Source organism: Pipistrellus hanaki, assembly GCF_964339955.1.
Source record: "Pipistrellus hanaki genome assembly, chromosome: 7".
Taxonomy (NCBI): Eukaryota; Metazoa; Chordata; class Mammalia; order Chiroptera; family Vespertilionidae; genus Pipistrellus; species Pipistrellus hanaki.
The window spans coordinates 82,936,944-83,081,122 of NC_140509.1; the positions used below are offsets into that span (position 1 = coordinate 82,936,944).

A 144,179-nucleotide genomic window follows, 5' to 3' on the forward strand; every position below is an offset into this window, starting at 1 on the left:
TACTCTTGAAACAGGCTTCAGCAGACTTCCTCCAATGAAGAGAAACTGAAACGGTGGCACTTCCAAGTAAAACAGTCCTCTAAACAGACCAGATCCGTGATCAGCAAACTGCGGCTCGAGAGCCACATGCAGCTCTTTGGCCCCTTGAGTGTGGCTCTTCCACAAAAAACCATGGCCTGGGCGAGTCTATTTTGAAGAAGTGGCGTTAGAAGAAGTTAAGTTTAAAAAATGTGGCTCTCAAAAGAAATTTCAATCATTGTACTGTTGATATTTGGCTCTGTTGACTAATGAGTTTGCCGACCACTGGATTAGATTGAATGTTCTTCCACTTAGTTAAATGCCCAAGAGCAAAAGAGGGAGCAAATTTTGAAAGGCTTTGGTTGAATTATTTTTTTCTCCAAAAATTGGGTTCTATTTTTTTCTTTTTTTAAAAAATTCCTCATCTGTACTGACTGTCTATCCTTAGCATTGCCACAAGCACTAAAAAATAGAAAATGCCAATTCGGTCAATCCACCGTAATTGTCCTCCCTTCTCCTGGAATAAAGCAGACTATTTCCTAGGGAATACACATTTGAGAACAATAACATGGGGGTTTATCATCAGGTGTTCAGGGAAGTGAAGGTGAGAGGTACAGGGAGGGAGACAATTAGTACAAAACGCAACTGGGACCCAAGACTCAGCAGAACTGAGTTTTGTCAAAAAGAAGAAGGAAGGAAAAACTGGATCTCCTGGCATTTGTGATCGGCTGGTTGGATTATATGGACTGCTGACTGGGTAGGCTTTTATTTCACTGCGGCTGAACATGCACATGTTTGTATGGTTCTACCTACCAGAGGAGAGAGACAGACACAAGAGCTCCAGCTGGGAAGAGGCTGGGAAATCCATCTCAGAAAGTGCGCCCACAGCTCCAGCCTATTCCCGTGGAACAGATAAATGCACCTCAACTCACGGGCAACCAGAACCCGACTGTTCATGAAAGTCTTTCCAGAAACAACCAATCAGACAAATGAAAGCCGAGCCTAACAACCATTTTCCAGTTCCCTTTGTCCCCCCCCAGAGCTCCTCTCCCTATTTCTCCCTGGACCCACCAAAGCATATGTTGGACAATCTTGGCCAGCTTCCACAAGGGCAGCACAATCTACTTTATATTTATGTCAGTTCTTTTTCATGAGAACATCAAAAGAAGTACCATCCTACATGATTCCTTTTTTCTAACCATATGAAACAGAAGTTTAAGCTGCGGATAGGAGGCGAACGTCATTTAGCCACTGAGGAGATGGGGGAAATGTTGATGTCCCTGGTTTTCCTACATCATCTTGCTGAAGGAAGTTGGGGTGATTAAAGAGGGGAAACACTAGTGATCAATCAAACCAATGTTAAAATCATACTCTATTATTCCCAGTGTGTCCAATCGTAAACTTAATGTGGTTTCTTGAGTTCTGACTCAGCCATAGTTTCTGAGTAACTCAGATTTGTACACTAAAATCCACCCGTCCAGGCCACACACTACATAGCAGGGTTCTGACAGCATGACAATGGCATTGTTTTGCTGGTTACAGACAGGGGAATGAACAAATTCCCTGTTGAGTGGTTCTGAATGCCTTATTCACCAGCAGTGGAGAGGCATAAACACCACATCTATAATCAGCATCTACTTATTAAGTGCCGTGTGCTCAACTACACCACACGAAGGGCCTTACCGACATTAACTCTAATCCTACGAGTCTGTGAAGTAGATGCTATTTTTATCCCCATTTCATAGATAGCTGGGGAGCAGAGATAAGTAACCGGCTTCAAGTCCCAGAGCTTGTAAATGGTAGAGTGAGACAGCTGCATTGTCAGACTTCAAAAGCTAAGCCCGAAACTGCTTCTAACTTCTTAAAGACCAACTCCAAAAATCAAAGACTTCTACTTTGGTCCTAATTCCTGAAATCCATCCACTCTTATCCTGGCATGGCCTCAGCTATATGTATGTATGTATGTGTGTGTGTGTGTGTGTGTGTGTGTGTGTGTGAGAGAGAGAGAGAGTGAGAGAGAGAGAGAGAGAGAACTAGAGGCCTGACACACAAAATTTGTGCAAGGGGCTTGATTCCCACCGTGGCCCCCACTGCTCGGCTTTGTCTGGAAGGTCATCCGGTCTAATTAGCATATTACAATTTTATTATTATAGATATACACTGTTTCCCCGAAAATAAGACAGTGTCTTATATTAATTTTTTCTCCCAAAGTTACGCTAGGTCTTATTTTCAGGGGATGTCTTATCTTTCCATGCGCTAGGTCTTATTTTCGGAGGATGTCTTATCTTCGGGGAAACACGGTATATATGAAAATAGAGCCCAATCCCCACAAAGTAAAAGCATGACCTTTTACTTCAAAGACAACATTACTTAATATTAAACTCCATTAAAGCTCTTTCATGGTTAAGATTCATCAAAATGTTCAGACCAAGATCTGTCAACATGGTGAAGGAATTTCATAAAATCCAGTCTTTGTCACCCTGAAAATACAGCTGTCATAAGTCCCTGATAATTGGTCTAGTCAGTGGAAACAACAAAGGGAAATAATTTCCCCTGGATGTTTTCTTTTAATCCCTGCCAACATTCGCTCCGGGACAGCGGACAGGAAATGCTGAGAACCTTCACGTCCTGGGCGGCCGGGGTTTCAGGAGGGCTGTACCCCTTCTTCCAGTCCCTCAGCGGTGTACATCCTCACCGTCCCCCACAGCTGCCGGTTCACAGCTTCTCAGCGCCATCAGCCGCTCAGGGAAGGAGGGTGTGCGATACCTCGCTGGGAGCCCGCCTGGACCCTCAGGCTGCAAACTGTCTTCCTCGGAGGAAGAGGACGTAGGACAGAAACCCACCTCTGCAGTGGTTGCCTCGCACATCTAATCCCCGAGGTCTGTTGCAAATTGGCAGCGTGCATGAACGGAAGAGCAATCAGAAGAGAAGCTTCTTGCCGAAACCGGTTGCGGGCATATCCCCAGTAGGGGGTGTGCAAGAGGCAGCTGATTGATGACTCTCTCTCATTGATGTTTCTAACTCTATCTTTCTCCCTTCCTCTCTGTACAAAATCAATAATATATATATATAAAAAAAGAAAAGCTTCTTAAACACGGCCATGCAATGTCAGAATCGGCCTCGGGGCGGTCACAGCCAGGATTCTGTTCCCAAGAACCTGACACGGTATCACAGCCTCCTGGCCCAGGGACGTTATTTTGATTATCGACAAAAATCTTCTCTCTCCTCGGAATTCGATGTTCTTTCTTTTTCCTTTACTTACATTGAACCTCACTGGTGTCAAAATTTTGTCAATCCAGCACACTGCCAACAATAATCCTGACCTAGAATAAATAAAACCCCTAACACAAAACCTAGAAAATGATAAGGTGAATTTTATAATAAGGTTTTTTTTGAATCCCATATCCTACAAGGTTATGAAATCTATGCGTAAGTCCCTTTAGGTATCACCAAACATGTGCTATGGTTCCTGCTAGGCTTGACTAGCCACACAGTATGGGGAGAGTCTCAAGCTGGGTGACAGATGGAGCATCGTTTCTGCACCAGCCCTGCAGGTGAGACCCTCATAACAAAGACCTGTCCCCCATCAGCACAACATTCAACTGCCCCACCAAACATCGATGTGGCCGGAAACCCAGCTTAGAATTATATGAGACTATAATCTGATTTTATCTATATACACACACAGGGAATTCTTAGTCCAGTTTTAGTATGTATTGGATTTTCCAGGAACGTAATCAGAATATTCTGTAGGACGAGGGAAGCCTGAAGAGTCAAGAGAATGTGCGTGTGGACCAGCACCAGATTGCTTCAGTGTCCATGCCAGCTCACCGTTACGGGCTGGGTTCCCTCGGGTAACTCCTGGCACGTGAAAGGGGAAGCCGGTGGCCCCCACCTGATAAAGCCGAGAGGACTGAGAACAGCCACCAGGAGGCGCTCTGTGGGTGTCGCTACTGCAGACTTCTGTCATGTCTAGAGCTTTAGCAAGACTTGGCCACGTCTTAGAGAATGGTTGCTGACATCCATCTGTTCCTGGTCCGGAGTTGCCAGCACAGCAGGCCTGGCCTGTCAGCATGTGTGGATGCCACATCCCTGGGGGTTTTACGTGTAGACCCAAGCATGCCCTGTCTCATGATTTCACTGCACCTTGTGGCATAATGGCATTGGAGCATTTACATATTAAAATGATTATCTCATTACAAATGTTTCCTACGCTTATACTTATGTCAGGACATTAAATGGATGTGTGTACAGAGGCCAGTTATAGTGCCTGCTCTCTTCACTTCAGAATATTAAATGGGGTGATGCTTTTATGTGCAAAGACAGGTTTTATCGTCTTTGGTTTTTATTTAATGGTTGTGGTGATGTTGTAAAATATTTATTATAAAAAGAGGCATGTGTTGAATTTGGTTTGGTGGTATTTTTAAAATATCACTATTTGAAAGTATCATGTCAAAAAGGGTCATTCTGCATCTTCATGGGATAACACCTGTCACCATAAACCCCGTTATTATTGAGATTAGCCGGTTCCATTCCTTCATGGCTAAGAAATTACTATTAAACTATTGCTTATATATGTCCACAGTAGAGACACATACAAACTTTTTTGAAGCAGCCATCTGCCTCCTAAACACAATTCAGGAGAAAACCCCAAGTGAAAATAAAAATGCATCTGCGGAGGCTGCCCGAGGGTAGAGAACCCAGAAGCTTCCCTGGCCTGCCCTTGGGCCGCTGGGGGACAGTCCGAACTTGAGGTTGGGCACCGCCTGTAGTTCAGACAGTCTTCTGCACATTCATTTCAAGGACAGTCAAGAGATCACAGTGGCATTTTCTCCCCAGAAACGGAGCCCCTCTCCAGCGAAGCCCTCCAAGCTGTTTTCCTTGTTACTGAGCTGAGCTGCAGCGCTGAGAGTCTGCCCAGCACCCAGGGAGCGGGCGGAAGTGCTGCCACCCCCTTCCTGGGCAGGACGCCAGCTCCCACTCACAGTGACGCGGACAAGGCTTTCCCACAGCTCCCTCCCGGCCACCGGGCCCAGGAGCAGCCGCCCCCACGCCAGGCCCTCACAGTGTGCCAGAAGCTTGGTCCTCAGTGTGCCAGAAGCTGCCTGCCGGGGAAGCACACTCGCAGCCTCTCCTGGCCCGGATTTGCCAAACTCCTCCCCACCCCCAGGCAGCAGGCTTTATGGCTGCAGCTCCCTGAGAGGCGGGCCAGGCCGCCCCTTTGAGTCCAATCACTCTAATGGGTGAGGGCTGTTCTCCCCTCCCCCACCAAGGCCGTTCTACAGGGAAGATGCTTACCAACGCCAGGGGATCTCCACGTCACTGCGTTTCTGGAAGTTCGGCAAAATGAACTATTCAAGGATCTGGTGGGGGGTGGATTTCTGACGGGGGGACACCAGCTCTGCCTACAAATACTTCAGAACACCCCCCAGATGTCGTGTGACATTACACACGCTTCCTCAACACCCCCACGTCTAAGCCAGAAAACCCCACATTCTCCGGAGGGTTCACTCTCTCTTCTCACAGGAGCATCCGTGGCTGCATAGCCACCTGTACATCAGACATGGCCTCACTCTCTCTCTGGCCAGCTCTGTGTGCGACGCCGAACAGAAATACTTCCACTCCGCGTGGCTAAGAGTAGGAAAAATATACAACTGTATTTCAAATGCTTAAATTAACAAGATAGGACTTTTCCATTCTAACAAAATATCATACATTCGGTTTAAATGGGAGTTAATACCCAGACAGGCTTTTCCAAGATACCTGACGCTACTCGAAACTCTGTGACCTCACTGAGACGTGCCCCGGTTTTTCTGGTGGGCAAAGCGAGGCCGATCCAAGGTCTCTTTCCCAAACGTCAGTCCTGCTGCTTCCTTTTTCCCAAGGAGACTTTGGCTGTCAGCAAATCATAGCTTCTCTTCCCTTCGATCAGGAGCACACAGCGGGGCCGCCGTCGGAGCCGGGAAGGGCTGTGGTGTGAGCGGCCCTCTCGGTGCGTTCCTGTGCCCGTTGCCCCGAAGGGAGACCGTGATGAGAAGGAGATGAGCCAGGGGGGACCATCTGTACGCACCCCTCTTCTCTGCGGCCCCCACTTCCGAGGCACGTGACCTCAAAGTCAAAGCCGCCGCCCTGACACCGGCGGTGCTTCCCGTGAATGAGCAAAACCCAAGTGTCCTCCCCATTGGCTTCTCGGGCCAAGACGCTGGACCACGAACCGATACATGTGTGCGACCACGGCCACCCCCTGGATCCCGCCCCCCAAACCAGCGATGCCCCGTGCCTCCCGGTCACCCCGACCCCGGCAGAGGCTGCGGGCTGGGCTGCAGAGTGCGTCTCCGTGTGCCAACCCGAAGGAGGCCAGAAAGGCCATCTCCCCATCTCCTCCTCCCGCCTCCCCCAGCCGGCACCGAGGCCCCTGGACCCGCTCCCACCCACCTGCTCCCATCATCAGGAAGGGCGGCGCCCAATTCTCCAAACAAAAAAGCACAAAACAGACTGCAAAAGGCGTCTACATAATACTGTGCGTGACGGTCGGACGGACGGTCGGACGGCGGCCCGCTGGAGGAAGGCACTTGGTGAGCGGGGGGCACCCCCGGGGGCCGGGCTCAGTGAGTCAATAGCTTGAGGCGCGTGAGCCAGCTGACCAGCAGGGAGGGCTCCGGGGCCGAGGCCTTGGCGGCCTTCTTCTTGGCCCCCTCCTCCGGGAACGGGATGGTGGCGCTGCTGTGGAGGTCCGCGCCCAGGTGGCAGCGGCTGCCCCGGATGTAGTCCGCGCCCCGGACCAGCTGCCGCTCCGCGTGGGGCCTGGAGAACCGGTAGGGGGCCGAGGCGCTCTCCTCGATGATCGGGGGGATGCGCTCGTTGCTGAAGTAGCGGCAGAGGGCATCCTCACCTGGGGTCGGACAGAGACCGCAAGTCCGTTAGAACGGCCTAAGGGGCCCACAGCCCGCCCAGCCTGCTGAGGCCCTGTGATGGCGGGCACCGCCGCCTGCCCTCCCCCGGGGAGGGGCTAGGAGGCCTCGCTGAGGGGCCAGGGGCCAGCCCTCCCCCTCCCTCGCTGGGGGTGTGGAAAGTAGAAATGGTGGAGGGCCCTCACAGTGAGGGCCGCTTTCCCACCTGAGCGGTGACAGGTGGGCAGAGCAGAGACAGAGAGCCCGCCCTCCGGTACTTGGTTTCACTGGAAACCAAGACAGGAAGCCGCCAGCTCCATGCTCCTCCCCCATCGTCCTTCCCCGGTGTCTGCAGCATGCAGTGCATGCTTCTAGAACGTGTTCCTATGCTGCAGCCCCCCTAAGGAGCATTCAGGAAAGGGGGTGTGTGGACGGAAGGGGCCACATGCTGAGCTGTCAGGGGAAGCCTGCATGGCGGTTGTGCAAACTCAGAGACCTAAAGTCACCACAGAGGATGGTCTGAAGTTAAACTTTAACTAGAAGCAGTGATGGTGGGTAGTTACGTCCTAGGCCGGTATCTTCCCTGACAAGGTCCACCTTTACCTGAACTGAGCCTATCTGTCTTTTTACATCTAAAAGAGCATATCCTTGAAATGTCTGGGTAACTTGTAACTTCCCTTTTTCTGGAGCCCCTGGGGCACAACCTAATGTGCTGGGCGCCAGGACAGAGGCCTCAAATTCCTTCATTGTTATCATGTTCATTGTTTCTGCACCCACCTAAGTAGGTGTCTATCATTTTACTTTTTATCCAACCCCAAAGACCCCGTCCCCACCCTCCCCACGCTGCTTTCTGTCACCTCTCTAGTCTGTCACCAACGGATTCCATGGAACCCGCCTTCCTCCTTGCTGCAATGTATAAAAACAGGAAAACCTACCCTTCTCGAGCACTATCCCAATAAGCTGAGATACTGCTTCCCAGCAGCCGTCGACAGTCTGGCTCAAATAAACTCACAAAAACTCCCTGCGGGGTGGAACGTTTGTTGTCTTTCCTTCTCGCTAACAGTTGTGCCCTGAATGCAGGGCGGGCGCTGTTCACATCCATGGCGGGTCCTAACTGTTCTCGCTCTGCCACTCGGGACATTTCCCAGCGAGAAAGACTGGCTCGCCCGGGATGCCAGCAGATCCCGGGATTGGTGATGGGCGATTATGAAACTGAATAGAAACCTACAACGCAGGCCACTTCGGCATTCTTTTGACCATAACATCCTACCTCTAAAAGCATTCAAACATCCACATCCAAAGGTGCTTACTGAAGCATCATTGACGATAGGGACGGGGAGTGAATAAAAACAGAAAAAACCTAAATGTCCAACAAATACTAAATAAACAGGTGCTACAGCCATAAGATGGAATACTAACGCAGTTATTAAAAGTGTTCTAGGTAATATTCAGCTCACACAGTATTAGTGAACAACTCTTCCTCCCACCCTGCGCGCTTTTCCAAAGTGTATAACTGTACCTACGAAAACAACTTCACCCAGACTGCTTCTACCTGTTTCCCCGAAAATAAGACAGTGTCTTATATTAATTTTTTCTCCCAAAGTTGCGCTAGGTCTTATTTTCAGGGGATGTCTTATTTTCGGGGAAACACGGTAGGTTGGGGAAGCAGAATGCAGGGAGTTTTACTCTCTCGCACCTCCCAGATGTTCCTCCAGGACTTGATTTGCTTTTGTCATCAAAGGGCCGAAGTTACTCTTAAAAAGTGCCCATTGTCAAAAAGCCACTTGGCGGATGAGTTGATATAAAACATCCAGAATAAGCAAATGCGGAGACAGAAAGTAGCTGAGTGGTTGCCAGGGGCTGAGGGAGGAAGGCACGAGGCGTGGCTGCCCGCAGGCCTGGGGCTTCTTTTCCAGAGGATAACGGTGCTGGAATCAGAGATGGTGACGGACACAGCACGCTAAGACGCTACCAGAGAGCACGCAGGAGTTCCCTGCCCCAGGGGGAGTGCTGTGGTGTATGTGGATTCCCTCTCAGTAAAGCTGTGACCTTTCCCTTTCATTCTCTCAGGATCATACGGGGAACATGTGGGCGTGGGGACAGGGGGTCAGGTAGGTTTCCGTTTACTGATTTCACACTCCCCGCCCCGCCTCTCACCCCATCGCTCAGGATGTGAAGGCAATAAAAGGCTACGTCTGAGCTTCGGTGGAGAGAAGATGCTGACACTTTAAAATCCACACAAAGGACAGCCTGCCACCTGCTGACTGCTCCACAGACTTTCCCTGTCAGCCACAGTGTCCTGACTTCAGGCAGTGTCTCCTGCTTGCCCACGTTAGCAAAACCCAGGCAATATGGGCACGTGCGTGACAAGCTTTCCCAAGACCCGGGGAGGTGTCAGGGGATGATCACTCTGAAAGTTGGGCTTCCAGAATGTTTTTCTCCTTCCCTTCACCATCTAACGCCTGTGGATTCGAACCTGCCACCTGCTTGTTTTAGCCCTGCAAAAGCCATGTTAGAATGCCCTGCCCGTGCTCATAGGATCAAACAGAACTCGCAAAAAATAAGAATATTTACAAGCTTACGAATGCAACAATCAGCAACTAACTAAGGGGAGGACTGAACACAATTTCTTTTCTAACTGTAAGGACTCTCTAGCACAAGAAGGATTTGTGGGGGAGGGGAGATAATCCATGTTTGTTCATGAAAAACCAAACAGACTCCAATAATCATAAAATTTAGGATGAGATTGCATCATGAATAATTTACTTCTACTTGTTTAGAAACCGGACCGTTAATGTCTCCAGCCTTTTCAAAGTACACACTGCTGAGGAGGAGATGTACAGCCCCTAACAGGGCGGCATAATCCTGCCACTCCAGAAATACGCAGGGTCGGAGGCCTTCAGCATTCCTGCTCTCACAGATAAGACTACGCGGCTCAGAAAGGCTAAGTCCTCTGCCCGTTATCCCAGCTCCTTCGGGACCTGGACTGAGATCTGGGCCTGAGTCTTCTGGCTCCCGATGGGATGGGATCTGCTTCAACTTACCTTTCCTCCCGTGACCGCGAGGCCTGGCGAAAGGGTCCACGATCCCCATCCAGCTCCCGTCCGCGGGCATGGACAGCGGCCGGGGCTTGCCTGGGGAGCGGAAGGGAGTGAGACAGGGGGTGACTGGGTGGCTCAGACAATCATCATCCCCTTTATTTGGAATCTAGACCGCCACCCCTGCAGGACCACCCTCCCTCCAGCAGGAGCAGTAACTGGCTTAAATAAGGAGCATATCTGAAGGCATCGCGTCTCTGCAGCGAGTCCTGGGGACGGGGCGTGCTGAACTGGAGGCTGTGGGTGCCCGGAGCGGAGCCACCCGAAGCTAAAAGCCAGGCTCCGAGGTTTAAAAGCGGGACATGATCTCACCCCCGGGCTCTGATGCCAGGCGGAGCGGTGACTCAGCATGGCTGCGCTCCAGAGGCAGGATAAGGGTCTCATACTCGGAATGTCATTGAGGGTCTGTTTTTCTCGGCTCACCCTCAGCGCCTGCCAAACCCACCCGGCGGTGCCACCTAGGCCGGGGCGGGGAGGAGAGGGGCAGCACACAACCAGCACCCGGACAAGTACCGTAGGACGGCGTCTTCTGCCTCATCTTCGTGGGCAGAACGTTGGTTTCAACCGAATACCCGGGCAGCTGGTCCGAGTCGGCGATGGTGAACCTCCGTCGCCTGCTCTCCTGGTCCAGGAAGGAGTTCGGGGACTCCGAGCCCTTGGGGCCGGGTGCTGGCCGGTGGCATTTGCTGGGTCCCCCATACAGGAAGCTCCCGTTCTCGTTCCTGGAAGGAGTGGGCGGTCATGTCATTGCCCACGAAGGCCCTCCCCCGCGGGGCAGCTGCGGGAGGGCACACAGGAAGTGCAGACCACCTCCCACTGGGCAAAGCATGGCCTTTTCCATCCCCCTTGTTTCTCAAATACACAGAGGGCCTAGGAAATACAGGCAAATGCCGTGATCCTACTCTGTAAGTAGGGCAGTGTTTCCCAAACTTCTCTCATGATGAGAATCACCTGGTGGCGTTATTAAACTACAGATTCCTGAATCCCAACGAAGAAGTGTTAACTAGAATTTTTGGGAACATATAGGTAAAATTGTATACTTAACTATTGTAGTATACTTAACTAAAATTTTGTACTTAACTAAGTAAAATTGTATACTTAACTAAGCTTAGAGCACTAGTTAAGTTACCTATATGGTCCCAAAAATTCTAGTTTAGCACCTCTTAGTTGGGATTCAGGAATCTGTATTTTAACAACTCCACCAGGTGATTCTCATCGTGAGAGAAGTTTGGGAAACACTGAAGTAGGGGAAAATACGTGTCTTTCCTGTGTGCTCAAATGGCACACATGTACCTTCGAAAAGAGGGCACTCACTGGCTTCTGTGAGCATCTGTCCTACCACTCAGTCACCTACGTGGGTGGTGCAGGAATCTCGGGTTCAGCTGGGACCTGGGGAGCCATTTCTCTCAGGCCCGGCGGGTGTCTTTGCCAAGACCCAGATAAAAAGACCCCTGATGTGCAATGGAGCCGTGAGATGTGAAAATTATGTTAAAACCCACAAAGGGCCCTGTCCAGTCCCCGGCGGAGAGTGTCCATGTTCTGAACCAAGCACAGACACTGGCAAGCGCTGGCTCTTCGGTTGCAACTCCATCCTTTCTAAAAGTCAGCTTGTACTAAACTTTGAAATGAATTTTAATGGGTCCAAGCGACCAGCTGGTTACATGTTTCGCATTCAGGGAATTCCGCCAGGTGATCCTCGTAAAGAGTTACCAGACAAAACACAGATTCGACCGAGTCCAAAACCGTCCGAAGACCAGCCTCCCTGGGAAGTGTCCCCTGGGAGCTGGCTGCCTAGGCGCCCCTTCCCCCAGGAGTCTGTCTCCTTCCGCCCTCTGCAGCCTGACTAGAACTTCCCCCTCACAAAGCTCCCTGACGCTCCACTCCTGCTCTGCACCCATCGGCATCCTCCGTGCCTCAGACACTATCCTCATTAATGACACGTGTGTGGGGGGGAGCACGCATGTATATGTGTCTCACCGTGTAGATTAAAGCCCTAGCTCCTCTTCTCTTCCTGCTCACTACATGCATCACCCTCTGCCTTACCACTGCCCTGTGCCCGTCACTGAAACAAGAACACTCAGGGTTGGGAATTGGGGGTGGGGGGATGGGGGGGGTGGGGATGTCCTTCCTACAGTTTCAACAGCCCACACATTGACCATCAGTGAAACGCCTGTGTGTTGCATATGCAAAACCACCTGTTGCTTTAAGCACACTCCATGGCCATAGTACGCCAGTCTCTGACTACAAGGAAGAGTCCTATTGACCAAGCGGAAGGGACCTGCCTGGGAGAGTAGGGCACGGCGGGTGGCGGCGGGATGTACAGGTCCAGGATGGCCGGCTTCTCCTTCTTCAGCGAGGCGTCCATGGTGCTCTCGGGGGACTGCGACGTGGTGGGCGGTGGCGAGGTCTGGAACAGGAGCAGGTGCACAGGGTGGGGGTCACCTCTGGGCCCGCTCTCGGCCCGCCTCTCCCCTCCCCGAAGCCAGCGTCACCTTCTCCGCGCCCCACCCCCTGGGAGCGAGGCCACAAGGTCGGTGGGTGCTGACAGCTGTGGGCAGCATTCAGTGTGTGCTTCTCTCTGAGACCCTCAGCACTAACTGGGAGTCCCGAGCGACTAGATGCTTAGTGAGCATCTGGGTAGGAAACTGGGTGCCTGGGGTAAAATCCTAGCTCTGAGAGGATAATGTAAACATGGGCCTCCTGAAACGGCCATCCTGACAGCACCTCTTGCACAGGGTGGCAGTAAGGATGGGATGAGTGAGTGAATACAACCCCCCTACACACACACACACACACACACACACACAGGGAACACAGTAAATGCACACCCAGCGCTCTGTGCATCACCAAGTACCCAAATGGATGGCTTGAAATTACTGCCGTACCTTCCAGTTGAATATTTGGCAAAAAAAATCAGTTACATACAAATTGCAATCCTAATCTTAGAAAGGGTAAAGAGTATTCCAATGCATTGCTTTTCACCATGGTTTAAGAAGCAAATGCTAAGGACTGATGTAAATAACAAAACTCACTAAAAGTCTGTTTGCTTCTTGCTATCCCCCAAGACTGCCAGTTCTAAACAACATCTAAATCATGGATGGCTGCTCGCACCCTGTGGGTTATTCCCACTGCCCCCACCCTGACCCCCAACTCAGCCCCACGTGGTCTCTCTAAAGTTAGCCTTGAACCTGGAGGCCTTCTGTCAGTGTGCCCTGCCAGTGAGAGAGAGGGACCAGAATGAACTTGGCGCAGCGAGGGCAGCCCCAGCCACAGGTGCTCCCCAACATCTGCAACGTGGCCGGTGAGACGGAGGCGCAGGACTGTTAACTGTCTCTAAAGAGCCACCCGTGGCGAGCGGTTACTACACTGCTCGGTGCGAATCCAGACCGTGCATTCTCATACAAGGAGGGTCACAGAGGGATTACGTGTGCTCAGGCCCCTGACAATCTCCTCCCAACTCCCATCTTGCTTTTTGGGGACAACTCGGACCCTTCGCGCGGCCCAGGCCCTGTCCCCGGGGAAGGCTTATGCCCCCTCTCCCCCCGCCCCCGCCAGCGGAGAGGGACCGGGCACCTGCATGAGCGGCGGCTTCCAGCGCAGGTTTCTCAGGGGCGCGGGGGTAAAGTTGAAGGAACCCGAGGGGCGCTTCTTCAGCAGCAGCACAACTCCTGTGGGATTCTCCCTCAGCTTCTTCACCAGGTTCTTGAGCTGCCACCCCACCTGCAGACAGAGAACATGGAGAGAGGGGACTCACTCACGAATAAGGCAAAGAAATCAAAATAAAATCCATGAATGTGTCTCAAGGAGAGAGACACGCTGGTGAGCAAATAGATACCAACAGGCTGATACCAATATGTCCATCTGGGCACTCCTTAACATTATGGAAAAGGGGATATAAAGTGAAATTTTTAAAAATTCAAGCACAATGGCTTTGGATTTAATTAGAAGTTCTAGAGGGGGGATATTTAGTCTGAATCACAACGAAAAACTCACCACAGTCTGCCGGTTAACCTGGATGACTTCATCGCCAGCATGAATCTTCTGGGATCTGTCTGCAGGAGACTATTAGAGAGAGAAAGAGAGACAGAGAGAGAGAGAGAGAGAGAGATGTCTTATTTTTTAAACTTTATATTTCTTTCTGATTTTACTTCTCCTTTCTTCTGTAGACCATGAACAATAAAAATATAATTTTCTCAAGAAAAATTACACGATGTACTGCGTTCCCTGCGACTACATCGTCTGTAACACCAGGCAAACAAGTAGTTGTGTTATCTTTTATCAGGGGTCCGTTATAACAGATAACCTGCCAGTTACAAGAGCCGGGTCACATCACCTACCAGAAGTGGGGCACATTGGACACATGATGAGCTGACCAAAGCCATTGGTTCATCTAAAAGACATCTTACCTTTCCTCTGTGCAAAGTTAATCTTGTGAAAGCTGGCCCACTGTATAACATGTAAAGACCATCCCACCTCCCATTAAGTGATTGCTAAAGCTAAATCTTACTGTTACTCAACCTTGTTTTGCAGGAAAGATAAGCCTTTGATTTCAAATGATGGTCAAATGTCACCTAAGCCAGAGTATTTTATTTGGTAAATTATGTAACTTGGCTGAATCCCCAACAATTGACAACTCTCTCCTTTAAAAAAATAAATAGCACCTGTGAACATGGTGGGGATGGGGGTTCTCATCTAAGCTCAAAACACACTTGGCTTAATTTTCTCACTCAACCGTTGTGACAGGCTCAGCAAGAAAGGAGCAAAAGCAGCCTGAAACTGAGGAAACTTTCCCTCCGGTTTATCTAGGTCCAACACCAAGCCCGGGTGTGACTGCTGTTTGTAAAAAACATGCCACACGCTGCCATGACAACCAGCAGTGCCTCACCTGGGAGCCGAGCATCGTGGAGAGCGAGGGAGTTGGCCTAACTCCCATCTCCCTCCAGAGGCACTTAAAAATAGATGCACGTGTCACTGCTCCTTCCTGCCCTGCGTGTCAGGTGCTTAACCCACAGCGACAGACCAGCTTTTCCAGTTCATCTTCCCAGGCTAAGGATGCTTTTAAGGTAAGGTGTCACATTCTCAGAGATGGTCTCAAAGGCCAGGGAGTCCCTGATTACAGATGTGCAATCTTACACAACAAGCCAGTGTCCTGAACTGACTCCCCCTGCTAAGGATCTGCATGCATTCATTTCTCAAGTGACCAACCAAGTGATTAAGAGCTGTGCTTGGCAGAACACTGGTAAAGGGAGAGCCCGATACCAAACGTCTCCCCAGGGCCAAGGCCCGTGCCTATCTTCACCAGGAGGCGGGCTGCCGAAAAACGATGCTTGTTCTGGTTTGCGGCAGAAGGGTGATGACCTGAGGAAGAATGTATCCGTTCTTCAGAAGCTAATCTGATGCCCACCACATCTCGGGGGTCAGGGGACACAGGAGTATGTCAAGACTCCTGTAAAGGTTTTGACCAACATAGGAAAAAAAAAAAAAAAAAAAAAAAAAAAAAAAAGCCTGATAGAGAATCACTAGATATTGTTTAGTCTGACCTTGGAAAAATGATTGTGGCTTCTCAAATAACCTAAAAAAAAAAAAAAAAAAATAGGGACTGGAGGATTGAGACGGCCCTTGGCATTGCTGAAGCCTGGAATCCAAGATAGAGGACTATGGAAACCAGGGGTTTGGCAATGCAGTGGCTGATTCCTGCCCACTCCCACCCACCACAGGCTTCCCTGAATACATTCTGACTGTGAAGTCAGAAAGAGCACTTTCAGCTAGAAAGCTGCCCCGTGGCTGGCATTGTCATCAGCATGAACGGTAGGATGTCCAGAGTAAGCCCATGAGCAGTGGACTCTTCCCTAACCTCCCACCCTCACCTACAAGTCTCAGCAAGTGCTCAGCACACTTCAGGAACTTGGCGAATGCGGCTGAATGTCTGAAAGAATGAGTGACATTCTCAAATGGATCCCCAACCAGGATAAGACGGGTGTTCATCTTTTTTGCCTTGAGCTGGATGGAAACCACCTCTCTCAGGATGACGTGGGTACCATCTCTCACCAGGATCAACTGCCCTGAATCAGCCACACGGTCTGAGGAGTCTGGTAGGAATTCTAGGAAATGAATCATGACATTTGACGTTGCTTTTGATTCAAAAGCAACTTATTTAGCCTCTCATTCAACTCTCATCCTTAAAACAAAAGGGGAGAGGGGGGGTGCATTTTGAAGACAAAAAAAATCTGTGTGCCTCCTGGAAAATTATAGTGTTCTACATTTATAGCTAAGGTTGAAATGGCTTCAAGACCAGAGAGAATTTGGAACCACACAGGTCTGGTTGTTAGTTCAATCACCAGATCACCAGTGAAAAACTTCACCTCAAACAACTGAAATGGCATTCACCATCCTTCTGAATCATTCCAACCCTAAAACAATGCATGAGCAGTACAGAATATATTCTTGTCATGGTGCAGCTGAAATATACAAAATACCAGATAAAGAGAAGAGATGAACTATGTAATCTTTATGCATTTTTTGGCACCATCCCCAGCCTAAAAGCAGTACTGTTCTTGCCTATCAGGTCAGGTGGTATAAAACTTCCTAGTGATGCCCTGGCCGGCTAGAGTGTCGTTCCGATATGCCAATGTTTCAGGTTAGATCCCTGATGAGGGCACATACAAGAGTGAATCAATGATAGGTGGAGTAACAAATCAATCTCTCTCTCTTTCTCTCTCTCTCTCTCTTCCCCTTCCCATGTCTCTTATTCATTTAAAAAAAAAAAAAAAACCTCCCAGTGGTTCTCAGTGTAGCTCAACAGAGAATGCTTAAAGACACTACCATCTTCTACTTCTCCATCTGCCAGAACCACACAGTTTATCTATAATTCATTGACTGCCTTAAGCAATGTCATTTTCTTACCACAAAAATCAACCGTGTGTCACAAACTCTCATCGAAGTTCACGCCATTTTATTTTATCAAAAGACCTACAGCTGAAGCTCAAAATTCAACACATATTTCCACCAGATTAGAAAGTCCATACCAAACTTCTTCTATTTTAAGAAATCATTTCCTCTTGTCTTAGTTGATTAAACGGTAGATTAATTCCACAGACACAGGCTTCCTTTACACAGATCCTGGAAGCTAGTCAAACACTCTAAGTTTCATATCAATGTCACTTAAAAGCTAGCCATATTATAGGTTGCCAAAAAAAAAAAAAAAAAAAAGCATTCACTTAACTCTACTTCTCACAAATTCAAAATTTTTGAAGAGCTATAAAAAAAATACCATTCATGTAGCCGAGTTTCCAAAAGAAAGGTGACAGTGTACAAAGTCTCTTGCAGTAGAAATAGCCTTGCTCTTCCCTATTCAAAGGATAGGGGGGTGACCTAAATTTCATTATCAAGCCAAATATTATGAAACTAGAGGCCTGGTGCACGAAATTCACGCATGGGGGGGGGGGGCGATCCTTAGCCTGGCTCTCTCTCTCTCTCCAATCTGGGACCTAGAGGAATCAGGCCTAAACCAGCAGTCTGACATCCCTCTCACAATCCAGTGGCTCCTAACCACTCAACTGCCTGGCTGCCTGATCGCCCCTAACTACCTCTGCCTGCCAGCCTGATGGCCCCTAACCGCCTCTGCCTCGGCCCCTGCCACCATGGCTTTGTCAGGAAGACATCCAGTCTAATTAGCATAATGCCCTTTTATTAGTATAGACACAACTCTATAAAAGGAATCTGCTATGCCAACATCCCAAAATAGTTGCTTTGATGACACATAAATTTCACTGAACCAAAAAAACACACCACATTTTACACATATGCTTACCAATTCTGTTGAGTGATTCTCAACAGCAAAGAGAACATTGTTTTTGTATTCACGCATGAACACTTCCAGAGAGCAAAAGGAACACTGAACACAAGGAGGTGGGGGTAAAAGCTGGGCAAGGCACATGAGCACGAGCAGCGAAGGGCAATTTAAATAATACATTGGCAGCAGCTGGCGACGAGCTGCGTGCACTAGCCACAGACAGAAGCCACACGGCACCCACACCCTCACTACAGACAACAAAACAGCAGGCCCACATCCGAACGAGAAGCGTGGGTCTCTGTGTCTCATCGGTTTAAGCACCCAACAGCTCTTACACGGAACGGACAGGCACTCACGTTCTCCGTGGTCCCGGTGATCACGTGCAGCCCATCGTAGGTCGACTTGATGTACATGCCCTGGAGGGAGTCACAAACACATGAGCATTCAGAAACGCAGCCGCAAGTGGGACTTGAACTTATCCAACATTGAAGGCAGGCCCTGCAGAACAATACTCATTGTCCGGCCTCCTGGAACATTGTGAAACACGACCCTGAGAGCCGTGGGGACCGCTCCGCCAACCGAAACACCGTGAAAGCAATCGGAAGCGGCATCTCTCTGATGTGGTGGCTTGGGTCCCAGGCACCCCGAATTCTGCCGTGACTCTGGGGACTTGGAAGGAATCTTCTCAGCCCCGCAGTGTGAATGAGGCTTTTCAGACGAGGACGGTTCCCTCCTGACCACCTTTGTCGGCGACACAATATAGCCGGTTACACCGGAGATCAGCAGTCGTGGCAGGGGACTGCTCACGCCACTCACAGCCCAGACCAGGATTATGAACGAAGATGGTTACTAACACTTCAGAGGGAGTAAACGAGAAGCAGGCACCCTTCGTTTTTAAGATGCATACTCTCCTCCCTCGAGGGCCTGCGAGGCACACTCAGAAATGAATTTGCCATGTCATTGAGGAGGACACATTGCTGCAGTTTGACGTGTCCGTTATAAAAATGTTCGTTAAACTTTTAAAAAATATATACTCCTATTGATTACATTGATTTCAAAGAGGAAGGGAGAGGGAGACAGAGAGAGAGACAGAAACATCAATGATGACAGAGAATCATTGGTTGGCTGCATGCCCCGGACTGGGGATGGAGCCTGCAACCCGGGCATGTGTCCTGACCCAGGAATCGAACCATGACCTTCCGGTTCTTAGGTTGATGCTCAGCCACTGAGCCACTCAGTAGGTTGGGCTACTGAGCTTTTATAAGGTGGGGAAAGAGAGCAGAAAGCTGATTGGACAAAGAGTACTGGCTCACGCTGGTATCAATACCACAACAGCGTAGATCCTGCCAAGAAATCATTTGGACGCTGAACTCACCCACAGCCTCTCCAATGAGAACCTCCGCAAATATGACACCTTCAGGGTTCTCCCCACTCCTCCTTTCTGGTTGCTTTCATCCTCAGAGTGAGCAGCTTCTCCCCACATGCGGTACTCCTCTGCCCAGGGCACTTGCTGTAACTGAACCATCTGAAATGGCCACTCCATTTCTGCCCACTCGGGCCATGTCTGTTTCATGTGCCTATGAACTGCCCCCTGAGAAGCCTTCCCTGCCGTCTGTTACAATCCACCCCTCACTCTGGAGGCCGAGCAGTCTCCGTATACACAGCTCTACTTACTGAGAATGAGGGCTTGTCCATGCTGGACTGCCTTTGGTTTTCTGTCTGAGAGCAGAGACTACCTTGGTATCTCTACACAGCTGCTAGGCACTCTCCCTCCTCCTCCTGCTCTCCTCCTCCACCTGCTCCTCCCCATTCTCCTCCTCCTCCCTCTCCCCCTCCACAGCAGCTACAGTAGCCATAGCCACCCACCACGGCACCTGTACCAAGTGCCCAGCATCTGGCGCTCAGCAGCCATCATCTGACTTAACGCCTTCAACAACCCCGTTATTATTATTATTCTCTTTAGACCGATGAGGACACCGCCATATAAAGAGATCCAAATCATTTGAGGGTTCGTGTTAGACCCTGACTGAAAGCTCTAAGCTCACCAATGGGCCTCACAGCTTCTTCACTGAAACTTCAGCACGCTAATCGCATTGGCTGCACACCAGGGACCGGGCAATCTGGTGTCCAGGTGCTGAGCTAGGTAGCCAGGCATGAGCCTGTGTGTAGTCTCGGGGCCTGGTGTTGTAGAGCTCACACAGGACTGGTGAAGCATTTCTGAGTGTTGTTTTTTTTTGTGTGTGTGTTTTTTAAATATGTTATTATTGATTTCAGATAGGAAGGAAGAGGGAGAGAGAGATAGAAGCATCCATGATGACAGAGAATCATGGACCGGCTGCCTCCTGCAAGTCCCCCAATGGGAATCAAGCCCACAACTCAGGCATGTGCCTTTGACCAGAATCGAACCGGGGACCTTTCAGTTCACAGGCCAATGCTCTATCCACTGAGCCAAACCGGCTAGGGCTCTGAGTGTTTTTTAAGAGTCATTCCTTCCAAGCAGCCTCCCCGCTCCTCCGTCTGCTTTGCACCCAGAGACCATCTACCCTCTGTGACTGCTGCTGTCTGTCCTTGCATGGCTAAGTCCTGAACATAAAGCTGCGGAGACAATTCCTCCAAGGTCTGAGTGGGCAGTTTTAAACTTGATTCACTTTTATTTTACTTCTAAATTTTTACTTATTACATTGATTGCAGTGAGACTGGTCCAGATGAACACGTGTAGATTTCGACGCTACAAATCTGTATATTGCACCATGTGCTCACCTCCCAAAGCCAGATCTTGTTTTATACTCTGAAGACACAAAACCTACCCAACAGGTCAAGAAGGCAAATGCCTAGCGACATGATGGAAGACGGTCTAGCCCAGTGGTCGGCAAACTCATTAGTCAACAGAGCCAAATATCAACAGCACAACAATTGAAGTTTCTTTTGAGAGCCAAATTTTTTAAACTTAAACTTTTTCTAATGCCACTTCTTCAAAATAGACTCGCCCGGGCGGTGGTATTTTGTGGGAGAGCCACACTCAAGGGGCCAAAGAGCCGCATGTGGCTTGTGAGCCGCAGTTTGCCGACCACAGGTCTAGTTGGATTCTATTGATAGTGAGAGCCAGGGGCACCATGAAAGGCTTTAACACGTGACAGCGTGACTGCGGTCGGCGTGCTTACCAGGCCTTCCCCGGGTCTGATGTTCGGCAAGTGGACTTCCTCCAGGCAAGCACACTGGCTCATGACAGGGTCCGTGGTAGAGCGGATCGTTTTGTCACAGATGCCATTTAAAACCTTGACCTGGAGTTGGAGAGGCAAAGCGTCAGGAAAGGCTCAATCATTAACCAGGTTCGCCTGGAGCTGAATTTTAAAGCAACGCGCTCCACCTACAATCCTTAGCTCTGGTTGGCAATCATTTCGACAACTGCTCCATGAACGCATGGCCCTTTAACTCCCTGTGTGTCACCCTCTGTGGGAATATGCCCCTCTCAGCTCTGCCTCACTTGGGCAGCTTTCATACTGTCTCATTTACAACCACTCAGGCACCGGCTGGCAGGAGCCCCCTGTTGCTGGCTGAGAATCATCGATTCCCAGTCCTCTGTAACTTTTTAGTGATCATTCGCATTCTTTGCATTCCACATATTGACAAGGTACAAGTCGCTTTACCTGCACCTGTTTCATTTTCATCAGTTTTGTTTTTCAAAGCAGTTCTCGGTTTACAGAAAAATTAAACAGAAAGGGCAGAGTTCCCCCATACTTCCTTTTCCACCCAGCTTCCAATAGTTATATTTTTCTAGTATAAATAATAATAAGATATTATTAACATCTTGTATTAGTGTGTTACATTTCTTGCAGGTGATTATCCAATATGGAGAGATTATGATGAGCTCAAGTCCATAGTTGACACGAGGTTCTCTTTTGTGCTGTACAGGTCTGCGGGTTTTGACAACTGTAATAGCATCCTGTACCCACCATGACGGTATCATACAGAATAGTTTCTCTGCCCAAAAAATTCCCTGTGCTCCACCTCGTCATCTCTCTCCCTCCCCACCATCACAAATCCCTGGCAATCCCTGTTTTTTTCAGTCTCCATGATTTTGTCATTTCCAGGATGTCAAATAGAATTACACAGCCTGTGGCCTTCTCAGACTGGTTTCTTGCACTTAGGAACATGCATTTACGGTCTCTCCCATCTCTCTTCATGGTTTGGGAGCTCATTTCTCTTTATTGCCGAATACTCTTCAGCAATAAATTGCCCGGATGGACCACCGGACACTTTGTCTATCCCTTTAGCTACTGCAGGACATCTCGGTTGCCTCCAAGCTTGGGCAATTCTGAACAAAGCTGCTATCACCACATTCTGTGCAAGTTTTCGTAGATGTGTTTCATTCTTTCAGATAAATACCTAGATCACAGGGTTAAGAGTATGTTTAGTTTTGTAAGAAACTGCCAGGCTGATTGCCAAAGTGGCTGGAGCCCTTTGCATTCCCAGCAGCTACGGGGGAGGGTTGCTGTTGCTCCGCATGCTTGCCAGCATTTGGTGGTGTCGTGTTTTGAACTTTAGCTACTCTACTCCGTATATGGTGGTGTCTTGTTTTAATTCTCAGTTCCCTAATGTTGGACATCTCTCCCCATACTTCTTTGCCAGCCATATATCTTTTTTGATGAGGTGTCTGCTCAGATCTTTTGCCCACTTTTTAACTGCATTGTTTGTTTTCTTATTATTGAGTTTTGAGGGTTCTTTGTGTATATCTGCTTTTTAAAATATTTTTTCCGGCCTGGCACTTACCTATCTTTTCCTTCTCTTATTGCATTTCATGGACCAGAGTCTTAAATGTTGATGAAGTCTAACCTCGTCAATTTGGTTCATGCATTTGGTGTCGTACCTTAAAGCTTCATCACCAAACCTCAGGTCACCTAGAATGTCTCCTGTTCCTTTTCCAGGAATTTTATAGTTTTGGGTTTTAAATTCAGGTCCACGATCTTTTTTGACGGTGGCGGTGCTCGCATTCTTTGAATGCCAAACACTGACAAGGTGACATTCTGGAGACAATGGCCGGATCCCTAGTCAACGGTCTCCATGCAGAAATCACAGCGGGCACGTGTGGGCACCCCCCCCCCCCAATCAGATCCATCTACCCTTTCAAAATCAAGCAACCAAAACAATCAGGAAATTCCAAAGAGTGATTCTTTTTTTTTTCCATGGGGGAGAATCCAACAACTGACACTTTTTTAATTCCTCCAATTTGTTTAGCCTCCCTATTTATGGAGAATATATTTATAGCAGCTTCATTGCTGAATTCCTCAACATCAGTAGGAGCAATTCCTTATCAAAAGAGCACAGGCCAGCTCATGTCAAAAGGAGGAAACGATGATGAATAGTTACAAAATGCCATTGAACAGCCACGGCACATCCCCTGCATCGGAAGGCTTTTGCCAAGAATTTTTTTTGTTTGTTTTAATCAAAACCGTCCTCAAGTAAAATCGGCAGATCGGTTTCGCCCTGATTAACAGGCTAGCCATCAGTTTAAGTAAACCTCACACGGATGAAATGCTCATGGGGAAAAAACAAAAAGCAGAAGAGCGACCCCAATATATCCAAGTGCAGCAGAGGAATTTGCACAGTAGTTGGTCTTGTTGTTAAGTAACTTTTATTCTTCCCTTTCCATCTACATGAATAGACCCATATCCCGAGAGCCAGTATTTCAAAGTATATCCTGAAGTAACGAACCACAATGCACTTGCTTTAATTCCTGTAGTTCTCACTGTTTGGGGAAAGAGAATGTTCCAGTAACTTTGAGAACATATACTTACCACGGATAGAACTTTATCCTCCATTTCTGCTACGAGACAATCCTAAAGAAGAGAAGAAGAAAAATGAAAACTAAATACAAGAATTAAAATTTGACTAAATCTGTTGGCTTAAGCGATCTAGATATTTTTTGGTCTCAAGACTGTCCCCGACATGCCCCCCACCCTGCAGCCTGAGCAGTCCTGGATGGACAGGAGGCCGGACGGAGGACAGACCTGGATGGAGAGGGCAGAGTGGGCATGGAGTGGCCATTCGACTTCTCCTAAGGCTCTGCTCCATCCTGACCCAGTGGCCTTATCAACCCGGGGACCCATCTGACTGGTGAGTTAACCTGAAAACCTACAAAGTCACTGGGCTGAGATCCACCTGCTGGCCAGGTCAGGCGGAGAGTAGCCAGAAGCCAAGGTCCACAGAACCTGACGAAGGCTCCCCGATGTGACCCTGGGGCTCAGCTCGCACAGGGCCAACAAGCCAGGCATCCTTAGCGCTGGGCCTGCCTATGAGAACAGCTTTCAAGTAAGGGCTCAGCCACCCCAGTTTATTTTAAGCGCCACTGAGATGACATCAGATGGTTCTGTCCCTCAACAGATGCGAAGGGTTCAACAAAACATTCACGTACCCCGGTGCCAAAAATGTGGTCTGGAGGTACGCTACTAATGACGTTCAATTGAGGGCCGGAACGCCAGGCATTGTTTACTCAGCTTAAGAACAAAAGACCTGAAGAGGCATGAACTGGGTGAGCTGATTGTTGGAACCGCCGCTGTCCCGTCCAGAAGCAGCCAAAGCGAAACGCTCTCCACAGCTACAACCCGCTGCGGCCCAGGACTCCGGCTAGGAGGCCCGTGCACGCCGAGGAAAGGGAGACCAGCCATCCTTCCTGCTCTCAGCGCCGCCGAGTATAACCCCGGGCTGGGCCTTCCAGGGCACATGCTGGCTGCCTCATGTGCACGGAGGATATCAATCACCCCTGCTGGGATCATCAGTTTCCTTCAATCACAAGGTCATTTTGGGTCAGGCGGGAGAAGGGATGGAAAGAGCTACCAGTGTCTGCACTAGGTCAGTGGTCAGCAAACTGCGGCTCGCAAGCCACATGCAGCTCTTTGGCCCCTTGAGTGTGGCTCTTCCACAAGATACCATGGCCTGGGCGAGTCTATTGTGAAGCGGCACTTCAGGGAGAAGCCTGCCTGCACTGTGTTCATGCCATCTGAGCCAGCCCTAATAAAGGAGTTCCCCCAGAATCCTATTTCAACCAATAGGACTGAGGCTTTCCCCATCCAATTGGAGCTGCACAGCTCTGACCAACCAGAGCAGCTTTACTCTGACCAATCAGGACAGTGCAAACTGATCAAACTGTGAGAATATGGAGTCCTCATTTGCATAAAGACAGACCAATCGGAGACCAGGGGCAGGGACTTCTGTCTATATAAGCCAGCTCCTCTCTGGCACAGGAGAGTGTACTTTCCTTTCCACCAATGACTGCACGCTGTTCCCTAGCTGAGCTGAAACACCAAAGATGTCTCCATGGACAGGAGGGGAGCAGGCCACAGCAGAGTAGACTGGCACAGAATGCAGCAGACCCGCAGAGCACAGAGCTGAGCTATCTAGCCAGATAGGGCGCTGGCCCCAAGGCTGCCTCACAGCCCTACTGTATCACAATTGAGCTGTTTTACACTAAATAGTTTTCCTTCTTCACCACACCCCAATTCGGGGATCCCTATTGGCAATGAATTGTCACCAACAATCATCGTTTGACACACTCGTGAGCAAAACGTTCCCCTTTGCTAATTACTATGTTTAACTTTGACTCTTACACGGTCATTTTCATTGACCACAGGTAAATTCTTTAAAAAATCAAAATAGGAGGCAGAATATAGGGGGAGAGGGAAGCAGAGAAGAAAAAGAAAGCCGAAGGTGTCAGAGAAATAAGTATCTTCCACCAGGAAGGCCAGGACGGAGTGCCTAAGGCACCACAAGTGGTACCAGACTGGTTTTGTCTAGATGACTTTCCACATCATAAAACAGAGCCGAGACTCAGAGCTCCTTCTACAGTGCTGAGTTCCTGTCTAAGAACATGGCCTGAACGGCAAGTGCTGAAGCCACATGTGCCTTAAGTTCAATGGCTGCCAGGACTGGACCTCAGACAGCTGCGTGTGCAAAGCCAGACTTCACTCTCCATGTTCCAGGAACAAAAAGGAAGCGTCGGCCCTTCAGAACTGCACCTGTCACATGGCACAGGCAGCGAGGGGGAAAGGGCATTCTTTACTCTTTGCCAAATCAGCGGTGGGAACTAGTGTGGGATCAGAATTTTGGAAACAAATGAAACGCGAAAAAAAAGAATCACCTCTTCTTACATTTTATAGCCTCCATTCCATTCAAAAATATTTTATGGTGTCTGCTAGGTGCCAGGGAAAAGGACAAGAAGTGACCTTATGCCCTGGCCGGTTTGGTTCAGTGGATGGAGCGTCGGCCTGCAGACTGAAGAGCCCCGGGTTCGATTCCGATCAAGGGCATGTACCTTGGCTGCAGGCACATCCCAGTGGGGGGTGTGCAAAAGTTAGGTGATCGATGTTTCTCTCTCATTGATGTTTCTAACTCTCTATCCCTCTCCCTTCCTCTCTGTAAAAAGTCAGTAAAATATATTTAAACAACAACAACAAGTGACCTTACGAGCAGATGGTCTCATGAGAATTTTTTTTAAAGTTTGGGTCACAGAAACTAGTTAAGTTATAGGTTGATACCAATCTCCCTGGCCCTAGGCCTGGCCAATGAGTTGTGAGTGAAATGGACACGTGTCATTTCCAAACCAGAACATTCGTCAGTGTACAATCCTCCAAGGGCCACTGTCTCTCTGCCCGGGGACAAGGAACATGAGATGCTGGTTATTCTGCCAGCCTACGTCCTCAAGTGAAGAGCATCGGAGCAGCTCCCCAAACTGACCCCTTTGGATCTGGATAATCGGGAAATACACGCTGAAGTTGGCGATTCTTTGTTACTGCATCCTAACCCAGCTCATCCATCCTGACTGGTAAACCCAACCACCAGGGGTCAAAACGAAAAGAAGACTCAGAACAAAGATTATTGTGAAATGTAGTGACTCCAAAATTTCTATCTGGAAAAAAAAAAATTAAGTGCTCAAACATTTTAGAGAAAGTACAGGACCATTCGCTCAACTATTTGGAAAGAAGAGAAGGTAATCTTGGAGGTAAAAGCCGCTGGTTTGGTTACATTTTCAGAAACCATCTACTCAGTGCCTCTCATGGAAAGGCCTTCATCTCTCCCCAATTCTGACGGGGGAAACGGAGAGAGAGAAAGCATGATACTTCATACCTGCACGGAACCCTCCGAAGAAGAGGGAAGGGACAGGGGAGGAAAAGGCGGTTAGGAGGCCCCAGCCAGGCACTGACCTTCTGGACGGTGGTGGTCAGGTCCAAGCACAGCTGAATGATTTTGTTCTTCGTGACTGACAAGTCAGTGATACCTGTAAATGGGGCCCTAGAAAGCAAAAAATATTCTCTTTTAAAAAGTGGGGGTGTGGGGGAGGGACCCCACTGGGATCCTGCACTATGCCGACAAGCAGAGAGCCTCAACAAGCTGGCTTAAATTGTGTGTTGTGTAACCATTCCTCTCACGTAACACACAATCAGGTCTCTGAATAGGAAACAGAGAAGTGCTAGACAAAAAAAAAAAAAAAAAAAAAAAATTAAAAATGAGCCAAGAGAATAAATGTCCCTTCAGAAGTCAACCAACAGCCTTCACATGACCGAATAATCATTAATGTTTAACGTCTGTGAAACACACCGTTAGCACAGTTTCGCTCTTCTGTAAGCTGGGGTTAATTGGTCCCTCCCAGTCACTTCCCAGTAACTTCCAGAGGGGGGCTGGAGAAGCCCACTGACCCTGCAGGCCTGCAGAGGCCCCTCCTGCATGTGGAAGGCCAGGGGCAGGGACGGTGGCTCATGCTCCTAAGACGAAGCACAGGCCTGTCCCCTCGGGCCCTCCTCTCACAGGACGTCAAGCAGCCACAACTCACCGGTCCAGCCAGGACAGCAAGGCCTTGGCCGCGCCGATGAGCTCCACCACGGACGTCAGGAACTCGTTGGGGGGCTTGCGGGACGTGTTCCCGTCGTACGCGGGGCTTTTCCGCCGGCTGCTGATGTAATTCTGCAAGTTGTGGGAGGACGCACGCAGTTTCAGAACCAGGTTCTTCATGTTGTCGGTTTCAAGGCCGTAATTCTGTGGGAAATAAAACCAGACAGGTTGATGCAAAACAATGAGCCATGCCATCATAGCGCAAAAGCGCACTGAGTGACCCAGATCACTCCTACAATGGCCACCGAGCCCTCCGTCATCTACCCACAGCGCTGGCCTCACCTGCAATGGCCACACGGTCCCTCCCACAGCCTGCTCTTGCCTCGGGGACTTTGTTCTTGCTAGTTCCTCTCTCAAAATGCTCTTGGGACAAATCTCGGCAGGGACAGGCCCCTCTCACTAACATCCAGATTAGCCCAGCCAAAGCCGGTTTGGCTCAGTGGATAGAGCATCGGCCTGCAGACTGAAGGGTCCAGGGTTCGATTCCGGTCAAGGGCATGTACCTTGGTTGCAGGCACATCTCCAGTAGGGGGTGTGCAAGAGGCAGCTGATTGATGACTCTCATCCATGTTTCTAACTCTCTATCTCTCTCCCTTCCTTTCTGTAAAAAATCAATAAAAATATATATTTTTTTAAAAAATTAGCCCAAACGTCCCCGCTCTTCTTTGAGGCTCCCAGGACTATCTAGAGCAGAGCTCCCAACCTACTGCCATTGGAGTCCGATGACTCTGGGTTGTGGGAGGAGGATTCTGTCCACAGCAGGATGTTTAGCTGTCCTATACTCACCACATAGCAGTACCACCCCCTCCCCAGTTGTAACAACCAAAAATGTCTGCAGACATTGCCAAATACCCCTCAGATAGGGGATAGCGCCTCTCCTCTCCCCTCTCTGAACCCTCTGATTGGCTGCGCCATCCTCAGGGAGGCAGGATCCCTGAGGGCAGGGCTGTGCGCAGCTCACCAGGCTCCCCAGCCCAGCAGCCAGGAAAGCAGGGCCCCGCGTGGATGCATTTCCACCAGAGGACACTCTCCCAGAAGCAGAGCAGTGCTAACTAAATGTCAATTCGCCTGAAATGCAATTTCCGTCCCGGGAGCCTCTGTTCTTTCTGAACGATGCCCCACTGACTTGGTTGCTTTAAAAAAAAAAAAAATCCATTTCATAGGACAATATTGCCTAGACTCCCTGGCTGATAAAGAGCAAATTCCAGGAAACACCACATCCATCCGAGACGGCTCCGGCAGGAGGGGGGAGAGGAGCTTCTGTATTATCATCTGTTTAATCATTTTAACGAAAAAGCGGAGACCTTTCTGGGGTACATCACACCATGTCAACTGCAGCCCAAGGCAAGAGCGAGGTGCTGTTTCACCATCGGGACCAATGCCATGGCCCATGGGACCGGACCTTCTCTGTGCCAGGAACCGGGCTAAGCGCCGGACAAGAATAATCCGAGGCACACAGGCTGTGCCGGTGGAAATGATGTTTTCTCTGCGGGACAGAGACATTAAACAAGTTGGGCAGTTACACTGCTAACGGGTGGTAGGGGTAGGGTTTGAACCCGCGCAATCCGGGCCGAGGGGACGAGCTTCTGGTGGCGGTGCTGTTTGCCCCCCTTTCACACTCCTGTCCAAAAAAGAGCAAAGCGATCACACAGAAAACTGGACACGAAAAAAGGACAGCCGAAACCGGTTTGGCTCAGTGGATAGAGCGTTGGCCTGTGGACTCAAGGGTCCCAGGTTCAATTCCAGTCAAAGGCAGGTACCTTGGTTGCAGGCACATCCCCAGTAGAGGGTGTGCATGAGGCAGTTGGTGGATATTTCTCTCTCACTGATGTTTTTCTAACTCTCTATCCCTCTCTCTTCCTCTCTGTAAAAAAAAAAAATCAACATATATATTATATATTCAATATAATATATATATTATATATATATATATTATATATATATATATAATATATTTTTTTTATTTTTTTTTTATTTTTTCTTTTTAAGAAAAGGAAGAAAAAGGGACAGTCCAGTGATCCTAGATCCAGCTCTCACCAACGAGCCGGTTACTCCCGCGTTCTCTCCTGCCCTGCCCCACCCCCCCTACTGTGCCAGAGGCTTCCTTTAGGCAGCCAGGCCTCAGCCTTCTGGGGGCCAGCAGGCACACTCTGGATCTGAGCAATGCCTTTGTCCCCTGATCAGAGTGTCCCTTAGCCTCTCCTCTCTCACAGCCCAATCCCTTCTGCCCCAGGAGAGCATGTCTTTTTTTTTTTTTTTTTTTTAATATTTTATTGATTTTTTACAGAGAGGAAGGGAAAGAGATAGAGAGCTAGAAACGTCGATGAGAGAGAAGCATCGGCCAGCTGCCTCTTGCACACCCCCTACTGGGGATGTGCCCGCAATCCAGGTACATGCCCTTGACCGGAATCGAACTCGGGACCCCTCAGTCCACAGACCGACGCTCCACCACTGAGCCAAACCGGTTTCGGCGAGAGCATGTCTTAAGATCACGATAAACAAAGCATAATATACCGGGGAGCTCGTTTTTTTTTTTCTTTTTCTTTTTTTTTCAGGATGAACAATGGTAATAATAATAACAGTAAGGCTTTACCTTAATGAAAACTTGAACTAGCTTTTATGTGATGTTTCAATATATGTTGCTTCCTAGTCGAATAAAAAGTATTTTTTTATTTAGATAGAAATCTTGAAAAAGGGTTAAGTACCAATGCAAAGAAAAAAAAAACACACACAAAAACTCCCAGATCCATGAACTAAAAAACTCTTTTGCAAACCTTAAAAATACACCGTAAATGTCACAATAAAAATAAGTGCTCTGCATTAACAGTAATGTTCTACCAGAACTTTCCATTCATTCATTTCCCCCTCACTATCCTTCTCTAGAGACTCGCACATGAAATTGTCCTTGGACAGAGAAGACAGAAATGAAAAGATGGATTTGCACGTGGCTTTTCAATTCAGAGAATCAGGCTCACCGGCGAATGGATAAAGGGCCGCCGGACACAGCTGGTCCCGGAGGGCTGGGGAGGATCACTGAAGGGAACTGTCCCTCGTTCAGTCCATTACTCAGCTGCCATCTCACAGCAAGCCTTCGGAACTAAAAGCAGGAAAGCCTGCTTTCTGGTGACCCTCAATTCCTGGGAATGTTCACTACCAACACAGCCGTTACTTCTTGAACTCTCAGGGGATTAAATGTATGTGGGTGTTGCAAGAAGCTTTAAACCTCCACCTCCTACAAACCCACCACATATAATATTAAAATAGCTGCTTCTTATTAACTGTTCTTTTCATTGCCACTCAATTTGCTGGTTCTTTCTATTTAAAAAAAAAAAAAACAAAAAAACAAGCAATGAGACTGGAAGGATGAATCCATGTGCTATAATAAAACATAATTTTTAAAAGAAGGGAGGAAGGAGGGGCTAAGTTAGGCAGGGAAATTCCTTTCCCCACCACCCCTTCCCTCGATAACAAGAAAACAAACTGATGGTATCAGCTCAACAGAACTTCTGCTGTAGAGGCAGGACCGGGAAAGGGGTATTGACTAAAGTGCCCCACAATGAGAGGCAGAAAAGGAACAACTTCTCAGAACAGACTTGATTATTTTCACTAATCTTTTCCCTAAAACCTGTCTCCTTCAGAAACTGCTTGAAGATAAGGTGTCAAGAAAATACAAACGAGGCAGGAAAGGAAATAAGCCCCCCAAAGTCTACACACGTACTAAAAACTCTCCAGAGTTGTCACTTCATCTGAAGTTGGCCTTCGGGGCCATTTCCTGGTCTGGCAGAGACACACGAGGCAGATAAAACAAAACAGACAGATGCTCACTCTGCTGGTGCCTTAGATTGTATACATTCCAGAGAAGAGAAGTATTTTATTTAAAATATATTTTTTATTAATTTTAGAGAGGAAGGGAGAGAGAGAGATAGAAACATCAATGAGGAGAATCATTAGTCAGCTGCCCCCTGCATGCCTACTACTAGGAATGGAGCCCGAAACCCAGGCATGTGCCCTTGACTGAAATCGAACCTGTGACCCTTCAGTTCACAGGCCAATGCTCTATTCACTGAGTCAAACCAACTAGGGCAGGAAGGGAGACGTTAACACAACTTCTACCTTCTTTTCCTATTCCCACTTGTTCTGTCCATGAGCTAACATTCTTGATTAAGGAGTGTCTGAAACATCCAATCAAAACCATCTTATTGAGTTGCGTTAATTAAATTACAAACTAAGAAATATACTTTAATAAGCTCACAAGAAAGATCAAGTTAAAACAAACTGCGAGCAGAGATTACTCCTCCTGCATGATTTCTCCCCAGAGAAAGGGGTACTATCTTTTAACGATTTGGGTCAATGATGACCAATAAATAATCTTAAGGGTACAGAGCACGCAGACGCACCCTGAGCGAGGAGATGCATTACAGCTGTTTCATTTAATCACACATGTAGGTGGCATCACTTAACAAATGCACTAATTCCAACTTTGTCCACTTTCTCAGCTACTTCAACAACAAAAAAGATACATCTATCCCTGCCTTGGTGTTCAGGCAACTAGGGTCTGGTTGACTTGGAAAGAAAATGGAGTACAACTGCACACCATTTACTCTCTATCCCACCCTCCAGACCAATGCTATTCCACAGAACTATCTCCAGTAACGAAAATGTTCTCTCTCTGCACTGACCAAGCACAGCAGCCAGTGGCCACATGAGCTACCGAGCACTTGGCGTGTAGCTTGTGCGATGGAGGAACTGCATTTCATTTCATTTTAATTGAGAGTCGCGTGGCGACTGGAGAGAGCAGCCTGTCCCCGCTGCCCACTGCCCGCTGCCCTGGGATAGGAGGAACTGGGCTCAGACTCTAAGTGCAACCCTAGGTTGTAGCCCTGATTCTGTCTCATAATCCAAGTCTCTCCCCCAAGTCCCTCCAGCCTGCCAAGGTCAACACTCACAAAGGCGGTTTCTCTCCTCGCTTTCCCCCCAGGACCAGCTATCTGTGGGCCACCTGGTCACTGGTGTTGGAATCCTAACCAGTAGCTGGTCCCTATTCTAGGTTCCTATCCATTCTATATGCCCTTTTCTCTCCAAAACTTTCTGACAGCTTTGTTTTTTCCTCCCATCCCCCCCTTTCCTTACTCTAATTCTATTCATTTCCTGTCCATCATAACATCAACATCCGCCAAACCACGTTTACATAAAAACCCCTTTTATGACACCAGAGCCAAGTGTAAGTACACATGAACTAACTGGCCGAGGGAGGAATGATTCAAGGAATGATCGCCAATGTATAGATTATAAATGGATTGAGGGTGTGAATGGATTCACGGTGTAAATGGATTAAATAGATGATATAATGAATATATTCACTGCCATGAGGATATTTGAAAAGGAGATGATCTCAAGAAGAAATGATATTTTAGTCAAACTCTCTAAACCCCTCTCCCCGGCCCAGAAATGACCCATCCACAGGAGGCCTCCCTGAGCCTCGGTCAGACGCATCCCCTGGCGCCCAGCACACCAAGCATGGCCAGAAGGAGTCTGAGGCCAGAACTTTGTCTACAAAGGAAATGAGAAGGAAATTGTAGGAGATAAAACACAGCTTTAGGTTCTGGCGGGTGGCCAGCTTTGTTCCTTCCAGTCCAACGGCTGAAGGGGTAGGGGAAGGGGAACAGCGGGGAGGCAGCTGTTTTGTTGATTATCGCCCTTTCGGAGCCTCAGTCCCGTCCTCCTTCCCTTTCTCACTGCAGAGTCCGCGGTGGTTTCCCTGGCCCGAGGGCCCCACCGCAAGGCAGAGAGAGATGGTTCAAAAGAGCAAGCCCGGCTGACGTGGCTCAGTGGTTGAGCATCGACCTACGAATTGGGAGGTCATGGTTCAATTCCCAGTCAGGCCACATGCCCGGGTTGTGAGCTCAATCCCCAGTGTGGAGCACGCAGGAGGCAGCTGATCAATGATTCTCTCTCATCATTGGTGTTTCTGTCTCTCCCTCTCCCTTCCTCTCTGAAATCAATAAAAATAAAAGAGCAGAGAAAACTGAACAGCATTGTTCTCGGAAAGCATAATCAAAGTGAACTCAAACATGTTTCACTGTGTCAATATAAAAAATGCAGTTTTAGGACTCTTAGACATCTTCTGGGCAGTGCAAAATCACACTATCCACGGCCCATCCAGGGGGCAGGGAGAGCAGACACCCCGTTTCCCTGGAGACCCCAGCGTGAAGGGGGAGCAGCAGGGCCAGGATCAGAGGGCAGGGCGCCCGCTTGGCCACAGCGTCTCCCTCGTGGCGGCTCATTTATCAGATCACTTCCCCGTTATTTCTCTAAACAAGAGCATCTCCCAGCAGGAGACAGGGCTCTGTCCATTTTAAGCCAAAGAAGACGCCGAGGCAGCACGTGTTATGTAATCAGCGGAGCGCAGGCCCGGCTGGCCACGGCCCGGGCAGCACATTCTTTCCCTCGGTGATGTCATTGTATATCCCCCTGGCCCGGCTCTGAGCCCTGCTACCCCCGCCTGCATGCGGCCGGCCTGTGTAAACCCCGCATTCTTAGGCGGCACCAGGACAGATAGACCTGGACCCCAGCCCGTGGCAGCCCGTCTACAAACCCAACGCCCTTGCAGGTGTCCACAGCCCATACCACGGAGCCACCCCCACAGCCACAGGTGTGATGAAGAGTCAGATCCTGGCAGGACAGAACTCAGGCACGGTCAAGCCAGAGCCCAGGCATCTGGGACAGTGGCCGGCAAACTCATCACTCTGCAGAGCCAAATATCCACAGGACAACAATTGGAATTTCTTTGGAGAGTCACACTTTTTAAACTTAAAACTTCTTCTAACACCACTTCTTCAAAATAGGCTCGCCCAGGCCGTGGTGTTTTGTGGAAGGGCCACACTCAAGGGGCCAAAGAGCCACATGTGGCTCGCAAGCCATGGTTTGCCGACCACTGATCTGGGAAATGGAACCAAATCCATGTTTTTCCCATTTAGCTGCCATTTCATAGTGATTATTACACCCACAGGCATCAGTTACTTAAATATCACAAATGCCTGTGCGGAATAAAAATGCCTTTTAGGGGAACAAAAATAGACATGGAAATCAGAAGCCTTGTCATTGCAAATAGTAGACATTTTCTTTCAGGACCATCTCTCTTTTTATTCTTATGAAAGATTAAAAAAATCAGACTAAAGGAGTTTTTCAGTAACAGGCACACTTTTCCGATAAAGGGCAAGGTAGTCTTTTAGGCTTTGGGGGACCCATGGTCCCTGTTATAAATACTCAACTGCCCTTATGGCATAAAAGCAGGCACATATTATACTTAAGTGAACAGGCATGGCTATGTCTCAATAAAACTTTATTTACAAAAACAGACATGGACCAGATTTAACTCGCAGGCCCCAATTTTCCAACTCTTAATCTAGAAAATGATTTCTTTTCTTCCAACTCACGTCAATGAATCATTAAGAAGATAACGGCCTGACCGGTGTGGTTCAGTGGTTGAGCTTCGACCTATGAACCAGGAAGTCACAGTGCCATTCTCCATCAGGGCACATGCCCGGGTTACGGGCTCAATCCCCAACAGGGGGTGTGCAAAAGGCAGCCGATCAGTGATTCTCTCTCATCATTGATGTTTCTATCTCCCTCTCCCTACCTCTCTGAAATCAATAAAAAAAATATATAATTTTTTACAGATGATGATAAGCTCAATGGCAAACAATGGAGATGTAAGAGAACAAAGTTCTATAGAACATCACTGCGGTACAGATCACCTTTTCCTGAACTAACCAGTGCACAGAGAAGGTCCACCGCCTCCAACACCAGCTCCTGGTGTCCAATCCGAGTGACACCCAGCTCCTCGAGATCCTGATGGGCGATCCGCAGCAGCTGCTCACCGTTGATCTTCTCTCGCTCAAACTTGTGGACGTACTGCTGCAGGCAGTCATCTAACCCTGCCGGGAAAGCAGAGGAGGTCATCAGGGTCAGGTGAGTCTTTTCTCCAAGAAGCCACCCATCATGCTCCATATTCCACTGTCCATATACCATGTGTGCCAACTGAGGGACACTGTCAAGTGTGGCCTCACCCTCTCATCTCAGACAGATTTTAAAGGTGCAGCTTCAAGTTTCCAAAGAAATCCAGTTCAGTTATATGACGGTTACCTTCCCATCCCCTTTCAACTAGAAGAACACTCACTCACTCACCCCCTGAGGACGCACAGTGCCAGTTACCTGCACTGGACACGTGTGTGACTGTTCGCTAAGCAACTCTGCCTTGGGGACTCCCTCCCTATCCCGGCCCATGAGATCCCAGTGGGCCTGCCAATCAAGATGCTTTGCCACAGTATTTCATCTACCAGCCAGTACTGGGTTCTGGGATGACCATATGACTCACGAGGAACCAATGAAAATCTTCCTTGATATTTGATATATCTGACGATAGAGGCTCTTTCTTCCTTTCCAAATGGAAGCCATAAGGACACAACCTTGGGGATACTGGAATTTTCTGAAAATAAATCCATGTGTGAGAGAGAGAGAGATACATGCCTGTGCCTTACAACTGAAAAACTTCTGATGAAAACAGAATCCAGCAGTGGTAAATGGGTTAGCTTAGGGGGATTCTCCAGGCCAAATAATACTGCCAACAGGGTTGCATTCCAATGTTCTTATATAATGATTAAAATAGGTAAGCCAAGTAGAACTTGGGAATCTTTATTCCTGGACAGAAAACTCTCTGCTCAACTTGTGTTAATGGTTTTGCTGAAATAAAATTTTACCAAAATTGGCTGAACTAATAACAAAAGCCATATAGTGTTTTATCCCAACACAAAGGATAAAAACTCAATTTAACTAGAACAATGAATAGGAAAGGCATGCTGCTGTCCCCTCCCTGCCACACTCACACACACACACACACACACACACACACGCTCTGCTATGTGGGTCCTCTCTGGACTAGAAAGGTAGACAAAAGTCTAGCACTTACTTCGGGCAATACTAAAGTTTGTTGTCTTTTCTTTTCTTTATTGATTAAGGTATTACATATGTGCTCTTATCAACCTATTGTCCTCCCCCCCCCAACTCATGCCTCACCCCCCTGTTGTCTGTGTCCAAAGTTTGTGGGTCTTAAAATCCAATGCGCTAGGCTAAACCGACCTCTCTGCCCCACAAACTTTCCCCAACTGCCTCCTGATAAGATAAAGGAAGAGGAACAATTTCCTGATAACCCTTTGGGGCTATTAAATATAGAAAGAAGAGGTAAGAAACAATAAATTTTATGGTAACCAGATGAGTTGTCATTCCTCTCTGAAATGACATCTGTCTAGCACCGTGGTCGGCAAACTGTGGCTCACAAGCCATATGCAGCTCTTTGGCCCTTTGAGTGTGGCTCTTCCACAAAATACCACAGCCCGGGCAAGTCTATTTTGAAGAAGTGGCGTTAGAAAAAGTTTAAGTTTAAGAAATGTGTCTCTCAAAAGAAATTTCAATCATTGTACTGTTGATATTTGGCTCTGTTGACTAATGAGTTTGCCGACCACTGGTCTAGGACTCCATCACACTGCAAGCAAGGTTGGAGACATTGATATAAACTTTGCTCCACTGGGACCGCCTTGAGCCACAAGTGGTCTCCATGACATGTGAGTGGAGCAGGTTGTGGAGGCCACGCAAGTCAGCAGGCATTTATGACGATGCTCCACCTGGGCCACAGGGACTGGGTCTCAGCATCTGGGGCCACCCAGGACATGGACAGAGGGGCAGCATCCATCAGCAGCAGGCAGCTGTGACAATGACTGAGGGGAAAGGAGAGCCTCCCGAGAACTCTATGGCCACACACAGACGTCTGAAGTAGGGCTCATGGATGCTGTATAACCTATCCACAGTCACAGAGCTTGCTAGATGCCAAGAGAAGGATTTTTATAGCCGAGTTTCCTTCAGCTTCATGCAGAAGAAAAGAGACTGACTTCAAATCAAGGTCTATTCGGCAAAAGCCCTTTTGCATTCTACCAGCAAACACAGGGTTATAAAAACTCCTCTCCAACCATCTTCCTAAATAAGCAGTAAGAATCACAGTATCTTAGACTCCCTTAGAAGGTACTTCAGAGCTCAATGAGTCTAAAAAGCTGAGAAAGTATGGACCATAGACTAATTCTTTTGAATTTTATCCTAAATCACTTAGCCAGTTCTAAGCCAGATCATGACCAATATCCCACACTCGTCTCAGTCAAGATGTTCTCTTCCTTTGCCTATTGTGATGGCTGAATTGTGCCTCCTCAATATTCTGATGCTGAAGTCCTAACCCCCAGTAACTCAGAACATGACTATTTGGAGATAGCATCTTTAGAGAGGAAAATACATTAAAAAGAAGTCTTATGGATGGACCCGAATCCAATATGACTGGCATTCTTATAAAAAGAGGAGACACACAGAGTGAAGACCATGCAAGGACACAGGGAGAAGACGGCCGTCTGAGAGCCAAGGAGAGGGGCCTCAGAAGAAACCATCCCTGCCGACTCCTTGATCTCTGACTTCCGGCCTCCAGAACAACAGAAAACAAATTTCTACTGTGTCACCTACCCGGTCTGCGGGGCTTTGTTATGGCAGCCCTAGCAAGCCAACATAAACCCAGGAACATTTTCATTCCTATCCACCCACATGTGATCAGCTCTTCCCTAAACGAAATAAACAAGGTCCAATGACCAACTGAATTGCAACTTGTGTTCACTGTGTCAAACAACTTTCATGTGCAGAATAAATTAGCCCGTTATAATTAAACGGAAGAAACCATGTACAATGGGAGTTCATTAAACTTCACCCCTGAATAATAAGAAGTAGAAATAAAGACAAGGCCAGATTTCTCTTTCTACTCATTGTGAAAAGTTTCACTGAAGAGGCAGCATTTCAGACGTAACTTTAGAGCAATGAAGGAAATAGTGTAGACACAGAAAAGAGGTTGAGATGGGAGAAGGGATGAGGATTCCAAATTGGATGAAGGGTGCGAAGGATCAGAGGTTGAGAACCGACAGATACAGAACATTTCCCCCAAAGGGGGCCAGAATCTCTTCAAGGGCTCTGAGGGAATATGAATGATCTCTCCTCAACTAACCAAACCCTCTCCGACATGCAGGAGAATTACCAAGCAGAAACCACCCTTTGCTTCCCACCCAAAAACAGAATCCAGGGTGAGCTAAGACTTTCCCCTCCAGGGACACATAGATGAATACACTAGCTTTTAAAGAGTATTGCCCCCAGTTTCATTATTCCAATATGTTATGGCCTATTGTTCGGTTATCCTATTGTTTAAAATACAATTAAACATTTATAAATAGCTGAATCAAACTATTATGCAGTCCCACAAAGAAGGGAAACTAAACCCCCAATTTCAAGTAAACTGGGTTTTAGCATCTACAATAAACCTGACACCTTACCTATTGGCCTATGGGCCAGTTCTTTTGCTTTCTGTAAAGGGAACGTACAGAAAGCCCAGCAGGACAGGGAGAAACACATAATTAAATAAAAGGAAATTAAACACATTCCATTGACACACAAGTAGTTAAGCAGATAATTCCATGTGAAAAGAATCATGACGTAGAGGCTCCCACAGAGCGGGAACCAGTGAGAGGGCCCGGACTTCCTCCACTGCCTCAGCCTGGCTGCACATAACCCTCCACTCCCAAAGCCGTCCCAAATGCAGAAAGGAAAACAATGCTTATGATTATGAAAGACACCGTCTTCTGATTTATATCAGAAAATGGCAGGGCAGCAACTAAGAGCCTGAACGCCAACCTCAGCCCCACTTCTTGCTAACGGCATTACCTCAACGGCCTCCTGTGTAAAACAGGGGCAATAACACCACCTGCTCACATGGATCTGTAACAAAAATCAAACTGTGAGCCTGAAGGGCGTGGCTCACAGTTCGATTCCCAGGCAAGGCACAGGCCGGGGCTGCGGGCTCGATCCCCAGTGTGAGGCGTGCAGGAGGCAGCCGATCAATGATTCTCTCTCTGTCACTGATGTTTCAATCTCTCTCTCCCTCTCCTTCCTCTCTGAAATCAGTAAAAAAAATATTTAAAAATGAATAAATAAAACGTACACCAAAGAGCCGAAGGCCGGAGTGACCCCGCAGCCTAAGGTGCCGCGTCCCCTCCAGAGCACCAGCCTGTGCCGCAGCAAAGGCAGGCGAAGGACACAGCGGCCTGCATCTGGTGGAAACGGGGGACTTTGGCCTCAGCCCTGCAAAACTGACGTCCAAACAACTCCCAACGTCTTTCATGCAAAATCCGATGGGATTGACAGAGCGTACCAAATACTGTGGGTGAGGCGGGATCAGGTGTTCTGAGGTGTAGAATTAAGAGGGAAGCTAAGCATACAAAATGAGAGCTATTATAGCAGCAAAAGGTGAAATGTCACTTACTGCGTGGCAGATACCTTTCCAGAACCGATGTAAATAAATCCCGTAACCTCCCTAATGTCCCCACATCAGTGTCCCACATTGGAGATGAGGGGCTGAGGCACAGAGAGGGGAGGTGACCTGCCCAGGGCCACACAGGACCAGGGCTCACACCCACGGGGACTGGCACCGGGGTCTCTGCTCTTCACCTCCAGACAGGATGTTCACAGATGTCCCCTTAACTGACCCAAGGAAAGTAGAGTTTTACGTACCAGGAAATCGCACAAATCATTAAGCTGACTTTGTTTACTGCCCATCATGGCCATCAGAAATTTTAATGGCCATGTGAACACCACTGGGTCAAATGAGAACATTAAGAAACTGGGGATACCAGCTCCTACATGGGGAGCATGTTATCAACAAACAGTCTGCAGCATTCGGTGTGCCTCAGGCACTCTCTCAAACACAGGGGAGACTGAGGGACTCTGCTTTCCCCCCAAGAAATCTGGATGGAATTCTTTTGTAGCCTCTTCACTCTTGAATGTGGCCCTAGAAACTGGTCCTTTAGGCCAGAGGTGAACAGACAGGGTAGTGATACACCAATAAAATTGGCAGCCTTTAAAGGATTAAATATCTGTGGAATTCACAAGCCTCTCCGCCTATATTTCCCAAAGTTATTTTCTAAAAGCCTGAATTTAGAAAAAACAAAAACAAAAACAAAACAACACATTTTCTGTATGCCATTCGCAACCCAGAAAATGGCAAAGGCAGAGAGAAGCAGTACTATGAACAAAGGAGAGGTCGCTGTCAGTGCAGGTGCACACCTACCTGTATGTCCCGAGGCTACACAAAAAGAAAAAACAAACCCTGCCTGCGATCCGCTCCCAAAGTAGAGAGTAGTCCACTCACTCGGCTCATGTACCGACTTGCATCCTCCCACCAACAAAGACGAACGAAGCACCTGCCCCACGGGAGCGCGCTCCAGCAAGGATGCGGCCACACCGGGAAATACTAGGAGACTGGAGGGCCCACTCCCCACAGCCCGGGCCTCTGGCTTTGCCTTGAGACAGTGAACTGAGAAGGCCCTGAAAGAAAACTTGTGGGGGGAAGGGACAACGAGGAAAGAAGGAAGATGTATTATGAAGCTATTCCCCTCCATTTTTTTCATTGTTTCTTTTACAGAGGGTTAGAAAGTCTGGGAGTGCTGCTCCATGAAAGAGTGAACCAAAGAGAACGGGGTGGGAATGAGGAAGCAGGTGCAGGACAGCAAGGAGGGAGGTGAAGCTTGGAGAGCAAATGCAGGTTAGAGGGCTCCTCTGCTTCCACTGAGAGCCCAAAGGGCCTGGGCAATCATTACCAAGACGGGTCCTTAAGCGAACCAACAAGCACCGAGACCTTTTCCATGGGACGTCCCACCCCACCCTCACCCACCACCACCACCACCACCACCACCACCACCACCCAAAACTCAAGGGTATTTCACTCCCACCACCTCCATCCTCTCACTTCCCTGTTTCTTGTTTTAGAGAGGCATGGCAACACAAACCAAACAAAAGCTTTCTGCTTGGGAGTTCTAAAAAAAAAAAGAGAGATTTCCCCAGAACAAAGGTTTATTTCCATCTGAGTCAGCTTTGAGATATATACATATATTTAGCATCAACAAGACACTACCCTCCAGCACTTGTGGGAGGAGGGGGGCTTATGAACTCTTTCGGGGAGTCCCATGAAAAGTATGGTCAGTAGGTGGTCCTGATGCGGGCCCACTGACAGAATGACATTCTCTTCTCATGAGCTTCACTACATCCCGTTAGTCATCCAAGCAAAAACCATGGCTCATATTCCTAAGAGGGGATTTCGCATGAGTCGTATGCCTGATAGAACATCACACACCGGGGATGATATTTTTTATGAAAAGGCAGCCATTTCATTTGAAATTTATTTTTATAATATATTATTTATTATAGTATATATACATTCTGCCAAAAAGCAGAGAATGGCATGGGTATACAGAAGACTCGAAAATGGTTTAAATTCAAGTCTCAAAAATTAGTTAAGAAACACAGGAAATGCTGAGGATATGCACTATACTAGATGTTCATCTCTCTAGAAGAGTCTTCGGACAGATCTTTGCCTGGCTGACTTTCTTAGGTACTTATTGTCTCAACTGAAATACCACCTCTCAGAGAAACACTCTCTGGCCATTCAACCTAAAAAAAAGTCCATCTACGTGCCTACCGATGATTGTTGTCACGAACTCAGCGCTAACAGAAATCCCCCGTTTGGGTGCGGTGAAGAAGGAAACTATTCTGAACAATCAGCTCAGCAGTGACACAGCATGTCTATGAGAACAGCACAGCCATGGAACTGCTCCACAGTATTACAGCCCAAGTGTCAAACAGCAGGGCTGGGGGACAGCGAAGGTAGGAGGTGGCTCTCAGACAAGGCCCCAGCTCTGCAAGAAGTCTTCCATGTTTCAGCTGTAGCTGGGGAAATGCAGTCTTCAGCCTTCAGTGGAAAGTGCCAGAGGACAGCTGACTTACACACACACACACACACACACACACACACACACACACAATTTCCGCTCCTGGTCCCTGATTGGCCCATTCTCTTGCAGATGTGGATTCCAAATCCTCCCATTTTGATTAGTCAGTCCCAAAAGCCATGTCCTGATTGGTTTGAATGGAGCCACTCTGATTGGTTGTAAAGGTGCTAATGGGAATATAGCCGTACAGCTCTGATTGGACAGGGAAAGTCTCAGTCCTATTGGTTGAAATACAATTCCAGAAACTCCTTCCTAAGAAGGGACTGGCTCAGCTGGCAGGCACTTTAGTGCAGGTTGCTCTCTGAAATGCAGCTTGCACGAGAGGCACATTTGAAAACAGCTGGTAGGCTCTGTTCTTACACTGGAGCCCAGTCAGCCACCAGGAACCTTCTTCTTTCCCATATGCATCAAAATCACTTCTGTCATACCAACTTTTTATTTTCTTCTTAAAACACCACTACCTGAAATTACCATGCTTATGAGGCTCACAGTCTTCTGTTTGTCTCCTCCCTCTAAACTGCATTAAGTGAGAGTCTTTGTCTACATGTCTCCAGCTCCGTGCATAGACTCTTGCTCATAATAGACATTCAGAAAGTAACTGTTGAATTAATGGAGAAGGAATGGATCCACACACTCCAAAACAACCAGAAAATACAATGGGCGTGGTGTCAGACAACTTGACTCAAAACCCAGCTTGATTTCTTAACCTCCTGTGTGTCTAGGACAGCTACTTACGTTGACACCTCACTTTCCTTAGCTTCAAACTAAGATAATAAAAAGTATTGTGCTTAAGAGTGCTTTGCAACTTATGAAGTACTCTGATATTGTTATTAAAGACATCTTGAGTCAATATATTTATAAGTGGCATGAAGGAAAGGGTGAATTAGAATACAAATAAGTGAGTTGATCTTGCAAGAGTAAACATTCTCATCTTTCACCACATTTTGCAACTACCTTTCTTAGCTACTGCTCAAGTGTGGGACAATTTGTTTACAAATTATAGTAGAAAGTATAGTGTAAAGACCCAGGTTCAAGTTCCTACTCTACCATTCGACTTCCTTAAGTACTGACCTCCTCTATTATATATGAATAACCCACGTATCTTAGAGGACTACAGTGAAGATAAAAACAGAATGCTATGCATTGCACAGCAGGGTATAACCCACTCATGTAAGTCTATGTTAGAATTCTGGCTCTAAGGCCACATGGGCACCATTGGATCACATAATGGCAGGAGCCCCATCCCACTGGCAATAGTGACAACCTAAAAGCTTCTATGACCAGTCACACATTTTTATGCTACCTGATTTTTATATTAATACATAATTCACATCCCATAAAATTCACCCTTTTAAAGTGCACAATTCCGGGATTTTTCATATATTCAGTGTTGTGTGACCACTATCTAATTGGAAACTATTTCCATCATCCCAAAAAGAAACCCATACCCATTAGCAGACACTCTCCACTCCCTTTTCTCCCTAAGCTCTGGAATCATTAACCTTCTTTCTAGCTCAATGGGTTTGCCTATAATGGGCATTTTTGCATGGAGCCTTCAAGTCTGGCTTATTTCACTTAGCACCATCTCTTCAGTGTATCCATATTTTAGCATGTTCAATACTTCATTCCTTTTTTATGGCTGTCCCATTGTATGGCTATACCATAATGTTTAATCCATTCATCAACTGATAAGACACTTAGGTTGTTTCTACTTTTGGCTATTATAAATAATGATGCTATGAGCATTCTTGTACAGATTTTTATGGGAACATATGTTTTCAATTCTCTCAAATATATATACCTACCTAGAAGTAGAATAATTGAGTCATATGGAAACTCTATGTTTAACTTTTTGAGGAATTGCCAAACTATATCCCAAAGGGACTGCACCATTTTTCATTCCTACTAACAATTTATGAGGGTTTCAATTTCTTCATATCTTCACCAACACTTGTTATTATACATCTTTTTTATTAGAGCCATACTAGTGGGTATGAAGTAATACTTTATGGTGTCATCAGATTTTAACATCCAAATTTAAAATAAGCCCTTAGAAATAGAAACCAAATGCCAGAGAGCAGGGAGAAAAATCCAGATTACACCAAGGCAATATTCCCAATCTTCAGTCATTCAAGAACCAACTTTCTGATTTTGCCAAATTTCAGTGTCATTTCTACTATTATGTATTTAGTTGTTTTTTTTAATGTGTTTATTGATTTTTTAGAAGTGGGGGGAGGAAAAAGAATAGAGAGATAGAACCATAGATGGGAGAGGAATATCATCAATATGCTGCCTCTCGCATGACCCCTACTGGGAATCAAGCACACAACCCAGGCATGTGCCCTAACCAAGAATCAAACCAGCGACCTCTTGGTTCCTGGGTCAATGCTCAACCGCTGAGCCATACTGGTTGGGCTATGTACTTTTTTTTAAATTATTATTTAAACATCATTGTTAGCCTTTAAATCACTGTTATAAATTGGCATCACTTGCCATAATTAGAAAGTACCACAAACATAGATATGATTAAGAAAAAATAATTAGCTGGCTATAATTGTCTCCCAGGTCCTGCTTCTTCATGTTAAAAGGGAAATTGCAAGTGACAGGTATTGAAGAAATGCTAGCTGCAGTCTTCCTTTGGCCTAGTCAGACAATCTAAAATCATCTCTAGGACTATCACAGGCTCCTTGGAAGATGGCTGTAACATTTCAGGAAATACCTTTCATATTTCCTGAGAGAAAAAAATGCGTTCTGTGGTGATAATTATACCGGGGGGGGGGGGGGGGACAGAATAATGCTCCAAACAACTGTCATATTTGGGTAGCCCGTTACACTTGGCTGAGAGGTGTCCCTTCTTTGTGTTCACATTTCCAGTAAGTCTGACCATGCTCTCGCTGCAAGCACCTGGCTCTTCAAGTTTCAACAAAAACAACTTTCAGAGCAAATACACACAATACAGATGAAAATAAAGAGCACCTGCCATTGGTAGGCAAGCCCAGACAACACGACCTACAACGCGACAAAGTGGGCTTGACTGACAGCACTGGCCCCGAGTGTAATAAAAGCACAATGCCTGATTGTGATCACATTCTTTCAGCCTCCCTCCCCCAGCCTGACACACACACAAGTTAGATTAAAAAAAAAAAAAATTCAGGGACAGCATAATTGGGCACCTCCAGATTCGAAGACAAATTATCATCTGTCATCATCCAAGCTTAGTAAAATACTAAATAGCATCATGCATTAAAGAAAAAAGAGTGAGTGTTACATTTAAAGATATCCCACTGACTCCTTGGTTGGACATTCCAACTGAGCCCTCAGCTCAAACATTCCTTCCAATGGGAATACCTACCTCCCTGGCTCTCAACACTAAATCTCGCTTATTATGAATCACGACACCTTTGCTTTCTCTTCATAACACATCTCACTTTATAAATTAATGAGAGGCCCGAGGCACGAAATTTCTGCAAAGAGATCAGCCCCCGCAGTCAAGGCGGCTTGCCTCGGCCCTCATAGGTCCAGCTTCATCTGGAAGATTTTCCAGAAGGACGTCCGGAAGGTCATTTGGCTATCCAGTCTAATTAGCATATTACGCTTTTATTATTATAGCTTTTGCATGGCTGGTGTCTGTCTCACCAACATTGATTGACAAGCTCCACAGAAACCAGAACCAGGTTGGTTTTGTCTATCACCATACCCTCAATATCTAGGACCGTTCTTGGCACAGAGTAGCTACCCAAGAGTTCTTTGTTGAATGAATGAATTCAAAGGATGTCAAAGTTGTTATTCATTGTAAGGATTACACTTGCCTATTTGAAATGTATTACACTGAATACCTTTCAAAAAGGCAAAAGGACACAGGCAGGAGCTCTTCAACTTCATGAGCTTCCTGCTGATGGACCACAGTCCAGTCCCTCCCATGCCACAGAAGCCCCCCTTGCTTCCATGTAATTTCCAAACAACTAAGCTAGATTCTGGAGTCTATCGATGAGCTGCTATGAAGTTTCTGCTGGTCAGTGGAGAAGGAGTTGGTGACAAGGAAGGGAAAAAGGCAAGAAAATGAAACTTGCTGAGTGCTCAGAATCAGTCACATAATCCTTATTTAATCCACAAAAACCCTTGTTACCACCATGATCCAACTTAGACTTGCAAAATTTAGTGACTGGCTCAAAGTCACACAACTAATACCTTGTCAAACAGGAACAAGTATCCAGTTCTTTGTAAGTTGAAGAAGTTACACAAGCGACATAGAGAACATAGGAGTTGGAATAGGCCTAAAAGAACACACAAAAGTTAGCTGAAAGTGGGAGGGGAGGGCATTATAATACAACTACTTATAGAAGCTAATGCTTATTGACAGTTTCCCACGCGCTAGAAACAGAATCGAAGCATCTGACACACTTCCTATAAACTCTCTGAGGCAGCATTCCCATATCCCCATTTTAGAGAGTGGCTCAAGAAACACAGCCTGACAAAGATCAGATCACTGGTACGTGTCTGAGATCTGAACCCCAAACTGTATGAAGTTGTAGGAGAGCACTTCCCCTGCCTCCATCTCTCACTATGGTGCTGGGAGAGAGCAGCTGAACCAGGTCTCAGAGGAGGAAGGAGGAAATTAGGCGGTGCATGCATTTAGTAAGTGCCTATTGTGTATTAAGAAGGTGCATGGGGTGTGGTGAGCAGAGGGGAATGACTGAGCCCCCTGCTGTCTAGGAGTCTATATGGGTAAAAGAGGAGGAAGACAAAGCAGGTCTTAAGAATGTAGGGTCTGGCCCTATCTGGTTTGGCTCAGTGGATGGCATGTCGGCCTGCAGACTGAAAGGTCCCAGGTTCGATTCCGGTCCAGGGCATGTGCCTTGGTTGTGGGCACATCCCCAGAAGGAGGTGTGTAGGAGGCAGCTGATTAGTGTTTCTCTCTCATCATTGTTTCTAGCTCTCTGTCCTTCTCCCTTCCTCTCTGTAAAAACCAATAAAATATATATATATATATATATATTTTTTAAATGTAGGGTCTGGAGCCAGGTCACCTGCATTCAAACACTGACTATTCAATCTTGGACAATCACTTAATTCCCCAGTGACTTGGTTTCCTCCACTACAAAATGGCAAGGATAACAGTACCTGATGGGGCTATTATAAAGAAATCTGGGTGAACATAAATAAAAGCCTTAACCCATACCTGGCACACAAAAAGCACACGTAAATATTACCTGCTATCATATGCAGAACTAATGAAAAACAAGGTTAGATGGAACAGGAGTGGCCAAATCAAATTATCTGAAGAATGTGCTAGGTGGCCAGAGGCTGCGTAAAGTCAGAGACTCCCTCGGACAAGCCTCTGAGCAACTGAAGTGATGGGAGCCCAGCGCACATGGGAATGAGGGCATCACAAGAGGAAAATGGACAGGATCAGATGACAGACTAGAGAAAGCATACAAAAGGCAAAAATTAACCAAAGATGAACCCAAGAGTTTGAACTAGGTTAACTGTAAGAATTCAAACTCTACCCAGACTGAAAATGGCAGCGTAAGAGGGCACACAGATCTGAAAAGGGAGAGAAGTGTAGGAAGAAGATGAGGTAATGCATTTCCTCCTGCACCTGCTGCACTGACTGTCAGTGAGTCAGTAAGTGGGCACAGCCTGTGGGCACCAAGAGGCTCCAGACAGGGCTCTGAGTAAGGGCTGGTCCAAGAAAATTATACCATCTACTGAGCATGGTCTAGGTGTCTCTAGTACTTGGTCAAATGCAAGTCTCATTTACCTTTCTACAGAGTCAACAAGATCAGTCTGATTATCTCCCTGCCTTTTATGAGGGAGTAGATGTCAGAGGGACTCAGAAAAATCGCTGAAGATGACACCCCTGGAAAGTGGTAGAACTGGTCTTGAGCTCCAAGTTCATCCAAGCCCAGAACCCATTGTCTTTCCATCCGGAGGCTCAGAGAGAGAAGCCAGAGAGTGAACAAGCTCTCTTGAGAACAGAACAAATCGGAGTTGCAACACACAGCTGGCCCTTTTCCACCTCCCAGCCTGGGCATTCTGCTCCTCTTGGCCAGCCCTCCCTCGCTTTCTGAAACACAGCGATTGTACTCCTTAGTCAAGATCCACCACTAATCCTCCCCGCTCCGTGAACCGCCCCCTCCCCACGTGGAAGCGATCACCGGGCTCACCTCCCTTAGGTGCTGCTGTCCACCCCACCCACCTGGCGTGTACAGACAGTCTTGAACTCAGGTACGCTAACCTGGACACCACGTGCAACACTTCTGACAAACAGGGCCCATCCCACGGCTGTACTTCCCCTGGGGCCTCTTCCCGTCAGCTCCGTCTGAGTTCTCTCGGAAGCTGTCCCCTCCTCCGTTCAAGGTCAACCTTTAACTGATTCTCTTCCATCACTTCCTCTTCCAAACTAGAATTTGAATTTCTAGGAAGAAGTCATTTCCCTACATTGCTCACGATTGCCTTACACTTAGTAGATGCCCGACAAGTTATCATTGTTATTGAAGATGATTAAAAAAAAAAACTTTAGAAGAGTAACAGCTCCAGCCACCTCACCTCACACACCTTGGAAACCAAGGGTAAGCCAGGAGCCCTCTAGACAAGCAGGGTAAGAGGCCTGGAGATTTATTTTTCACTCTGCAAATCCAGCGGCATGGCCACTAGAAATAACAGAATAATTCTGTTCAGGTATGGGCGGTTTAATGTTAGGAAGAATTGAAAAATATGAGTCCTTTGTTCTTTGAACTGCTAAGCCTAGATGATAAGTACATTCCCAGGACTCACCCAGGACTTCTCACACAGGGCCTCACCCAAAGCTACTTAATCTCATTTTAGAAAGTGAGTGAGTGATCCTGTTTTCCAACCTTCTGAGAGACAAGTTGAGTCCATTCAAGAGAGGCACAGGCGGTGTGCTGGCAGGGGCATCTGCTCCCTAAAAACAGGGGGCAGTTGAAAAGATGGCATTCCAGAGTCGCTCACCAAGACAGTCACAAGCGTCACCACATTATTCTCGCGGTAAACAAACGCTTCAGTAATTACGGAGAATTCATGGAATGTTAAATGCACTCTGTTTCTGAACACAAGAAAGTAAATCATTGGTTTTAGAAAGGTTTCTAGCCAAAACGAGTGGAAAATAAGAAATACCCAGGTCTTAAAGTGATAACGTTCAGTTAGTTATCAGGAACATTCATGCACGTGGAACTCCTCCAAGCCCAGTCAACAGGCTGGTACATCACAGCAGTTATCTCTGAAAATCTGCACAATGTGCACTTTCTTATCTTTTCTCACTTTACAGACAACCTAACTGCAAGACACAAACAGGTATGAGAGATCGGCTATCATAAAGTCCATTAAAACCCATTTTTAACAGAAGGAACTCATTTTGTATCAACATATTCAATGCACTTCAAAGGAAGATCATTACATTGAGATAAAATCTTTCTATCATTGAATTATCAATAAATGGGAAAAAAAATGATCACAATCATGTGCCACTTCACAGGAATGTAGTTCAAGAAATTCATCATGAGGCAATTTATTCTTGTGTGAAAAATCACTGAGTGCCTTCATACAAACCTAGATGGTACACATAGGCTAAGTGGGACAGCCCACAGAACACATCACTGTAGAAAACGACATGAGAAGGAATCAAACACAAGAGAATGTGCTTCTTCCAAGAGACACAGTAAACATGAGTTCTATGAGGTTGCTACTGGTATAACACTTTTACAGGAAACTTTTATATATATGTAAGTATAAAGAGTGCACTCCAAAATAATGATGAAACATATAGTAGAGTAAATACACAAATCTGTAACATAGTCATGTATTACCATTACCAAGTATTACGTTCTGTGAATAGTTGTCTGTGCTATGCTGCCAGGTAGCAGCTACAGGTCTGTTTACCGCAGCATCCCCACGCACATGTGAGGAATGCCTTGCACTAGAACACTGCAATGGCGATGTCACTGGACTATAGGAATTTTCCAGTTCTGTTATAATCTCGAGGGATCGCCATAGTAGATGTGGCCTGTTGTTGACCAAAACATCGTCATACCGCACGTGACTATGGAACATGATGACATCATGACCTCTGTTGGAATCCTTGGGCAGCTACTGGCTTTGCAGAATAGGAAAAACAAGTCTCAAAACTCCTCTACAATTTTGAGTCGAGTTTTAAAAACATCTCCAGTAAAATGAGACTGATACCAGCTATTGGTAATCAACCAGGTGGGCAAAGCTCAGGGCCATCCAAGGTGGCCCGGGGAGCAGAACCTCTGACATGCTTCCTCCCGGCCCTCCATGTGCAAGGAGCTCCCTCCCGAAACACGTGGCATCGGCTTGATGCGTCTTTCATTCTACTCTTCCTGGCACCCAGATATGCTCATGCGACCCACTGATCCCTCTGATGCCTCTCCAACATTCAGAGGATGAGGTCCAACACTCAGCAGCTGGCACCTGAAGGCACTGGGTACTGTTCAGACCGGAAGTCCGTGCTCTGGTGGGGCTTCCATCCCAGGGACTGGACCCCCGCAGCAAACACACCAGCCCTACCTGGCCACAGCTCAGGGCTCGGTGCCAGGAAGAAGGGGAAAGCAGGGAAAGGAGTTGATCAAGTATCACCTTATCAGAGGAGGGCCTCGCCAGTGAGCGGGGCCAAGTCCTCAAGGCACCGGCATGACCACAGGACATGCCCAGGCCTCCCGGGGGGGTGGGGGGGGGTGCCGAGGCTCCTGGCCGGCTTCCACACCCCTCTTTCTCTCTCTTGCACCTACAGCTGCAGCCTCTCCGCGTTAGGATTCTTTCTCCCAACACACCTCGCCGCTTCCCGCTTGCAAGCCTCTGCAGGCTCCCGCTCCTATCTGATCTGGCAGAGGCCTTGTGCTCCTCCGAGACTCACCTGAAGCTTCTCCGAGGAGGAGGCCTCCTGGGTGCCGGCCATGCCACCTCCATCCAGCGGGCTCCCCGCCCCGCCCTGCGCCCTGGACCGGGTATTCTGATTCCTGTCTCTGATCCTGAGCAAACCGGGCTGCTTCCAGGCCCCTCCACACAGCAGCTACCCCCTGAGGGATGGGGGAAGGAGTGACTAAAGTGCACGTCCTCTATTAGGGGTCTCTGAGCTCTGCCCACGAAGGAAGCATAAACTCACAGATGCCCTTTTATTTAAACTCTTTGCAAAGCTGACTTCTGCTTTTTCCTTTCCCTGAAAGCTGCATGTCTGAAAAGTTTTTCTGAGTTTCTTCTCCTATAGAATGACCTTGGCACCTGGCCATGCGTCACGGCCCATGAAGCGGCTATCACCCATGCTGCAAAGGGCTCCGAGCGGGACCCAACGCCCGCGCCTTCTGGTCTCTTTTAGGGCCGGGGATCGTTTTCCCAAAACGTTCCTTTTCGGGAGGATACATGGTCTCAGCGGGGGAGGATCACACACTCTGTCCAGCTTTTTTCTACAGCTGAATTCTGGACCTTGAAAATGTAGCCTATACCCTCCCCAACCTCTTGGGGCCTCAGCGGAAGAGCAGGTGAAGAGAAGAAAAATAATGTTTTAAGCCGAGACCAGGACACAAGACATCCGGCTCTGATAAAGGAGACACATGCAGGGTAAGGAATCCTTCCTCCTGCCGAAACCGGTTTGGCTCAGTGGATAGAGCGTCAGCCTGCCGACTGAAGGGTCCCAGGTTCAATTCCGGTCAAGGGCATGTACCTTGGTTGCGGGCACATCCCCAGTGGGAGGAAGGGGGGTGGGGTTCGGGAGGCAGCTGATCGATGTTTCTCTCTCATCAATGTTTCTAACTCTCTATCCCTCTCCCTTCCTCTCTGTAAAAAAATCAATAAAATATATTTTATAAGAAATAAAAAAATAAATAAAACAAAACAAAAAAAGAAATCCTTTCTCCGGTGCCCATTCCTCCCCTGTGGTTTGATTTCCATCTTGTTTTCAATGTTGGCAACTCCAAGTTCCAGAGGGGAGAGCCCCCGGGCGCAGGGTGGGGGTGCTGGGTTCACAGTCGGGGTGCTGGACTCACAGTCGGGGTGCTGGGTTCACAGTCGGGGTGCTGGACTCACAGTTAAGCTTCAGCTGCGGGGACGGCAGCGAGGGCCCCGGGGACCAGCCCGGCCACGCCGCCGGCTGCCCCCGTCCAGTCCCGAAGCGGAGGCCCCTCCACAACAACAAAGGCGAACTTTGGCGGCTCCATCCCAACGCCAGCACAAAGGGGAGAGGAGCGGAGGGGGAAATGGTTTCCATATTTCACATAAACACACGTCTGACTGCAGCCGCGAGGAATGCATGAGTCAAAGCAGGGCTGACAATGATTACCGCCCAGATCGAGCCCCGGAGCAAACCGGGGGGAGTGTGCTCCGGGCAGCTCGGAGATGGACGCCCGGCGTTCCCGGATTTCAAAACGGCCTTTCAGAAAAGGACGCGTGCTCCCCCGTGGGATTCCACGTTCTTAGGTCCAAGAGGAAGCACCTGGAGGCGGCTTTCAAGTGTCAGCCTTGGGCCAAAGTAATTTGAGACTTTGGACTCTAACTTACTGTAACTGTCTAGTGCCTGCCCCCCACCCCAGCTCTGGTTTCATGCAGGGCAGTGATGGGGCGGGGGTGGGGAGGGGGGGATGGGGGTTGGGGAGGACAACGACATCACGGCATGGCTGCAGCTCCGGGAGGGAAATAATTTGGGGAGAAGGAAACGTTCTCTTTGCTGACTGTCAGCCTCAGAAAGCTGCCCCTGAGGAACAATGCTGAGCGCTGAGCACCGAGCACCGGAACGTCTGGGGCTAGGCCCATCTCACCTCATGGCAAAGGGCACAAAAGGGAAGGGAGAACAATCACAAGTCTGTTTCCCGGGCCTTCCCTCCGTGTCTCCGTCTCCCTCACCATCACCAGAGGACGCCTTAGTTGCCCGTTTTGCGGATGGGGCTCTGAACGGCTGTGCTCAAGGTCACGGCACCAGGAAGCACGGGGGTGAGGCTTTCCTCCCAGAGGCTCTGCCTCCCCTCGACTGCAGGAGCCGTCCCGGCCTGGAGGGTGACTTCCCCCGGAAAGCCAAGCCTCTGACTGTGCGTGGGGGGGGGGGGGGGGGGGTGTGTGTTCCCCCAAGAGCAGGATGGAGATGGGAAACAGCTGTCTCCCCCATTTGTCCTCTGTGTGATCAGACTGAACAGATGCAGAGGTAAGCCCATGCTCACCATTGGGTGGGCACGTCCCTGTCATCCATTGTCTAGGAGGTGGCACGACTGAACTACAACTAGCAATTTCCATCCCACAGAAGAGACACCGTGTTCTAATTTCTTCATGTCCCACAAAGCCCTGGGTTACAGCGATGAACTGAGTATGTGCCATCCTGTCTAGAGAGGGTGATTTTCTTCAGAAGGCCGTGACATCAGCCCACATCCTCACAAAATGTGAAGGTCCTTCTAATGCTTAATTGGTAAGAGTTAGTTCCAATATGAGGCCTAAGTAACTGACCAAGAACATCCATCTGCCCTCTGGAATGTCCCTCTTTGAGGCAGCAGCTGGAAGTCCTGCATAATAAAAGGCTAATATGCAAATAGACCGAACGGTGGAACAACCGGAACCACCAAGCAATCAGTTGCTATGACGTGTGCTGACCACCAGGGAGTGTGTGCAGAACATGGCAGGCGTTGGCAGCTGCAGGATGGTGGAACAGGTGATCAGGGGCACCAGACCAAGGCCAACTCACTGTCATCAGAGTGAGCCTCTGGTGGTCACTGAAAATTCTTTGCTCCCATGCACATGGTCCTGCCTGGCGCTTGTACCTGCTGCCAGCACCAGCCCTGCTCACACCCACAGCCAGCCTGGAGCCACCACTCACACCCGCTGCTGGTCCCCGGCACCAGTTGCAATCGCTCGGCACCAGAAGGCTTGCCCCTGAGGGCTTCTTCACCTTCCCTGATCCTGAGGGGTGATCAGAGCAGCTGCCAATGCAGGCCCCAATTGCTCTGTGCTTTCAGCGAGTGCGAGCAGGACCAGCAGTCACTGATCGCACAAGCTTCTGGCTGCCAGCGGACAAGGGACTGGGGCCGCAGCAGGAGGGGCCAGGCAGGGGCTCAGGGTTTGGGCCAAGACCCGCCCCTGTGCCTACCGCAGCCTGGTGGCCCACAGTTCCTTTCAAGGCGCACGAATTCGTTGTACACTGGGCCCCTAGTTGACATATGAGAAATGCGTTGCCTTTAAGAATGGAGATTAGGAAAACTAACCCATATTGCCAAGTGTCTTTCATGATTACATCATTTTTAAGCTTTTATAATTGTATGCATGCCTGCGTTTTTTAAAAATATATTTTTATTGATTTCAGAGAGGAAGGGATATTGATTTCAAAGAGAGAGAGAAACATCAATGAGGAAGAGTCATTGATCGGCTGCCTCCTGCACGCCCCACACTGGGGGATCGAGTCTGTAACCCAGGCCTGTGCCCTGTCCAGGAATCAAACTGTGACCTCCTGGTTCAGAGGTCGACGCTCACCCACTGAGCCATCCTGTGTTACTTTTAAAAGTGAATGAAGACCAGGCTTGGCGGCTTTGAGAGCGCTGAGGAAAAAGAATGGTGGCAGGTGGCTGGCAAATTGTCCAGCAGGGAAGGCACTTCTCCCTTTGTCTAAACAACAAGCACTGGGGTCAGGATGACAGCATTCCAGCAGTCACCTCTCTCCTGGGACAATTGCTATTGCCCTTCAGGGAGCCGCCCCCAAGCCCATGGGCTACAGGGTCTGGCAAACTCAAATGTCCAAGGCAATTGTACCAAGTGGCCGTCAAATGCTTCCCATGGTGTCAGCAGCCACAAATGTCATCAAGGCACTGACCTGACCCGTTTCCTCTTCCAAAGGGTTTCCCTTATAAAGTCTGGGTCCCACTTCCCAGCATAAAAACTCCTTTGGGTCAAAAACTGATCCACCTCTCCTGGGCTTTGCAAAACTGGGAAGCAAGCTTTGGAGAGAGATACACGTCCCACATCCTGCCTATATCGCGGTCAGAGTTCTCACAATTGTCCTTGGAGCCAATCCCCTCTCACTCAGATACGGTCCTGGCATAAGAAAAGGCTAGCTATCTGTCGAAGCAGAGCTGAGTCATAAACTCCCCGAGCAAGCGATCAGTCAGTCCCCTCTCGTCAGGCTGGCCCGAGGGGTTCTGCCAGGGGCCCGCCAGCCTGCCACAAAGCAGGCCCCACCTGCGCTCAGTGGGCAGGGGGAAGTAGGGGGCCGGGACCCGTTCCTGTTCTTAGAGGTGCTGGGATTCATCCAACCACTCCTAAATTACTGGTAAAGTCCATGAAGTTTGATTGTCTAAAAATCACTTCTAAAATGTCCAGGTTTAACTAAATGGAGGTGGAAAGATCTTTAAGATGGCATTAAATGTAAAATATATATATATATATATATGTGTGTGTGTGTGTGTATGTGTGTGTGTGTGTGTGTGTGTGTGTGTATATATATAATATATGTGTGTGGGTATGTGTGTATCTATATATATATATGTATGTATGTATATGTATATGTATATGTATATGTATGGATCAGGTTCAAACTATGCCTGAATCTATTTATATACATGGAAATAATTAAACATGAATATGCATAAACATTTATGCAAATGCCCAGGAAGAGTTCTGTTTAGGTGCTCACACCCAACTCTGAGAAACGGGCAGGGTCCACCAGGAAGGGGGGAAATTAGATATTTTTTTAACTATGTAGAGTTTATAATGGTTCAATATTTTTAAAAGTAAATTCTGTATTACGGAACCAATAACAGTAACGTCGGCAGGCAGCAGAAAGGCCATGGAGAAGGGGGTAAACACATGAAAACAAACCGCACTCCGGGGCCCCCACAGGCTGAATCCGCGAGGATTTCCCATTCATCTTCCTGAGATGAGCAAGCTGCTCCGGGAGGCTGCGTTTTGCCGGCCACGTGAGAGGCAGCTGCTTCCTACCGCTGCTTATCTGCTTCCTCCAAGGCTGAGAACACTGGAGGGAAGCTCTGTCTGGTTCCAGAAGCCCAACCTGCAAACCTGCATCCACACCTTCACCCCAACAGCCTCCAGAGGGGGCAGGAGGGCTCCAGACAGGACCTCTCTCTGCCTCTAGATGTCTGAGCTCCAGGCAAAGCACGATTCCCCGATCCCATCTTGGCCCCGGAGCCTCCAGCCCCTGACACACACACTCATCCCGACACCAGCCCTCACGGTCACAGGCTTCTCACAGCAGCCCAGCGAGAAAAGAGGATTGTGGGTGAACTTTCGGAGCCTCTTCCCACCCGAGGAAGGCTGGGGAGGAGGGTGGACAATGTGAATACAACCCAGGGACGTCTGCCACTGGCCGTGATCAAATCTCTTCACCCAGAAGGCCCCACCCTCAACCCCGTTCTTGATCCTTTAAAACCATCCTCACACAACGGACCCTAAGCTAAGCTACACACCACACACACACACACACACACACAGCATTCCGTGCTCCTCTGAGCACCTCCTGGACCGGCAGACATGTCCCTCATGGATGTGCCACACCCATCGTGTACTAATTCATGTTGGCATCTCCCTGCCAGCCCGAGAGCTCCTGACCACCAGACCGCAAAAGCCGACACCGCGTCCAGTACATAGACAGTTCACAGGATTATGGATCTGGGAGCACAGGCTACTGCTGGCACGTGGGACTTACAAGGCAGTAAATTGCATAGGATTTGGGGGTGGGGGCCGTTAGGGCGAGGTTGGGAAAATAGAATCATCTGGAACCGGGAGTCTGGCAAATTCAGTTCCAGTCTAGCGCCTGCCACTACGTCTCAGCCATGAGGATCTCTGGGCCAGTTTCGTTACAAAATGGAACAATTTATTCATGCAAAAGCACACGTACTGGCACTTGATGATCTAGGGCAGTGGTCGGCAAATTCATTAGTCAACAGAGCCAAATGGCAACAGGACAACGATTGGAATTTCTTTGGAGAGCCACATTTTTAAAACTTCAACTTCTTAACGCCACTTCTTCAAAATAGACTCGCCCAGGCCGTGGTGTTTTGTGGAAGAGCCACACTCAAGGGGCCAAAGAGCCACATGTGGCTTGTGAGCCGCGGTTTGCCGACCAGGGATCTAGGGTTCTCACCAACCCTCAAAGTTCTGAGGAAAAAACTCATGGAACTCACAGTGCTGGAACCACAGTCCCAGGAGAGGACCAGAAACACCCCCCTTTTCCTGATACACAGGCCATCTTCCATTACAAACCCACCCAGGATTAGACCTAATAGTTCTGCACTATAAGGGTCCTCCTGGTCTCCCTGATCTCAAACCTATCATGATTTCCCCCTCTCCCTTCCCCCCAATAAAATGAGGGAAAATATGAAAATGAAAAACTGCTGTTATCATGACGGAGGTAAAGGCCTCTGCTGCAAATGTAAGCAGCCAAGGCCCGGAGAGCAAACCCAGGGTCTCCCTCCCAGGCTTGCAAACAGACCGTACGTCAGCCACCCAGGCCACGGCTGGCGGCTGCCCCTGGCCTGGCTGTCCCAGGCCCTCCAGGGGGGTCAGCCTGACTCATCAGCCCCACTTTCTTAGAAAGCTCTGTGGCCGGTTCCACGGAAGACAGAACTGCCCGTCAGCTTAGGTATTAGCTCTCTTTTATGGAAGTTTCCATGGATTTTTGCAGCTTTTAAGTTCGTGGACAAGTTTGGAAATGAATGGCATCTAAAATCACTGTGCATTAAACCATTCATTACGAATCTACACAGAGTTCTAAAGCTATAATATTGTTGAGGGGAAGGTATAGATAGCTTACAAATATATATATTTTTAAGGTAAGCGTAAACATAAAACAATTAGGCAAATACATTAAGTTGGAAGTTGATCTAGAACAGCCGATTTTCAACCGGTGTGTCACAGTACACGGTTGTGCCACAGGAATTTTTAAAACATGCCATGCACCCTGGCCGGGTGGCGCAGTTAGCTGGAGCATCGTCCTGTACACCAAAAGGTTGCTGGTTCAATTCCTCGTCAGGGCATATACCTAAGTTTAGGATTACATTCCTGGTCGGGGCACATACCAGAGGCAGATGATCCATGTTTCTCTCTCTCTCTAAAATCAATAAACATATCCTTTGGGTGAAGATAAAATAAAAGCACTACCTGACTATTTAGTCAGGGGCACTGACCTTTCCCCCTTAGGTTGTCAGATTAAAAAAAATGACAACAGGCAACACAACAATAACCATCCAGTGTGAACGAGCCAACATTAGGCCTGTTTGTCAGATCTACAAAACCTACGTTTTTTTGGTGTGCTACAAAATTTTAGAAATGAGTTTACGTGTGCCACGAGGTAAGAAAGGTTGAACATCACTGATCTAGAAGCAAGTTTCTCAAGGGGGAAATGGTGTTCTTCGGCTAATTCCGATTTATCCCGTTCTAAGGCAACTTCTCTGTACCAGTCATTGCTGCAATCCTGTTCAGGAAGCAGGCACACACGGACTAAGGTACACAAACCTGTCAGCGGTGCCAGGTGCCTCATGGTCTATTCCATGTACAGAAAAGCAAACCAGGCAACTCCTTAAGCTTTTGCTTTAACTCCCTACTCCTCCCAGAGCAAATAGCAGGTGTGGGTATGCTCAGAACCCAGGTCCACCGTGAGCACTGACAGCGGGTGTCACAGCACTCCGGGTGCCTCCTCAAACCTGCGGGGACCCTTCTCCCTCCCCTCTGCACCTGTCACCCAAACGTCCTTGGAGAAGTTTGCGACATTCCGAGATTTTGAAACGCAGGGAAGCCCCTCTGGTAACCGAAGCACAGAAATAATCCCGGTGCCGAGAGCCATTCCCACAGTCCGCACAGAAGCAATCTTACGAAAGAACTTCTTGGCTCCGAGAAGAAACCGGGCGGGTTTCCTTAATTGGGCTTGGCGAGGAGGAGCGCCTTCCGTGTGGGGCTACGGGCCAGAGGATGACAGAGGACCATTAGTCAGTGGAGTATGTACTACACCGTGGACACACCCAAGGACAACAGCCACCCTCACCAGTTATCAGCAGCCAGTGCGAGGCAGGAAATGTAGTAAGCCGTGGATCACTGATCGTGATAAAGCAAGGAATGTGAATTCTGAAGAGCCTGAGCTGGTGACAACCTTCCTCTTGACTTCACTCTATAGATCACTGCTAGCATCTGCCAGGAACCCGAACACTACCTTAGGGGCATAACCAGGGAGAGAGGCTTAAGAAATCATCCACATCGTGAAGCTTAAGAGATGGAACTAGCATCTCTTTTCAAAGTCATTTGATATCAGCATCGTCCCCAAAGGAGATGTGACCCAATCGTCTCTCGACTTTTCTTCTCGCCAACTTGTAATTTACTACCAGTTGTAAAGGGCAGGGTGTCTTTGTTTCATCTGAAACGATTCTGTTGGAAATGTGAATTTTCTCACCCATGATATCCCCATAGTCTATGCAACTGAGCCATAGCTGGAGTTTTATTAAGCACTGACATGTATTGTGGTAAATGTCTCACCAGTATTCTCTCACTTCATCCACAACATAAACCCTGAAGGTTTAGTACTAGTAAGGCCCCAAATTTGAAAATAAGCTAGTTGACTACACGATGCACACATATTGGCCAACATCACACATCTATAAAGATGACAAAGAATCCAAACTTAGGCAACCAACCCTGGTCTTAACCACCGTGCATACGACAGTAGCCACAAATGTTTAGAATGAGGACTGGGCCGGCCAACATGGCTCAGTGGTAGAGAGTCGACCTGTGAACCAGGAGGTCACCAGTTCAATTCCCAGTCAGGGCACATGCCCTGGTTTCCGGCTTGATCCCCAGTGTGGGGTGGGCAGAAGACAGCCAATCAATGATTCCCTCTCATCAGCGATGTTTCTGTCTCTCTCTTCCTTCCTCTCTGAAATCAATAAAAATACATTGAAAAATAAATAGAATGAGGAATGGCCCACACACACAGAATATACAAGAGAGGGGGTGGTAATGGTTATGAATGCATGAATACATATTTTTCCCAGGCAAAATCTTTAAGAGATAACAGTTATCCTCCATCCTGGCAATTACCTACAAGCGTATGCTCCACCTTTCATCGGAGCAGATACATTCCCGAGAGCCCCATTTCACCTTCCTGACCATCCAAGTGTTACTTCATGGCACAGCCCGAACCTAATTTGAGTAGATACACAGAAGCCATCCCCGGCCATCTCAAATGCAAATGTTCATCCTATCATTTGGCTATGGGATGAAATGTTCTTTTAAAAAGAAAAATTTTAAGAAAAAGTTAACTAAATGGAACAACAACAAAAAAAAGATCTCTGGCCCTGGCAGGTTTGGCTCAGTGGACAGAGCATCAGCTTGAGGTCTGAAGGGTCTTGGGTTCGATTCCGGTCAAGAGCATATGCCCAGGCTGTGGGGCTTGATCCCAAATGGAGGGCGTGCAGGAAGCAGCCGATGGGTGATTCTCTCTCATCATTGATGTTTCTCTCTCTCTCTCTCCCTTCCTCTCTGAAATCAATAAAAATATATATTTTTTAAATAACTCAGTTTCTTACGTCTCATTGCAATATGTCACTTTCATTGTAACTTTGGATTTGTAAAAAGCAAATAAAACCAACAATTACAGCCATAAGATCTACAGTATGCAGTCTACTTTTATAAGAAAAAAATAGTTTTATGGCTATCTCCAGAGATGATAATTACCTACCTTACCCCACAAAAATTGTTTTTCAGATCTCCTCATGACAATTAAAGTCATTGTAAACGCCTGGGTTCCTGCTTTTATCACTTCCAGGAAGTCTCCCACAATTGCATTTATAAGATAGATTTTTCTTAGATCCTTAGATTTCTCCCTGAATTTCTAAGATTGCTTATAAGCATTTATGCTTCTTTTCCCCTCGTGTACTAGTCTCAGACAACAAGCTGTTGCTGTTTGGCTCATTAGAACTCTATTTTAGCGGATGGAATCTCTACAGCAGAACTGGTCCATGACATCTGATCTCAAGTTAAAGTAAATTTTAGTCAGAAAATAGTAAAAAAAAAAAAAAAAAAAAAAAAACCCAATGTGCATGCTATCTTAATACAATATTTTTGCCATATCCCTTCTGGGGCTTTTTAAGAAAAGATGAAGGTAAATAAAAGCACCCTCGGGGTGTGAAACAAGCCTAGTGGTGCAAAAAGAAATCATAAAACAGAATTTCCAGTCGCTACAACATACAGAGAAGGATATTCAATTGATTAAAGTAATCCTACAATATAAATGTCCCCCCGAGGGACCACATACTCCCAAATCATTGGGGCGGGGGCGGAGGGAGGGGGCATGGGGCAAGAAAAATGGGCCGTTTTTTAAATGGTAACTATTAAAACTAAAATTCCACCTTGTCCCATTACTTTAGATGCCGCATTCCAGGGGGCTGTGACGTGGACTGCTGGAGAGGGCAGTTTTCCCAGCCTGCAGTGATGAGGCCACGCTCACCACCCCCACGGGCTGGGACACAGTGCCAGGGAGGGGAGGGCCGCCACCCCTGCGGAGGGGGTGCGGGCTTCGCTGGTTTCCTCCCGGCCGTAATGAAGCCCATTAGTGTGAAGTATAATCTGTGGAGCTTTCCGAGGGCAGGGCCTCAGAGACAAATGCCCACGTGGCTGCTTCGGAGCTGGTAGAGCAAGTCGGATTCAGCGGGGCCCGAGTCTAACATGTCCATGTGTTTTCAGGAACTGAGTATGACCTGCACCAAGCTAAAAGCACAAATGCAGGGGCGGGGGCGGGGACATATGTCTTCCAAGCTGGAGTGTCCGTGTGAAGGTGGGGCTGCGGGGAGCCTGCCTAGAATGGTCATTCTGCCCACTGGGCTCCTCTCTGGCTCACCCCGCGGAGGGACGGCTCTCGGCACATAAAGACGGCATTCTAGCTGGGCTGGAAACAGTGATTAATCATTAATCAGCCACCGGCTGCAGATCACAGCGATAGCACAGGGAACACCCACAGCTCCAGGTGTGACCTCCAGGCACACCCGCAACACCCCTGCCTCCGTCCGGCTGTTCCTCTCCAGCCCTCACTGCCCACGCCCTCCCTCACCGCCAGGCAGCCCCACGCCCACCTCCTTTCTGACTCCAGTCCACTTTTCAGTCTTTCCCTCTCTCTCTCTCTCTCCTTTTTTTTTTTTTTTTAATGAAGTTTTTATGTTTCCTGATGCGGGAAGTCCAATCAGGGTCACATCTCACAGATCAAAGGAAGCACGTGCTCAGGAAGTCAGGTTCACGTGTGCACAGAGCCTGTCACGGACACGTCTCCTTGAGACGCAGAGGTGCCCCTGCCTCCGCGTGACCAGTCCACTCGGGGTCTCAAACCCAGGACAACGCAACGTGCTGTAAAGAGAGGCCTCTGGCCTCCTCCCGCTCCCTGCTCCGCCGGCCTCCTCTCTGCCGGCCTCCTCTCTGCCCACATTACTTTCCGGTAGGTCTACAGTGTACACGATCAGCTTGGTTCGGTTGCTCCTCAATGCCATGCTCTCCCTCGCCTGCCGGTTTTCTGACCAATGTTCTATTTCCCCCACTCTACACCTGACTACCTCCGGCTCGTCCGGGAGGTCTCTGTTTGGATGGCACTTCCTTCAGGAAGCCCTCCAGGCTGCGCTCCTCCACATCAGAGTTCAATACTCCTCCTCCGCACTCCGAGGATGCCTTGTAGCTTAAATGACCTTGGCCTTGTGGGTGCACTCCACTCGACAGAAGGCACAGGGACCCTTCCGTGCACTGCACCTGGAAGGGACATTACAAGTGACAGGTGCTCAACAAATACTTTTTTAATATATTTACAGAGAAGAAAGGAGAGGGGTAGAGAGTTAGAAATCTCGATGAGAGAGAAACATCGATCAGCTGCCTCCTGCACACCCCCTACTGGGGATGTGCCTGCAACCAAGGTACATGCCCTTGATCGGAATAGAACCTCGGACCCTTGAGTCCGCAGGCCGATGCTTTATCCACTGAGCCAAACCGGTTAGGGCTCAACAAAGACTTTTGGATGACTTATGTTTAGAGTTGATCGGTTTATCTCTATTTGCACCGATTCTCCTGCTAACAACTGGCTTCCACCTCTGGGCTATCCCAGACATTGTTTATATGTGACTTCATGGCGCCCTATATATCAATACTTCAGATAAATCTCAACAAAGAAAGTAAATCAACAGCACCCAGGAATCCTTCCAAGGTCTTGGACCCAGGCAGAACACGTCTTTTCCACGTACATGGCACCAGGATGGAATGTCCTGTCAGGCCCTCAGTGAGCCCTGCTCGTCCTCGGCGCTAGTCTGGCCAGGCCTTCTGCTTGCTTTGGATCCCCAAGGAGGCGCTCAGCCCAGGGACCGGCTCCGCCACCCACACAGCACCTGCAGCCAGACGGCTCGTCCCGCTGAGACCTGGGCGATGACTCCGGGGTGCAGGGCGCACTGGTAGCACTGGTCTGCGATCCCCGGGAAAGGCTGTCCTGATCCTCTCTCGTTCGCTCCGTGTTCTGCGGCTTAGACAGCGCCGCACAAATACTGTCCTATTCTGGTAGACTGCATCATTTCACACCCGAGTGTGAGGACCTGGATGTCAGCTAGCACTGCCCTGTTCTAACACATTTCACGTGCGAAACTGCATGACATTTGCACTTCATTAACATGAGACTATTCTGGTGCTGCCATGAGAGCGGGCACTCTCTAACAAGGCTGTTGTGTTTTTAAGGTGTGTAAACCAGGAGAGATGTTGGGACCATGTGAGATGTATCCTCTCCCAACCAGAATGGCTCCTGCAGGTTGGGATCGTGTGCCCACTCTTGAGCCCACAAAGCAGCTCCTCTCAGAAGTGAACATATTTGTTAATGCTATTGCTGTGCTAAGGCCCTGCGGCACAAATCCTGGACACCAGGGCCCTTCTCACCACTCCTACATTCAGACCTGCGCAGGCTTCCGGTCTGCTCCTGGCCATGCCTCTCGCAGCACTTCCTCCCGCCTCTCCTCAAGGCCTCTGCAGTAGCTCAGACCTCTTCAACTCTCACCGAGTCCACCCCAAATGCCTCCTAGAGCTGGTCTTTCAGCCTCTACGCGCCCTGCCCTGCTCCCCACAGTGGCTCTCAAATTGTGGTTCCCAGACCATGTGAAGACTCCTGTTTTGTTTTGTTTTGTTTGTTGTTGTTGTTTTTTTTTATATATTTTATTGATTTTTTACAGAGAGGAAGGGAGAGGGATAGAGTTAATGAAAGAGAATCATCGATGCCTCTTGCACACCCCCTACTGGGGAAGTGCCTGCAACCAAGGTACATGCCCTTGACCGGAATCGAACCTGGGACCCTTCAGTCCGCAGGCCGACGCTCTATCCACTGAGCCAAATCGGTTTCAGCTAAAGACTCCTGTTTTTACGATGAAAAGTAACCTGCAATGGTCTGCTGTGTTCATCAATGAGGATGTGTATTTCTAGCTCAACAATACCTGCATGGAGTTACATCCGGCAATTTTAGAAATAACAGAATTAGTTAAGCAGCAAAATAAAATTATAGTAATAACAGATTTACTAAATAGTGGATGAATGACTATATAATTCATTGTATTCGTATCTTATAGGTATGTTTCTCACTTGGACAATTAACATCTGATCACAGCTGTCCAGAGACAACTGGCCGACAGATATATTTTGTTTTTCCTATGCCAAAAAAACAAAAACAAAAAACAGACACTTTTCTAAAAACTGGAAAGTGTTACATAAAAATCCAGATTTCCAGCTTTATTTGAAAACATAAATCAGGAGACCTAGATACCGGGAAAGATTTCAGGTGCATAGTCACCAGAAAATGAGCAATAAATGTGTCTTTGTATTTGCCACAGTCTCCGCCACTCCTTCTTGTCTCACACCCCCCACAGTTCAGTTCCTGACATTGCCGGCCTGGCCCCTGTGGGCATCTGAGTTTGCAACTCCTGTGGCAAGTCTCAGGGCCATTCCTGGTCTCCAGCCTTCACTCCTGTAAGCATCTCTTTTTACTTCGGTCTGACTCCCCTCACCTTTGTCCACCGGCAGACAGCTCCACCAAACTCCATCTGCCCCAGAGGATAACGGCTTTAACTCTTCCCTGCCCATCCATGGAAGGGCACTTACAGACCCGGGGGCATTAACTCACCCACTGAAACAACCACCCACCATCCCTCCCGAAAACTTCTTCCTGGCCTGTCATTACATATCAGCTGAAAACCAACTGCAGGCGGGAACTTGGGGGCCAGTGTAACCCACACCGTTTGCTTTTGTACACTTCACAGGAGTGGTATAGACCAGTGGCTCTACATGTTTGCCTGGCCAGTGTGGCTCAGTGGTTCAGCATTGACCCATGAGCCAGGAGGTCTCGGTTCGATGCCCAGTCAGGGCCCACACCAGAGTTGTGTCTCCATCCCCAGTTGGAGACAGCCAATCAATGGGTTCTCTCTCATCATTAATCTCTCTCTCTCTCTCTCTCCCTCTCCCTTCCTCTCTGAAAGCAACAGAGGTAATACTTTTGAAATAAGTAAGTAAATGCATTTTGCCCTGCACCAGAATTGTCTGGGGGTCCATGAGGTCCGAAAGGCTGGCGGCTGCCATCAAACACAGCATCCTGGGTTTGGGAGACAGCAGGGTTTCCGACTCTGTGGGTCTGGGGGCCCCGGGAATTTCCACGCCCAGGGTCCCCAGTGATGCTGAAAAAGCAAGCTCAGGCACAACAGGGACAAGGTGTTGGGCGGCACCCGTGTACTGCATGGGCTGGAAGAGGGTCGCAGCTGACAGACAGCAGGAGGCAGGGACAACAGGCATGTGTACACTCACAGGTGCTCATTGGGAGTCCCCATCAGTCAGCGCCCAAAGAGAATGAAAACGTCTCCGCCTCCAAAAGGGTCTTCCTTTGGAATCAGCTGTTCAGAGGATTCTTCCACTTGGCCTAGGGCTGCTTGTAACCAAACCCCTTCCTACAGTATGCCTTCAGACGCCTCCCTTGCAAGGAATATGTATGTTTTTTCAACCACTTATTCCAAACAATCTCAGGCCCTGGTGCAGTCAGGCACTTTCCCAGCGCTGCTCCCGCGGTGTCAGCTGCTCTCGGTTAGTGTCAGACTCCAGCTGGAATCCATGGTAAGACGGTGCTGACAACTCCGGCAGGTGTGACATCCCGGGAAGGCTGGCCCGCCCTCCGCATTAAACTGGTTTTCCTCTATGTGAATCACTGATCTAAAAGAAAGTTTCTCAAGGTGGAAATGGATAAGGACTGTACTCCGGGCAGTCCTTAAGATGTGACATAAGGTTACTCTGAGGACATGAGAGACTGGCCCGTGAACACAAGTTAAAGTTGGATGCCCTAACCGGTTTGGCTCAGTGGATAGAGCTTTGGCCTGCGGACTGCAGGGTCCCAGGTTCGATTCCAGTCAAGGGCATGTACCTTGGTTGTGGGCACATCCCCAGTAGGGGGTGCGCAAGAGGCAGCAGATGGACGTTTCTCCCTCATCGATGTTTCTAATTCTCTGTCCCTCTCCCTTCCTCTCTGTAAAAAATCAATAAAATATATTTTTTTTTTAAAAAGTTAAAGTTGGAAACACAGAGGGACAGACACACGCACACATCTTCGCCTGAACCCAAAAGCGCTGGATTTCCCCTCCGCTGCCAATCTCTGAAAATAGGAAATAGGACGTTTCCTTTGGACCAACGAGGGTTCTCTCAGGAAAGCGTGACTCAGAAGGTGATAACGGAGAACTCAGGGGGTTTTCCTCGGGGACACGTCACCCACACGGCGGGGCGGAACGAGGCGGCCGTGTGGACGCTTCAGGTTCTCCCAAGCCCGCCTCCCTTCAGGCCATGCCTCCTCCTCCTCCCCTTCGGAGAGGGGACGCATTGTTTAACAGCGTGCCCAACTCCTCCTACCTGTTGAAAATGTCCCAAAATACCGTCTATTCAACCAAAAGTATGGTGGCTCTACTTTCTGAAGCAAAATGATGACAGTCTGCCCAGCCAGTGTGGCTCAGTGGTTGAGTGTTGACCTATGAGCAAGGGGGTCATGGTTTGATTCCCGGTCAGGGCACATGCCCGGGTTGTGGGCTCCGTCCCCAGTAGGAGGTGTGCAGGAGGCAGCCCATCAATGATTTTCTCTCATTATTGATGTTCCTATCTCTCTCTCTCTTTTCCACTCCAACATTCTTTACGTGTTCCTATAGAAAAAGCCTCCTTACTTTTCCAAGTGACTGATCTGCATCCTAAGGAACTGCTTTGGTCTAATAAACACAACTGCATTGGCCCTCGTGATCCCCAGGTTAAAAAAACTGTTCCATCAGCCATTTGATGTCAAAGAAAACAAACTAGGCTAAGTCCACTCTCACAAAAACCCCATTCATAGATTAATGAACAGCCTCGGAAACCGTAGCTCCCGGCAAAATGTGCCAGCGAAGAACAGGGACGTGAACAGAGCATGTGAATGCGAAGAGACAGATCTGCTGCTCTCGGTTTCCAATGACCAGAGAGGAACCGGGATGCGGGGAGCGCAGGGCGCTCTCCTCGCACTGGCAGGGAAAGAAAACATCTATATAGCGATCGATCACTCCCCGTTTCAAATATCATTTCTAAATCGCTGGGATGGAAAGCTATCAATGAACCAACTGTACCTAAACCTTGGATTCTCAAAAGCCGCAGCCACCAGGATACCACCATCTCCAGAATCCCACAGTGCCTCCAGCTCTGGCTCCCGGATTCATGTCTGCCCCCAAGTGCAACTCGGACCAAGTCACGCCCCTGCTTTCCAAAACAACCAGAGCAAAATTACAAAGGCCTGAGCGAGATAAGAGCTACATGATAAGGCCCTCACCAAGATAAGGCTCTGCAAGACCCTCTGTGTGTCTCCAACCCCACCCCTACCCCACCCACCATCCTCACTCTCCATGACCCCTCCCCCCTTCTTTTCCTCCAACACTCTGAGCTCATTCGCCCCTCTGGGCCTTGGCACTCCCGGCTTTTCTGCCGACAGTGCTTCCCTACTAATGTTCCCAACGGCTGCTTCCTCCTTGTCATCAGGCCTCCGTGTACCATCTCAGAGAGGCATCCCTGGGACACCATCCAAAAGAGCCTCCCTCGTCCCAGTCGCCCACCTTCACGTCTCTGCTCTATGTTGAGTTTGTCAACAGCTGGTATTTTCTTGCTCGTCTGTTTTGTTGTTGTTTTGTTGTTGTTGTTTGCCAGCTACCACATAACAGCAGGGCCAGCTGGACCCCTGCACCTGGCACAGTGCCTGGGCTCAGTGTGACCGCAGGGATGATCTGAGTGGACGATACCCTGTTTCCCTCCAGGGTGAAAGCTGTCCTCAACATTGAGTGTGCCTCTCAAGCGTTTTCCGAGGGAGCCAGCACTAAACCTTCCTGTGGCCCCACCTTCCTCTAAGACAGTGGTCTGCAAACTCCTTAGTCAATAGAGCCACAACAGTATAACGATTGACATTTCTTTTGAGAGCCGAAAACCGACTTCTGCCAATGGGCCACGAAGTTTCAATCGCACTGGACGTGCACGCCCGCACGTGGTATTTTGTGGAAGAGCCACACTCAAGGGGCCAAAGAGCAGCAAGTGGCTTGCGAGCCGCGGTTTGCCGACCACTGCTCTAAGACACACAAGGTCCTCAAGGAAAGTATCAACCAACGGGAAGACCGAAGATGGAGTTGGCCCATACACTGACAGAAGGGAGGATGGAACTGTCGCACATTTGAGTAAGCCTGTGAAAGGTAACACTCAGACGCTGCTGCGTTATGCAAAGTGCTGTCCCCATTTTCCCTCTTTTAATGCTAACTAAAACCCTGTGGGCTGGTTACTATCAGTCCAGTTTTACAGAGGAGGAGCCCCTGAAGGCTTGGAGGAGATAATTTACTCACCTAAGCTTCCAAACCAGTCAGTGCCAGATAAGAGAATTTGAATCCAGTTCTATTGTATTTCAAAGCCTATGTTTTGTTCACTATGAGTGCCTGACAGTCTCTCTGAAGGCAGTTAAAGTGAAGAAGCTGTGAAGACTCAAAGGCAGGTGGGAAGTGGGGCCATAAAAGTTGCAGATGTGGCTAAAGGAGGTTAGATGTATTATGTGCGTGCATGCATGCGTCTGTGTATGGCTCCACCAACCAGAAATGTTCATTGTATCGGACAAAAAATTTGTAATCGAGCCCTCAAAATAAAACGAGAATCAAAGGATCCAATTCATTACTGAGTTGCATTCTAGAACACTATAACACAACCAACTCCAATAAAAACAAGAAACTGGCTGGATCACAAATGCAAAACTATCAGACCCAAAATATGCAGAGAATTAAAAAAACAAAAAACCCTGCCTATGCTGTGGAATTTTTTTAATAAAAGAATAAATAAAAAAGAGAACTTAAGAAGAAGTATGCGTCCGAGGAGTGTGCATCCTGAAGGGGTCCCCAGGAAACACAACAGACAGGAGCTCTTTGAAGCCGCCCCGCCCCACCCGTGGAGCCTGGAAGAGCTGAGGGCAGCCCCTCGGCCGGGGAAGCGGCTGGACGGACAGCAGGACCAGCTCCTGGCTTCCCGTCCCAAAGCCTCCGTGTCCTCGTCTGCGGCGGCGATGTGCCTTCGCCGTGCACCCCTTGGGCTTGTGAGAAGCTGAACGGGCACAAATACGGGAAAACGCGGCCAGGGTCACGAAAGTCACACCGGCTTTCTTCCCCAGAGCCTGGACCGGGCTACCCCGTGACGAAAACTCCAGAAACAGAGGAGAGCGGAAAGCAAGCCGAGAGGGAGCATGAATGTCCCGGAGCCAGAAGGGTCCCAGTGGAGGCAGTGACACGGAAGAGGGAGCGGGGAAGAGGGGCCCCCACGGCTGTACATAGTGATGTGAACCCGGAGAGAGGCGTGGGGGGCGCCCGGCACAGAGCTCCGAGGACACAGGACGGGGACACCGGCTCGGGACACCCCAAACGCTCCTGGCTGCTTGTTCCCCAAAGGACATCCAGGGTCATTTCCCATCAACAACGACCTCTCCCCCGGAATCAGCTAAGTGGGGTGTGCACCACGCAGCGACAGAAGACAGAGAGCATGACTGGCCAGCAGAGGATCCTGGGAACAAATTTCAGCCACAGTGTCCACCGGCCACTCCACAACGCCCTTCTTACTGCTTGTCTTAAAAAAAAAAAAAAGAGAACTCTTCAAATCCCAAGAAACATGCAAGAAGGCTCAGGGGAACCAGCTCACAGAGTCTCTGAGAATCTCCTGAGGCTGTTGGGAGGTGATGCTTATAAAGGGGTGTGTGTGTGTGTGTGTGTGTGTGTGTGTGTGTGTGTGTGTTTCCCTGCTGATCCCTCTCTAACCCGAAAACCGTCTTTTGCTTTCGTTAGTGGCCACGTCAAGCATCGCTGGAGAACTTAATTAAGGGAGGCTGAGCCCATGTCAGATCGGACAGAGGACCCACCAATGAAGGGTGAGACGTGTTCGGCCGCGTGCTGAAGCCGAGTGTCCCGAAGTGCAATGAGCACACGGCTCCGGACCTGGTGAGCATGCACAGTCTCATGGCCTGGCCTGCGATTCTGCGTCTCCGGCAATCCTACAGGGACGCAGGTGCCCAGCCATGGACCAGGTGCCCAACGTTTCGCTGTCAACAGCGAAAGCCAGTCCTAATGCTACGCTCACTGCAAGTCCAGGGACTATAAGAAAAAAAAGTTGAGCCCTGGCCCATGTGGCTCAGTGGAATGAGCATCGTCCCATTCACCAAGAGGTCGCTGGTTCAATTCCTGGTCAGGGCACATGCCCGGGTTGCAGGCTCCCCAGGAGGGGGCATGCAGGAAGCAGTGAACCCATGTTTCACTCTCACTGATGTCTCTATATCTCCCTTTCCCTTCCTCTCTCTCTTAAAAAATCAGGCTGGCCAGTGTGGCTCAGTGGTTGAGCGTTGACCTATGAACCAGGAGGTCACGGTTCAATTCTTGGTCAGGGCGCATGCCTATGTTTCACCCCCAGCAGGGGGTGTGCAGAAGGCAGCCCATCAGTGATTCTCTCTCATCATTGATATTTCTCTCTCTCTCCCTTCTCTCTGAAATCAATAAAAATATATTTAAAAATAAATTAATTAAAATAAAAAAACAATAAAAACGTATTTTAAAAAAATAATAAAGTTAAAATAGACTTTGGGAGTTCATGAGATTGGCGAGAGGCATCGATCACGCAGCTAACCAAGACCCTTCCTGACCAGCGCAAGTGCTGGCCTGGGTCCTCTGAGGGGCACTGACTGTGCCCCTGGTGCCAACCTTATGGCAGACCTGGCTACCGGGCAAAGCGGAGAGGAAGCAGTGAGAACAAGGAGTGGTGGTTCATTGAGAGCCCAGTGAGGAGTGGAACTGGGGTAAGAAGCCAGTCTCATTCCGAAGCCCACCCTCTCACCACCAAACCACTGCCTGGTACAGGCCATGTGATGACGTGACGAGGGAGGAGGGTATTTCAGAGCCATGGCACTTACTAGTGTAACTATGGGGCCTGAGCACATTCTCCCCCCACCACCACCATCTCTTCGTCTTCAGTGTGGGCACATAACGGTTCGTGCACCTCGCTGGGTTTTCTGAGGATTAAACGGAGTCTAACTAAAGCACTTCATCCACTGTCTGACACATAACAAATGCTCCAGGGAATGTTTTCCAATTATTACGATGAAGAGAACTTTACTGAATTATCTGAAAGGCAAGGTGCCATGAACTATGAATTAATTTGATTTACAACTAGCTTTCCTGACATATACAAAATACGTGGCACGCACACACGCACACACACACACACCCCGGACAACTCTCCTCCTAACACACGGTATCAGTGCCTCCCATCGTGGGAATCCCGGAGGTCTAGTCATCAGCAGGGGAAGATCCAGAGTCCCCTGGCCAGACCGCCCGGGATCAAACTCTGCTCTGTCGCTCCCCAGCTACGTGACATCGGCAGAGGTATTAACCGTTCTGTGCCTCAGTCTCCTCACTGCAAAATGGAAATCACCGTTCCTAGCCCGAGTGGTTGTGCACGAGATGAACGAACCCTTACAGTGCTCAGACCTGGGCCTGCCACATTCTAATATTTCCTGAGGATACACTGTGATGACAAATGCGTAGCAGTGTGGCTAAGATTACTACAGACAATAACAAGCACAAAAAACAGACGCCTTAATTCATTCTGCGACATCAACCTTCTTCCTAATGCACGTACCAACTTAGCGACCTCCATGTGAGTGCAGGCCGCAGGCTGCGGTGGGGTGTGGGCAGTTCCGAATCCAAAGCCTTCTACGACCTCAGAACGGCCACAGCCACGGGATCCTGCGATACCGGGAGTGGCAAAGTCTACGGGAGGAGCCGCTTATCGGCAGCAGGTATTTATAAAACGGGGGGGTGCGGAGAGAGGTTGGCAAAGGCAGCTAAAAATAGTCCCCTACGCAAACGCGTTTGCAGACATCCATAGTCCATGAGAAAGCCAATACTTCCCATCACCGCGCAATCGGGGAAATATTCGAGACGTGTGCCACGCAACGGGGGAGCATGCAGCCTCTTGCCATCTGAGAGTCAGCCACATACCTGCTCCTTTTCCCTTCCCCAGATCCTGTCCCAGAAAGTCTGGAGGTCATTCCGTAAGGCGCTGCTTTCGGGTCCAAAAGGGCACAGGCATTCCATATCACGCTGACACGTGCTCACCACAGGTATGTAACCTAATCGGCCCCCAGGGCTCCGGGCACCCACAGCGCCCCCGGGCCAGCGGGAAACTTTCCCCCGGGTGAAAGCGATCCCCACCACGACCCAACCCCACTGTAACGGGCTCTTCCTTCCAGATGCTGAACTGAACACACACAACAGGATGTGGATTCACACTTCTCTCCCGAACCCAAGAGGAGCAACAACAACAAGAAGACAAATCTTGAGTGTGAAGATCTGACTCTGTAATCTTCCTGTGTGCCTGCTAGCATTTTCCTGGCTGCACATTATCAAGAAGGCTGGCGGTCGGGGAAGCCAGCGTGGTCAGCTGTAACCCTTCCTCCCCCGGGGACCAGTGCCGGGCAGCACAATGGAAGCCACAAAGGGGAGCCACAAAGGGGAGCCGCTGGGGAACTGGTTAGACGCCCCATTTCAGAAGGTAAAAATGAGCAGGTGACGTTCCTTTCAGTAATGCATGGCACGGAAGCCAATGTTTCGAAAAGACTGTCCCTTCCACATGTAGTAACTATCCAGAACTGCCAACGGGACAGTCTACATGCCCATGCCATGTGCTCTTTATGATTACAGCATGTCACAACGCAGACCAGCCACGCGTCAAGGGCTCAACAGCCACGTGTGGCTACCATATTGGATAGAACAGTTCTCAGACCCAAAGACTGCCGAAGTCACCAGTTTCCCAGGCTGCCTCCAGGGCAGACTTACAGGTAAAAGAGATCAGCCAGCCCTAACCGGTTTGGCTCAGTGGATAAAGCATCGGCCTGTGGACTGTAAGGTCCCAGGTTCGATTCCGGTCAAGGGTATGTTCCTTGGTTGCGGGCACATCCCCAGGAGGAGGTGTGCAGGAGGCAGCTGGTCAACGTTTCTCTCTCATGGATGTTTCTCTCTATTCCTCTCCCTTCCTCTCTGTAAAAGTGTCAATAAAATATATATTTTTTTAAAAATCGGCCAACTCAGTCTGGGCAGGTCGCTGGATGGGTAATAAACCCCAATTCAAAACAGGCTCTGGGTATTTTAAGTGAATGGTTGTTACCCAGCGCGGACAACTGCTATTTACTTTTTACCCAATGCACAAGTATTTGCTGTCTTCATCCCTGTCTTTCAGTGAGAGCCCAGGTGCGTTTGGCCGCTGGACAAACCTCTTCTCAGGGGAGAGTGTATCCCTCCCCTTTCCCACAGGAGCACCAACGGGCAGACATCCGCTTGGACACCTCCCATCCACCCCACCCCACGTGGTCTCCATCCCCCCCCCCCCCATACACCACCCCATGTGGTCTCCCTGCACCCTCCACCGCACCTTCCACCGGGGGCAGGAGGAAGGGGATGCGGACAGGCTGTCCCTCCCGCCCCAGAGTCGGTGGGAAAGAGGACCTCCTCTTACCAGGTTACCACCACCAGGCTCACTGCCATGCCAGGGGCAAGAGCAGAGAGTCTGCCAGGAGTCGTTAGGAGTAGTTATCAGAGGAGGGCTCTGCAGTTTGCACTTGGTTATTAGTAAGGAGAAAGGACAGCCATCACTCCTGGCCGGGAAGAACAGACAGAAGAAAAAGCAGTGGCCTGAAACAGATGCTGAGCTGGGGGAGGCGGAAGGAGGGGGGAGGAGGGGTGTAACGGGGACGCAGGAGAGCAGAGCCCTAAAGGACCCATGAAAACACTGGTTGAGCTTGGTTCTCTGGGAAGAGCAGTGGCCTGAGCCACCTCCACCCCCTTTTCCTCGAAATCTTGGGAAAGTCAAAAGTACGCGCGACAAGCTCTGAGTACAAGCGTCTCCCCTGTCCCATCCCCCATCCCATCCAGCACAGCTCAGCCCCATCTCTCCTTCCCCGGGTCTCACCGCGGCCTGAGCGCGCCCGGGGCCGAAGTCACCGCCTCCCGGGCGCCCCGGGGTGGCTCCCGCGCCGCCCGGGCTCCTCCGGCCACACCGGGCGGAGCGGAGCCCCGCCGCCCGCCCGGCCGCCCACACAAAGGGCCTGTGCCCGCTCCGGGGCCGCGGGCACCGCTCCGGGCAGGGCAGCCAGGCGCCCGCGCTCCCCTCCGGGAAAGGCCGCCCCGCCCGGCTCCAGCGGGGCCCCCCGGCTGCCGCGGCCGCAGCCCCCACCCCAGAGCCGGGCGCCGGCCGCTCCGGGAGAGAAGTTGGATCGTCCCCGCGCGTCTCGCTGGCAAGACGGGCCGCGCACCCCGTCCCCGCGGCCGAGACCCCGGTGTCCCCCGAACTCACCTCTCGTCCAGTCCACCACCTGCTTGGGGCTCCACTTGGTCACGGGCTCCATGGCCAGCCGCTCCCCGGGGGCCGGAGTCGGGGGAAGTGCTGCCGCCGCCGCCCGCGGTCCCGGGAGGCGCCCGCGGAGCCCGCGGTCAGGGCTGCATGGCCGGTCAGCGGTCCATCCCGGCGCCGCCCCGCCGGCCGCGGCCTCCCCGCCCCGGGACCGAGCCCGCGGCTCCCGCTGCCCCGGCCGGGCTCCTCCTCCTCCTCCGGACAGCCCTCCCGGGCAATCGCCGCTCCTCCTCGGCGCGGGGTCCTCCGGGCCGCTGCCCCGCCGCCCCTCCGCGCCGCGGGCCGGGCTCCTCCCCGCGGTGCCCGGGCTCCCGCTCCGCTCCGGCTCCTCCTCCTCCGGGCGGCGTGCTCCCCGGGCCCGGGCTCCGGTGTGCTCCCTAGTCCCCGGTGTGCTCCCCGGTCCCGGTCCCCGGTCCCCGGTCCCCGGTGTGCTCCCTGATCCCCGGTGTGCTCCCGGGCCCCGGTGTGCTCCCGGTCCCCGCTGCCCGCCGCGGTCCCACCTCCCGGGCCGGAGCGATCGGAGCGGCGCTCGGGTTACAAAGTTGCAGCTCCGGCCGCGGCCCGGGAATAAAAGGGGAGGCGGGGCCCGGCCCAGCGAAACTCGGGGGCGGGGAGGGCCCGCCCGAAACGCCGGCTCCGGTTACTTTCCCTCTCCAGCCCGGCGCTCCGGGTCCGGGGAACTTTCCTTTCCCGGGGGCGGGGGGCGGGCACCCGAGAGCGCAGGCTGCAGGGGGCGCGGTGCGGGGGCAGCTGCCCCCTCTGCCTCGGTGGGAGCAACGACACACGCAACACAAACAGAAGCGGGATCCGCACGTCCCGCGCGTTTGAAAAGCTTTGTGTGGCTATTGCTCTGCAAGGAGGCCTCCCTTGTTTTAAATGTCTTACGGTAAAGTTATTTTTTGCTTTATGTTTTGGATAGCAGTGGCCGTGTCAACTCACTTCTCTTTGAACGCTACTGGTTATAGATTGCTGGATTATAATATTCGTATTTGCAAAGTGAGCTCATGCTCTTTTGGATTAGTCATGCATGATGAAGGGACTTTGTCAGCCAATTCCTCCCACCCCTCAAAAAAAAAAAAAAATAGCATGTGCACAGTGTCAGCGACTGGCATGAGGAGGGTCCTTCCACATCTGTGAGTCTCAGTCTGGGGCCAGAGCTGCCCTGATCGGAGGGAAAATCCAGAAGTGTCATGTTTACCTTTCTTCCTTCAATTGCACCCCTACCCCCACCCCCATATCTCCTCTGCAGCCCCAGTGAGTTCTGCCTACTGCTTAATGATTCTAACATGCAACTGTGGCTAATCCGTGCACTCCTTACAGGGGGCCCCTGTTAACCCTTGGAGGGCAGACCTGCCTGATACAGAGCTTCCTCTCCTCCCCCACTCCCACCACCTAGCTGGTAGCACCTAGTACGAATGGAAAGGTGGGGCTGGTTCTTATTCATTCAATAAATACCTGTGAAGGCCTCCTATGTGCCAACCTCTGCTCTCCTTGAATGTGTGTTGAACTAGAGTGATACGCACTGTTTGTACAGGTCTGTGTGGACGCACATGCTGGAAAGGTGGCCAGCAGCCGGCCTAGCGGCCGCTGTATGCTGTGTTGAGATACATTATGCAGGAAGAAGAAGCATTTTGAAAAGTAAAATATCAGAAACGTATCTATAGGACTGAGAAACCACAACAACACAGGTATGCAGCTATCGAATACAATGATTTTTATTTTTATTAACAAGAGTTATTGGCAGACCAAGAAACTTGGCAAAGGCGATGATAGAATTCCTGGTAGAGCAGTTGTCCTTAAAAAAAAACAAAAAAAAAAAACGTCTTGTTGTATTTAACTTAATAGCATCAGTTGTTAGGTATCTTTATGGCAATAAGTAGGGAGAAGGATCTTGACATTTGTCGTTGGATCCTGGGGGAGGGGGGAAATAACGTTTTTAGTCACTATGTGTTGTGTCTCAGTGATGAGGATGAGGATTCAAGTAACCACATAATTTATCTCCAGATCAAGATATTACTGAATATGAAAGGGAAATCTAGCAATACTTACTTTGGAAAAAACACGAATAAATTGGGCCATATGGTACCTGTGATTACGAAGAGGGGTCCAACTGTTAATGACTTTGCCATAGAATTTTACCTGATGTTTTCACAATGTTTTCAAGTGCATTTGCATTAGTCATTCCTGGGGCGTTTACAGCTAAAACTCCTGTAGTCAGGCAAAAGTTCGCTAACTGTCATCCCATTGGGTCAATACACCCTCTGCCTGTGCTCAGGACACAAACACAGCCTAGCTGAAGAGGGAGGCCGTGCTCAGATCTCTCACCGAACACCAATTAACCATCTAAACGAATTAGCGTGCTGTTTACACTTCCAGTCCCAGAGGCTGATGACTGTTTAAACGAGGCCTTCTTCCTTAATTACAGCTGTGAGCCTGTGAACGTGGCAGGGAGGCCTGCCTTCCCGGCGGAGAGGCAAGCGTGAAGGCATCCAAAGCCAGGGCGGGCATCAAGGCAGACTCTGAGGACATTCATGTGGACACAGACAATCAGAACCGGGTTGGCTCAGTGCGTAGAGCATCGGTTTGCGGACTGAAAGGTCCCAGGTTCGGTTCCGGTCAAGGGCGTGTACCTTGGTTGCAGGCACATCCCCAGTAAGGGGTGTGCAGAAAGCAGCTGGTCGATGTTTCTCTCTCATCGATGTTTCTGACTTTCTGTCCCTCTCCCTTTCTACCTGAAAAAAATCAATAAAAATTTTTTTTTTTTTTAAAAAGGAAAGAAAGAAAGAACGACCCTTTATAGCTTTGCTGCGTCTTCTCTGCTAGCTAGCTGTCCTCTGCGGCGGGTGTTCTATTGTATCTGGTGCGCGTCCCCAAACCCCAGCTGTGCCCTCTTCTTCAGGAGCACACCTCCGTGGCACCAGGATGTTTACCACGGTTCCTGGCACTTCACCAGGCGCGGCACCAATCCTTTCATAAGTCAGGTGGGCCTCGCAGAAGAGCTGACACTAGAGCCTGGGTCTCCCGGATTTCTCTTGCCAACATCCTGCTTTCTTCTGACGTTGTGTCTTCTGATGTGTTCAGATAAGGTGACCAGATGTCCCGCTTTTGGCGGGACAGTCCCAATTTCTAACAATTTGTCCCTCGTCCCGCGGCTTTTTAAAAAAAAGTCCCAATTTCTGGAAAGAATCGGGACTGTCCCGCCAAAAGCGGGACGTCTGGTCACCTTAGTTTAGGTCATTTATTCAATCCATGAACGATTTCCTTGTAAGACACTCACCTAGGCTTAACGAGGATTCTGCACACACACAAGGAGCCTTTAGGAACCAAAAGGCACCCTGTGGTTTTGGAGGGGCGATGGGGTGTTTGCTTCTGGCCCAGACAAGGGGATTTAAGGATGGATGATATTCTCGCCCAGAGCCGGTTCATATGTAATTATTTGTTTATTTGAGAACTAGGGAAGGAACATTTTTTTATTCATGTTATGATGAATTTGTTTAATAAACATAGGAGCAAACTTTTAAATACATTTTTCATCTGTAAAGACCCAGTCTCCTTCCCCAGTCCAAAACAATGGTTTTCAAAATGAAAGGAAAAAAAAAATGAGCAAGTTAAGCAAGGTGCTCCAAATACCTCACAAACTAAGATTATAATTTTCTTCCCATCACGTTGTTGTTGTTTTTTACCATTTTCAGAACATACGAAAGTATGTGATATTTCCCTCCCATATCATTGCCTCATGTGTGTCTCTTGTGCTATCTTTTATCTTGAGAAATACTCATTCTTAGCTATGACATCACCTCACTGCAAAGGCACTGGCTAACTACGTTATCCAGGCTGCTGATGATCCTGTCTTCCACTTAATTCCGTTTGGTCTGAATTCTTCACACTGTGGTAATGTAATTTCCTTCCTAAATGTGCCAGGCTTCCCATCAGATAACTCAGGTGGTAAGTCCTCATTTTTTGTCTGTTTGTTTCCTTAAGTCTCATAGGCGTTGCCCTGCTTATTCGGATTCTTTTGATCATTCAGTCCCTTTAATGAAGTCATCCTACAGTTGGAAAGCTGATATTTGGCTTTTTTTTTTTTTATGAACCCTATCAGTAACTCAAGAGTTCAATATCAAGTGGGTAGTAAACATGCACAAACCTCACCTCTTTTACGTCAGACTTAGAGACGTTGATTAAACTCTTCTCACACGAAAGAGCAACCTTGACACCAGTGAATCCCATTTCCCAGGATGTATCGCTGTGTTTTTGGAGAGTCCTCGTATGAGGCAATTACAAACAAGTGGGGCTCCCTTTCCCGCAAGGGCTCAGCCAACCGGCGAACCTGCGCGTTACAAAGAAGGAACAACGAAGCCTGCGTCCCCCACCCCACCACCACCACCACCACCACAGGTTCAGGAGACGTTTGTTCCCGCTATCACGTTGCAGAGGGTCCGAGGAGAACAGCGGGCCATCCCGCTGGTTGTCCTGGCGGCCCCCACCTAACTCTGTGGGACTCAGCTCCCAATAAGCACACGTAATGCCGAGAGCTTCAGACTCCACGACTTTTGTTTCAGACCCAAGTTGCAGGCTGATGATAACAGACAGGGGAAAAAAGGGGGGGATTGATGGAGGTCATCCTACATCTCAACATAAAACCATCATTTCATTAGCAAAGCACACTTGTAGCAGGAGAAGTAAAAGGCAGATCGCAAACAGACCAAATTCAAATTTTACAGAATTCTCTAAAGTGTTAACAAGAAGAGCATCAAGATCATGTTGTGTTTTTGGAATTTGAGTTTGGCACAACAGAAATATTTTATAATGCCACTTTAAATCAAATCCAATAAATGCATACAAGTGCGCCAAACTCTAATTCGGCACCATTAATGAACTTTGGGTTCCATTTAAAGTTTGCTCTTTGTTATTGAGCTGCAATTGCATGCAGAGAAGGAACATTCTTCTAGTTTTATTCTATCGAGGGTATTTTAATTCTCCAGCCCCTGCTAATCAACACATCCAGATTTTCCACTAAAAGCACATTTATGCCTCCCACTTGGGACCCTTAGACACGTGAGCCTGTAACGGGGCCCTGTTCCTTAATTTTCCACAACGACACCCTTGTACTTGGAAATGCTACAGTCATCTGGCGTGGGAGGGAAAGGTGGTAAGAAAACGAACTTATGAGAAAAGCAGGAAGCGTTTCAGTCCGCGTCAACATCAAAGGGAAGGGACGAAAATTAATACCAATCAGGCTTTTCCTGCAGGCAGTCAAATGATTCCATAGGACTCTAAGAGCTCTCCCAGAGGCCTCATTGAACAGGAAAACGCACACTTGTTGCCAAAAAGTCAGCAGAATGGCTGTTGAAACCCACAACCAGCTCACCAATGATGGCCACGGTCATTGTTTTACCGAGTTCATTCCACTCTGGAAAAAACTCCCAGATCCAATCTCTTGTTTCCATTTAGTTCCATATAAGTTTTATTTTTAGTTACAGAGAAAGGGGAATGGGGGTGGGGGTTTTACCCATTCCTTTTTCCTTTTGCACTTTTTTCTCCTCCTGAGCCTCGTCCCAGAGGCGCAGTTGTGGGATGTGGTGAGGAAGGTTCCAGAAGCTGAGGAACCTCCATTTGGAGGCCAACAGAAAGCCCTGCCGTGCTTAAACTGTGATCCCCGAGTCCCAGGAAATCCCTGCTGCTGGGATGGTGAAGCCAGAGGATACCCGCGTACAGCATCGGGGAGGGGAGCCGGCAGGCCTCAGGCCTGTCCTGCTCCACGTGACATCTCCTGGGGCTGCCACACAGGGACGCCCGGCGGAGCAGGAAACAAGGGGCAATAGACTTGGGGTGCTGGCCTCGCCTGTGAGGACCCAGCCTGCAACAGGTGGGCAGCCAGGAATCATCTTCGGTATCGCCCCTCCCCACGTGTGCCCATGTCTGGTGGCTAGACAACTCCATCTTCCCTAGGTCCTATGCTCAGAGAGTTCCTGTTCTCAAGGGGAGCTCTTGGAGCCCCACTATCTGTCCTGTCACAGTCTCTTAGCGAGTCATGTAACCTTGACCAAGTCAGCCTCTGAGGGACTATCTACACAAAAATCAGGTTCACAGGAACTTTACTAACCCTTCCGGCTTCAAAATTCCCCTTTCTGGTCAGGAGACATCGGTTGTTGAGTGCAGAAGAGGGAGGAGGCAGTTTTGCTTGAGGGACCTGAGAGAGTCCTGTCTGTGTCTGCGGTCAAGCCCATGGGGCTCGCCATGGTTGCATAGCCTCGCTCGCTGACATTGCATTTGAAAACGGGACATGGGACAGTAATTCGGGAACAAAAAGGAGAAGAGCCCTAGCCAGTTTGGCTCAGTGGATAGAGCATCAGCCTGCGAGCTGAAAGGTCCCAGGTTCGATTCTGGTTGTGGGCTCGATCCCGCAGAGGGGGACTTGCAGGTAGCAGCTGATCCATGATTCTCTCTCATCATGGATCTTTCTCTCTCTCTCTCTCCCTCTTCCTTCCTCTCTGAAATCAATAAAAATATATTTTAATAAAAGAAAAGAAAAAAGGAGAAGATCCAAGGCTGTGCATTGTTTATAGATTTTAATATAAAATGACGTTATTCCACTTGTCAGAGGCTATCACTAATGCAATGGTCACAAATCAGACTTTGGTTGTCAATCTGAGGGTTTCATGTAGGACAGTGTTAGCATAAAATAAATAAAAATATCACATGCACAGAGAAGCACTCATTATTATTATTTTTTAAATATATTTTAATTATTTTTATAGAGAGGAAGGGAGAGGGATAGAGAGTGAGAAACATCCATGAGAGAAAAACATCCATCAGCTGCCTCTTACACGCCTCCTACTGGGGGTGTGCCCGCAACCAAATCCATGCCCTTGACTGGATTTGAACCTGGGACTCTTCAGTCCGCAAGTTGATGCTCTATCCACTGAGCCATACCGGTTAGGGCCACTCATTACTATTACCAGCCATCAGAAGCCAGCTCTGGCTCCTCCTTGAGGGTGTGGCTCCCCAGGAAAGAAATGCCACCTGGAGGAAGTAAGGGGCCCCATGATCATTGAATCCAAGTGCTAGCTCACTTCCAGCAACCTTCACCTTGCCTTTCCCCACCGAGAAGGTCTCACGGGCAACCATTGTTTGAAAGTTAATTTCACTGGATTGTTTTTACAACGTGTATTCTATTTAGTTCTGTGACTCTTGTTTCTCCTCCCCACCCCATCAAATGAAAACATATCCACAAAATGACCTATAATTAAATGACTATTTTACAAAGAGTAAAAATCCAAAATTTGTGGGTTTGTTTTTCCAGAAAGTCTAGTCCTCGCTGTGCCCACATCCCTTCACTTAGCAGTGATTCACGGATTCATTTCATGTCTCTGGGGTCGAAAACAAACAATCTATAAAGTTTCTCCCAGCTCTATGTCATTGTCAAGTTAACTATTGCAACGCTGCTTACCATTGTTTAAAAATCAGCACAGCCCTAGCCGGCATGGCTGAATGGATAGAGAGTCAGCCTGTGGACTGAAGGCTCCCAGGGTCGATTCTAGCCAAAGGCACATGCCTGGGTTGCAGGCTTGATCCCCAGTAGGGGGCATGTGGGAGGCAGCCAATCAATGATTCTCTCTCATCATTAAAGTTTCTATCTCTCTCTCCTTCTCCCTTCCTCTCTGAAATCAATAAAGAAATGTACTTTTAAAAAATCAGCATAAATACATCTGAGGTCTGTCTCCTCAGGCCCAAAATAATTTTCAGATACAAACGGACTCTAATCGGCACTAGTTGCTTCGTTTTCATTTTGCACCCATTGGATAAAATCTGATGTCTTTTTCCATCCGTGCAGTCCACCTCTCCGTGCGAGCCGAAACGTCTCAGGTATTGGGCACTGACCTTCCCACAATGCAATGGGAGAGAAAGCGCCTCTCGCAGTCCCCTTTTCCCTTTAACAGCTGGCTCCACCAACGGCTCTTTGTAGGGCAGGATCCAGGAGTAGAGATGAAGTCTCCACATGACTGACAAGGCCTGAAATTTAAATGATTATCTTATATACACTGAGTGGCCAGATGATGATGATCTCTGAACACATAATAATCTGGCCACTCGGTGTATATCCTATATAAAAAAAGACTAATATGCAAATTGTCCCCTCTACCAGGAGTTCGACTAGCAGGCAGGCAGGCCAAACTGCCCATGTCCCCTCCCCCTGGCCAGGCTGGCTGGACCTCACCCATGCATAAATTCATGCACCAGGCCTCTAACACACACACACACACACACACACACACACACACACTGAGTGGCAAGATTATTATGCGTTCAGAAATCATAATAATCTGGCCACTCCATGTATATACTTTTTTCTGATTTCTTCATCTGCTGGCACTTTATTTGCTGTAAAGTGGGAACAGTTCAAAGAATGGTGCCATCTCCAGTTACTAATTAATTTACTAAGAAACTTAAAAGCACTCCCTTCTGGGAAAAGGGGGCCTTGAGAGTTGACAGGAACCATTCATCATCAAGGGTCCAGCGGCTAAATCCCTGTCATCTCCAGTCCGGCTACCATACCTTGAAAGCTCCCTGAAGGTTTCCCATGGAAGACTGCCCGGAGGGGAAGTCCAGTCGCGGAGGAAAGCTGAACCGGATGAATTCCACATTTACCGTTTTGGTCACTGAGAGGCAGGCCCTGGAACGCTCATCACACCTGGGCCCCAGAGGGGGAACTTCTCACGTGTTCCAGTCCAGTACACAAATAGGACAGCCAACGAGCCAAAGCATTACCCCTTCACTCACATGTCTGCATGGAATGGATGTCCTCTGAGTAGCCATATGCAATTTCTCACCACGTTTCCCGGCTGACATGTAGCTGACCACGATGTTAACTTTTCATTCCATCACACAGCATTTGTGTATAGAAGCCTACTTCCACAGGAACTATGTTCCTATAGATTATAGGTGGCCCACCAAAAGGAACTTATTTGAGAAAGGGGTGGGGGGTATTTCTTTTACTTCTGAGCCATAAGCCATGTAATTCAAGTCTCCCTGTCATTAGATAAATCATGTTCATTGCCAAAGAAAAGTAATAATAAGTGATCTTAAATTCATCAACTAATACCAAAAAAATGTTTTTAAATATCAAATATTTTCTTGAATGGAACCCTAAACAGCGTTGACAACATAGTAGCAAAGAAACCAGAGCAGTAAGAAAAGAGACAAGCTCAAGAAACCTAATATTTAATGAGTCTTCGTTCAAAAACAATGCTAATAAACAATAAAAAAAAGTAGCTGTAAAATAAGGCATTATATATTAACAAACAATATACATAAAACATGGCATAACTGATTTTGAAATATCTCTGAAATGCACCCTTTTATTTGTTCAATATGTTTTTCAATGTATGAGAGTAATTAGAATGGTTTTTCAAAACATCTGCAAATTCTTTGATATCTCCCCTTCAAGAGTAGAGCTTGCAGGAAGAGATTAATCAAAGAATTTATATGCAAATATGCATAACCTTTGGACACAGACAATAGACAGGGGGAGGAATGAGGTGGGGTGAGAGCCAGATGGAGGAAGGGCAAAAAGAGGGGGAGGGGATGAGGGATATCTGTAATACTCCCAACAATAATATAAATTTTTTTTGAAAATAAGAGTAGAGCTTAATTTCCCTCCCCTTGAGTGAGTTGCTTCTAACAGAATATGGCAGAGATGGGGATATGTGACTTTGAGACAATGTTTTTAAAGCACATGCAGCTTCTGCCTGTTTCTCTTGGATCACTTCCTGTGGAGGAGACCAGTCACCATGTTGTGAGAACACTCAAGCAGCCCCGCAGAGTCATCCAAGTCTGAGGAATTGAGGCCTCAGCCAAAGACCAGCGCCAATTTGCCAGCCATGGGAGTCAGCCACCTGGGAAGCAATGCTTCGGTCCTGGGGAGTCTTCAGATAACTGCCGCCTTGGCCAGCATCTTAAGTATAATCTCATGAGAGACCCTGAGCCGGACCGTTAGCTAAACTGATCCTGGATCCTGACTTGTGGGAAATGGGTGAGATAATAATCAGCTGTTTTTAGCTACCAAATTGGATTGGGGGCGGGGGGGGGGGGGGGAAGGGGGAGGAGGGGATAAGTTCTACAGCAATAGATAACTAATATAGGAATTTGAACCATTTCTACATTAAGATTTCCGGGGGGAGGTGGGGTGTAGGGAGCGGTTATAGGGTTAACCCTTGGACTGACCTACTGGCAAAGTTGCAAACAAGTCCCAGCTTGGAGGGCACAGCCCTCTAAGTATAATTAAGCTTGATCTTGTAACTGCTTCCTAGATTTTTCCTGGGTAGTTAATGGGCTGTGGGAGGTGCAGCAAGTAAAACAAGTGACACTTATAAGAACATTGTAAATTACCTTGTTTACCCCTGACTATAAATAAAGCATCAGCTTTGCAGTCAGGATCTGTTCTGTGGCCTCAGCCAGGCATAGAAGAGTCACCTAGACCCCGCTTATTCTCTGTCTGTCTTTTCTTCATCCTTCACCGGCTCTCCCTCAGGCTCACTGAACCCTTGGCTGTGCTGGCGCAGCACGGGGGAAATGGACATATATAATACTTTCAACAATAAAGATTTTTAAAAATAAAATAAATAAGATTTCTATCACATAAATGTATATGTCACTATTCAAATGTTATTAATTTATCTGTTGACAATCACATCCCATTAGAATGTGTGGACTACAAGAAAAAAATATTTGTGTTTTTGTTGTTTTGCACTTACCATGAAAAACGATGTGTGGCACAGGGTAGGTGCTCAAATAAACATTTTTTGAATGTACAAATCATTTTGTGTACTTGTCATAATCTCTATCAGATAAAGAGTGGAGGATAGCCTAGCCAGTTTGGCTCAGTGGATAGTGTCGGCCTGTGGACCAAAGGGTCCTGGGTTTGATTCCAGTCAAGGGCATGTACCTTAGTTGCAAGCTCCTCCCTGGCTCAGGTCCTTGTGTTTCTCCCACATTGATGTTTCTCTCTGTCTTTCCCTCCGTCTTCCACTCTCCCTAAAAATCAATGGGAAAACATTTCTGGCATAGATTAACAAACAAAAGAATGGAGGATAAAAAACTCTTTCAACTATTGTTTCATTAGTAGTAAACTAAATAAACATCATAAAAGGGGCTAAACCTTAATACTGCTTATAGTAATGTTAAAATAATTTTACCATATAGACCCAGTAGCTGTGAAATCTATTTGTTGGCAAAAGGAAAAGACTCCGCTAAAGATAAAATTTCCACATCGTGTTAACCAATAAACAAATGAGAAGAGAGAATTCTATGGAAAGTTAAACAAAATTCAAAATAATAACCAAACAACACACACACACACACACACACACACCAGAATCTGGTGTGGGAGAGTGGACTAAGAGTTCCCACAAGCATGTGATTAACTCGATTGATAACTTGAAAATGTTGAGAGGCTGTAACATGAGTACAATGTGGTAAGTCTTCGGAGAGCCAAAATCAATAGTCCAGTGTTCACTTTCCACACCGCAAGCTGGACTGTCTGTCCTCCGTGTAACACAGAGAGATAGATCCGTCCGCTGGTCTTCTTTGTTCTGGCAGTTCTCCTGTTTGCATCTAAGGATCCATATAATCAATCTAATTATTTTCCACCCATGTCCAGCTACATCCTTCTCTGCTAAACTGACCCTTTGTCCAAGCGATACAATTCCTCTGTGCTCTTCCATGGCAGTCATTGTGTTCTTGGACTTTCTTTGCACTCCCTGGACTTTAAAGAAATGCTTAGTAAATGACTGGGCTGTGTTTTACCAATCAGGGCCAAGGCAGCTTTAAAACGCCTGTGATTATCCATTCGACAAGGAGTTGAGTGTCAACCACAAGCTCCTATTGTTTTAGGTGAGGTGAATGAAGTTCTGTGTTTAAACATTAGATATTTTCTTAAAAAAAAAAATATAACCCACCCCATAAAATGCTACTATAGCAGAAAAGATCATCATACTCATCCTTCGTTAGGAGATTGGGGGAATTGTATATTAATTCAGCTTTCAGGCTGAATCGTGAAGAGATGGGAACTCTGGGCGTTCAGTGAAATTGAAAGTAGATAAGCACTTCAGAAGGAAAAAAGTTCTTGTATCATGTGTTTGAGCTAAAACCAGATTGGCTTACGTGTCCTGAAGGAAATAATCCTGGAAAATGAAAAGAGAAAAAGGGAATGAACAGAGAAAAACGATAGCACACAAATAAGTCAGTTACATAAAAAAAAGACTGCAGAAGGGGATTCCACCTTTAATAGAAAAGTGATGATGGATTCTTTATGAATTATTGGTGCCTGGGGAAAGAATTAGAGTTGTTGGATGAGCTTATGTTTGCTCGTCAGCGGGAGCTTATGTTTGAAAGAGAAGACAGCGGAGAAGAAGTTAAGGTGTGTGTATGGCCAGGTGGTAACTATGATGTGGCCCAGGCAGGCACCAATCACATTTCTCCCTTGGAAATTTAAATACCAATAAACATCATGACCCAGGTACAAGCAGCTCTCAAATAATCATAATACTGGGGGGAGGGAGGAGGAAAATTATGGTAAAGCAAAACAAGATGCTGAAATGCAGCATCATAGGGAATTAGAACTTCTCTTCCTAACACAAATGTAAAGTCATACAATAATAATACAAATGTAAAGTGATGGTGATGATGATGACGATTATGATGGTGATGATGATGATGATGATGATGATGGTGAGGATGATGATGGGGATGATGATAAGCATGCCCCATAAGCGCTGCCATTTTCTGCTCTCTCATACTCCACATCCCCACAGCACTGCTCACGTGTGCACACGCAGCCCTGGGTTGACTTGGGCATACAGCCGTCAACCAAAGAGACACGAAGTCTATCTTTTTGGAGCTTGCTTTTTAAGGTGGCGGAGACAGACCATTCATAAAACACATAATGAAAAAATGCATATGACAATTCAGTGCTAATTTTTTCACATTAAACAGATATCTCTTAAGTGAAATTTAAACATGGGGGGAAAGTCTTTGATGTTGACAAACACATTTACCCTTCCTTCAGGATTATTTCTCACAAGGAGAGAGGGTGGGAGCTGAGCCATTTATGTCCCGGCAGTCCTCAGGCCTGTGTTGAGAGCTGCTTCCAGGGGCGTGTGAATTCCCTGGCACAGGGCGGGCTGCTGGGGCCAAAGAAAGCCTTTGGGCAGATGGCTGTAGAAGCTGGCAGTATGTCAGAGCCCAGCTCGCTCTGAAGGGCTGAAGGCTGGGAGACAGAGCGGGGCAGAGTTTGTTGCAGTTTCTAATTACATGCGCTGCATTATAGAGTACCATACTGCCAGACTAGGCCCCTGTGGCCCTCCCCTGGGTCTGGTGTCCCTATGAGAGGAAGGCATTTATGGAGCCAGGAGGACACAACCATCTGGAACCCACATAGCCCCTGGTAGACCATACTCTAAGGAGCTGGGATCCCAGAAGTCCTGCCTGGGAAGGGAGAATTGTGACCCACAACTGAAAACATGCTGGAGTTCTAGCCCCAGTACCTCAGAAGGTAACCTTATTTGGATGTCAGGGCTTGACATAATCAAGCTTAAATGATGTCATTAGAGTAGGCACTACTCCAATATGGCTGGTGTTCTTATAAAGAGGATACATTTGGACACTGAGGCAGACACACAGGTGGAGGGAAGGTGATGTGAAAAGACCCCAGGAGAAGAAGGACACCCTTTAAGAATGCTGTCTTGACCAGACCCGTCTTTGCTAGAGGACACTGTGTTTCTCACATGGACCAGAGAGTGATATTTCTATGTTGTCCACTCCTCACCAAGCCAAGTGATTTGCTTCTTGTATAAAACCCTACATTATTGCCAAAACTGGTTTGGCTCAGTGGATAGAGTGTCTGCCTGCAGACTGAGAGATCCCGGGTTCGATTCCGGTCAAGGGCATGTACCTTGGCTGTGGGCACAGCCCCAGTAGAAGGTGTGCAAGAGGCAGCTGATCAATGTTTCTCTCTCATCAATGTTTCTAACTCTCTATCCCCCTCTCTCTCTTCCTCTCTGTAAAAAAATCAATAAAATATATTTAAAAAACAAACAAGCAAAAAACCCTACATTATTGAGGTTAGGAGTCTTCAGATTTCTTAGGCACCAAGAAGTAGCAGCTGAAGCTCAGACGGACACCTGTGAAGTGGCCATCAAGGACCAAATCCAAATGATGGGATGGAAAGCAGGCAGGAACTAATCATATGCACATTAGGTTAAGCAGGAAGTGAGTCATGCATTTGGGACTGGAACATACACAGAATCAAAACCAGAGGAGTCGGAACTGACAAATCCATCCTAGCGGAGCTCAATAATCAACAAACAAGAGGTTTACTAAAAATAGATGATTCCAAACCCAATACAGGAACAACAGGGCCTAATGAAGCCCATTCAAGCATAGAAGGGCAAAAGGTCAATCAGACCGGCTGGCCTCAAGCTGGGGACTCTGCCGGAGGCTGCGGGAACAATGGACCTCTGAGCTGGGTGCAGGGGGGGAGCGGCTGAGGACAGGTGTGTGGCACAGAAGTGTGATTATGGAAGTCTGGCACGAAGTTGGACAGAGAGATAAGAAGATGCACTCAAAAGCTGACAGAACAATCTAAACGTTTAAATGGCCCCTCAATGAGCAGATCACTGTTGTAACTGCATTACTATAGTCATCTAATGACACTTTAGAATCACGCAATGAAAACCACCTCCCTTCCCTTCTGCTTACTTCTCTACAAAAATAGAAGGGTTTATTAGATTAAATTAGAATTTAAGATTATCCATAGCTCAGGAACTTCATGATTCTCTGACCCCGACCTCTGAACAAATGCTAATTTGCATTGCTGATAAGTCTGCAGGTGGTCTGCGCACCACATTTTGAGAACCAGAGATCCAGATCACCAAGGTCTTATCTGCAAAGAAAATCCTGCCCCTTCTTACTTTAACCTTCTTGGAAGTGAAAGTTAATGATATTCCCTAACCTGGGAAAGGATGAGGCCAGGACGTGTTGCACTAATGGAACCAAGTTTTGTAAGATCTTCAATGAAAGACAAAACTTATTTTAGTACGATATTAATGTGGTATCGTGTTGAAATTCACAGGTGTTGTTGGAAAAGGAAGGTAAGATTCTATCTCGCTGAAGGAAAATGTGGAGGAACTTGACTATGCTGAATGCATATAGGCTTCCCAGTAGTACCTTCGCAGGGAAACCATTCTCAAAACAGACCTTATTTATTTAAATGGGAGACAAAAAAGAGCTCCCAAAGAGGAAAAATAAAGTTGTATGATCGAAGCACTGAGTGAAAAAAATGACGGAAAAAAATTTCTGACCATTATCTCTAAACAATTCTTCAGGTAAGAGCTTTTCAGCTGCATTTTATTGATGCTCTTTCATAGTTAAATGGCATGAAACTATGGTTTTGATCCCACTTTGCTCTTTTCTTAAGCCCGAATACAATATGCTTGGTGTTTTATTGAGTTAAAGGCTCTTCTTTAATCATAACCAAGAAGAACGGGCAAGTCCAAATGTACAGTCAGTTCGTTTCTATGACAGATCTACGGTTTTGCCTGGAGCGATTTTTTCAGTGGGAGTCTGTATTGGCTGAGATTGCTATGCTGGGGCTTTAGATATTACAGTTATATTTTGTACTGTACGCAATCTAATGGCTAAATGGACGCACCCCTTCTTGTTACATAGTTTATTTGTTTTAGGCCAGGTTTTAAAATAAATATTCAATATTCCCCAAAGTTGGCACTTGACCTTTAAAGAGTAAAAATTGCATTTAAGATGTAAAATATATTCCCAACATAAAATAATGTGTTATTTTACATTTCTTTCATTTAAAAATGACCCCAAGCCGAAACCGGTTTGGCTCAGTGGTAGAGCGTCGGTCTGCGGACTGAAGGGTCCCAGGTTCGATTGGTCAGGGGCATGTACGTTGGCTGCGGGCACATCCCCGGTAGGGGGTGTGCAGGAGGCAGCTGATCGATGATTCTCTCTCATCGATGTTTCTAGCTCTCTATCTCTCTCCCTTCCTCTCTGTAAAAAATCAATAAAAATATATTTTAAAAATGACCCCAAATCTGATTTAAGCCACTTAAAAAAAAAAAAAAATGGTGACTTTCTTTTTCTGGCCAAGATCTAATGCACAGGAATCTACTTTCATCTTAATGAAACAGGACCCTTGTAAAATGTAAACTTATAGAAAAGAAAGAAAACAAACTCATACCTCTCAGTTGGCTTTCTGTTGACTGTGTAACAGTTCCTGTTTTACTTGGTCCTGCACGGACAGAACAGGGAGGAAGATGCGTGAGGGAGGGTCTTGGAGTGAAAAGTTGCCCCATTGATAATCTCACACCCCCACTGGGAACTAGCCTCAAAACAGCCGGTGGGCGTCATGGACACTGCGTGCCTGGGCAACCCTCTCCCCATGGAAACTCAGGCAAGTCCTGCTGCTGCATTAAGTTTAATTAGGGCTCCATCATCAGGGCTTTCTTTCTTTTTTTTCATAATTTGGTTGATTTTTGATAGAGAATGGTTGTGGTTTAGCAGTAAGACTATCAGGAGTTAAAAATGAGACCTATCACAATAATTTTAAAAAGTTGGATAAGAACAAAGGTTGACAAGGACGTAGAGTTTTATTAATGGAATGCAAAAGTGTGCGCCTGTTTTGGAAAACAGTTGGCCCTTCCTTAACTGGTTAAACCTAGAGCCACCAAATAATTGGGTAATTCCACTCTTTCTCTCCCTGCCCCTGCTCCCCATACACTTCCAGACTCTCCACACTAGAGTGCAAGCTCCGTGGGTGTCCAGGCCTGGCTGTCCGGTCACGGACACCTCCTCAGTACAATGCCACCTGCCCCCTGGATCCCCCAGTGACCTCAGAGGCCAGGGCACTGACCCCTGACCCCGTTCCCCGGTCACGGCTCTACCGCCACCATCTGGAATGGAGTTTGGCGCACAGCAGGCACTCCATGTATTTCAGTTGAAAAAATCCGTGCGACAGGCCTATTGTTAAGTCATTAAGAGCACAGGCTCTGGAGTGACCCTGCCTTGGTGTGAATGTTGCTTCAGCTCCTACTTTGAGACCTTGCATTGTGACTCAGTCTGTTTGAACCTCAGTTTCCTCATCAATGGCATGGGACAATATTAGCACTTCAGATTTGTGAGTGACAATCACTCAACACAACTTACGAAAGAAAATTCATTTAACAGATTGTTATTCAGAATTGAAAGTACAGCACTGTGTGCCATGTAATATGGGCATTGCCTCTATAGATGAGTAAGATGGAGTCCTTGGCCTTAAGAGCATAAGAAACTCTCACCCTCACAGGGAAGGACTGTAAAGCCAAAGAAGAGGCCCATGTCTGTGAGGAATAAAGACATCAGAGTGAACTTCCACAGCAGCCATGTGCATCAGGAATCACCAGGGAGCCAAACCTGGTTCCCAGTGGTTAGCAACAAGGAGACAACAATTTTGAAATGATTTTTTCCCTAAAATATTGTGTTAGATGTAAAAATGTTAATTTATGTATGTTTCAAGTGGACAGATTCATATCATCATGAGAAATTTTTATTTCATCTCCAGCCAGTTTATCTAAAAACAATGAAAATTAGGACATATTTTTAAAAAGACAACTTTGCTTTTGTCTTCCAGTCCTCATTGAAAATGTATTTAGTGGGAGTATTTTCTCTGTCCCTGGGTCATTAATCAGGTAGGTCCCATGATTATGGGGCTCACTCTAAGATATTTGTGCTTCTAGAAGGTTGTGATCACTATAGGAGGTTGTGCCTTCTTGACTTAAAATTCTTCCTAGACCTAAGTCTAGAACATACTGTGCGTGTGATTTTATCATCTAATATATACAGTCCTATAGTCCTAACATTGGGTAAAGGGGCCCAGTATCAGCATTCTTCTTTCAACAAATAGTAAAAGCATCTTCATTGCTATTCTGTTAAAACTGGAATTTTAGTGTTTGCCATCTCTCTATTTTGAAATAAAAACATTTTTGCCCTCCTTTCTTTTAAGCATGCCATCTTAATGAAAATATAAAATTGTGTCCTACAGTTTCCTGGTGCATTGTTAATGGTCAAAGGCCATCCAGCTCCTTCTATCATAATGACAGGGCCCACGGCTGCCTGACCCTTGTCCTATGTGGTAATGCCTTTGAAATAAAGGCTGGATTTATTTATTTTTCTGTTTCCCCTGGCTCTTAACTTGTCACATAAATTAATAGGAGAAAATTATTTCTCCATGTTTTTCTTTTTCCTGGAAGATGATTTATAAAAAATTAGGTCATTGTCTATATACACCCTCCAAAAAGAAATAAAGTTTAATTTATGCCAATGTTGTTTATTGCAATAGCATGAAAGATTGGGGGAAATAGATGTAAAATCAGGACAATCTCTCTGGATCTCTTTATAGCTAAACATCACACGGGGCCTTCTGTTTGAATGTTTTAGTTTGCTACTGCCATTAAGTAACTCTTCAGTCACTGCTCCAGATGCAGTTGTTGTGGGCAAGTAGTTGAGACTTCCACCTTTGCTCTTCTTTAAAGTGAAGTGGGCATTAAAAGGGAGAGATGGGAGACATGGAGAAGGAGAAACACACACACACACACACACACACACACACACACATACACGCACGCACACATGCACACACATACACACACATGCACTTTGACCAGGGGCTGCCTCTGTGACAGCCCTGCAGGCTCAGCTGTGTGCTATGGCCTTTGTTGGTCTTGCTTAGGGCAGAGCCACAAGGACCACACTGCATGGTCACACATGAACACCCAGCTGTGTGCCGGCATTGCCAAAGAAAACAGTACAGGTGAGCTCACACAGACCCAGTCATGAACACAATCACCACAGAGATGCATGGAAACTAAGCACAAATGTTGACAATTTTACATAAGTTGCTATAATTATGATAATATTTTTTACCAAAAGGAAAACACAGCTTCTTGATTTCTTTCTTTGGATTATTTGTACTCAGTCCAGAATGTTCCCTGGCACACATACCATTGCTTTCTGACACCATCAGCACCAAATCTAGCCACATGTAGTGTAAGTACCTGGGATTCCTTTGCCTTCTATGGCATTCCTCCTATACCTCCTATTTCCACACCAAAGTCCTCCCTATGTCCTTCAATCCATACCCTGTCTCAATTCCTCTCCCCATCCTCCTAGTCACCAGGTCCCACACAGTGAGCAGGAAGTCGGGGGCTGTGGGTCCCAATGGTGGGCGGGTAAGGAGATAACAATTTGAAGGGGAAGGGAGGCCAAAGCTCAGGGACAGTCATATAGGAAGAAAAGCACCCATTGAGATTAAGGCTTCCCAGAATGCTTGCGTATGGAACATGTGTGTTGAAGGAGAGGAGTGAGGAAGATATGAGGGGACCCATCTTAAGTGCCATGTTGACTCTCGGCCAGCATTTCCACCCAGCCATGTGAAACCATGGACTTGTAACGCAACACATAGGAGACAAGGGCCACCCTGGACACCCCCACCTAGTATGGGGCATGCCCGGTAGGAATATTCTACACTGATGTGACTTGTAGGCGGTTAATAACAATAATAAGCTAGGTTTGTTTAGAGATCAAGTGTTATCCTTTAACCCTAATAACCCTGTGTGATAGACATTATTAGCATATATATTAAAAAACAATTAAAAATTTTTAGCTTTCCTGGGGTATAACTGACATATAAAATTGTAAGATATTTAAAGTATACATCGTGGTGATTGGCTATGTGATATGTTAGTCATATTACCCAATGGAATGAACTTGAAGGGACTGTAAAACCCTTCACCTATGCTGACATCTGGCATCAAATATTGCGTCTATGGGAAAGCTCAGGGGGCTTGCTTTCTCCTGGAGCGGGTGAGTTCTGTTGTTTTATCTCAGGGTCACCTGTGAAGTATTCTACCAGAGATGATTAAGTTGCTAACAGCTTCCCTGCTCATCCTGGTCTTTTCTAAGTTTAAAACAAACAAACAAACAAAAAAAAGGTTCATTCTGTTTTCAAATGGGATAGAAAGCCTGTTGTTTGTAGGTGATACAATGTTCTTGGCCCACTCTTAGCAGTCAGAAGATAGTTGCTCTTCTCATGAACTTTTCTTGCTCGTTGCTTCTTACTTTCTCACCCTGTGACCATCCACATTCAGGTCTACAAGCTGAACCAGGTTCATGTTATTTATCTATATATATAAAAGTCTAAATGACTGAATCACCAGTGCTATAATGCACACTAACCACTGGGGGCAGATGCTCAACACTACTCCTGGTGGTCAGTGTGCTCCCACAGCCAACCTCCTGCGGCTAGCCAACCCCCCGGGGGTCCCTCTCCCTGGCCAGCTGGCCCCAATGGGCCCCAATTACCAGGCAGGTCAAGGGACCCCACCTGTGCACACATTTGTGCACCGGACTCTAGTAATACAATGAGCATATTTCTAAGTGACTTAGTGGTTCTCAAACTTTTTAGTCTTAGGATCTCTATATACTCTTAAAAATGATCAAGAACCCCAGAAGGCTCTCGTATGGGTTTGTGTGAGGTGTATCTACCATTGTTTACCCATACTAGAAACTAAAACTAAGAAAATTGTGAAATATTTCTTTATAAATTCATTTAAAATAGTAATAATAGTGTTAAATGAAACAACATTTTTTTTAATATATTTTATTGATTTTACACAGAGAGAAATTGAGAGGGACAGAGAGTTAGAAACATCGATGAGAGAGAATCACCGATCAGCTGCCTCTTGCACACCCCCCACTGGGGATGTGCCCGCAACCAAGGTACATGCCCTTGACCGAAATCGAACCCTGGACCTTTCAGTCCGCAGGCCGACGCTCTATCCACTGAGCCAAACCGGTCCCGGCTGAAACAACATATTTTTAAATAAAAAAAGCAACCATACCAAACAAAAAGACTTTATAAGAAGAATGACATTGTTTTACATTTTTGCAGATGTCTCAATGTCTGGCTTAGCCAAAGACAGCTGGCTCCGTATCTGTGTCTGCATTCAGTCTGTTGCTACATCACACCTATGCAGCCTCTGGAAAACTCCACTGTGAAAAAGACAAATAACATCTTTGTTTTATCCTGAAAATAATTTTGACATTGTAGAGCACCTGAGAGGCGGTTAGGGACTGTGACCTGTTCCCAAAGCACATTTTGATAATCACTGCACTAAATCATCATCATAAGGCTTAAAGGAAACTGAGAGGTCATTGCTCAGTTAGGGGTGATCAGGCCTGCAAGGGAGGACAGTTAGGGGTGATCAGGCTGGCAGCAGGGGAGGGGGCAGTTAGGCATGACCAGGCTGGCAAGGGAGAGCAGTTAGGGACAATTGGGCCAGCAGAAGAGCAGTTAAGTATTGATCAGTCTGGCAGGGGAGTAGTTAGGGGGTGATCAGGCTGGCAGGCAGAAGTGGTTAGGGGCAATCAGGTAGGCAGGCAGGCGAGCAGTAGGGAGCCAGCAGTTCTGTACTGTGAAAGGGATGTCCAACTGCCTGTTTAGGCCTGCTCAAGGTGTCCCAGATTGGAGAGTGTGCAGGCTGAGTTGAGGGACACCCCACCCTGCACAAATTTTGTGCATGGGTCCTCTAGTGTTCTTTAAAATAACAAATTGCTTTCTTTGTTCAAATGTCAAACTATATTTAAGTTGTGATCATTAAAGCATAATTTAAAGAATAAATCACAAAACTAAACAAGAGAAGGAAATTGATCAAACACACTGGATAGTTTGGAACTCTAACATGTATACATGTTCAATCTGAATTAATATTCACATAGTTTACTCTGTGGATTTGACCACAATCCAAAAATAGCAAGAAAAAAAAATGAATACACTTAAAGCAAATAGTATTATAATGTAGGTTAGAGCATTGGCAATTGGCAAATTCAGTTGCTTTTCAAGGTGTGCTCAGGTGATTTATGTTTATAGACATGGTATTCCATGCTTTGCACCATTAGACATCTACTACACAAAACAACCTACAGCCTCCCTGAAACTGAGGAACCTTCCAGAAAGTGAAACCACCTGGACTTCCAGGAGTGTCACAGAGCCAGTGAGCGGGACTACACAGGCCAAGGGCCACCAGGACACTGACCTCTGGTCCTAATTGCAAACCAAGACTCTGTCTAGGACATCAATATTAGGAGTGTTAACGGGTTTCTTGGACCTTAAATCAGAGAGACAGCATCGTTAAGGCCCATAAAGTGTCTTCGTCTCTTCTTATGACTCTCCCAATAATGGCTATTTAAACAGGAAAAGGTCATTTTTCAAGAAAGGCCAAAGAAAGCTACGTGGGTGAAGATCTTTTTCTTACCCATCAGCAATAAATTCTGTCTTCTAATTTAAACAAAAGTCTCAGGCCACAAATTCATTCTGGATTTCACATTTCTGTGAAAGAAAGCTTTTTAAAGGATAAGAACCTTAACAGTTCGATACCAAAATAAAAATGTTGCAAGCTTTTAATTAAATTTGAAAGTATGTGAGAAAAAGGAAAGGAAGGAAAAATAACAGTACTTCAGGAAATTTTACAAGTTGTTTCATTAAAACAAACTACAGCAATTTATAGAAAAGAAAGACTGTGAAATCACGATCACAAAGAATTAAATTAACTTCTCATGTTAATAGCTCCATGAAAATATTTGTACATTTTATTTTATTTTATTATGTACAGAAAACAAAAAGTACAAAAGATATTTAATTCACTTAATGATTTCATCCAAAGATAGTGGACATTAAAAAAAATAAAAGCACAATATCTTAATGGTAATATTTCATATATTTGTCAAGCAAAGGAAACTAAAAAAAAAAAAATAGCACAAACTGTAAGTAATATTTTAGGATAAGAATATTATAGGCTTTCAAGCTATGTTTTTAAATGAAAAAAAATGAACTGGGTATTTAAATCCATAAAAATATAACCTAATTGGACCTTGAGCCATATAAATTTTATATCAAACATTGTATATAGTGACTATTCCTCACTCTTCTTATTGGACGTAACCAGATCCCATGGTTCTCTGTAAAGGAAACCCTCATATGCATTGAACCTGGAAGTAAATGGGCACAGGCTGCCCTCCCTTCACACCCTGCACCCCCTCCCCCACCCCCATGCTGTTACTCCCAAGGTAAGATCAGTCTTCAGGCTGAACCAGATCCAGGTGAGTTTGGGGGAGGGCCAGGGGAGGACAGCGTCACTGAGACAGGCCTCCTCCCCAGCATATGCCAGGACGGCTCCCCTGGGTACCGCTTCCCGTCGAGTCTTATTGTGATTGTAATACGACTTCTGTTTTTCTTGGACTCAGTACAGAGAGACTTCAGTTCTGGATGGAACCGTTGGCTTAAAAAAATACTTCAGGGGGGAAAACTATCGCTGAACAGAGTTACCAAGGACCTTAGAAGCCATGGTTCCCGACCCCTCCCAGCCTCCTCAGTGGCAGCTCTCTAAATATTATCCCTCTCCTCTGAGCAGGCTGTTATCCCTGAGCCCACTCCTCCCCGCAGGCCGTGCTCTCTGAGAACTCCTTCTCCTCTGCACCAAGACAGTGCTTCAGGAGGGAGGGAATCGCTCCAGCTTCCTCTTCCCCGGAGCAGTCTTTCTCTCTCCCCATACCACAGCCTACTCGCTACCTACCTGCCACGGTGCCAGGCATCCCTCCCGCCCTGATCACCCATGAGCTGATTTATATCCCACCTTTACAAAAAGGCTCAGAGAGGTTCAGAAATCCACCAAAGTCATGGACCATGTCTCCAATGATAGGTTCCTCCTCATGTCTCAAATGAAACATCCCGTAGTTGACAACACCGTGTTTAAAATTGAAATTTGCTAAGTGAGTAGAACATAAATGTTCTCTGGGGGCAGGGGAAGGAGAAACAGAAAAAGTAAATACGTGAGGTGACGTGTTAACTAGCTCCAAGGAGGATCCTTTCATGAGGTGTGCATATCACTTTGTACACTTAAGTACAGTACAATTTCATTTGTCAATTATACCTCCATAAAGCTGAAAAAATAAAATAAATAAAAGAAGCATCCTTATCCAATCTTATACCCACACACCTGTGCTTATTCCCATCCTGCCCATCGCTTCCGGTGGCTTCTTTATCAACCACCCCCACGACTTCCCTTTTATTCCAAACCAGTCTTCCCTTAACCCTCCTGCAATGGTTCATTTTAGGGTAAAACCTTATTTCTGGATGTGTCTGTGAGAGTGCATTCTTGCGCTCTCTTCTTGAGCTGGGACACCATCTTTTCCAGCTACCAGACATTTGAGTTTCTGGTTCTGCAGCCTTTGGACTCAGACCAGGGCTCAGACCTAGTGAAAGAAGTCACCCTCCCTTCACCGTTGGTCCCCTTGGTCCCCGATGGATTGGATGATGTCTGCCTACATTGGGCAGGGAGGACCTCTTTCCTCAGTCCACTCACTCAAACGCTCATCTCTTCCTGTAACACCAGCAGGGAGGGCTGCTCGCCGGCACATTTATGTGGCCACTCCCTTCTCCCCAGGTAGGCCTCAGTGCAAGTGTCCATGCAGAGAGGCCTAGCTTCTAGTCAGGTGGCTCCTCCACGTGACCCAACTCTTTTGTGCATAGCATTTGCCAACATAGGAAAACATTAGGTATGTTCAGAGTTTATGTCTGTCTCCTCCCATTAGAATGGTCTCCACCCCCCTACACCCCCCGGGGGTCAGGGTTTCAGTCACAGTTCCCTCACCTTCCACAGTCCCTAGGAACGGTGTCTAGCACAGAAGAGTTATTCAATAAATATTTTCTGGAGGAATGCATTTAACCCATTGGCTTATTCCTCTCAGCTTACATACAAACTCATGTCTCTCTCCCTAAGACATGCCTTCTTTCCCATGTGAACTCCTCTGGCTCCATAGCTTTCCTGCATTCCACCACGGATTTTCTTGAAAGAAGTTTCTCCTTTTCTTCCAGTCACACCTCGGCGACTACAGCTTGACCTCTGACCCCCATCACTTTATTAAAACTTCACTGTGTCTTCCTGGTGGCCAAACCCAACTGGCCACTTAACTAATATTCTTCTTTCTCAGTTTTTTCCATTTCTTGTTTTTGTGTTGTTGTTGTTTTTTTCCAATTAGAGTTAGTTTAATATCTGTTTATGTGACATACCACATAAACAAAATGAGAGATAAAAATCATATGATCATTTAAATACATGCAGAAGAAAAAAAAACATTTGATAAAATCTAGTATCCATCTATGATAAAAACTCTCAGTATAGTAGAAATAAAGGGAAAATATCTCAACATAATAAAGGCCGCATACGACAAACCCACAGCTAACATCATAATCAATGGTGAAAAGCTAAAAGCATTTTCCTTACAATCAGAAGCAAGACAAGAATGTCCACTTTCACCATTTTCTGTCTTTTTCATGGGTCCTTTCCTTCAGTAGATGTTTTTACTATTCATCCCCTGAGATCTTAACCAACTCAGTAGCTTCACGTACGTATCACTGATCTTGGAGACTCTGTCTACACCACCCATCCCAATTTCCTGCTTAAGCTCCAAGAATATATCCCCAATTTCCCAAACATACCTTCATGTTGATAATCCACAGTCACATCAAGTTACACTTGCCCAAACATAGCTCATAATTATGTTCCCAGCTCCAAATGCACTCCAACCTCAGGGGTTAACTGTAGGCTCATTCAATCAGTTGCCCAAATTTGGAACTTGAAATTATTGCCTTCTGCGGTCCAGTGACTTTGTGAAACATTAGAGGCAGAAGAAAAAGGGTGGAGGGTGGAAAAGGGCAACTGAGAATTTTGTATTCTGCTTTATACTGCTCCCAACACGGTTAGTGTGCAAAGATGTTTCACACACTCCAACGGAGATCTGCCAGAAAATGTCATTTCTTTCCTTTGGTCTTTTCTCTAAGTCTGGTTAATAGAAAAACAAATTAAGTTAAATGTTCGAGTCTGTTGAATGCGTAGTCCAGGCCATAACTTACAAAGACCAGTGAGGGAACGCCACGTGCCTTTCGGAAAGAGCTGCTCAGCCTCTCCGCCACCTTCCCCTCTGTGGCTTCTTTCTTAAAATCGTCTCCAGCTTGTCGATGCAGAAATGGTCCAAACCTGTGGAGGATTTTCCTAAGAGTTTATCTGGGCCAAACTGGCAACTGATGCTGGGGAGAAGGATCTCAAGTGCTCTGGAGAATAACGGGTTTGCACTTTCTTTTATACATTTGAAATTAAGAGAGACATTAAGGAAGATTACAAGGAGGGGGGAGAAAGCAAGGTGGGAATTGAATTACAAGAGTTAACAAGATCACGTGCCTTCTGGAGGGTGGTTATTGTACAGAAACAATGGACAGGTCTTGCTTAAAGCAAAGATGAGCCTTTTGCTAAAAAGTTACACGCCTAGGGGTAACTAACCCACCATGACCAGTCCGATTCTGCATTTATGATCAGATCACCCTGTGGGGTTACTGTCCATAGAATCTCTTTCCTCATTCCCCGGAGCCGTGGGATAGGTGGGTTTTGAGGTTTGGGGGAGACACTGGGCCTCTCATATCTACACAGAATGGCCCAGAGATCCCGGTCACACCAGCGTGGGCGGGACTGTGACCGGGTCCTCTCGGCTGGGTCAGGACCAGCAGGCTCCGTGCCGTCTCCCCCCACTTCTTTCCTGAGCCGAGGGCCTCAGAAGGCCCCACGGCTGACAGCTTCGTTTCCACACAGGGATCGAGGCTGAACCCCAGAAAGTATCCACACGGCCATGTTTTTCTGAGGCTGCACCCCAGGATGCTGTGGTCATAGCTCCCCTCCTTGCTCCTGGATGGGTAGTCTCACTGACTGAGTGGACACTCAGGGCGGACTTTTGGCTCTTCTTCCCCTCCTTCCCCATCACACAAACACCCTGTGTCTCCCTTCTCCTCCCACCAGCCCCTGGACCAGAAAGCAAGTGGACTTTCCCTTTTCTTCCCATGCCCTGCCCTGCTCTTTGCCGATTCCATCTCTAATGGGGGAAAGTCTCTCCCTCCTCTGTTCCGTGGAAGAATCCCATAAGCCCACTTCTCTAAGCTAACTTGCTGGTATGCACACACACAAAAAAAAGAATTAAAAGAATTTGGAAAATATTTTCTCAAGATAGCCCTGGCAAGTCTCATATAAATTAAAGCCGCCGAGGTGAACTTGACCCAGCTGGCGAGGAATGTTGATTGATCCTAACTAAGCTGACCACTGTAAACCTATTATACATTTTCTTGAAAAGATCTCGTTGGCTGCAGTACAGAGAATTTTTGCACCAGCAGCACGCACAGAAAATGGTAACACTATCAGGCACAAAGGGGAACAGAGAGAGGGGGCCCCAGGCCCCGCTCAGCTTCCATGACGACCCAGGAGATGAACACACCTGGAGTGCATTCATGGTTACCCATTGATAAAGCAGGATGTGCAAGTCTGGAAGTAGTTCAAAAGGTCATTGCAATACCATGAAGAGACGATCGTTGTCTAAACAGTAGTTCTTCCTGGCAGGGGAAATGGGAAAGAAACTATTGTGTTGAAGGACCCCAATGGACTAGAAGGACATTGCGTTTGATTGGACCGCTGGGTATAAGGTGGTCACAGCTCATGGAGACTGAAATAGGTTTCCAACGCAGTGGAAAGAGGTTGATGTTCTTGCAAAGTCTGAAGTAAGGAAGAGATGACTATGGGGCAAAAGAGTTGCTGGTAACATTACAGAGAATTTTGTCTAAATTGTACAAGACCTTGGCGATCATGTTTCCCAGCCTGCCCATTATACAGATAAGGACAATCTTACTGGTTCAGGCAACGATCTGGTTGCACTACAACTATCACATCATTAATTCGCAGGTGACGCTATGAGGTGGCTGTTATTACTGATGAGTGAAGACATGGGATCTCTAAGACATAACTAACTTGCCTGGACAGCTCAGAAATCCAGGCACAGAGCCAAGATTCAGATCCCAACCTCTCTGCTGCCCAAACCAGCGATTCTCCCACTGTTCTACACCTCTTTAAAGAGAATTCAATTTATTTTTTTAAGTTTCACAGCTACATATGTTTTAAAATGTCTACAGTGCTTCCATTTTATGCCCAAAGTCATAGAGCCAGTTAACAATGAGCTGGGATTAGACCTGGCTCCTGCCTCGCCTGCCACTTTTTTCCCACGCCCTCCTATGCCTTTCTCTTCCTGAGCGAAGTGCATCTTGGGGAAAAACAAGGCTGCACTTTGCTTGTGAGCACTTTTTTTTTTTAATTGATTTTTTACAGAGAGAAAGAGAGAGGGATAGGAGAGTTAGAAACATCGATAAGAGAGAAGATGAGAGAGAAACATCGATCAGTTGCCTCCTGCACACCCCCCACTGGGGATGTGCCCGCAACCAAGGTACAAGCCCCTGACCAGAATCGAACCCAGGACCTTCAGTCCGCAGGCCAACGATCTATCCACTGAGCCAAACCGGTTAGGGCGTAGTGAGCCACTTTTTAACTTTACAGCCACCTGTGCACCTGCAGGACCTCCCCATTTCTGCTGTATTACATGCTGACTCTCTCTGCAGAGATTCTGGGGTGCTCTACTTCAGCAGCCCTCTTTGTCCCAGCATCCACACATTTAGTGATGTCTAGATTATCACGTGGAGGTAAGAATGGGGAAAGGTGGACAGCTTCAGATCTTCCCTGAGCCCACTCATGTGCAGACTACTGCTTCTTTGAGTCCAGTTCTAAAAGGCAAAGTTCTAAGACGGAACCTAATCTGCATTTAGTTCTACTTAAACCTGTGTCTTTTCTTCCCACGGTGAAAGACACCAGATAACTCTCCGCCTCATTAAGGATGCAGCATACATTATGCATGGGGTCAATTGCCCAAAGTCCGATGATGTCATTTCTGCGTTCATCTTAGCCATGCCCTCGCCCCAGGGGAATGACTCCTTTCGCTCCTTGTGAGAAGCCCGAGCTTCTACCTGGGTTAAGATGTGCGTGGTGATATGATTTCATTTTGAACCACGGCATTTCGGAGTCGTTAAGCCTGTGCTAATGTAAGCGTCTTAGCCATGTCTGTTTTGAGTATAAACATAATGCCTGCCTTACCATCAAATTCTTCAGATGCCTCAGCACAATTAAAAGAACGAAGTCCCTTCAAGTTAATTGTGCGGATTAATGTGTAATCCTGAAGAGCTGTAACACCCTGGCAAGCATGAACTTGGCCTCCTTACTGTGGGGAGAGCAGTCCGATGGGTCGGGAGAGAAACCCAAAACACAGGCTTTCGCCTCTGTGGACAGGCTTGGGTGACGGAGGGCATCTAACGCTCCTGAGTCCAGTTACTGCTGGAATGCCCTGGGAGACTCAGCGCATCCCCAGGCCTGGCACTGCACCAAAAGCATTTTTCTGGGAGAAGAGAAGGGACAAGTATCACTAGGAAATTTCTTCCAGGGTTCAAACTGGCAACTGAGCCTATATTTATTACTATATATTTTTCGGGGGGTAGCGGGAAAATGTCCTATAAATATCCTGACCATCTATATGTTTAGCAAATCAGAGTAAAAGAAGTGTAATTATTGTTCTGATTGAGGTATTGTCTACATTTTACTACTTACTATGTAAGGATTCTATGCAGTAAAACTTTACAAAAGAACAGTCCCCACATTTAAAGGGGGGAGGGGGTTAATGTGAAGGCAAAAACAATCATCCATGTGTAAAGCAGATGACAGCCACCCAAAGGAACCATGTGAAATTTTACATCTTTGTGCCCCATTGGTATTTTTAGGGCCCTGCAGAAGAAAATGTCCATAGAGTGATAGGCCAGATCAGTCAGCAAACTCATTAGTTAACAGAGCCAAATATCAACAGTACAACGACTGAAGTTTCCTTTGAGAGTTAAATTATTTAAACTTAAACTTCTTCTAATGCCACTTCTTCAAACTTGACTTCCCCAGGCCGTGGTATTTTGTGGAAGAGCCACACTCAAGGGGCCAAAGAGCTGCATGTGGCTAGAGAGCTGCAGTTTGCTGACCACTGGGCCAGATTTACAGCTCAATAGGTCTGTTATCTCCCTACTCATTCTATGTTCCTTGATGGTAAATAATGTTAATAAAAAAAACAGGGATGCACATTAGAAACATAAAGTTGAGTGAAAAAAAGCAAGTTCAGCAGTTTTTATACAATGAGAAATTATTTTTGTTAAGCTTTCTAACAAACAAACCAAATAATATTTTTCTTGTGAAGTATGTATCTCTAAGCAATACCTATAATAATAAAAGCAACATATGCAAATTGACCAAACAACCACATAGTGGTACGACCATTCTGTGACACCCACTGGTGCCAGGCCAAGGTGGGTGCGATGTGATTGGTTGGGGGCCTGGCCATCACCCAATGATTGCCCTGCAGAGGGAGGCCCAGGTCACTAGTCAGTGGGGCAATTGATCAATCAGAGGCTCCATGATTGCCCCAAAGAAGGAGGCCCAGGCCACTGACTGGCAGGCTGCGGCGGGTGGGTGGGGCATTCCTCTACAGGGGTGATCCACTGTGGAGACCCGGCCAGGGGGCAGGGCCTACCTCTTTGGGGCAATTGATCGTGGAGCCCTGCGATGGATCACCCCAAAGGCCCAGGCTACCTGGCGGCGGCGCTGTGGCTGGTGGGCAGAGCCTCCCTCTCTGGGGGGGATCCATCACAGAGCCCCCAGTGAGTATGTAGGGCCTACCTCTAGGGAAATCATGGGGCTCCTGGACTGGGAGAGAGCACAGGCTGGGCTGAGGGACATCCTGCCCCAGTGCACGAATTTTGTGCACTGGGCCTCTAGTAAAAATTATAAACAGCAAGGAAATGCACATATAGTATCCCTTTTCTAGATTTAGGTGATAAAAGAATAGGATCTGAGTGTGTCCACAAGTGATTTCAGTGCTACTGGTAAAGTTCTAGTTCTTAAGTTGGACATAAGATTTTTGTGATTAGAATACAAGACAGGTTTTTAGGATTGGAAGTGTGACTGTAAATCAAGTCAGGTGAGGCAATTTTGTACAACCCATCAATTTAAAAGTATGAAATTGAGGGTGTTTAAACAGATTTACTTTAGCTGCTTATGTCTTAACCAGATGTCAAAATAACATTTTGTGGTGGACACTTTTTCAAATAAACTTTATTCGATGACATTTCCAGGTCTTTTTGCGCATGCCAGCTGTTAGGTTTGGGGGCCAGCACGCTGTAATTGGAGGACCCGTCAAAACCAGAAGGCATGTTCGGTTCGTATTTCTGCATCCATCAAATTGCTGCCAGGAAGTAGACGAGCGTCCAGGAAAATTTCCATCAGGTACCAGAAGTCTGCAGGGATGGCCTTGTGTTTCAGGGACCGTGCTGCAGACACAATGAGGGGAAGTGATCAGCCCGAAGAATAACATCTGCCCTGGCCCAAACGCACTCAGTACTTCAGACCCGGTCAGCTGCAGTGTCACGAGAGCAGTGACACCATCACTCCCAAAGGTGTTTCCGTGGAGGTGCCAAAGGAGGCTGGCTCCCATAATTATTCTGAGCGGCATGGAACAGTTGCTCTCCTGACATCCTAAAAAGTGATCTCTGTTTTCTAGTTTGAGTTTTTATGGCGGGCTGGTGCTATGTTCTTACTCTGTGGGCCACAACCTCATCCCCCAAGAAGCAAAACAAAAGCCCCCAAACCCAGCACTAAACAGACCCGCTGGCCCCGTGTCCGTGGAAAGGGGAAGGCGGGAGGCTCACATGACCCTGCGCCCAGCGGGAGCCCACTGGCTCCAGGTGTGAGTGATGTGGCCGCCGCCCTCTGACCTTGGGTGTTCTCGTTTGTTAAGTGGGGATAATCACGCCAGCTGGACGCACAGGGTGAGGGAGAGGAGCGTTGGGGTATGTGACTACCAAGTATTGGACGTCAGTGTGTAAAGGATCATTTTAAGTGGACAGGGACATGTAGCAGAAAACAAAACAAAAAAACAGGAGAAATAAGAAGTGGGGCCTGCAAAGGAAGGACATTCTCAGCTCCGATTCTAACCATTTTAGGATGGATCACAGGGAGACTTGGAACGTATCTACTAGGAAAACTCGCTTGATTGACTCTTCCAAGCTGTTTCAGGCACACACGCCAACCAGTGCTAGTGCCCCGGATGCAGGGTGTTTCACAGTCCACAGAAAATTCATGCTCATCCTCAGAGACAATTCAACCGTGGCTTCAGCCGAGGAGTCGGCTTATAGAAAATACTGTAGAAAGGGGTTTTACTTACCCGTTCCGAACTGCCTGGCAGGATCCAGAGAGAACCCTCGAGGGCCCCCAGAAGCTGAGGCCGTTCCGTTCGCTGAGAGCTCAGGTAGCTCAAGTGTCAGAAAGGGATGCTCAGGCCAGCGGCCGGCATGATGGCAGGGTGTCAAGCTAGGGGGTTGCCCAGGCTGGGGACATGGCCACCCAGTTTCCAATCAGGCACTAGAGGACTGGTCTTCCATTCTACAGGAACACAAAAGAAGATTTGCTTTATCAATGCAGTCAGAGTCAAGTGAGAATCCTTTTGGCTTTTGGTAACGAACACCTAATGCTTTCAGCGATGGTGGAGCTAATTAATTGATCAAGCCCCCGCTTGACTGGCTCCGTCAGGAAATAGGAGAAATACAGCCCAGCAGGACAACATCACGGTCCTTCATTTAAAGGACCCGTGCCCTCCGGGGGGATCCCAGCTGCTGAAGCCCTAGTTCAACTTCTCGTTGGGGGGCGGGGGGGAAGGAGATCAGAAGGAGGTGACAAAATTAATATGTAAATATTCATAACAAGTACAGTTGTCTGAATACTAACTCTAGCGCCTCCACACTCACTTACAACTTAGTCTCCTATTGCCTTCCCCCTGCCTCCTGCCTGACTGTTGCTACCTCGGTCTGAACAGACTTCACCAGGAAAACAATGTCAGCAATGGAGACTGAGACCTGCCACCCAGAGTTGGCTGGGGTAAGGGTAGGGAGGGGAGGGGTCCCTGACTCTCTTAGGAAGGGTTTGTGAAGTCTGCAGTTAAGAAAGACTGCATGGCCGAAACCGGTTTGGCTCAGTGGTAGACCGTTGGTCTACGGACTGAAAGGTCCCAGGTTCAATTCCAGTCAAGGGCATGTACATTGGTTGAGGGCACATCCCTAGAAAGGGGATGTGCAGGAGGCAGCTGGTTGATGTTTCTCTCTCATCGACGTTTCTAGCTCTCTCCCTTCCTCTGTAAAAAAATCAATAAAATATATATTAAAAAAAAAAAAAAAAAAAAAGACTGCATGGATTCCAGCCCCACCTTCCTCATTTCCACCTCTCATCCGGATGATCCTGAACCAACCCCTTACCTATCCCAACGTCACTGTCCTCACCTAGAAACAGGAGTCTGCAAACAACAATGTCTGTCTTAGCTGTGTGTGTGTGTGTGTGTGTACATTGAATGAGATAATATATAACACATAAGGCAAGTACTCTCAGCACTTAGTAAGAATTATTATTTTTTCTTGGATTTACTAATGGGCTTTGTATTTGGGGTTTATGCTTTCAGGGGGAAAATCAAACAGGGTATTTGTAGAGAGTTCTGGTTTTCAAACCATAAGCAAAGTGCTGTATCAGAAGAAGGGAAAGTCAACATTAGCTTTGTAGCAAGCTCTGTATCCCAGACAATCAGCTTCTTGTTCATTGTCAAGTTTGGTTAACGTACACTAAGTCCCAGAGTCCTGACAATAATTAGGATGCTCACAGGCTTCTTCCTCGGGTTCCTTTTCATCGTGGCCAATATTTGGGTGGTCCTTCAATTGGCTCCTTTGTTACTTTATTCCATCTTTTGTTCTGAGTCTGGGACACCTGGAGGACATTTCCAAACTAGAACATTTGCTGCGACGTTGGTCCTTCTTTCATGCTCTGGTTTTAATAATGAGACGCGATCATTCTAGAGAAACCCTTCATAAGCTGAATATTGTTTCAAAGCCGGCTCTATTTACATTTCTCGCGGACCTCTCTGTGGTACACTGTGTTCGGTAGGAAACATCTGGCTCTGGGGTTTTCGTCACCGAGAGGCCGTTCACTCCAGGGCAGGGCATGCCTGCCTGCACGCAGATAACCCCCAACGGGGCCTGGCCTCAACGCTGTCCTCAGCTCATGCTCTGCTCCTGAGCGGAGCACATCCACAGGTGTGGTCCAAACAGAAATGCCCCCAGCGGGTCCCTGGAGAGTGTCCTTAGTGACTGGAGCCCAGCCTGTTACTAGGACAGAATCTTCAGGAACTCAGCAATTCTATAACACTGGGGGCTCTTATCCAGGGAGCCCTGGTCTTCGAGGGACACACACTCGGGGAAGTTGGAATAAATCAGAACATTAACTTCCCGTTGGCATGTCTCGTTTTTTATGGAACTCCTGTGTGAGCAGTACCTTGGGAGTTGTGTTTTCAAATGATTACTCTGGCTACTCCGAGGACAAAAGGAACCCAAAAGCCTAGTGTCCTCAACCAGGCAACCCAGTTCATTGCTTACGTTCTACATCTGACTACCCAAAATCTGGACCCAGCCATGGGCGCTTAGTGTGTTTCATGGTTATCTGCTTCCTAGTTGACTTCCTACGTTGGTTTGTAAAGATTAGAACCACCTGTATCCTCTTCTCCACCCCACCCCCCTACAGAGAAAAGCTCACGGGAACCTGCCCTGAGACTCATAGATAGCACTGATTTCCACTGCCCAGCCCAAGAGGGATATACATCCCAGAGACAGTGTGGTATCGTGGAGAGAACATGGACTTGGACTTAAACCTACCTATGTTCTAGTTCCAGCATTGATAGCTACTAACTACATAGCTTTAAACGAATATACATACCCCTCTACGACTCATAACACCTACTCAGAACATGATGAGGATTCCATCAGGTCATATATATAAAGAATCTGATTCATACTAGTCTGGAAAATAGATTATTAGTATCATTACCATCATAATGACTACATGATGGAAACACTGTGATTTATGGGTTGTTGTTGTTTTCTAAATCACAAAAATTATTAACATAGTATACACAGAATTGAAGTAAACAAACAAAAATAAACTAAAAGGAGTTTGTAAGTACAACTGACAACCAGTTTAGTCCAGTTATTCTAAGACACAGATTTAGTGTTGGTGAGAAACTGCTGGGTGTAGGAGGAAGTGACCCACAGAAAGTAAAAGTCAACAGCACATGGATCATTTCCTGGAGAAGTGTTCTTTTTTCCAGATCTCTTGTTTGTAGAGCAGTTATTCTGACAATGAAACACAGATGCTGAAGCCTCAAACAGAAATGAGATTCCACACCGTCCCATCCCAAAAAGGGAATCGTATTCTGATGATCCAGCAAGAAGTGCTCGTTAGCGCAGGCACACATGCCCGCCACCTGCGGAGGGAGGCTGTCATCCCATCCTCAGCTCCCACACAGCAGGCAGAGCTGTGACCGTCTCTCACCAGCCCGCGGGGATCACAGAGCCAGCATGCCCTCTCAGCCCCGGGTCAGGTACCACCCTACACGGTAAGGGATTCACAGGGGTGCTGGGTCTGCCCAGGTTGGTGAGTCTGAGACAGTTACATGGGGACCTCCCCCAACACAGAGAAGGTTAGCCCCGGGCAAAGCTCCCTCATCAAGCAAGGGAAGCTGGGGTTCGTGGGCACCTACTGCCCTGTCTCTTGATCATCAAACTTCATCCCATGTACACTAGATTGCTAAGCAATGACTACAAACCCAAAAGGAAGTGAAGACTGGAAACAGTATTGACAGCAATACCTTACTGTTGTCTGACTCGGCAGCACATACATTGCATTCAGATGTGCAGGCCAGGGGTCTACAGATGTTTTATGCTTTGGATACTTTCAACAGACCACCTACTTTACTCATCACCTGTTACCATGACAGCAGTGTGCATATGTTCACAGTGTGTATATGTGTATGGTGCTGTGCGGCTGACAAAGCACTCTGGCAAACATGATTTCATCATAATCCTTATAGCAACTCCATGCACAAGGCTAGCAGTGTCGTTTTGTTGTTGTTGTTGTTGTTGTTTTGTAGTGTTTTTTTTACAGTTGAGGTCATTGAGCCTCAGGAAAAAAATTAATTGGTTCACCCCAGAGCCCATATGACATGAGTCTTGGGTCAGGGGTTTGAATCTGTGGCCCCTGATCCAACGTGTTTTTTTGTGTGGAGCTACATGTTCCATAGTTTCAGGCCCCTAATTTCTGAATGTTGTCCACAGTATTGTCACAGCTCTCAGCAGGGAGTGGGACAAAGTGCATTTTGCCTGAGGCTCTGAGCTGGGGCTGCATGTATTGCAGGGCATGTATGACAAAAATAGCATGATGTATGACAACAACCTATAAGAAACAATAGTGCAGAGCCCAGGAAGAAGAAATGAGATGCTCTGTTGCAGTGTTTCCCAAACTTCTCTCATGATGAGAATCACCTGGTGGAGTTGTTAAACTACAGATTCCTGAATCCCAACTAAGAGGTGCTAAACTAGAATTTTGGGAGCATATAGGTAAAATTGTATACTTAACTTAGTGCTCTGTACAATTTTACCTATATGCTCCCCAAAATTCTAGTTTAGCACCTCTTAGTTGGGATTCAGGAATCTGTAGTTTAACAACTCCACCAGGTGATTCTCATCATGAGAGAAGTTTGGGAAACACTGCTCTGTTGTAATGTGCTTACGGTATGCTGTATATGTAGTAGTATAACAGCATCTGAAGGTGGTTGTAATAAGTGATAAGGTTCACAAGATGTACACTGTGAACCTCTGGGTGGTTGTGATAAGGTTCACAAGATGTACACTGTGAACCTCTGGGCAATCAAAAAAAAAAAAAGTGAAGTAAAATGTATAACTGGCCAGTGACGAAAAAATAATCATTTTAAAAACCTCAATAAATCCAAAAGAAAGCAGCAAAAATAAAAAAGAGGAAAACCAAATTGAACAAATAGCAAGATGATAGATTTGATCCAAACTATATCAGTATTTATATTAAATGTAAATAATCTAAACACTTCTATTAAAAGACAAAGATTGTCAGATTGAAAAAAGAACCAGCCCTAACTACAGTGCTGCCTGTGAGAAAAAGACTTTAAGTACAACTAAACAGGTAAATTAAAAGTTAAAGGGTGGGAAAAGATATATGAGAACATTAAGCAAAAAATAAAAAATGTTGAAGGAGCTGTCTTACTATCTGATGAAGTACATTCCAGAACAAGGAGTATTCCTGGGAATAAATATGCAGCACTCTTTTTTTTTTTTTTTTTATGACCAAGATGTGAGTTCATCAGGGAGACACACAACCTTAAATGTTGACTCACCTAATAACAGAGCTTCAAAATAACGAAAATGGTAAAAACTAAAAGGAGAAGTAAAATAATGTGAGATTTCAACACCATTCTCTTAGTTATTGATAGGACAGTAAACAGAAACTCGGGAAACACTTAACAACACTATAAATAACGTTGTCTAATTACTTTTTCTAGAACACTCCACCCAGCCATAGAACGTTCATAAAGATAAATTATATTCTGGGTCATAAAACAAATGTACTTATTTAGTCCTCATTTCAAAATGTCAACTATAAAGACAACGTGTGGGAAATACTCAGTTAAATATTGTTCTTACTTATAAATCTGACTTTATTCATTGCAACGAGAAGCAAGCCTCTGACTACTTCATTGTATCTTCTTGTATCGCAACTGAGAGTTTTATATTGAATTGCTTTTTATTTGTTGTGTTGCAGGTAAGACACTGTATTGAAGGGTATAAAATTTGCGTGTAAAATACCTTAATAAATTTCATTTTGTGACAGAGAAATGAAAATAACAAAGTGTTCTGCAGAAAGGGACATTGGGCACCATGGGATATAGAGACACTTGTCTGGAGCAAAAACGAGACGTGTCAATAGTCCTTTTCTCTTTGCCATAGTCTGGTAGAAAACCTTAGCAATGAAGCGCAGCTTCTCATATATGCAGACTCCAATCCCTTCCCCTTGCCAAAATTATATGCTGAGGTAGATGGCTATAAATTTGAATTTTGTGTGCAGAAAACTCACAGTTGAAAGGAATTTTTAATGTGATAAATGCAATGTAAACAAAATAGAGTGCAGTGGTGTCATTACCATCCTTGACATGAATTATAATCTTGTTAATGCAATGACAGTAGCTAGTTTTTCTAGAAGCTCCATCATACAGGGCGTGGGGGGGGGGGAGGAAATCACTCATTGGGTAATTGAGACATGCCAAGCACTTTGCTAGGCACTGGAAACACAAAGTCAAATAAGTAAGACAAGGTTCCTACCAAAAAAAAAAAGAAACTTCAGTGTGGCCAGAGAGGAAGAAGAGTAAAGAAATGGTGAGAGTCGTTGGATACGCGTTACATTAGAAATGTGTGTGGGGTTTAAGGACTGGAGAAGGAATTGCTAAGTATAAATGGTTAACTTGGGAAGCGAATCTGGAGTATGTGATGCTTGTGGGGCATTGTGAAGGTGAAAGAAGTCAGACACCGATGAAGAAAAGTGGGAAGGGCATTCTAGGTACTCGTAGTAGACGTAGACATGAACTACCAGGATAACTTGGGGAATGCTGTGTTCACAGACGCTATGTATTTAGGAGAACAATCTCCTACTGAACATCCCCAGCCTTTCAGGGACTGCAACTCTGCTCAACTCCAGGGCTTTTGCGCTGTTCTGATACCAACTCAAAAGGTTTTTCTGAAGAACTTCTTTTGAAAACAGCCTGGCCGGTGAGGCTCCGTGGAAAATCCAAGCTAGGATTTCATTTGGATGCATGACTTATTGGTGATTAAATATACCATTTCTGGTTGGTTTCAGGGACAGTTTACCAGATTTATGTACTATAAAGGTAGTTGACCATGTTTTCTGTTTGAAAGTGGAGGAAGTAGCATCCTAATGCAAAAGCAGTTAAAAATTTTTATTGTGCAATATGATTAGAGAGTTACTTGAAAACTATAATGTCCATGTGCTGAAACTTGCTCCACGAAATAAAGCTTTAGTACAATTTAAATTATGCAAGCATATGAGCTAGAATTGCAATTATATGTAATTGACTTAGCCAATATAATTGAAGTGTGTGGTCTTGCTATATAATTTACAAATCTGTACACAATTAGTTTTGTATGGTCTGTTTGATGTCTTTTTACAATGCCATCCTTCTCCAAGTTATGGGAGGTCCAAACGCCGACTTCTAAGGCCGTTTGTAGGTGAGAACACGTCTTCACCACCCTTCATAGGACACCCACCCCCTTGCCATCCTGGCTCTTGGCTTGATTGACTAGTGAAGCGACCCAAATTGGTTCTGTGCTTAGAAACTGCATTCTTCATAATTATCTGCACTCTCATTGTCACCCTCATCCACGCCACCACTATTTCGAAAAACATTAATTAAGTATTTCTCTGTATGTTTTATAAAGAAGGGCTTTACAAATGCATATTTACTGCCCTCCAGAAAATAAGTTACATGGACTATATATTAATTATCTGCCTGAATTTGTCAAAATTTCATTGCTTCTAATTTCTACCCAGAAATGTAGAAAAAAATTTTAAGGTTTTTTAAATTGATTTTTTTTAGAAAGGAAAGGAGAGAGAGAAACATGGATGTGAGAGGGAAACATAGATCAGCTGCCTCCTGCATGCCCCCTACCAGGGATGGATCCCCAAGACTCAGTCATGTGCCCCAACCAGGAATTGAACCAGCGACTTTTGGGTGCACCGGTTGAAGCCCAACCCATTGAACCACCCAGCCAGGGTTTGGAATTTTGAATAGTAGTTCCAGGAAACCAAAAGCTTTTGATGATCCTGGGGAAGATATTTGGTGCCTTCTGGCCAAAAGTTGACTTCCTAACAATGTGATGGGATCACTTAATTACTAGAACTTCTGGTTCTTTATCTCTGGCACACCCTCTTCAATGACAGTTGATCTTAGTAAGGTTGCCTGTGTCCAGGGGCAGCAGGATTGGCTCAGGAGTCTCTGGCATTTGTTTGGAGCTTTGAAGGAGTGGACACTTTGCAGTTTGTGTCTTTGTTCTCCACTTCTCCTTCTATGAAGACTCTCTGATTAGCAACTGCTCTCTCAGTTTCTTGGGTGGAGGGTTATATGCATCCCTATTTTATCCTTTGGGTGTGGTCATAGACCCCCGATTATCAGGAGCAGAGATATGCTCGGGCCACCTCAAGAAAAATGGAGAAATATAAAGACATGTGGGTGGCTCAGACATGATTAGGCCGGCCTGGAGATACCTCTCCTCTCCAGTACTCTTCCTTTGAGATCCAAGTGGAATTGCCCCGTCTTTGTGTCTGCCCCATCTTTCTGGAATCTGCTCTGTTTTCTAGAAATAGTTTTAGAGAAAACTAGTCTGGTTGGCTTAGCTAACCACTATCCTTGGATGAAGCAAAGCCCTTCCCATCTGGCCATGGGTTGGGTGCTCAATCTGGTCCCATCAGAGGCAATCCTGGCACAGCTAGCAGTAGATACTGCTTCATGAAGCAGGGGGCTGTGACCACGGTGGCTTCTATTTCTATTTAAAACAACAAACTAAAAACACCTCTGGCAGCAGGCCCTCTAATTAACCTTCCCGATACATGTTTAATTCGGAAGTTGCGCAGGTGCTAAGAGAGGATCCCACAGAAGCCTAATGCTTCCTCCTTGCCCCACTTGGAACTGGTCCTTCCTGAGCCTTGGGATTCTACCAAGGAAAGCTTTGGCAAAAGGCACCCTGAGGTTCTTTGCGTGATAGATCCAGAACCATCTTCCTTTGTCCAGTCACCCATTTGCTTTTTGAGTCATTGACCTGGGATATTCTAGCCATTCCATTGGTTCATCCGTACAATAGGGAATAATTATACCTCATACGCACTTAATAGAGCACACGGCTTAACATTCTGTCCTACGGTCAGAAAAATCAAAGGGTTGATGGCCCTGCTTTTGGGGAACAGAGTATACAAACCTTAAGTCTTTGGTTCCCAGCTCTCGGAATAATAATACTTTTTTGAAAGTTTATATGAACATATAATAATCACCAAGATTTCAGAGAGCTGCAAAGCAATAGGCCTTTGGAGGCCTGGGCTAGTTTTAAGAAAAAATGCACCAACCTGAATTTTTGCAACAGCAACTCACCCCTCAGTCCCTCCTCAGATCCATGAAACCCTGAAGGGATGGTTTGGTGACCTACACCACTCTTTCTCATCCCCCAAATAAAAAAAGCAAAAAACACAAAGTATATTTTAACTTTTCTAGTTCTTTTCTCCCCAGTCTTTCCACACCCTCATTAATTTAGGGGTACACTCTTCAGGAACAAAGTTGTCCAAAAATGCCGGGTGCTTGCTTCTGCAAAAAGGGCCTTGGAAAAAAATGTTCATTACTATTCGTTTGGAAGTAACATTTCCTTTTCATCACATTATCATCGTTTCCCTGAAAATGTGCCGTTCAATGTGTGGCGTTTCTCAGCTCCAAGAAAACGAAGACCTAACGTGGTGAAATGAATGGAGAGCTAAAAATGGGCCCAGTGTCGTGGGGTCAACAAAGCCTGTGTTATTCCGCCCTGCTGACAGCACCCCTGAGCTTAGAGTCCGTGCACCTGCTTCTCTCCACTGCGGGCGCATATTTACTCGGAGGAAAGGGGAAAGCAGGGCTCAGCTCGAGAGCAGCAGTGTCAACAGCGTCACCCGTGCTCTCAGCAGCCATCGTTTGCCCACCTGTCTTTCTTGGAAATGTTTCAACGGGTTGTTTTCTCAGGTTCACGTGCAATTTCATGAGGCCCTGGACACACCAACTCTGTGTTAACGGTGCTGGCCATGAGAAAGAGAGAAAGAGAGAGAGAGAGAGAGAGAGAGAGAGAGAGAGAGAGAGAGAGAACATTATACACCAGGTTCCGTTCTCTAGATGCTTGTTCAATGCAGGTCAGATAAAATATGTAAATTTAGAATTATAAAATAATAGAACACATAGTAATAGAGAGGAGAAGACAAGGAATCCTTGCCCTGCTTTTTGCTACTTTTTGGTGACATCAATTTGGGGAACAGATTATACAAACCTTAAGTCCTTGGCTCCAGCTCTCGGAATAATAATACTTTTTTGAAAGTTTATATGAACATATAATAATCACCACGATCTTAGAAAGCTGCAGAACAATAGGCCTTTGGAGGCCTGGGCTAGTTTTAAGAGAAAATGTACCAATTGGGTTTTTGCAATAGCCTTGGGAGGAGTAAGGAGGGGGTCAGGGGGGGCTTCCTGGAAGCAGGGGCCACTGAGTGTTAGAAGAGAAGGAATCAGGTAAGAAGAATACATTCTCTGCAGAGAACCTGGCAACGGAAAGACCCTGGAGATAAACTGTTCAGAAAGGCCTTAGAGTCTTCGGTGCGGGGTGCTGGGGTTCCCACAGAAGTTGAATATTGCTAGAACCCAAGGTGGAGGCTAAGCAAGGACTGAGAAAGCAGGCTGGCGGGTGAGAGGCATGAGATCACAGAGCCGTGTCCACCACCGTGTTTGGCAAAGGCTGCCACGTTAGAAGATCTGTTCAATACGGTGTAATAAAAACAAATTACTGTAGACCTGGGAGATTATCCAGAGACATCCTGCCACTTCGGTACTCAGGCAGGATATTAAAGATATTTTCATACTGGAGGCCTTTTACTAATTCTCAGGTCTGCGACACTGCCGTCTGTGCTTGCATTGTCACCTTCTAGCTGCTTAGGCCTCATGACAGTCCTTTTAGGGCACAGAAAAAGGAAGCACACATTTAAAAAAAAATTCTGTAATTAAAAAATAAATAAAAGCATCTGCTTAACTGTTGCTTTCTGCGAAGATCCTGACTAGGGAGCTGAATGACGGGAAAGTCCTGCTTGTCTTCACCAATGTTTCCTCCAAACAGGGAGGAATGTGCCGCCTTTGTGTGGGATTTTCTCACTCACTGCTCAGGCCTTCTCTGGTTAAAAGTAAAGGCTTGGGTCACCCAGAGGCCAGGCAAGGAGCAATCAGTTCATGCCACCAGAGCCCCCGGGGTCCTTGTGAGTAAATAAGCCCCATTTTCCTTTCTCCCCCAGTTCTCTCTCCAGCTCCAAGGAAGGCCAGTGCAGCGGGCATCCTCTGACCTGACCCCATTACCTGCGAGGACATTGCTTCTGCTCCTGGCACACACAGAGGGGACACCAAGGTCCAAGAGTCTCATAACAAGGGGGCCAGATGCCCTGCTTTACCCGGCACCGCCCCAGTTTATGTCTGTGCTGCCAACATAAATACCAAGTGTCTCTGTTGGGATAATAAGTCATATGGTCACCCTGTTTCTAACCGGTTTCAGCAGAAGCTCAACGCCTGACTCTGAACCTCTCTCCCATTCGGTCCCACAGCAGCCGACACGATGGAATTCCGGTGAATTCCTGTGAAACGTGAGAATTGGAGCAGTCCTTAGAGATTATGGTTAAGAGTTTGATCTATAATTATACATTCCAGGACCTTTCCGATAACCTGGAGAATTACATTTAATCAACACAAGTCCTTGTTGTGCTCCTATGATCAACAACTAGGTCATTTTTTAATAGACAAGGAAGGTGTCAAAACCAGTTTGGCTCAATGGATAGAGCGTCGGCCTGCGGACTGAAAGGTTTTCGGGTTCGATTCCAGTCAAGGGCATGTACCATGGTTGTGGGCACATCCCCAGTAAGGAGTGTACAAGAGACAGCTGATCGATGATTCTCTCCCATCGATGTTTCCAACTCTCTATTTCTCTCTCTTCCTCTCTGTAAAAAATCAATAAATATATATTTTTAAAAAATACACAAGGAAAGCCCACCTCCCACCTTGAGCAAAAATGAGCAAGGCACTCAGCAAACCTAAGGCGGATAGTGTGATGAAAGCAGACGGGAGAAGAGGCCACCAAACGTGCCATTCCTGCAGAAAAGACCATGGCCTGGGTCTTCTGGTCTGGTGTTCAGCCATGAGCTGGAGGGCAGCTTTTTCCCAACAATGCTTCCCTCTCCCTCTCTCCCCACTTTACACAGCACATTCCGCAGAGTTGCTGATTCTTTATTATTGTTATTATTATTATTATTATTATTATTATTATTATTTTAAATATATCTTATTGATTTTTTACAGAGAGGAACCAAGGTACATGCCCTTGACCGGAATTGAATCTGGGACCCTTCAGTCTGCAGGCTGACACTCTATCCACTGAGCCAAACCAGTTAGGATTATTATTATTATTATTATTATTACTACTACTACTACTATTATTTCAGAGAGGAAGGGAGAGGGGGAGAGAGAAACATCAATGATGAGAGGGAATCATTGATCAACTGCCTCATGCACATCTCACACTGGGGATCTAGACTGAAACCTGGGCACGTGCCCTAACAGGGAATCAAACCCTGACCTCCTGGCTCATAGGTAGATGCTCAACCACTGAGCCATGCTGGTTGGGCCAGAGTCACTGATTCTTTCTCTCTCTCCTTCCCCAACTCTGAGTCTTTTATATAAAAGTCTAAGCTGTTTTTTTCATTTGTTTTATTTTTTAAAAAACAACTTTTTAAGATATAATTAACATGAAACAAACTGTCCATACTTAAAGGGGACAATTAAGTTCATTTTGATTACTCCAATGCAACTTTTGCCATGATCAGAATAATGAATGTGTCCATCGCCCCCCAAATCTCCTCCTGCTCTCTGGTAAATCCTCCCTCAGGCCCCTCCCACTCCCCAACTTCCACCCCAGGCATCTTTCATTTGGCTTAAAACAAAACCAAAGAAGCAAACAAACAAAAATCTTCTAAAAAGGGATTCCTTTCCAATACTTCTAAATTGCTTAATTTAAACCTTCTGAAGCTCTAGGACTTCTTGCTAACCCATGTGAAACATACACAGCAATCTGCTTCGTTGTCTGGCACACTCTGCCCATTAAAAAATAAATAAGTAAAAATACCAGAAAATTCCAAGAGAGCAAAGAACATATTTGGCTTGTTTGACAAGCTTAGGGGAAGAAGTATTTGCTTTAGCTGAAAGCCATTAGCAGCATTCTTTCCTATGGAAAAAGGAATGCCGGGAAGAGCGAGACACTGACGTGGCCCAAGATTTCATTCAAATGCGAGAGACGGCGTTGCTAAAAAATAATAATGATAATAATAATAATAATAATAATAATAAATACCCACTCAGGCCATAGAAATAAGCTGTAGTTCGCCCGAGTGAGTGGAATGCCTTCGGTTTCCATGGCGGCGTTAATTATTGAGCAACCTCTTCATCAATACTTTATTGAAGGAACTCATTGGAAACTTCAACTTTGAAAAGTATGCTCAGTGTTTATTCTGGGTTCACCGTGCACTTGCTTTGGGAGGGAAGGTCCCTTTTCTTATAATGATGGGAAACTGGGGGGAAAGCAGAGTCTGAACGACTGAAGATTCCCCCACTATCTGCCTGCCTGAACCTACAAGGCATTTCACGTCAGCGTCTCATAGGCCAGCGTTTTTCAACCGCTGTTGCCTGGTGTGCCGTAGGTGTAGACAAGACAAGAATTTTATAATTTTTCACTATTTTGTTTACTTAATATTTCATAATAAAGTAATTATAAAATACTTTCTTTGTGTTTATTTGATTCCTATTCAAGAGAATTACTTTATATATAGTCAATATAGGCACAGAGTTAAATTTTTTAACATTTTCTAATGGTGGTGTGCCTCGTGATTTTTTTCATGAAACAAGTGTGCCTTTGCCCAAAAAAGGTTGAAAAACACTGTCATAGGCATCATGAGAGGACTGGACCAGAAAGTCCACACAGGCTCCAAGTGGTCTAGTGTGACCTTTTCGGGAATATCTTTGTCCAGCAAGAGGCTCAGCCGGTTCAGGTGCCTCCTGGAGTAGACAGAAGAGGAGTGTTGGGGCCTCCCACAGCCCTCCTCTGCTAAGGCTGTAACAGTGGGGTGCACACCCTAGGACGGAAGGATGGCCCATGGGTGTCTGTTGATGAGGTTGGAGGGTCTGCACTCAGGTGAGGAGCCCTCCCAGTGAAGGACAGGAACTGGGGGAAGAGAAGGGCCTGGGCTGCAGTGGAGGGCTTCTGTCTGAGTTCCAGTCCGAGACCCTACATCTTCGGTGCCTGCTCCAAAATCAAGACGAATAGGCCACTTTCTGCCCTCAAAGCCTCACTATCTGCCTCATGTGGCCTCTCAGAGCTATTTCTGCACTGAACTCGGAATCTGCAGCCCCATTCAGAACTGAAAAACCATGTGGAGACTGAGCCGCCCCATACCCCAGCCAACTGAGATGGGGTTCAAGTCTCCAGCGGCAGTGAGACCAGCTGCTCCTGACAGGCAGGGACCCGCTGCTTGTCAACAACATGGGGGTCCACCTCAAAGAACAGTGGAATGGGAAGGGCACGCACCGAAGGCACGCTGGGATGACCTGAGGACCGAGAGTGTGACTCCTGCCCAGGGGGGATGCTACCACACACACTACCCCGGGGGCCCTTCCTCATTCCACAGATATGACACTGCACTCTTCGATGGGCCAGCCGTGCTGGCACCGCCTCCGGTCCGCTGCTTCCTAGAGGCAGGTCAGACTCCCCATCACATGCCAAAGGGTGTCGGACTGCAGTGCCTCACCCCTTGATGCAGCCTCTGCAGGGGCAGTGCTGCCCCGCTGCCCTCCCACCACAGGGGCTCCCCACTTGGAAAGCGTGAGCTAGCCTCCCCGCAGCCAGGGACTGTCTGATTGCTCACAGGGCCGCTGCCACGCTGGCCTTCGTGCAAGACAAAAAAGCAGAGAGTCCTGATGGAAAGAACGCGTCTGATGCACAGTGAGAACCAGAGCGAGAGGCCTGTGTCCCCAGGGAGACGGAGAGAGCCGTTTCAGATTCCAGATGGCTTTTCAGGCTTCAGTCTGGTCGAAAGAATGGCCGTTTCCACGAAAATTTCTTGTGCTTAATAAAGTCAACAGGGTTTCTATAACTTCACACACACTCACTCATACACATGGAGACAAAAAGAAAAACAAAAACACCTGATTTCACTGGAACATGCTTGAGTGTATCAATCTAGAAGCCAAGAGAAACTTCATCAAAAATAAAGTTGCTTTTGGAGATCCCACTCACACAGGTCAGCACGCCAGTGTCTGTCGCTCAGGTTCCACTCCATGCGGAATGTGTGACCCACATCCCCCTGGGGACCTCTGGCCCCGGGCCCCTGGTTCACCGATGGCCCAGTCACCTACCTCGCAACGTTGACCTCTCCAAACCACCAGCCATGCCTCTCCCCTGAGATCCTGACACAGAGCTCACCACCCTCACCCGTGGGCGGCCCCCTGAAACAGCATGGAGCCCAGTCTCAGTGGGTGGCTCCTTTGGGTGCAGCTACATCCCACACCAGGCACCGGGCATCCCCCATGGCCTCAGCCCCTTCCTTCTCTAAGACCTGCCTGGCCAACCACTTCTCACGCTGCATTGCTGCCCTGCCCTCAACCTTCAAACCTCTAACCTATTTCTGCACTTGGGCCATCCTTCTGCATACAATCCTGGCATCTCAGTTCCTACCATGGGGGTCCACACCAGCTCCTCTCTTCTGAGCGCCCTTTGCAGACCCCCATCTCCATAGTGATCCCACTGTGATGAATGTGCATTCCTGCACTTAGACCCAGAACCGAAGGTAGGTACCAACCACCGGACATCACAAGTCCATAGGCATGAAACTAGAAGTCACTCAGCCAACACAGTGAATTCTTCTCTGCAAGATGATGGAGAATCACAACCCTGCGAGCCACAGCTGCGCCAAACCCATTTCACACCAAACTTCAAATCCCATCAGACACATAGTTGGCACAGATTCACCTTTTCAATATGAGCTGTCACAGCGGAGCTCACAGAAGCACCCGCTCAGGGAAAATGTCAGTATCTGCCGTTGAAGGTCTTAATCGGAATGGGCAGTGAGTGAAATTACCCACAAAGAGCCATCCTCCAGGGAGGGCCACGGTGACCTGTGTCAAGCAACCAAAGAGATTTTTTTTTTCCTGGTAGAAAAGCTAACCATGAAAAGTCCAGTCACTAATGAAGTGCATACCTCTCCCTAGCAGTAAAAAAAAAAAAAAAAAAGTGATTAAAGTTTTATAGCGTTAAACAAACTGTCTCCCAGAACCCCTTTTTTCTCTCAGCTTTTCAATGTGGGTCTTCAGATTGCGGCCGATCACTCTTATCTGGGAACACGCAGTTTAGGGGACACAATGGCCTCCTGAGAGCCACCGAGGCTTCTGCCAAGTCCATACAACCGCAGCTCTTTGATGTTCCCCAGACGCAGTCCCTCCACGGCCCCGGCTTTGTTCGCACCCCCAGGCCTGCCATGGCTGCCCCCCTCCTCTCTTCCCACTGAAATCCCAGCTCCTCTTCAAGGCCCAGCTCAGGTTCCAGCCCATTCGGCAGCAAGCTTTCTCACAGCTCTGCATTCAGATACGCTTACCACCCAGCGCACTAATTTGGTTTCTATCATGTATTGTGTTATTGTGGATTTCCTATGGCATCACTTTCTCATCCTATTGAACCTCCTTGGAACCCCCATATCTGTCAGCATCAAAATGGGATCTTACTTAGTTCAGGGACATATACCTAACGAGTGCTTGGTAGATTCATTTTGATTGGTTGGATTGGGATATTAATAAATGAGCGCTTTAATAAAGTGTAGGGTAGTTTCTAAATATCACAAGATTTTTATATGGATGTGTTCTAATACATAAGGACAAATGTTTAATCTGATATACTACAAATAAATTCAAGAAAGATTTTATTTGAAAGTAAGAAAGATTCAACTCAATATATGGTTTACATGGGTACATACCTTTGAGAAAATTTTTGAGAAACAAGATTTGAAATACATTGTATTTGTTCAAAACCTATTCTTGGATTTGGGGTGGCCTCATAAAACTGCTGTCAAGCTTGGAGGTCCCACATCCTGGGCCTGGGTGACCTGGGTGACCTGGGGTAGGGGTTAAACCAAAGCAGCCTAAACAAGTGTAAATGCATGGAAAACTGACTGTGGCCCAGAAGAACGCAGGGTCTGAACACCAAGTTCAAGATTCTAGGTTAATCTAGAAAATGGAAAATCAAAAGGAAGAACTAATGCAATGTGTGGAATAGTTCAAGGCAACTGTTTCAAAATTAAAGTTGCAAACAGCTGGAAAATTGTGCAGAAGCTCTTTCATGTGGTGCCTAAGGCATGCCTAAGGGGTAAAAGTGGAGACTTACAGGCTGGGCAGGGATTCTTAAGTATAACACTCACGAAACCAGAAAACATTCTTCTATGGACACTTGCATTCCCTCAACCTGCTGTCCCATCATTCATGCATTTCCTATGAGAACCCGGGACCCTTTGGTCTGCAGGACTATGCTCTATCCACTGAACCAAACCAGCTGGGTGCACTCTTATTTTCTCCTGGTGTATTTCCAGAGTGCATCAAGTAATAATATAGGTTCTAAGTTCTTAAGTTCTAATATAGGTTCTAGGTTCTAAGTAATAATATATTTAACTCTAAACTCCAAAACTTAACTGCCTTGTTCATAGTTATATGCTCAGTACCTAAAACAGCGCTGGACACATTGTATTCTCAGTAAATACTTGGTGAATGAACGGGAATGAATGAATTGATAAATGGATACTTGCCTATGTGCCAGACCTTCTCTAGGTGTCAGGGAACATGCACATTCCCTCGAGCAGGTTAAAGAAATTAAATTCTTGTCACATATTTTATTCATCATCAGACAGTGAGCATGGAAGGAGTGCATCACTAAATAAAGGTGAATGTGAAATAACCATTGAGTCATCTGAGACCGAATGCCCCCAGGCAGTCCAGATCTAGTGCCATAAACAACTACATAAAAAACTACCCATGCAGACATTAGCAGCCTAAGGCATTCCTACTTAATACACTTGGGCTTAATACACAGAGCTCCTCCCACGCACAGTAGTATCGGTGAGAATGAAACACCTCTCTCAATAACAAACACAGGCCCTAGGAGTCAGACTGATAACCACCACGCCCAGGCACACCCAACCCAACCATAAAAACACGTGTGCCTCTCCTTGCACCTGTGCAATGGTGCAAGTTAACTGCCCAACCCAGCTTCTACCTTGACCAAGGCAATAGCCTTTGACTTTATCTTCTAAAGTAGGGGTGTCGAACTCAATCAGAGAAGGGGCCAAAATCTAAAATCCAGCCTAAATCGCGGGCCGAATGGTTTACTGAACAGTCATAAACTGACAATGTCATAAACTGACAGCGGAGTGCAGTGATGACAGCGCGGTGCGGGCCATATTTCAAGGCCCGGTGGGCTGGATTTGGCCCGCGGGCCTTGTGTTTGACACATGTGTTCTAAAGGTTCAGTCTTCAGTATGCATGTACGTACAGATGTTTGCATTTATGTACACATACACACATGTGCATATGCATGCATGCATGCAAACACACACATCATGTGGTTTCTGAAGGTACAAGTTAATACCTCTCTGAAAAAACAACAGCTAAAAGACTAAAAAATTAGGGGATATGAGTTAATTACTCATTTATGAATTTATTCACTTATTCTTTCTTCATTCACTAAGCATTTATTGAGTACCTACTCCTGCCAAGTATTTTTCTAGTGCAGAAGATTCAAAGGTAAAAATAAGACACATTTCTTATTTTCCAGGAGATTACAATCAATTGGAGGAAAGAGACAACAAAAAATTACTGTGGCCTAGCTTACATGGCTCAGTGGTCGAGCATCGACCTATGAACTAGTAGGTCATGGTGGATTCCCTGTCAGGGCATATGCCTTAGTTGTGGGCTCCATCCCCAGGGTGGGGTGTGCAGAGGCAGCCAATCAATGATTCTCTCTCCTCATTGATGTTTATATATCTCTCGTCCTCTCCCTTCCTCTCTGAAGTCAATAAAAATATATTTTTTAAAAATTACTTTGGAGTGTGGTCTCCGATACTATAGAGACCAGAAACTTCTGTGATCACACTGAGGGCAGGAACACACTTTTAAAAAATATATATTTTTATTAATTTTAGAGAGGAGGGAGAAGGAGAAAGAGATAGAAACATCAATGATAAGAGAGAATCATTGATCAGCTGCCTCCTGCATGCTCCCTCCTGGGGATTGAGCCCACAACTCAGGCATGTGTCCTTAAGTAGAATAGAACCTGGGACCCTTCAGTCCACAGGCCTACACACCATCGGCTGAGCCAAACCGGCCAGGACAGGAACACACTTTTACTGAGCGCCTGCTCTGTGCCAGGTGCTTCTCAGGGGGTATCTCATTAATACGTACAAAAGTCTTATGAAGTAGGTATTATTATATTTTTGTACAAGTTTCGAAAGGAAACTTGAGGAGTTTAAGCAGAACCAGGATTTTAATCCAATTTCATTGATTTGCAAGTCGGTTACCTGGAGTATTCTGGCCTGGCATCACCAAGGAGATGGAATTTTAATTAAATATTAAAAGATTAAAAGTCAATTACCAGAGAGAGCTGGTGACTGGGAGAGAGGACAACCTCGGCCGTGGGAACAGCATATCCAAGGCTCCGAGGAGGAGGAGGAATATTTAAGGAATGGCAAGTAGCATAGTTGGACCGAGGGTCAGGCCAAAGGCTGCATTTCACCTGGATCACTTTCCTATGGTTTCTTTCGGAAGTCCATCTTCTGGGCCAAGTGTACCATCTCCTTCTCCGTGTCCAATCTGCGTCTGCAAGCTTGTGGCTGCCACCAGCCCAAGGAGCTGGCCCCTCCCTTTGCTGTCAGCTGGGATGTGTTTCTTTCTAATTCATTAACCTCCCTAGGAGGAATTCAGGCTCATCAAAGCAGCATTACCAATATTTACGTCAGTTTTCAAACTTAATTTCTCGGCATGGAGGGAGAAGTATGCAGTGGAGGAATGTTTTTGTTTCAGGAGCACAGGGTTTCTGTCACGGCTTTTCATTTTGGCTGAGGCTAAGGATGCCTCCCTGTTTTTCCAGTCAAACAGTAAACACCACCTTTGACGTCTGGACTTCCTGGGTAAGAAGATAAATAACAGTGGCTCTTACAAACTTTATTATAGTGAACTATGTTTTTAAGCTCACGGTAGACATTGTATACTGCAACCCAAGTGGAAGAGGACGTGATAAAGACAATGGTTATTTGCCTGACACTTCAGTTCCATCCCGTTCGCATCCTGGAGATTGGTATGTCCCCAGCTATTTCCCAAAAGTGCAGACTGGGTGCGGGTGGAGCCTGTTGCAGGCCAAGTCTTTGCTCAGATATCTCTTCTCAGATATCTCTCCCCTGGGACTCTAAGCTCCTGAGGGCAGGTTCTGCCATCTGCCCTTGTTCCTGGTATGTAGTAGGATCCTGGTGTTGTTGTTGTTGCTGTTAAAATAATAACTCAATATATTATCCCCAAATGGCTCTTTAACCATCTGCTATGTTTGCCAAAAAGTTATCTGTCATTAACACATTGAAGGAACCCGGCAGGGTCATTAGTTCAGGGCAGGTTTGATCAAGGGAGGATGACAGAGAATTATAACACACAGCTACTCCTGGTTCTCACCTCCCTCGTCAGTGCATCGGTCCTTTGCCCTTATAGCAGTGTCCTTGTGCGGCTCAAAGCAGGACTGAGGGTTATACCGCCTTCTAAGTTACACCACCTGCCCTTGCTGAGTTGCCTTTTTCTTTTTAGTCTCCCCATCAGTGCTTCACATTGACCCACTGCCTTCACCACAGCTAGACGGTGATGAGAATGGGATTCTGGCAGAGACCTGGTTTGCTAGGAGCTCTGGTGGGCTGGATTCGGGGATCTTAGAAACCCTCAGGGTGGGGAGTGAGTGCTCCCAGCTGAGCAGTAGACAAGTGAGGGAGCACGGGTTCCCATTATCCTGCATGCCAATGAGGCTGAGTGCTGAGAGGCAGGACCGAAACAAGCTGCCCAAATGGCGCGCTGGCCATCCTCTCTCTCCTCCAGGCAGACAGAGGAGGAGATGTTATTGTGGAAGTGGGACCACAAGCCTGCGGCTGTAGGCAATGTGGTTGTGTCTGCTGAGTCAAGGAGTCCCCAAAGCTGAAAACAAAACAGCAAAAAACAATGTTAGCGATGAGGAACTGACTATTCGTTACAGAGCTTTGAGTCTATCACAAACATCAGAACCTTGAATGTTTCAGAGCCCAAAGGAAGCGGCTGCTCCAAAACTGAAGTGGACGTACAGCCTTGCCACATACAGGAAATCTAGCCAGGCTCATGTGCCCAGCCCCTGCCACAGCCCAACATGGCAGCAACAAGGATGGGGTGCTGGGTACGTTGGTGGCCAAAGGCACGAAGGATGGTGGCACATGCACAGAAAAAAGAATGGGGCCTAGAAGCCAGGTGCCCATCAAATGCCAGGAAGTTCTTGGGAGAGGAAGCAGCACCCTCCTCAGGCCCTGATGCTGGACGATGGATTTGGTCTCCATAATTTTACCAAAAACACTGCCCTTCCCCCTCCCGCCAGAGCAGAGCAGCTGGGCCTGCAGGGACGAGCAGAAGCCTGGCTCCTAAGTGTTGGTCCTCCTCCTGCAGCCCTCATCCAGGCTGCTTTGAATGAGAGCTGTTTCCCTCAAGAAGCTATACTTCCAGGGAACTCCATTTTACTCACCTCTCCTCAATGACGCTTAGTGAACCGCCTTGCATGTCTGGGGCTCTCTGAAAACCTGGCACTGGCTGCCCGTGGCTCTCAGCCCTGACCTCTCCTGCTTTGGACCTGCTGCCCCGGGAGATGCAGGCTGGGAAGAAACCTCGAGAGGCCACCGGGGTCATTTGGGAAGGGGCAGGTGACAGAGATGTCCCTGTGCCCGCATGAGGAACGACAGCCTCGGGAGGGCCACGGACCGGCCCACGGTGGCAGCTGGCGGAGGGACGGGAGCGTGGGGCAGGGCCTTCCCCGGGGACCCTCTGTTCTTTGAATTACATTAAATTACAATTTGCCTCAACAACTATTGAGTTTACAGGAATAACTCTTTCCAGAAAACACTGGAAAGAACATCCGTAATAGTGTTTGCAAGAAATGCATTAAGAGCCATTATTCATCACTGGAAAGAGGCTCCAGCTGCCCAGAACCGCCGGGTTACGTTTGCAAAGGGCAGACAGAAAGAGCTATCTCGCCTTTTCCCCTAAAATGAAGCCAAGAGCCCTCCACACAGAGGCCTCCTCCTTCCAGGGGCCAAAGAGGAGCTTTGTAGGAAGTAAGTAACGAATATTTCTTTTCTTTTTTTCCTCTTAAAGCTGAACGGTGCTTTTATCAGCCTCAGGTTTTATCAGCCAATCTCACTTTTTCTTATATTTCTTTTTCCCCACAGAGATAGGACTGAGGAATGGTCCACGTTAATCTTCCCGGACTGAGCTCAGTCTGGTATAATAATAGATTCCAAGTTCCTTTGCTTTTATTCCATGTTACTTTTTCCATAGGTGGCAGTTCCTATTAAATCCATAAATCAGTCATTTGCTGATGGTTGGGCTTTTTTTTTTTCCTAGACATAAGATATATTATACTCATAACTATTAATTTCATTCACTTTATATTTTCATTGGGTATATTTATTCCAGCACTGAGTCATAAGAAAATAGTGCAGCAGACGAAAGACACACGGATTTCATTGAGTAGGGCCAACCTAATACAGATAGTAATGATTACCTTTTGTAGACAATTTGAAGCCCATTTCTGTGAATATTTAATTCTAGAAGGTTAAACCTAGGGGGGAAAAAAATGTCGGGATTCGTCCCCTTTCACCATCTAATTCTCCAAAAGAGGACCCTGAGAATTGTCTGAGATTAGGTGCCTTGTGTGAAATTAGGCCTCAGAGCAAAGTAATGCCAGAGGCAGGGCAAGAAATTGGATTTCTCCATTTCTAAGCAAGCTGTTTATGAGAAAACCAAAGTGTTGTTCTGTAAAAATGTGTTACTAAGGCCTTGCACACAGTAGGTCTTCAATAAATGTTTCCAGAGTACCTGATTCAGAGTAATCATAAAGAATCTCTGATGATAATAAGTAAATGGAAGGGGGGGAGAGATAAAACTGTGCCAGAGGGCCGAAACCGGTTTGGTTTAATGGATAGAGCGTCGGCTTGGGGACTGAAGGGACCTGGGTTCGATTCCGGTCAAGGGCATGTACCTTGGTTGCAGGCACATCCCCAGTAGAGGGTGTGCAAGAGGCAGCTGGTCAATGTTTCTCTCTCATCGATGTTTCTAGCTCTCTATCTCTCTCCCTTCCTCTCTGTACAAAAATCAATAAAATATATTTAAAAAAAAAAAAAAAAAACTGTGCCAGAGGATTCCATCCTCAAGGAAGTGGAGCCTAACTCCCACTCCTTCAGTGTGGGGAGCTCATGGTGATTATCTTCCAAAGAGGACAAGGGGGAAAGGGGAAAGGGGAGTGGGGGGAGTAACTTTACTGTGGAGAAGCTGACAATGCTACCTCAGCCGTGATCAAGGTCAACATCAGCAGAGATAGGTCATTTGGTACCCTCAGTAAGATGTCGTGAGAATGGTACTTCCTGTCTGTAGTCTTCCTTTTTACCCCAAAAAACCCCTCAAAACCCCAGTCTAATCATGAGAAAAGCATAAAGTAAATCTCAACTGAAGGACAGTCTACAAAATTCCTCACTATTGCCCCTCAAAACCCCCCAATCCAGGAAAGTCTGAGAAACTGTCACAGCCAAGAGGAGGCCCAGAGATTTGACAGCTAAATGCAGTGGGGTGTGGTGGAATCCTTGAACCAAAAAAAAGACAGTAGGAAACATTTAGTGTGATCGGAGTAAAGTAAGAACTTTAGTTAATAGCAATGGTGTTGCTGCTGGTCCATTCATTGGAACAAATGCACCATGTTAATAATGTATTGTAAGATGTTGATAAAAGTACATGAGAACTCCGTATACTATCTTCTCAGTTGTGCAAATTCCAAACTGCTCTAAACATTAAGATAATTTTTTTAAAAATCATTGATGAAGGGGTCAGGAGAAAGAGCAAGTGTTTTCTGGTTGCAGCCCATTATTATTCTGGCTATTTCACCCATCCCATCCCACATAGAAGGAGTTCCCTTAGAGAAGAAGGATAGAGGAGTTACTGTGCTTTAAGTTCACCAGAGCTCCCTTCCCACTCAAATATGTGTGCTGCTTGTTTACACAAACCCTCCAGATGGGACAGTAGATTAAGAAAACGGTGCCTGAGGACAGGGATCTGTTTTGTGCACTGAAGTTGCCCAAGACTGTAGAGAGTGCCTCGTACCCAGTAAGCTCAACAAATATTTGTACAATGAAAGCCCTCGGGTAAGAAATTACACTTGTTAAAAAACATCTACTATGTGAAAGAAGATCTAAAGTGCTATAGCTAATTTTTCAAAATAAATATTCCCAAACTTAAATAGTAAAATGAATGTGATCCTTCCAAAGTGGTACCCTTGGCAGGCCTACACTTAATTCAATCCTGCTGTGATTCTGAATAATTTTAGGATTATTCACTTGGAATCTTCAGCACTTCCAGGATCAAGTCCAAACATGAAAAATGAGAACTTTATGGTCTGGACCTTCCAAGCTCTCTCGGCTCATTGCTATGCACCCCTCTCCCACCGCTTCCTCTAAACCACTTCCCGTGAGACAAGGTCCCCTGCCTGAAACCTTCTCCCATAATTCCTCCTTCACATCCTAGTTGAAGCAACACATTCTCTGAAAAACTCCTCCTTACCATCACACCACCGCCATTCTAGGAGATAATGAATCATATTTTTGGTCCTGCCTCTGTCCCCTGTCATTGCCTTTATCATGATGATCTGTGTTTATGTGTTTATCTTCGTTTCCCTTATTAACCTGTGAGCTTCTCAAAGGCAGGAGCCTGTATCACCCATCTCCATATCCGCAGCGACCTACAGAGCTGCTAATTCAATGAGTGCCTGTTGAATGGCCTGGAAGAGAGCAGTAATTAAGTCCAGAGTCATGTGACTTACTCCTTTCAATAACCTCATGGGTGGGAAATCTTAATGCTTTCAAGATTAATATATGATTGGAAAAAGATCAAAGCCATCTAGTAACTATTGAGCAATGCTCTTTTATACAACACAGAAATGTCTACAAATAATGAGATTAATGTCCTTAGGTCTCATAAGGTAAATAAGTTCAAAAATTGTCTTAATATCTAGTAGTTAAATCTGACATATCAAAATGCTTACATATATAGATAATGGATTGTAGTTATTGCAAGATTTACTCATCCATTTATTCAACAAGGTACTTTTTTAAAAAATGGAATAAGCGTGACACTATCTAGATCTGTAGTTTTGCAAGAATGAGTATGACCAGGTCTCCGTCCCCACCAAACTCGTATGTAAGGGGAGAAGACAGATATACCTGGTTATCACACAAGTTAGACTGTGATAAAAGGTGTGAACACTATAGGAACACAGATTCTGAAGTAGATCTTTTAATATTTAGCAATAATTTTATGTATAGAATACAATACTGTTGACTGTACAACATTATATAACAGATCTCTGGAACTTACTCATTCTGCTTAACTGAAACTTTATGCCTGTTAATCAGGAATTCCTCATTTTTCTCTCCCACCAGCCTCTGCCATTGCCATTCCACTCTTTAAGTCTATAAATTTGACTATTTTAAATGACTCATATAAGTGGAATCACGTAGTATTTGTCTTTCTGTGATTGGCTCATTTCAATATCCTCAAGTTTCATCCATGTTGTCACATATTACAGAATCTCTTTTTTAAAGTTGAATACTATTCCATTGTACTTATACCACATTTTATTTATTCACTCACCTGTCAATGGACATTGAGGTTGGTTCTTGGCTCTTGTGAGTTAGGCTGCAATAAACATGGGAGTAGTTCATTCTGACTGGGACGGTATTAAGAAAGCATACTTACAGAATTGTTGTCTTCAGCTCTGGGTGGGCTGAAAAGCAAGGTTTAGGCCAGATTGTGATAACCTTCCAATGCTAGCCTATGATATCATTCTGTAAAAAAAAAAAAAAAAAAAAAAAAAAAAAAAAAAAAAAAGTGTAACAGTTGGAAATTCCTAAGCTCAAGGCAATTACCAGACCTATGTTTCAGAGATAACTCTGTTGCTTGTGTGTAGGACAAACTGAGGGTGGTCAGGGTAAGGGGTGAGACTGAAGAAGCATGAGAACAGGAATACCATCAGTCAAGGCTTTCACGTAGGCCAGCAATTGTCATGCTATTGGTCCCAAGACCCTTTTATCCTCTTTAAAATCATGGAGCTTTTATGAATGTGTGTTATATCAATCTATATTTACTGTGCAGTAAATTACAGTTGAGAACATTCTAAATCAGAAGAATGCATAAGCACAGATTCTGTTAGCCCGCAGAGATGTGACATCATCATAGCTTTTATAGCTTCTAAAAAATTTCACTTTCTTCTTAAAGATTGAGAGTAAAAGAAGAAAATGATATTTGGTTATTACTATAAAAATATTTTGATCTTAAAGATACCCTGAAATTATTTTTAAAATCCCAGTATCACCCTGACTGGTTTGGCTCATTGGATAGAGCATCGGCCTATTATTGAGGGGTCCCGGGTTCAATTCCGGTCAAGGGCACATGCCAGGGTTGTGGGCTCAGTCCCCAATGGGGAGTGTGCAGGAGGCAGCTGATCCATTATTCTCTCTCATTGATGTTTCTATCTCTTTCTCCCTCTCCCTTCCTCTCTGAAATAAATAAAAATATATTTTAAATAAATAAATAAATAAATAAATATTCCAGTATCTTAAGAATATACTTCAGAACCACTGACCTGGGTAACAGGCTCAAGGCAAAGATAGCAGGGAAGAAAAGTATAGATAGACTACACTTCAGAGGTAGACTCAGTAGGACTTGGTGACATTGAATTAGTGATGGGTCTTAGTGGGGTGGTTTGTGAGCAAATGAAGGAGAGAAAAAAACAAGTGAATGAATTTTTAACTTGGAATACTGTGTGAATGGTGACTCTTTCTCCCCACCCTTCCCCCAGTTACGTATGCGATTAATAAAATAGAATTTGAATAGGCTCACATTATACTCACATACTTTAAAGTGTCCCTTAAATTTTTTATATCCCTATTGAGAAACTTAAGCAAACTCATGCCATTCTACCTATAGAGAGTCTATGAATCTATTTCTCCTACCAACATAGAACCAAGTACAGTAAAGACTCCATATAAATGTTTGGTGAACAAATGGACTTTGACAAACTAATTGGGCCTAGTAAATGATTTCCTAAGCCCTCAGATGAAAGCATAAAAGTGAAAATGTCCATTCTTTAACCATGAGTCACCTTTTAAATATTTATTGAAATTATTTTCATAAGGGCCCAGCCTTCAACTCTGCTAGTCCAAGAGCAATAGTACTAAGCTGGCCTTACCCTAAAAACACCCATCACTTAACTGGTCTTTCTTTAAACAGGGTATGCTCACTTAACTGGTTTTCATTTAAAATCCCATTAACAAAGTTTCAACATAAAACAACAAGATAAAAGTCAACATTTTATTTCCTGACCCACTAAACCAATCTCTGATGATTCTGACTGAACGTGAACTCGTTTTTAAATTATATTATTCCAACGTCTTTTTCAAGCCCACATTCCATTTCTCTTCCCAACCTTTGTTCCACACCCTTCTATTTTATTATTTTTTTTAGCTTATTAACCTCATAAACATATTTGGTTTGCCATTTGATCTTAGTCAGCCACTTCACTCCATTATTTCTGTCCTGTAACAAACCCGAACACACTCCCAGAATACTACACTACACATTGAGACATAATACAGAATTAAATTTTTAAAATTTAGAAAGTTGTTGCTCTGACGTGCAGAGCCATTACGAGACCTTAGCATGCATTCAGCTGTGGCCCTCTCTAACCTCCATGGGCTGCTCCCGCCATGTCCAGGTGTCTTGTCATTTCCTGATCATCTTGTGCACACCATGCTTCTGTGCCTTTTCTCTCGCTGTTCCCTTCATCCGGTTTGCTTCCCCCCCCCCTCCCCCCCCCCCCCCCCCCACTTTGTTTCCTTTCCTTCAAGGTAACAATTCAATTGTCTTTTCCTGCAGGATGGCTTCTCCAGCCCTCTGGCTCTTCTCCAGTCGTTTCACAGTTCTTTATCCCATGACTCATCAGGCTGCCGGCTGCTTTCATTCATAATATCATGTGCACAATCAGTTCTTCATCATTGTTGCTTGAACACCCAACAGCATAGAAAATAACCTTTTAACTCAGCACATGTACAGGAGTTTCTCCAAATCCCTAGCTCACAGTTTATCTTTCTTTGTCTTCTCTGTAGCACTTAGCATCTATTCCCAAGTATGTCATTCTATTTAAAGAATCATTGAATGTCCAAGTCATCATCTCAGCATTGGTAGTAGAGAAGCTTTTAACCGGAGGAAAAATAGATGAGATAAGATCCAGAACAATGAGTATGCTAAGCATGGCTCTCCTAGGACTTTCTACCTTGGCATTTCTCTCACCCTCTGTCCAAGCACTGTGCACCTTGGTTTATGAATGAACTTGTGATGTCTATTACTGACTGCAAGAATACAGATTGACTGAATTCATCTCTGGTCTTGAGTTATTCCCAAAATCTGAACTGTCTTCCACATTCCTTCACATTTTCCTTTGAAACCAAGTTCATATGGCTCCAATTTACCAGAATGAGAAGATGTTAGCCCTGGAATTTCTATAGTTCACACCCTTAATAGACAAATGGGCGACTGAGGCCATTTAGAAGAGGTGACTTGTCTAAGACCACAGAGCTTCCCTGAAATCCAAGTCTCTTAGATGTGTAACTCAATCCCCTTTCACCATCCTCACTTCAATCTTTACCCACCTTGCTCTTCTCTCAGCCACTAACTATATCAGGTGAGGAGTTTTTTATGAGGGATAGAAATTTGTGATTCCCAGTCACTGGTAAGATCATGGAAAAGAATTGTGGGAGTCGGTGTGATGAAATGGAAAATCTATGGCATTTGGAATGAAACATAGACTCGAATGCATGCTCTACCACATTCTACAATAGCTGTGTGACAGTGGACAAATAATGTAACTCTCTGAGCCTAAATTTCCTTGTCAGTAAAACAAGACTCAGCATGAGTGAGGCCCAGTAGATGCCGGGAGGGTGGACCAGCCATCAGAAGATGGACACTGAGCACAGCAGGCTGTCTAAGTGGGGACCAGATTCTGACATGGGATGGCCTAGAGAGGGTAGATAACATCTGTATGGTCCTCTTTCCATTCTAAATAGCTTCTTGACTCCGGGATCCAGGGTGTTGTCTATTAAAGCAACACATCAGCTTGTTTTCAAGAAGGGAAATGTTTATGCTGCCTCTGCATAGTCATTAAAAAAAAAAAAAAAAAAAAAAAAAAAGTCCCCCAGAGATATACCGGTAGTCCAAAATATAAAAATAATAACAACAAAAAACTAGCTTTCTGCCAAAATGACTTCAGCGGTCTTCAATAATTCTAAACGCTAAAATGTGACCTTATGCTCCAGGGCATCAACCTCCCAATGCAGCTATTTTGGTCTTCTTACCCTGACCGAAGGCTGTGTTTCCTTCTCGACCAGATATGATATCCTGCAACCCTTACCTCCGGGTCCCTACGTGTGGAATTAAGCTTTTTATCATTTCAAAGCAGAGCTCAGCACAAAGCCTGTTCACTGAACCCTGGGTGAGAGTATCTCATTCATCAACTTAAAAAAAAAAATGATATTCCCTTTTATTAAAACCTGGGAAAGGGAGCCCTAAATGAGCTGCATGTTTTACATGTCCAGGCTGGACTCAGAAATGGGAGGAGATGAAATGAGTGTCTCTTTTCTTTAAACACCTCTCATACTTTGAATTATGCTATTGAGCATGTAGCTGTTTTGGCATTTTATAAGATTACTAGAGGCCCACTGCATGAGATTTGTGCACTGGGACACATTAAGTACACATTTAACAACTGGAGAACTTTTTTCTTTTCTTTTTTTTCTTTTTTTTGCAGAAATGTATTTAATTAGCACCCAATTCAAGAATGAAAATGACTGATAACTGAATGATTGTAAAAATGTTCTTGCGACATTTATGTAATTTTTTGGATCTCAGAATACACCCACTTAACATGAAGGGGTAACTATGCAGGCTTGCGGAATAGCAAGAAGGCAGTTCAGACCACACTGCAACGTTCAGCTGGCCTTGCCCGTTCCCACATGATGCCCGGCCCCACTGCCCTGAACCACAGCCCGCAGGAAGAGGGACCCTGTGGGGGTCTGAAGGACCCTGTATCTGAATGGGCCTGGAGGGCAGGCCTGACAGCTGTGTGAAATAATAATAAAATGCACAAAAGTGTATCGACATCTTCTTAAGCTTTCTGAAATCGTTTTTAATATATATATTAATGATTTTTTACAGAGAGGAAGGGAGAGGGATAGAGAATAGCAACATGGATCAGCTGCCTCCGGCACACCCCCTACTGGGGATGTGCCCGCAACCAAAGTACATGCGCTTGACCGGAATCAAACCTGGGACCCTTCAGTCCACAGGCTAACATTCTATCCACTGAGCCAAATTGGTTATGGCGAGCTTTCTTAAATCTTGATAGATTAATGCAGTGAAACAAGAAATAAAGAAAATTACTGGCATATTGGTCAATTAATAGAGAATCTTTTTTTTATTCATAGGATAAGTTGGAATTTTCTTTTTCTCAGGGGAATTTGTTTTATAGCTTGATCTTGATCCAGAATAATTGCATGTAAATAGAATTTTAGAGATAATAAAACAAATGACATCCTTTCCATCTGTGGATTCAAGCTATAATGCTAAAAACCTGAGGGAAAACACATTACATCACTTTCCGTGAGGAATGCAAGCAAATGGTAGGAATAAAGTTTAATCAACTCTGCAATGCATAAAGAGGTTAACCCTAATTCAAGCACTGTACAAGCTCCAACCATAAAACAAATCATACTTAAAAATAAACATTCATTTAAAAATAAATAAAAAATAAATATTCATGATGTGAAGACCTAAAGAGCATGTCTACATTTAAAGGAGTCAGTCCAGGAAAGCATATACTTTTTCCAATGAGGTTGCCATTGTTTAAACAATTTAGGAGACCTTACTTTAGAATCACCTGCACAAACTATAGCATAATTCTTTTTTCAAAAACCTTTTTTATTTTTTAATTACAGTTAACATAAAAATAGTATATTAGCTTTAGGTGTTCACGCCAAATCAGACATTCTATAACTTATTAAGTGACCATGCCAATCAATCTCGCACCCCTCTGACACCATACAGAATTATTAGAATACTAGAGGCATGGAGCACAAATTCGTGCACTGGTGGGGTCCCTTGGCCTGGCCTGTGGGGATCAGGATGAAACTGGCCCAGTGCACGGATTTGTCCAGGGCATGTCCAGCCCATCTCACCCAGTCCCGATCAGCTGGACCCCAGCAGCAAGCTACTCTATGGATCGGACTGTCTGCCCTCCTGGTAGTGAGTGTGTATCATAGCGCCTAGTCGAATGAGCAGTCAGACACTTAGCATTTTAGGCTTTTATTATATAAGATTATTGACTATATTCCCTATGCTGTACTTTACAATCATATGACTATTCTATAACAACAATTTGTACTTATTAATCCCTTTATCTTTTTCATTCAGCTCCCCAACCCCCTTCCCATCTGGCAATTGTCAAAAGGCCAGGGGTGCCCAGCTGGTGAGGTTCAGTGGTTGAGCGTCAATCTATGAACCAGGACGTCATGGGTCAATTCCTGATCAGAGCACATGCCCAGGTTGTGGGCTCAATCCCCTAGTATGGGGGCATGCAGGAGCCAGCCAATCAATGATTCTCTCTCATCATTGATGTTTCTATCTCTCTCTCCCCCATTCCCTTCCTCACTAAAATCAAGTGTGTGCGTGCGTGTGTGTGTGTGTGTGTGTGTGTGTGTGTTATTAAAACCAGGCGCACAATGAGGCCAAATACTATTTGGTTCCCAGCTTGGCCTCACCTGGGCACCTCACCTTGGCCAGCTGGGGGGAGGGGCCATGGAAGATCGGGATGGGAAGAGGCCGATCAGGGCCAGGGCCAGGTGGGGGTAAGGGCCACAAGAGGTTGGCCAGCCGGCCCCACCCCCGGATCAGGCCAGTTTGCTGGCTGCAGTGGGCATCACAGCAATCAGTCATTCCAGTCATTCCAGTCATTATGGCGTTACGGTCACTGGCTTTATATATATATAGATAAGATGCCACCGATTGAAACAAGTGTCTGTGTCTCAGAGATGCGAGTATGAATAAATGTGTGTCTCAGAACCCATGAGATATGGTCAGAGTGTCTTGGAGGACCTCTTGCTGGCCAGCTCGGTGGCTGCTTCTACATTGCACGTGGGGCCCAGCCCTGAGATGGGATAGCTCCCCAAGACGCAGTTGCACCTGAGCTTCGGGTGCAGCACCGTGAGGATGGGGAAGTCCCCCGGGAGGACCACGTTTCATACGAGGGGAAGAAAATGCGGAAGAAGGTGGAAAATGTTGAATGAGCATAAATGGTTCCTCAGGAAGGTGTTAAGAAAACGACCCGTGTGAATTCTGACATTCAGAAGGCTTTTCCATCTGTGGAAAGAGCACACTGTTCCCGTCCAGAGCGAAACCACCACTCCAGAGGGAAGAACTCCCACACTTCTCCTTCCATGTTGCCCTCAGGGCCGGGGCAGCTCCTGGTTTGGAGGCAGCCATGCGTTCTGTCACCTGGGCTGGCTGGTCTCCCAGGCCCCAGAGCCAGGACACCCTGGAAGGATCATTAACGATGCAACTGGAACAGGGCGCCCCAAAGGCCAGATCCCATTTGTAGCCATTTCTGTGTATACGCCAATTCAACAAGTATTAGTCCAAGGATCTGGACCAGGTACCGGGTATTGTTTTTTAAAAATGGGACCAGGTGCAGAGTATTGTGCCCTAAGGCAGTGGTCGGCAAACTGGGGCTCAAGAGCCACCTGCGGCTCTTTGGCCCCTTGAGTGTGGCTCTTCCACAAAACACCACGGTCTGGGCGAGTCTATTTTGAAGAAGTGGCATTAGAAGAAGTTTAAAAAATGTGGCTCTCAAAAAGAAATTTCAATCGTTGTCCTGCTGATATTTGGCTCTGTGGACTAATGAGTTTGCGGACCACTGGTCTAAGGAGTGAGAAAAAGCCTCAAAGTTGGCATCCGCCTGGAACTCCATTCCGTGCAGAGGATGGAGGGACTATGAACTGAGAAAGAGGGGGAGGAGAGGGGAGGGAAGAGGAAGAAGGAGGTTTCATCCGGAAACAGTCCAATTTTCTCCGTGGTTTGGACTGTTCTAAAAGAGCTTCACACAGCCGAAACCGGTTTGGCTCAGTGGTAGAGCGTCGGTCTGCGGACTGAAAGGTCCCGGGTTCGATTCCGGTCAAGGGCATGTACATTGGTTGCGGGCACATCCCCGGTAGGGGGTGTGCAAGAGGCAGCTGGTCAATGTTTCTCTCTCATCGACGTTTCTAGCTCTCTATCTCTCTCCCTTCCTCTCTGTAAAAAATCAATAAAATATATTTTAAAAATAAATAAATAAATAAATAAATAAATAAAAGAGCTTCACACAGACGTGTAGGAAAGCCTGCCTCTGGTAACCCACTGTAACCCATCCATCGGAAATTTGAGAGAAACTGAGTAAATGGTGCTCGGTTTCTTTGCATCTCACACTCTCCCCACCCTCCAGCTGTGAAGGTCTAATTCGTAAATGTGTATCACACTTCCTACATAAGAATGTGACTTTTGGCCCTAACTGGTTTGGCTCAGTGGATGGAGCATGGGCCTGTGGACTCAAGGGTCCCAGGTTTGATTCCGGTCAAGGGCATGTATCTTGGTTGTGGGCACATCCCCAGTGGGGAGTGTGCAGGAGACAGCTGATTGATGTTTCTCTCTCATCGATGTTTCTAACTCTTTCTCCCTCTCCCTTCCTCTCTGTAAAAAATCAATTTAAAAAATATATTTTTAAAAAAGAATGTGACTTTTGGATCCACCTCAGCTGGATTGGAAGCCTTTTTGCATAAAGCTGAAAGTTCTAAGCAGGCCCCTGAGTAAATCTGCTTTTTTTTTTTTTTTTTTTTTTTTTTTTTTTTTTTTTTTTTTTTTTCCAGATGAATGGGATATCATTCAAGAATGATTATATCTTAATATGAAATCTGGAACACCAACAGCAGCATAACATTATTTTTAAAATTGGGGTAGGGAAAAAATGTATCTTATTTTTATCCACATAGAAGTAACTTCAATTTAGGACAATTAACAGTTATGTTTCAGTAGTTATTTAGTAATAATGCTCCTACACTATTGCAAGTAATTCTAAATTGTTTAATGTCTCCCACTTATGATTTGGATCCAATGTTACTTAAATTAGATCATTGAACATCTGGTCTTGAAAATCCTGTATACAAGGATTTTCAAAAATAAGTTTGGCGTTTATTATAGAAGAATGGGCAGTGATCTAGCAGGAGATTATCTCAGAACATTTAGCTAACTCAACTTTTCCTTTCTTTCCCCTCATATATTTTTAAAAGGCAGATTCCAAAATATAGAAGTGACTGTGTCTGGTTATCTAGTCTTTCATTACTAACCCATTAATGTCATTGTTAAAGGATTTGTCTCCCATTTTTTGTTGTCGGCAAACTAAGTTGGTAACACATTGAAAGCCTGTCAGCTCTACCTTGTTACCTTTCAAGCTTGATGACCTCATGGCAATGAACTTGAAGTCTTCCCCTCTACCTCCACTTCTCCTGGTATTTTTTACCACAGTTCCACTCCATTTTGTCTGAGGACCTAACAGATGGCAATGATAAAGCATATGACATCACGGGAACTGTGGTGTCTTGATTTTTATGTTGTCCTTAAATATAAGTCCTGGCTAAGGCTGCCAAGAGGTTTGGCAAAGGTCAGCCGGGTTCCATGCTAAGTGGGGGACATCGGAGTCCCTCCACCTTACACATTCTTGCAGTCTCCACAAACAGCTCCTCCTCTCTAACATCAAGTTCACCCCCAGTGTTTACACCAATGTGTTTGGCCAACTAATACTTCTTTAATGAGAATCCCGTTCCCTGCCAGAAGTCCCATTTGGATTGTTTCGTGTTCCTTTGTTGATCATATCAAGCAAATCACTACAAATAATAATTCTATCCTAACAGGGTTCTTTCCAGGAAATGGCATCTTGATGATGGCATCTAAGACTGGATATTATTAAAATCTGACTTGCTTTTTTCATCCGGCCTGCGGCGCAGTTTCACACCCCTTGAAGAGGGACAACGTGGAGAGATTTTTCTGGCTCGCGATCAGCATTTCAGGTCGGTGGTCGGATGAAAGCCCCGATAGAACTCTGTCCAAGTATTTGCTGTGTACTCTTAGGTTCCTGTGCTGTGCTGACTCAAGCAGTTTTATAAAAGCCCTCTGTGAAAACAGGCCGTTAAGGCAGTCCAGAATGAAATAGAGAAAATAATGATTTCATTTGTTTTTCATTTTCTGAACACGTAGAATCCACATAACTTTATTACCCCTTCATGACAAACGAATGCAAAAAAATGCCAAACAATGCAAAAACATTATAAAAAGTTGAATTCTGAAATGAAAGCATTTGCCTCCATCTATGGTTCATCTGTTCTTGTCCCATCCATTCTGATGCCCCACCAGTCACGCAGAAAGAGCACCTCCTGAATTAATGAGGGAAACAGTGCTGGTTTGAATGAACTCTACAACTTTCTAATGTAATATTAGTCTCCAGCAGAACTTTGTGGAGCACACTTAGTAAATGACTTCTCCCAAAAAAATGGCAAGAACTACTTCTTTGGCAGTAGATGGATTAAAAAAATTTTAAAATGTAGAATCTGGGTGCAAAATGCTTAATCTTAATGTCAGGATGTATTTGGCTAAAATTAAAAACACCCAATTAAAAATAACTATAATATAAGAATTTCTATTTCGCCTAAGCAGAAGCCTGACAAAGGGTTGATATCACAAGTCATCAATGTAAAAAGCCCTAAGTCAATAACAACTATCAAATATGGCATTCATCCATTCTCTCACTCAGGCCTTTAAATATTTCCTTGGCCGCCTTTGTGCTGGCAGAAGGTCAGAGAGCTGGTGAGTGAGGGAGCTGGCCTTCCATCCCAGCCAGCCCGGCTCCACCACCCCATCTGCTCCTCAAAGTCTAAGTAGATCCTCTGAGTCCCTGAGCTGATGGCCTGTATCCCAACTGCCAGGAGTCAAAAAAGGCACATATGTCACCCTTGTGCCATCTAAAACTTACAGATGTCCAATTCTACAGCATGGGAAGGAAGATCAAATGCTAATTAATATATATATATATATATATATATATATATATATATATACACACACACACACACAAATAACACTCCAAAGACTATGAAGAAAGACAGGTAAAAAGTAAAATAAATGAAGGAATCAAACATAGGGGAAAACATCCTAATTATTATTAGGAGAATAATAATTATTATATTAATAATTATCAAGCCAGCCAAGATTAGGTCATCTTTTCTTTCTAGGGGTTAGAGATACACAGATA

General features: G+C 46.6%; 1 protein-coding gene and 1 long non-coding RNA gene across 2 annotated transcripts; both read right to left on the reverse strand.

Moving 5' to 3' along the window:
- Nucleotides 1–5,650: 5,650 nt before the first annotated feature.
- Nucleotides 5,651–75,941, reverse strand: CNKSR3 (CNKSR family member 3). The gene is made up of 13 exons (XM_084889404.1): nucleotides 75,497–75,941; nucleotides 35,454–35,617; nucleotides 27,622–27,824; nucleotides 26,996–27,083; nucleotides 23,594–23,635; nucleotides 20,960–21,079; nucleotides 18,155–18,214; nucleotides 14,000–14,068; nucleotides 13,580–13,726; nucleotides 12,289–12,413; nucleotides 10,520–10,728; nucleotides 9,953–10,042; nucleotides 5,651–6,910 (listed from the first exon to the last, which is right to left on the reverse strand). Exons 1-13 carry the CDS (start codon nucleotides 75,546–75,548, stop codon nucleotides 6,624–6,626), a joined length of 1,656 nt encoding a protein of 551 aa, XP_084745530.1. The 5' UTR covers nucleotides 75,549–75,941; the 3' UTR covers nucleotides 5,651–6,623.
- Nucleotides 75,942–106,707: 30,766 nt separating this feature from the next.
- On the reverse strand, nucleotides 106,708–127,296 carry LOC311626246. The gene is made up of 4 exons (XR_014795659.1): nucleotides 127,077–127,296; nucleotides 117,301–117,393; nucleotides 107,834–108,051; nucleotides 106,708–106,940 (listed from the first exon to the last, which is right to left on the reverse strand). It is a non-coding gene; the product is annotated as an uncharacterized lncRNA (long non-coding RNA).
- Nucleotides 127,297–144,179: the final 16,883 nt, after the last annotated feature.

What these genes read in the sequence shown, in the direction of transcription:
- CNKSR3 (XM_084889404.1), bottom strand. Translation starts at nt 75,548, where the DNA reads ATGGAGCCCGTGACCAAGTGGAGCCCCAAGCAGGTGGTGGACTGGACG. An exon ending in AGGTTAACCGGCAGACTGTG is followed by an intron (nt 13,727 to 13,999) that starts GTGAGTTTTTCG and finishes CTCTGTCTGCAG; the next exon opens with GTGGGGTGGCAGCTCAAGAA. An exon ending in GCAGAAGACGCCGTCCTACG is followed by an intron (nt 10,043 to 10,519) that starts GTACTTGTCCGG and finishes TCCGCTCCCCAG; the next exon opens with GCAAGCCCCGGCCGCTGTCC.